Source organism: Spermophilus citellus (assembly GCF_964194105.1).
Source record: "Spermophilus citellus genome assembly, chromosome: 5".
Taxonomy (NCBI): domain Eukaryota; kingdom Metazoa; phylum Chordata; class Mammalia; order Rodentia; family Sciuridae; genus Spermophilus; species Spermophilus citellus.
The window spans coordinates 117,644,847-117,769,314 of NC_138186.1; the positions used below are offsets into that span (position 1 = coordinate 117,644,847).

General features: G+C 38.6%; 1 protein-coding gene across 3 annotated transcripts; it reads right to left on the reverse strand.

Annotated features, from left to right (window-relative positions):
- Nucleotides 1-2,383: 2,383 nt before the first annotated feature.
- METTL24 (methyltransferase like 24) lies at nt 2,384-96,269 on the reverse strand. Of its 3 annotated transcripts, XM_081294026.1 has the most exons (6): nt 95,712-95,802; nt 69,543-69,646; nt 60,998-61,096; nt 53,850-53,989; nt 44,046-44,274; nt 2,384-3,627 (listed from the first exon to the last, which is right to left on the reverse strand). In XM_081294026.1, the coding sequence occupies exons 4-6, from the start codon at nt 53,972-53,974 to the stop codon at nt 3,313-3,315; spliced, it is 669 nt and encodes a 222-aa protein (XP_081150152.1). In that variant the 5' UTR covers nt 53,975-53,989; nt 60,998-61,096; nt 69,543-69,646; nt 95,712-95,802; the 3' UTR covers nt 2,384-3,312. The 3 variants fall into 3 exon arrangements, with proteins under 3 accessions (XP_081150152.1, XP_081150151.1, XP_081150150.1); XM_081294024.1 differs by lacking the exon at nt 69,543-69,646 and having other exon boundaries at nt 2,385-3,627; nt 95,712-96,269; XM_081294025.1 differs by lacking the exons at nt 60,998-61,096; nt 69,543-69,646 and having other exon boundaries at nt 95,712-96,269.
- Nucleotides 96,270-124,468: the final 28,199 nt, after the last annotated feature.

Below are 124,468 nucleotides of genomic sequence, written 5' to 3' on the forward strand. Positions count from 1 at the left end.
AAAATAATTTGATCAGAACATCATTAAATTTGTATTTTCAGATTCATTTATGAAATACACTACGCTGGTAAGAGTTAATTAAAGACATGCATATCACAGATGTTCACAACTTAGCTCATTCATTTGCAGGTCAAAGACAAGTTTTAAATAAAGCAGCAAGTTCACACGTGCCCTTTCTAAAGCCTGCAAGGAAAGTACCAAGTATTGGAACAAGCTTGGGCAAGAGACCCTCCAAGGCCTGGCAAGAGCTTTACTGGCAGTCTAGTATATTAACAGAGAATCTGGGTTCCATATTTCTTCAGTAAGCCTCCATTTGATGGGCTTACTTTGATTACATAGATGATTCAAGTTAAAGAAATCTATCTATATGCTGCAAAATTATTCTAACAGATTTGCAGGTCTGGTTTAAGTATGTCATCCACACTCCTCCCCTCCTCCATTTTTTTTTCTCAGTAATAGGCAAAAAAGTGCCTTCCAATGTGGCATCTTGCATTTGGTAATGGCTACAAAGGTCATGGTGGAAACAGGCATGGTCTTTGTGGGGATCTGATAGACCAAAGGGTAGTTTTCTGTTCTACCATCTACTAGTAGAATAATCTGAATAAACTATGTAACATCTCAAGAGTTTATTTTATTTTATTTTATTTTATTTGTACCAGGGATTGAACTCAGGGGCACTCGACCACTGAGCTATATCCACAGCCCTATTTTGTATTTTATTTAGAGACAAGGTCTCACTGAGTTGCTTAGGGCCTCACTAAGTTGCTGAGGCTGGCTTTGAACTCCACGATCCTACTGCCTCAGCCTCCCCAGCCACTAGGATTATAGGCGTGCGCCACTGTGCCAGGCTCAGAGTTTCTTTGTCCATACACTTGGGGAAATCATACTTACTTTTTGGGTTGTGGCCAGAATTTGAAATAACCTAAGCAAGGTACCTGGCATACTGTAAGATCTTGGCAAATAACTCTTGATTTTTGTTCACTTGCTACATTTTGTTTGTGCTGCTTTTGTGGTGGTTCTGGTGGGGATGGTTATTGTTTTGTCTATTCCTTCCAAGAGGATGTTGTGTTTGCCGGTTTTTTAAAAGCAAACATCGTGCTGTGGTAACTTGATTCCCTTCTCATGACCTACACCAGTACTTCTCCACAGTGGGTAGTTTTGCCCCCTAGGAGAATTTGGCACTGTCTGGGAACTACATCTGGTTGTTATAGCTTGTGGGGAAGAGGTTTTTGCTCCTGCCATCTAGTGGGTAGAGGCCAAGGATGCTGCTAAAAATCCTACAATGCATGGTACAGTCTTCCCATCCCTATCAAAGAATTACCCAGTTCAAAATAGTATAGTGGAAAGGTTAGGAAAACCTGGTCTACATGACAAACATAATCAACTCAAGAGACAGGGTTTCTAGAGACAGGCATCAGAATATTCATTGTAATTTTCAACTATCCATGAAGGGAAATAAGCATAAATAAGTATGGATCACTTTTGAACAGGCTGCCTAAGTTAGTGGGTATAGATTGGTGTGTTTGTGATTTTTTTTCAATATTACATCCATTCTTACTTCAGATATAGAGAGTGATGAAGTAGATGTTCTGCACCATCAATCTTGATCAAATGGTTAACTGGCCTTATACAAAACAGTTTTCAGTAATGCCTTAAATTAATTATTTGAATTAAAAATCTTGATATGGGTGTGTATACATCTAAAAGTTGATCAGGCTGCATACTTAAAACTAGCATACTCCACACTGTACAATACAAGAATATATACTATGTATTTCAGTGTATAAAATTTTTATGAAGAAAAAAATCTGACATAATTCAAGTGGAACTGGACTGAATAAAGTGAACTTTGCTTAGGAGAGGACAGCATACAAACTAACAGTTTATGGACCCTTCTGCACATTTGAAATACTTATGCACATCAAAGAGACTGAGCTGCCATTTCAAATTATACTTCTTTAAGCTGCTCCTCTCAATCCAACAACTTTTATTAGTGTACTGTGAGTTTCAAATCAAAACTTCATTTATACCTTTAAAAATAGTCACAATTAATTCAGAAGTTCTGTTCTCTTTTGAACTCAAGTTAGATCGTTCTATTCTATGTTGGTTCTCACTTGAGGAATGGTATTTTCAAATTGTTGCAATAAAGAAAAATCCAACCAGGGAATCTGGAGGCAGAAGCAAGTGAAAACCTGCAAGAAGGAAAAACCATGGCAATATTCAGTGTTCTACTTCCCCCTGCCAATTTTTTGAACAAACAATATACATAAGAGTTTTCACACCCTCTCAGGATGTTAAATAAAAAGCCAAAAAAACACCTAATTTATAATAAGGCAATAATTTGGTTTATTTTTATACTACCACTTTATTCAAAAGAGAATTTTTAAAAATCATTCATAGGAGAGTCTGTTCCTGCATATAGGAATAATGGAGATTATATGAACAATAGAGAGCCTACATTCTCTACTTAATTTTTAAAAATGTAAAAAAGTTTAGAAACACTGAAACAGTATAATACCATTCTAGGAAAAATAGACTACAGCCTACAGTCTTATAAATAATGCCACTGGCAATAAAGAAAAATGTACTTTACACTCAAGGTAGTGTATTTAAAAAAAGATTTGACAGTATAGGCAAGTCTGTGGGGAGGGGCAGTCATGTCCATAGACGGAAGAGTTTTCTACATATTATAAATTTTGTAGGAAGCAAAAGGAATTTGAAATTGAAAATCTTGATCAAAGCCCTTGATGGTCTATTTTTTTTAAACTCAGTGACAGAAGTTAATGCATCTGATTCCAAGAAACCAGAATCAGTGGTTCTTATAAAGCCACAACAAGCCTCAGCAAAGGCTGAGAAACAATGATTGAAATCTAGCAGGTTGCAAAGAATATGATTGATTAGGTCAACAAAGGAAACCTTGAAAGAAGTGAGTCAAAGTCACTTTTAAACATTGGACAATAAACTTAAGAATTCTCATCATCAACCTACTAAAAATGGAAAATTTACATAATTTCATTTTAATGTTGGTGAACTCATGGGCTATAGATACATGATGATTCTTGGGAATGAGTGGGGGATTACACTCTGTCAAAGGCAAAGAGCCTGAGTTTAAGCAAACTTGTCCATTCCTTCAACTGTGCCCTTATCATTCGCCAAACACCAGGGTACATGCACTGCACAGACAATACCACAATCCCTGTCTCCAGCAGGTAAAGGGTCAGTGGGAGGCTGGTTGGGCAAATCTGAGATTAGAAGCACAGACATGCTCCATTTTGCAAATATTTCCTTGGATTCTGGATGAGGTCCTGCATCCTATTTCCATCTTGTATTCACCCAACTCAGAGTGTAACAGCTACTAGCATTGAAAATGTCTTTCTTCAGAAATAGCTGAGGTTTAGATAAATGCTTATAACTGTAAAAAAGCCTGAAATCCTTCCGTTCTAACTCTTTGAGGAGGCTGTACCAGAATCGAACGACGCTGCTGTCACTGCCGCTGACCTCAAACCCAGGCCAGTGGAGATGAATCTCAAAGATGAGCTGTCCAATCTGTTCAAGGACATCTTCCAGAATAAGATTTTCCAAAACTTTCCATTCTGCACTTTCCAGATCTGCCTTGAGAACATCAATCTGTAGTTAAACAATGAGATGAGATTAAAAGATTTGGAAATTACTATGAAATATATCATTTTCCTATCAGGAGTCTCACATCATAACCCCCTCCCCAGGTAGCAGAATTTTTAAAATTTTAGAGTTAAAGGTCATTTTCAAGGGGACATGATGCTACCAAGATGCCAGGTGGAACTCATAATGGACCCTCTTGCTTTCTGTCCAATGCAATTGGCTACCCAGGAAGAAACTGGATCATGTGTATCATGGAGCTTCTCCCCACAGCCTGTCCAAGAAACACAGCCAAGTCCTGACAGAATGATGGCCATGGGAGGGACTGACTGAGGGCCACTGCCTGCAGAGACCATCTCAAGCATTGTCCCCCTCCAACTTCATCAGGACTGGAAATCAAGGAAAAGATTTCCAAATTCTGAATATTGGACATATAGAAAAATTATTATCCCATGAAGTCTTTATTTCTAAATGCCAATATAGCATCCTTTTTAAAAAAAATCCTCTGCCTATTTACTGAATACCAGTTTATATCACAGGTAAAATGGAGTACAGCAAGAAGTTAGGATGGGAGAGAAATATTTTGCCATTAATCAAGTTATAAAAATTAGCTCCTTTCTGCTGGCTTTGCAAACAATCCATTAGAATAATGGACCTCTCAATACCTTATAAAAGCAGGACTGGGGGTGTGGCTCAGTGATAGAGCACTTGCCTAGCATACACAAAATCCTGGGTTCACTCCCCAGCACCAAAGTATTCAAAAAAAAAAAAAGCAATAAAATTATTTATATGTGCCTGACACCAATCTAACTGCTTCCCTTTGTGATATCCATTTAATTATATCTTAACTGTGCTGCAAAGGTAATCCTATCAGGATCCCTAATTAACATCTGGGAAATCAGACTCAGTGAGTAACCCATCCCAGTCACACAGCTGGAGATGCAGTGGTGAAATTTAACCACCATGTTGCCTCCCCTCTGCCCCCAAACCACAAGGGGAAAAATGGTAACTCAAAATCCCAAAGAGGTTTTAGGTTTGGAAAGTGAGATGCTATTTATGGAGAATGAATATATGGGTCAGCAAGTAGCGTTTTGTTATCAGTATCACTGCTTGACATTTGCAAAGCACTTTTCAAGGGGATCATTTTACCACACAAAGGAAAGCTGGCAGCATTCAGAAACAAGTTGGGACAGTTGAAATGGAGGGAATCATGCAAAGGAACTACGGCTGTAGTCCCAAGAGGTGACAGCAGAACCATAAATAGCCTTTCAGGAAGCTGCAGACTGAAATCACTAGTCATTGTCCTGTCCCATGGAAGTGAAAATATCTTTGCTGGTTTAGGATGGCTAAACCCCAAGACGGATCCTGCCCAGCCTCTCCTCTCTCTCAGTACATGTCTATTGGATAAGTTTCTCATGTGAGGCTGAAAAGTGAGGCTCCCGATGCCATGGAAACATTCCTTGTGTGACTTCAGAGTTGGGGACAGGAGAAGGTACGCAGAACTAACATATAATTACTCCAAGAAAATGGGCTTTGCCTAGTGACCTGGGACCTGCAGGCAAAGGCTTCAGCTTCTTGCTTTGGACAGTACCTCCTGGTCCACCAAGAAAAGAACAATGGTAAGATCCCAAGAATCCCCAGAGAGCTTACTGGGGATTCTTAGGACCTTAAAACAGTTTGGGGGCAAATGGTTTCAAAATCAAAGAGAAAAGATAAAAAAAAAAAAGAAAAACCTATTTGTCAAAGTAACTGAGCAAGGGCAGGTACCGTGGGAACATACACCAGGCTAATTAATTCTTGAAAATTAGACACAAAGGAATTAATTCATCCCTTTTTTTTTCCATCTCTGCTGCCCTGGCACTTCCATGGCTTTGTTTAATTTTGGCAGTTTTCACCAGAATATTCCTGGATGAAGAGTAATTAAACTGCCTAAAGAAATATTTAATCAAAGTTTCACAAAGTGTTCTAATTGGTACAGAATATATCCAAAATTCAAAATTCAGCATTTGTTATATCAATCCACAGAACCAAGAATTTCTTTGGTTCCTTACAGATTTATTTTCGACATTGTTTTCTGTGAGTTTGCATCTGATGAATGTCATCAATAAATCAGAGTGTTAAAGGACAGAGTAAAGTTAATCAACTTACCTTAGTTAATCAACTTAAAATTGACCTAAAAACTATTCTAGTAAGGTATAGGGGAATATTCTTTCTAGATTTTTTCCAAACATTTTAAAAATAAAACCAGCAATCAGAAGTTATGAATAACTAGAGAGAAATCAAATTAATAGACTAAACTATAGCAAATATAAACTTTCTTTAGAAATCCAATTTTATTTACAAAAATGCAAATCTATTTTAAAAGGCACTTTTTGTGCTTTCAATAATGACAATATCCCCACCCTGTTTGATCCCAGTGACCAAAAATTCCCACTTCAGTCAGAATTGTCCAGGTTGATCTACAACACTCAGCCTAGGGGTGGTACAACCCTGAGGCTCACCTAAGCTCTCCCCTGTCCTCCCCTGAGATCACAGCCACCCAAAATGCATTGAATAAAACATTCCTCTCTCCTTCTGTGCTTTTTCTATTTCTTGCATTTCAGAATGTCCCATTACCATTACTATTTTGCAAATGTAATTTCCATTATTACTGCATAATGCATCCAATATTATTGTTATTATAAAGCACTAAACATTTCTGAATAAGATATGCCACTTTTAAGATTCTAATATGAGCTTCCAACAATTAGGGCACTAAAAAAATCATGCAAATGATTGTATTGGAATAATCAAGTGCCAATCCTAATACAGTTAGATTAGATTAAATCAGGTTTCTAGAGAAAAACAACCAAGTGTTAAAAATCCTTATAAATTCTGGAATAAGTGAAGACATATTTTGGATAGAAGGGGCTCAGACAACTTATTTGATGTTAGAGGGGTTTTATTTCCAAGATATTAAAGGGGTTCTCCTATCTTCCTTATACCTGAAATAGCCAATAAATTGCCTTTCACAAAACTTTTTGAAGAAATGAGAATTTTAATTTTAACTGGATTAAGATGTGATTGGCAGATTTCCTTTGGGCACAAGGTTTTCCCTGTGATCATGCACCCAGATTTGCAGATGAGATGAAAAGGGAGGAAGGGGGATGGGTGTTTGAGAGAGTACCACAGCCTCGGTGGTTTAAACAACAGAAACATTCTGTCTCCTAGTTGTAAAGACCAGAAGCCCAAGGTCAAATGTCAATAGGGTTGCTTCATTTTGAGAGTCCTGGGAAAGAAACTGTTTATGCCTCTCTCCTAGCTTTGGGAGGTTTGCTGCTAATCCTTAGCATTCCTGGGCTTCTGTGTCACCTGAGCTCTGCTTTCATCTTTATATAGTATTTTCTATGTGTCCATTTCTATGTCCAAATGGCCCCTTTGTATAAAGACATCAGCCATCTTGGAGTGAGCCCACCCTACTCCACTATGACTTCTTAACCAAGCACATCTATAACAACCTTATTTAAATAAGGTCATATTCTGAGGTACGGGGGGCTCGGACTTCAACATATTCATTTTGTGGAGACATAATTCAACCCATAACAATGTTCAAGGCAGCTATCTCAGTGGGCCTTTCCAAAGCAATACGTGTTCAGGAGCCAATTCCCAGAGCCAATGCTGGAAAAGCTGCCCTACTAAAGAGATCCAAGGACTGACAACTCTCTGAGGCAATCATGGTATCACCCCGCCAGTCCCTACATCAGCCAACACTGAAAATTACAACTTTGCTAAGTACCTAACCCAGAGCAAGTCAACAAGCCTCCAAAGCCAACTGACACTCCTGTTGTGAAAGCCCTGTACTTCATTCTTTGCTTCCTCCTCAGCCACACAGCCCGATGCAGCAGCTACAGCCTATCTTTGGCACTTTCCCATTCCCTACATGCATCCCTCTTGTCCCTCTGGAACCCCTTCAAGCACTCAACATCTTCCCATATTCAGCTCCTCACCAAAGACTTTCCCTCTTGAATAGGGCTGTCCCAAAGGACAGGCAAATTTTGTTACGTGTTGGCTGGCTTCCAAGAGTACAAAACGGAGCTGCACCACCTTTTTTGAACTAGGGATTGAACCCAGAGGCGCTTAACCACTGAGCCACATCCCCAGCCCTTTTTTATATTTTACTTAGAGACAGGACCTCCCTGAGTTGTTTAGGGCCTCATTGTGTTGCTGAAGCTAGCTTTGAACTCATAATCTTCCTGCTTCAGCCTCTGGAGCTGCTGGGATTACAGATGTGCACCACCATGACTGGCCACCTTTCTTTCTTTCTTTCTTTTTTTTTTTTTTTTAGAGAGAGAGAGAGAATTTTATTAATATTTATTTTTCAGTTTTCAGTGGACACAACATCTTTATTTCATTTTTATGTGGTGCTGAGGATCGAACTCAGCACCCCATGCATACCAGGCGAGCTCAATACCGTTTGAGCCACATCCCCAGCCCCACCTTTCTTTTTTTAAAAAATCTTTAATGGTACATTCTGTACATAATAGTGGGATCCACTGTGATATATTCATACATGCACATAAAATAATTTGGTCAATTTCATTGCCTAGTATCTTGCCTTTCCTTCTCCTCCTTCCTTCCCTGACCCCCATACTTTACTAAAATCCATACGATTACCACCCACCATCAACTCCCCCTACTTTTTTTTTTTTGCTTTTTTCTATCTTCCATACATAAGATAAAAATAAAACTCTTGACTTTATGAGTCTGGCTGATTTCATTTAACATGATGTCTTCCGGTTCCACACATATTTCTATGAATGACACAATTGTGTTCTTCCTATAGCTTAGTAAAACTCCACTGTGTATATATACCACATTTCCTTTATCTGCTCATCCACTGACAGACACCTAGGCTGGTTCCATAATACAGCAATTGTGAATTGTACTGCTACAAACATGGGTATGTATGTATTTACTATAGAGTGATAACTTTAATTCTTTAGGATAAATACTGAGGAGTGGTATAGTTACATCATATGGTGGTTCCATTCCTCATCCTTCAAGGGACCTCCGTGCAGATTTCCATAGTGGTTGTACTAATACACAATCCTACCAAGAGTGTATAATTAAGTGCTTCTTTTCCCCATTTCCTCACCAGTGTTTATTATTATTTGAATTCTTGATGATGCCGAAATATCTTTCTAAGTAAGGCCTAGTATGGAAGTCATGCGGCATCACTTCCACAGCATTCTCTTGATCAAAGCAAACCACAAAACCATCCCAGAAAAAAGGGAAGGCAAAATAGAGTCCATTGAGGAGAGGAGTGGCATAATTGGGTGAGAGTTGTTCATGGCCACATTTGCAGGCAATTAGTCCCAGTGATTCAAAGTTATATTTCTTCATACAAATCCAAAAATGATCTAGAGTATCACAGGAGACATAACCCTCTCCTAGGCACATGCAATATTTAGGAAAAATAAATAATAAAGCCCTTATTCATCAGAATATTATTAAAGAAGGGACTATTAGATTTGGACTTCCTTGGAAGTTGACAGAGTCCCTAATGGATTAGGATCAGTAATTAAGAAAATATTAACAAAGGCAACTGAAGTACAGTAAGTCTTAGATATTATATTGGCTACTGTGGTGCTATAACAAAACACTGCAGACTTTGATGACTTAGCAGAAATTTCCTACAGTTATGGAGGCTGGGAGTCTAAAGTCAAGGTGTCAGCAGGTTTGTTTTCTCCCCATGACTTGCAGATGACTGTCTTGTCACCATGGCCTTTCCTCTATGTGCAAACTCCTGGCATGTCTTCCTTTTCTTATAAAGCCTTTGGATTAGGGGTTATGATCTCACTTAAGCTTATTACCTCCTTAAATGCCCTACCTCCAGATAGAGTCAAACTGAGTGTTGTGGTTTCAACCTATGATTTGGGGAGGGACACAATTCAGTTCCTAACAGACACAAAACAGGTACTGTTGCTATACTTTATTTTGAGGCAATCACTATGTTCACAAAGAATTGTAAAATACATCCCCAATACTGTTATGGCAGCCTGAAATTTATTCTCTGTGGTTTATGGCCAACTAGGGTTCTAGGTAGTAAAAGTGTAAGAAGCCAACAAATTAGTTGGGGGGAGTCACAGAGACTGTAGGAAATGTTATTTTATAAAGATGGTCACATAATTATCTCCTGTCTCACATGCTTTCCTACACCTGCTTGAGAGATGAGGTTAAGTTTCCCTCCCCAGGACCAACTTTATGGCCCTGAAACCAGGGATCAGTCACACAGGACCCTGCATGCAGAAGGGCTTTTTTTTTTTTTTTTTTTTTTTTTTTTTTTTTTGTGGTACTGAGGATTGAACCCAGGGCCTTTTGCATGTGAGGCAAACACTCTACCAACTGAGCTATATGAGCAAGCTCCATGTTTGCTTCAATGCTCTGTTGTCACTGTCTTGAAATTCTTAATTAGCTTTGAACAAGGAAACCCTCATTTTCATTTTACATTGGGCCCCACTAATTATGTAGTTGGTCCTCTTGGATCTTGATGGGTCCAGGTGTTTGGCTGCCCAAGAGTTTGCCATGCTCTGAGCAAGTCCCAACTGGCCTTTGAAAAGAGACCACCTGAAGAGGCCTGAGTCCATATGAAGAGAGCAACCCCTGGCTACATGAGAGACTCTGAGCCAAAATCACCCAGCAGAGCCATTCCCAAAATTCTGTTCCATATAAACTATGACAGATAATAAAATAATCAATAGTTGTTTTGTTTTTTTTGATGGGGTCTAGCCATATTACCCAGGTTGGCCTTTGTGATCCTCCTGCCTCAGACACCCAAGTAGCTGGGATTATGAGTGTGCAGCCTCACACCTTGCTTGTTATTTTAAAAGTTAAATTTTGGGGCTGATTCATTATGTAGTAATAAATAATTACAACAGAAACCAATTTCAATTTATGCAAATCTTTTTTTTTAAAGGTAGAAGTTGGGGCTTGGGTTGTGGCTCAGCGGTAGAGCGCTTGCCTAGCATGTATGAGGCCCTGGGTTCGATCCTCGGCACCACATAAAAATAAATAAAATTAAGGTATTGTGTTCAACTACAACTAAAAAATAAATATTAAAAAAATAAATTAATTAAATAAAAGGTAGAAGTTATTTAGATTGTGCCAAATACTACATATTCCAAGGCTGTGGTTTCTAGAAATTAACATATTTAACCAAACATATTTTCTTATAAGATAAATTGTAATAATTCTAAAATTAAACTTATAAATAAGCAAAAATAAAAAGAATTTAAAGACCTATAATCCAGAGTTCAAAGTGTTCACTCCTGAACTCCAAAGAATTTTTCTTTGCCATAAACACACATCACACATGCCCCCCACCACACACAATACAGATTGCAATATGCACAAGCATAACTGAAACACATATTTTTATAAAATTGGAATTAACTGTTTTCTGAGCTATATCCTAGACTCAACTCTACTTTTTAATGTAATAGATAATGAATATATGTTCATGTCAATAAGTTTTTACCTAAAATATCTTTTCAAACAGAGTCCCACAGAACTTTCACAAGAATTTCATAGAGGTAGTGAGGGGCCTTAGCAAGGGTATAGGTGGTGGGTGAGATTCAGATCTTCACTCCAATTCACTAAGAGCAGTTCCCCCTCTATTTCTTCTATATATTTTGAATTCCTCAAAAAATTCTTTTGGGAAAAGAGCTTTCCTATTTTGTTTCTTAAGTTTGAAAGCTTCCATCTATAATAGATGATGTTGCAAACTGATATAATCAATAAATTGCATCTAAGTCTTTGAACAAGTTCTACTATTTTCTTAGCAATAAATAAATCCCCAGAAGTAGAATAGGTTGTTCAGAGGACAGATACCGTTTATAACTTTTTACTAACCTGTAGCCCCTTCCTGTCCCTGCACTTGAGACATTGAGGACAGACCAGGTTGCATTAAGTATGAAAGCCCTGAATCACATGAAGCTCTTCCACTTGTCAGCAGACAGGTTAACACTCAGTTCATTTTTTTAACCCTCAAGCCATGTGACATTCCGAAACATCTTAAACCCACCTCTGCCTTTATGTCTCAATGATTCAGTAGGTCACACACACACAATACTCTTTTTAAAAAGTGCAGAAAAACAAATCAATTTTAACTAAATACATGTAAAATTGCCTTTATGGAATTTGTTATTTAAATCATTTTAATAAAATATTTTAACCCATTATTCAACATGAAATATTTAAAAGGATATAGATTTTTTTTTTCACCTGGAAAATGCATATTACAACTTAAAACTGGCTATTACCATGATTATAAGGAACTAATCATTATGTTAATCAAAATCCCTAGTTAAGAGCTAAACCTACATAAGTAACATCAATGAACTGTCCATATGAACTGTCCATCTTTTTGATTATCTGGCTAAGAAAAAGGGCATTTCCATCCAGGCTTTACCTGACCTGCAAACCCTGTTGAATAAGTTCTACTATATCAACTGTCCATATTTGGGGCCAGAATTATACACTAGAAGGCATTTACTTATGTACTTTACCTTTCATGAAAGGAAGTATGGAAACTGAGTTTTGCAATTGAGCTCATATTTTTAAAAATATTGTTTATTTTATTCATAATCTAGTTATTCATGTATATTTTAAAATATTAAATTATCATCAGTTACCTACCATCCCAACAAATCAAGCTATATTCATTCTCTATTTTCTTTACAGTTTGGGTCCATATTCAAACATAAGTTAAAAGTAATTGTATCAATACTTCTTCCCACTTTTTAGTTTAATTAAGAAAAGCAGTTATCTAATGATAAAGTAGTGCAAATCTAAGTTTTTATATATCAAGTCTAGTTAAAGGAAGATATATCTGCACCTGCAAAACTGGGAGCTACATGCATTAGAAAAGGGATCTTGTTGCAGAAAAAAAATAGAACAAATTAATCTATTTTAAATGAACAAAAGGATCAAAAGTCTCTTTGAGAGTTTTAAACTCTGAACACACTGAATCATGTTTAATTAACACTGTCAACTGGCAAATATGTAATATCACAAAGTTTCTGCTATCAGTAGGGAACAGAATGAGGTCTGCTCTGCACATTATGAGAAGCACACAGGGTCACTCTAAGATAATGTGAGACCAATTTTAAACTAATAATGAAATAAAATTTTTTTTATGAAGTAATCAGCTCACAGAAATGACCTCTGCAGGGAGCAACACTCTGGAAATGAATTTAAAAGGAAATAAGGGAAACATTTACAACCAAAGATCTACTTTATTTTTTCCCCCAGATATTATCTAGCTTGACCAAAGAATTCAACCTGAGAGCTAGGTTGTAGCTCAGTGGTAGAGCTCTTGCCCAAGCACGTGTGAGGCACTGGGTGTGATTCTTAACATCATATATAAATAAATAAAATAAAGGTCCATCGACAACTTAAAAAAAAAAAAGTCAACCTGAGACTGCTGAGCAAGAAACTCTGGGCTGTGTGACATGACACAGAGAGTAGTCCTAGAAATCTAAGTCAGGGACAAGTAATGGGAGAGCTGATGACAAGTCAAAATATCATCAGTCAGCAGGGCTATTGTTGACATGCACCAGCAAGGAGCCAAGCAGCACAAGCTTTGGGCAGGGTTACTGTTGCAGCCAGGGACCTGGCCAAAGAAAGAGTCAGGCAGAAAAGCAGAGGCAGAACCAAGGACAGAGCCAGGCAACGGTGTTTATATTTTTCTATCCCACCTTCTGGGCAGAGATGGGACATAAAACATATATATTTATAGAAATGAACATACAGAACGTAAAAGGAAATGAGGGGGAAATAATTTAAAAAGACTTTTCTTGGCCAGATATCCAGCTTGACCAAATGATCCAAGTTAGGGCTAAATTAATAGATCTACAGACAAATAAATACTCAAGTGAGCCACCAAATAAAATGCTCTTCAGAAATACTCTCTTGGCCTTGGGAGGTCTATAGCGGTTTTCTAACCAACTACTTTCTTAGTTAAGATGCCATCACATCAGCATGTTTCCTAAGCATGTGGCCAAAGTTTCAGTGACGCTTGTAGTCCCTGGAACTGTGTACAAAAATGTGTTTTTGTACGTGAGCGCTTTTATAAGAAAAGTGTGGTGGCTGAGGGCCTTGTCTCTGGAGCACAACTTCCCCACCAAAGGGCCTTAAACAGGTTGTTTAGCCTCTCAGTGACTCAGAGGAAAACAACAGAACCTGTATTGTAGGGTCATTTTGAAAGTAAACAAGAAATGTGAGTAAAGCACAACATGTACGTGGCAGAGTGAGGGCTCTATCAGTGTTAGCTGTATTTTTGCCAATTTTCTATGAGGTCTATAATAAAAAAAATTAAAGAGTACCTGATTTAAACTAATATCAAAATATGCCTTGTTTGCATCACAGCAGCTGCATTTTAGGAGATAGTTCAGATGTGAAATTAAAACTTGGCACAGGAAATATACAGACATAATCAAACATGATAGCCAAAAGCCATCTGTATATAGCATATTGGCAGGTGAAACTGGAACAGTTCACTTAACTGCATTTTCATCTGAAAAGAGGCAAAAGAGGTCCATTACCTGAGTCTTAGACTGGGCTACAAGCTTCATGAGAGTTGGTCATTTATTTTTGAATCCCTATATGCTAGCACATTGCCAGGTAATTTGCAGATGCTCAAAAATATTTGATATATGGGTGGATGTGTAAAAGGATGCATGGAGAAACAGACAGGGTAGATGGATGACTGGTGATGGACAGAAAAGTGGAGGATTAAATGGACCTCTTGGATTCTAGGTTATGGAAGGACTTTGTGAACATCTGGTCCAATTTCCTCATTTTGCAGATGATGCAAAATGATAAGTTCAAGATCACAAAGTACTTATTGATAGGGATTCCACATCTCAAACATAACTCCTTTGCTCTGAGTTTTATTCCCTCTCCCTCCCTTTCCTCCCCCACCTCCCGCATACACATGCAGCTTTACAGTAAATCTACAATTCTAAGCCCCATTCTCTTTGGAACTTAAGGACTGGCCAGGTGGTTACTTTAAGGATAAATATACTACTTTAGAAAGAAGCACATTTCCTGTCTTCTCCAATATCTCTGCCAATAATCTCTTTGCACCAGAAACACAGAGAAAAGCACAATCTGTTGTTTTCCAAATTTATTTCTGATCAATACCAGTTTGTACATTAATAAAAATTCAAATGCCATAAAATTGCACTGAGAAATTCATTTTATAAAATGGGAAAAATAGCAATATATACCATTGTTTAGTTTAAAGGCAAATATAGCATAGCAGAGCTGTTGTTTGCCCACGCATTCATATTCTTCCTTCTTCCTCAATAACAAAACCATAACTGACCATAATGCTGTTCAGTTAAAACACTGTTTTCTAGTCTTTCTAGGCTGTGTGGCCCTGTGACTAAAATCAGATAAGATATAAGTAAAAGTGTCATGGGGGATTTCCAGGATGTTTTCTTGAAAGAAAAGGCTGTACTTAATGCTTCTCCTACCTCTTTACTTGGAGTAAGGATGTCATAACTGGAACTCCAAGAACACTATTGGGCCACTAGGAAAAGGATGACAGGATAATACCTTAAGGGTGAAAAGGGGGAGAACTAGATGGAGCGTAGGTCCTTGATATGGAATCTCCATGTAAGATAGGTATAAATGGCTTCCAGACTTCTTTTATGCAAGAGGGAGATGGTTTAAGCTACTTCTATTTTTTTTTTTCACATGCAACTCAACCTAATCTTGTGTACATTTAACACATTCTAGTATTCTCAGCTACTTATTAAGAATGGTGCCTCCTATTGGAAAAGTTACTCAGAGTTTAAAACTTCTGTGAGGAAGTGTTGAGTGGCAGAGCAATAGACCACCAATCAGTGTCTACTGAGAGTTACAGGTCCAAACTAGAGGTTCACTGTTCTTTTCAGTACTTCTGAATTAGTAACTTTCTAATCCTGGGATACCCACTCTTCCTCTAGATTCCCTACATATTTCCTTCTTGCCTCCTCCAGCTTTGCTCCAGAACCCCAGAAATTTGTTTCTTTTTTTGTTTGTTTGCTTTTTTTTTTTTTTTTTGGTCCCTTTCCTCTACTGATTTCCCTTGGATGTTCATGAGATCCCATCCTCCACCCCACACTTCTTTTCCTTTTTCCTCTCTAGCTTCCACAAATGAGAGAAAACATATGACCTTTGACAATTCATTTTCCAGAGTTCCCATGACCTCCACACTACACTCTCCCTCCTCTCCTATCTAGAAATTCACTATGCATCACAAACCAGGTTGCAAAATCATGCTTGGTCAGTTCCATTAGTCTGAAAACTCTATTCTATATATATATATGAAATTCTAGGATACAATTAAGACGCCAGATACTGATTTATTGTGACCAGCCAATGGATTCTACATGTCTGTATATTTTTGATGAAAGCACATATATTTTTTCACCTTTGAAGTGACCAAGATTTTATCAGGACTTCAAGTGAAACAATAAAATAATCACATTCTTAGTTTCAAAATGCTCCTAAAAGAATAATCACTTTAGATAATTTTGCAAACCATCACAAATGTTGCTTCCTTCCTTCCTTTCTTTCTTTCTTTCTTTCTTTATTTATTGGTACTGGGGTTCAAACCCAGGGCCTCAGACAGGCTAAGCACACATTCTAAGATTAATTTTTTATATCTAACTCATATCTGAGTCTCTAGCACATTTATTTGTATGGAACACATGTGTATTCACTATACATCACAAACCAGGTTGCAAAATCATGGTTGGTCAGTTCCGTTAGTCTGAAAACTCTAAGCTACATCCCAGACCTTCATTTGAGACAATTTTAAGTTGAAAGGGAAAAGTCTTTCATCAGCAATTTAACTTGTAATTTGAGCATATTTAGATTTTGTGGAGTTTGAAACTTATTTAATTTGAAGGGGTCTTAGTTTTGAAAGAAGAAATACAAAATTATAATTACAATTACTATAGAATTAAGTGCAGGTCTTGGAAGGGGCCTGTGGCCCATGCATGTGTGAGGCCCTAAAACCTGAGTTTTATCAACTTCGTAGTAAAGTCACTTTTGCATATAATGTATATATAGATACATATAAATATACATACACACAAGACTCAGCCCAAGAGAAAAGAAAGGATTAAGTGAAAATGAACTAAGGGAAAAAATCCTGCAAGAAAAAATTCAGGGCTGGGCCTGTGGCTCTGTGGCAGAGCACTTGCCTAGCATATGTGAGGCACTGGGTTAGATACTTAGCACCATATAAAAAATAAATAAAATTAAGGCATGCTGATCATCTACTGTTTATAAAAAAAGAAAAAAAGAAAGAAAAGAAAAACATTCAGCCAGTAGGAGTTTTTAACTTCCTGTTAAATTTATGTAGCAATTGGAATGGGAGGTAATTTATACACAAAAAGATCAATACCGCAAGATACACATAGGTTCCATACAAACAAATGTGCTAGAGACTCAGATATGAGTTAGATATAAAAAATTCATCTTAGTAAAAATGTTTAGACAATGATTTTCAGAAATAACCACTCGTTGGCTCTCAGTGGGTATTGTTTAAAAGTTTTGATGTACCATCCCTCAGAACATATCTTGTATCTACTGGTAATGACAAAACTAACAGCTAACTTTAGTAAAGCACTTGTGAGTGCCCAGCCAAGCTGTGTGTTTAACACTTTACAAAGAATGCCTCAATGAATCCTCAAACAAGCAAATGAAATAGGCACTTTTGTTACACAGCTTGTGAGAGAGAAAACCAAGACCAATTCCAAGCAGTTTCCAGAGAAACCTGAGATTCGGAGAGGTTAAAGTCAAAAGTTACTCAGAGGCAGAGTCAGGATTCTTAATAAGGTCTGACTATAAAAAGGTGTTCTCACATCCTCACAATATTAAAGGAAAAAAGCATGAACAACCTTGTTAATGGTTTCTGCCTTTCTGGTTCCTTTTGCAAAAACCACATACAGGAGAAAAGCAAACATGAAGTAGTTATAAATTTAATAAGTCCTTGTTGAGCTTTTAATGTGTGTGTGGTCCACTTGGGGGCAGAAGGCAACAATCAGGCCTGACTTCAGACATTGAGTACACACTGTCAGGTTTTTTTGTTTTGTTTTGTTTTTTAATCTTTAGAACTTGACCTCCTGTTCCATGTACGTTTTCTACATTTATGGCATTGTCATTTATATTAATTTCATAGTCTCTCCATGGCATGATATGGGGCTGGGACATTTTCTTTGTTACTTGTTTTATAAAGTTCCATATAAATTTATGTGATTACATAATGAGAAAGTCACCATTTTCATCTATAGATGCTGGAATAACTGCTGCAAAGTCCCTGTTCCTGCTACAGAAGGTTTCCTCCACTAATTCACCCCCTACTCACACACACACACACACACACACACACACACACACAAATTGTTATTCCCTTCGATTCCTAAATTTAGGTTCAAGTCCAATTGAAAGGGACCAGGTCCTCAGCCAACTGTATATCATGTGTTACATTGTTAAAAAGAAAAATAATCACTCACATACAAAGAGACTATTACATGACATCCCAACCCACCCCAGAAAGAGATACCAATTTGGGAAGGTAAACATTTGGTAATTATTAAAAATTAGGAAAGTACAAAAGGCTCTGAGAAGAAGAAAAAAAATGTTACAAATCCCTGTCCTAAAATAATTGAGATCAAATAGTACATATAACTCTGCAATCTCTTTCTGGTGAGTTTTGCTGTTGTTTTCTTTAAAAGGTCATCTGTTTAATGCTCACAAACAATTCTGTTATATTTCAGGCAAAGATCATTTCAACATCATTAACTTGTGTAATTTCTAGAAACATCCACAAAGAGCCTGAGTTTCTCATAAATGCAATTTAGTAGGCTGCCCTGGGACTTTCTGATCCCCTAGTAGTGAAGATGCACCTATACATTTTAACTACATAGGATCTCATGACAACATGAGAGCTGACCTTCCTGGAAAATATGATTATCATTGTATTTTCATCCTAATCTGAATTTAGCAAAAAAGTTTTTAATTTTCTCATGTTTCATAACATCCACTGCTTCACACTTGGCAATCTTTGAATTGTACAAGCAGGAAAGACTGCAAATTCAAAGGGAAGGAAGAGACACATTGAGCAGTTTGATGTTAAGAGCCCCATTCGTCTGCCAAAGGGGAGACAAAAGAAGATGTGAAGGAGGAAGAGAGGAAAAGAAGTGTTCTACAGGACTTCAGATTATGTTATGTCCTCTCTTACTCCCTAAAACCTTTCTTAGTTTTCAGTCCTGCAATAAGAAAACCAGTAGGAGGGCTGCCTAACAGTTAAAGTAAAGGGATACTTTGACCACTTTGTTTGATTTGAGCTGACGTGGAAGTTTTGGCAAAAGTTCATCCTTTTGAAAATGATCCAGAAATATCCTCTTCGAACTGAATCAAAGAGATCAATATATATATATATATATATATATATATATATATATATATATATAATGGATTTTTTTTTTAAAAAAGTATGTATGTTGGCCCAGAACAGAGGAAGGGGAAGTAATCATCGTTCGTTGTTTTATGGGTTGTCAGCCAAGGACTTTGTCAACTGGTCTAATTTCAGTGGTCCTGGTGGCTCTATAATTTTTTTAATTGAAAGTCCCCAGGATTCTCTATCCTTTTGTTCATCTTCCTTTGTTAGAAGAATTGCTGGTGCCTGGAGGCATCAGTCCTGAGGCAAGGCAATGTTACTGGAGCTGGAGGAGTTTTCCAAATGGCATTTTATCAATGGAAATGAGGGTAGAAGGCAGCTTCCCCAGTGTGCAGACACCATCTATGGAGCTTAGCAGCCAGGTCCTTTGTTGACCTGTCGCCATGAACTTCCCTAAATAAAAGGTATGCTCTGTATTTCAGGCAGTGGGTGATTTCAGACAGATATGTTTCAGGCACCAAGGAAAGCTCATGTTAAATAGAATGGGAACTGTCACATTCAAGCCTAGGAGCTTCTTTCCTGGATACCATAATAACATTTGAAGTTCCTGGACTGTCAAATCTCTAATAAGACATTATGCTAGCTACCAAAGGTCCTCATTCCAGTGTTTTCCATAAATGTCTTAAAGGAGACAAATGTATTCTTATCACTGTGCCTTACACGAGGGGAGAGAAAACAGCTCCGTGTTGGTTCTTGTAAAGTGTGGTTTCCAAATATGATTATTTAACTGCACTAACAGGACATTTAACCAATAAATTCATGCTGTAGACAGCTTCCTCATATTCTCCCTTAAGAGCATACATTTTCAATTCGTTGTTTCCAGAAAAAAACTGAGTGTGATGAACTAGCTACATCAATTGTGAGCTTTTTGATCTATGTGCTGAAAATGTTCATCCCAATATGTATTTGAACTTGAAGAACAATTCTCAGGAAAGGTTCAACAAAAGCATGTTTTTAGTCCATGTGAAAAACTTACACAGTCATCATTTCAAAGAAAAACCAATTCTCAGTCATCTATGGATTGATTCCCAAACCCACATTCAAAAGCAGTTATAAGTAAGTGCACAGTTCATAGCTAAATATTTTTCAGAGTTATCTACAACTTATATGAACAGGATCCCTGGAGGAAGATGATGAATTGCTGATAGTACAAAAACAGCTTTCATTGTTTCTGATGAATGTGATATATGTCTGTTTTCTCCATAGACCAAAAAAAAAATTTCTTAATAGCAAGCCCCATAGAGATTTTTAAGTGTTTTAGTAATGAATATTTTAAATGAATTACTAAATAGAGCTTTTAAGTATTTTGTGCTGTAGCTTTAATTTTATGGCATTAGGATTTGATTTCTCTCTTTTTCAGAAACATATTTGTTCCTATCAAAGTTGTTTGTAAAAATATAATTAAAAGAGAAATCTCAGGCCTGGCCACATTTTAAATTTCGATACCTATTGATAGATCTAATAGCTAATGCTAAAATGTCAAGCCTGATTGATCAACGCTGACTGTGATCAATCTTTTTAATGTTTGTTCACCCAATATTTTTAATGAACTAGGTCCACTCTCTCAAGAGATCTCAAGATCTCAACCTTGAATTGTCCCCCCTCCTGCAATACTTATAGAATTATCTGTTTAATTTAAATTCTCATTATTTAAGTGTCTTGCTTTAAAAACTTTGCCGGCTCCCAGAGGCTACATAATGAAATCCAGATCCCGTTCTAGGGCTCACCAGCCCAACCTTCCTTCCTTGCCTCGTGTCCTTTCTCCTTCCACATTCACCATTTGTACCAACCATGCTGAATTTTTTTTACCTCACTCAGAATCCACCATTCTCTTTCTCACCTCTATGCCCTGCATCTACTATTTTCCCTCCCTTCTTCTACCTTAAATAAATTCCTATTCAACTACCAAGAGCCACTGAAATATCACCTCCCCTGTGGTCTGTACTTGAACCCTCCAAGAAAAACAAACTGCTCCTGTTCTGCTTCTCTGTAGGGGCACTGAGCACACTATTATAGAATTCTTGTGCAAGTGCTCATCTCCCCCTATAGACCCTGGTGTATCTGAGGGCCAGGACCCTTTGGCATTGACTGCCTGTCTTTGATTGAGTTCCCGACTGGCAGGAGACCTTCAAGAAGTGTGTATAACACTAAATCATTTTAAATCTTATCCTGCAAAAACAAACAATAACCCAAATCCAGTCTCTTTTTCATCCATAGCAGGGAGTAAGAAATACTTGATAGTCATTAGTGCATGCAAGCATTCCCAACCTCTGGCTGGTCAGTTCAGTGAAAGCATGCCTGATTTCTGCAGCTGGTATTTCCACAGCATCAGCCAAAATGCAAAGAAGGCAAACTACGTCCAAGTGTTTCTCCTTTCCACCTTCCTCTATATTCCTCTTCCAACTCTTGTGACTTCACCCCCACAGCATTCACCTTAAGATGTCCTCTTGGCCAAAATTTCTTATTATAGCATGTGCACCAAGACATATATAAAAATTTCTTCCTTTCCACCTTGCACAATGTCCATCCCCATAGCCAAGTATCATAAGACACCTACATGAGACATCAATAAGATTACATGATTTAAGTAGTTGTTATTTGGGCTAGCTCAACCTCATAGAGAGGAGAGTATTTTTCAAATATTACTAATTAATCTACCAGTAGAAAAAAACTGAAGAGATATTCTCATTGGGAGACCTTATGGACATTTCTTTGGTTTTCTGGGTCACAAGATGCCACCAGCCCCAAGGTGTTGAAAACATTGTGTCAATAACCAGAACCCTCGTTTGTGAAAGGTTGTCAACTCCTGGCCTGTCTTCAGGACTTCCCAGTGTACCCTCATTAAGGGATCAGTGCTCTGAAAGTCACAATCACTGTCTCATTGTGAGTGGATATACATCAAGTATATACACTGTCTGCAATATATATACTACATTGCCAGACCCACAGAAAATGTCACTAAAAGACAAATAGAATTTGGGCAAGAAAAACAGGTAGGAAAAAAAGGTTGAGAACAGTATAGCAAATGAGAAAGAATCAGAATATTGGGGGAACCACCTAGAAAATTCCATGCCCAAATAGATGGCACTTGCACAAAAAGCTTACTGAAAGAATCAGAAGTGCACCCACTCCATCATTTTTTCTTTAAAACGTTCCTCGTCTAAAGCTGAATGCCCTGTACCATATTAGCTTAACAAACAGGGGCAGAATTTGCAAAAAGATTGAGTGGGTCAGAAAACTTCAAGTATTTTTCTTCATGAATTTATGAAACCCTCCAAATGGCTGGAAATGTCTCTGTTCTACACTCACTTCTCACGATATAGTTTCTGTCCTCAATTTGATCTTATTTTCAGGGAAGCCATTCCCTCTAATGGCCACACATGCTGAGATCAAAGGATGGAGAGGCTGACACATACAAGACTAACATTACCGAGAGAAGAGTTAGAAAGGGCTCAGACTCCATTATATAAAAGAATAATTTCAAGAAATAAAAAAACCATTTTCAGAGGAAGCTGAAACCAAAAATAGGAGCAACCTTAAACTTCATTTTAGGAGCTTGAGGAATGTTATACCCTCCTTGTGGTTGCCTAGGAGACAGGATCCATTTATCCTTTGCTGTCCAATAATTTCTTAGAAATTGCTATCCTATATTATATCTATGGTTGTTAAATTCATTCTAAATGGGAAAACTCTTCAAAGAGTGCAGTTTAAGTTATAGTAGAAGAATCTTTGTCAGGAAAATCTTATGGAAAGCTAAACCTCAGTTAATATTTTTTGCTGTCCCAATAAATTCACATTCTTCTACTCGGATAGGATTTTCTTACCCATAATATCTTATTCTTCATTTTGATTCTTGGATGTGTGAAATTTATAAATAAGTGAATTCATCTTGACTAAAATAATTTCTCTTAGCACTTCAAAAAAAAACATAAGTAGGAATATTCTAGTCTGAACTAAAGTATAGAAAATTATTCTGCCTTTCCTATAAACATTCAAGAAAGGATATTGTTGATAACAGAATGTGTAGGAAGCTGAAAGAGTGATGTTTGGCTGTCTTCATACGATAAATTTTCTTCAGATTTTGTCTGCTATAAACCCAATCCAGAGAGAGAAAATATGGGTATCTGTCATGGGCAGGCATATTGGAAGTGCCATCAACAGTGTGTGTATGTGTGTGTGTGTGTGTGTGTGTGTGTGTGTGTGTGTGTGTGTATGTGTGTGTGTGAGAGAGAGAGAGAGATGTTTAAAAACAACACTACTTGTTGAATTTCTTATCCTTTTTACTTCCGGTAATTCTTTCAGGCCAAGGTAATTATTTCACAGGCATGCTGAGTCCTTCCTTTCCGGTTCCTTCGTGTTAATTGAATAAAGGGCAGTCTGAGAGCCAACTCTCCAGCAGGTGGAATATTCCTTCTGCTTATGTTCCTTGCTAATGCTTTTGGCTTCTCTATACCTTATCATTTTTTACAAGCTAGAAGATGCTGAACTTTATCTCTGCACATTCCTTTTTGAAACAGTTTGTGCTAAAATTTAGATGGGGGAAGAAACTGAGCAAGAAGCTAAAGAGGGAGTCAGATGATTTGGCAATCACCTATTTTAGTTTTCTGTGAAATTTTAAGAGCCTGGCCAGAGTATGCCTGAGACCAGAGACTCTGACTCAAATTCGTGCCCTCTAGTAGGACATCTGTAAATCTTAATGAACAAGAATTGAACAAGAAGAAGAGAATTCCTATTTGTCATAGTGAACACTTTCTTGGGCACTGTGGAAATTAAATAGATGTTAAAACATTTTTTTTTCCTGCAAGTCCATTTTAAGGGAGCTGAATTATAACATGACAGATTCATGTATGAAATCTTGTATTAAAAAAATGAAAACAGGGAACACCTTCAAATCAGTGCATATCCAGTTCTGTCTCCCACAGTTAACTTCTACGCCATAAGAGTGAAGCTCATAATGATGCTACAAGATTGTCAAATATCTTACTTTGCTCACTCTATTTTATTCATAAGGGCCTATTTAGGTTCCTATAAATGCTGTATCAAGGTTTTTGAACACAGAAGTGGATTGCTGGTACAAATAAAGCTCTCGAACAAGATCTTATTAAGTTTTAAACTGATTTTTAAGTTTTAAATGCAATGTGCATTTGTTGTCTTTGAGAATATTCCTTTGCAACATATGTTAAGAATAAAGGGCTGGAGTTGTAGCTTAGTGGTAGAACATTTGCCTTGCAAGTGTGAGGCACTGGGTTTGATCCTAGCACCACATAAAAACAAATAAAGGCATTAAGTCTGTATATAATTAACAAAAATTAAAAAAATAGAAAAGTCAGTAACTTATGAGACATTAGGTAAAATTAAAAAGTAGTACATATGTATGCTACTTTTTAATTGTACCTAAAATTAAAATTAAGAGGAGGCTGACCAGCTGATCAACTCTAGCCCTTCTATTCTTAACATATGTTGCAAAGGAATATTCTCAAAGACAACAAATGTACATTGCATTTAAAACTTAAAATTCAGTTTAAAACTCAATAAGATCTTGTTGAAGAGCTTTATTTGTACATATGTGTGCTAAGCATAGAAAGTGATAGGAATGCTGATTAAAACACCGAAGTAGTTACTAAACATCAAATACACATGAGATATGTGTGTCACTCAATATTCATGAGGTCACCAATTGGCCACCATGGGTGACATCCATTCTAGCCCCACTGATAAAATCCATAGCTGTTCATAGTCAAATTGGTGAGCTCACAGCTGTGACCAGAGCACTCATCCCTGCATCTCTCCAGTTGGGCATCCTTGATCTATACCTTAACTCTGGTCCTGCTCGCCACACAGGCTTAAGAGAAGAAGAGGGAAGGGAGAAGAGAAAGCTGAGGGAGAGAGGGAGGGACAGAAAGGCTGACCAGCTGATCAGGATTCAGGCAGTGTCTTCCTTACTTTCTGTCTGTACTTACCCCAGCTTCCTCCCCTTACTTCCCACTGTGTTTTTTTTAATTGATTCAATAAACCATGTGATTCAAGCATCTTAACTTGTGATCCATGACCTCTGGGATAGCTTACCTCATAGTATATGTGAGGCTATTGCATCAAGGTAATTTCCCACATGACAAAACTCATCAGTGTTTCATAAGCCTTCATGCTGACAGCTAATTGCCTGCCTCCAAGAGCCAATAGAAGGAAAATAAATGATAAGTGGCAGCCAATTATTAATAAGAAAACCTGAAGTAGTCAATACTGCCTAGTTCTGTGGCTTGGTTGCATGACTTTAAGTTGCATACACAAATAATCATGTTTTCTCTTAGTGAAATTATACTAGCTCAAATTGTTAAATTACCAACATTAGTATTTCATGATATTCCACAAATAAGGTAGTGGTTTAGAAAGAGGACTATGATCTCAGGATGCTCAGCCAACTGGACAAGTTTCACTGCCATTATTTTTAAAAGATTCTCATTAATAGTGTGAAGCATTCATTTCAAAGCATCTAATATTTATTTACCATATATTTCACATGTGTCAGGCACTATGCTGTGTGCTGTAGTGGAGAAAAAAGATGAATATGACAAAGTTACTATCCTTGCAATTTCAGAGTGTGTGGCCTAGATACATAGTATATCAAATAGATTGTTAACACAGTATATCACAGAGCTCTCTACAAGGAGGAAAGAAACTAGCTAACTTCCATGAAATATATGCACAAAAAGTTTTATGGGAATTCAAGGAAGTAATCAATAACATCTATTGAAGAATCCCAGTAAGGTAAAATGGTGCAAACTCTCTTGAGGGTAATTTAACAATGCATATGATCATCCCTTAACAATGCATATGAAAAGTTTATACTAGTCAAAAACTTGAAACACTCCATATATACAATTAGGGAATGGTTAAATAAATCATGATACAGATATGTATATGTATGTATGTTACACATATGTATATATGTATGTATATACATAATTCTCTGCTTCTTGTATATATATATATATATATATATATATATATATATATATCATAGGGGGGGAAAGTTGGTAAGGAGAGACTATGTATACTAATAGCGCCTATTATGGTTTGAATGTGGGGTGTCTCCCAAAAGCTCATGTATGAGACAATGCAAGAAGGTTTGGAGGAGAAATGACCAGGTTATGAGAGCCTTAATCCACTCCGTGGATTGATTCCCTGATGAGATTAACTGAGTGGTAACTGAAGGAAGGTAGAGTGTGACTGGAGGAGGTGGTCATTGGGGGAGTGCCTTTGGGGTATATATTTGTTGAGTCTTTCTCTGCTTCTTGATCATCATGTGAGTTGCTTTCCTCTGCCACACTCTTCTGCCATGAAGTTCAGCCTCACCTTGAGCCCTAAGGAATGGAGCCTGCTGTCTGTGGACTGAGACCTCTGAAACCATGAGCCCCCAAATAAACTTTTCCTCCTCTACAATTGTTCCTGTCCAGTCCTTTAGTCACAGCAGTGAAAAGGCTGATGGAAACAGCACCTATCCAGTGGTAGAGTTATTGGTGACTTTAATTTTAACCATTTTACTTTCTGTGCTCCCTACTATCTAAATATTCTACAGTGAACATATGTCATCTATGAAATAAAAATTAAACTCAATGCTTTTGAGAAAGACTCTGTGGAAGAGATAGCATTTGGGAAAGGACTTGAAAGATGAGTGATGTTTTTTTCACTTGTTTAAGTACAGAGAAAATATTAGAGCTAATAACAAATGTGATTAAAGCTAATGGGATGAAAGTGTTTAGGCAAGTTATAAGTAAAACCATCCAGTTAGGTTAGAGCATAGGATATCTGCAGGAAAATAGTGGGAAATGTGCAGGTAGAAAGATTGGATTCAGACCTTGCACTTCAAAGCAGAAGTTCATGTTAAACACAGTAGATAGCACAGGAGGGGAACAAAAAAGACAAGTGAGCAACAAAGCCTCCTGGATTTGGTCAGATGAGTTAAATAATCTAGAATATTCCTTAGTACTTAGTTCATACAGTGAAAAGTCTTGAACTGTTGCTACATAAAATATCTTCAAATATATCAACACCACCTAAATTACTTCATAATACTATACTCAGCAGGTCTGTGTAGCTTCGAGGACTTATGCCCAAGAAAGGCACATGGAATGAAATTATAACAGTTCTACCAAGGCCATGAAATAGGTGACCTACTTGAAACACACACTCATTCTGCCCATGGTTGTCACTGCAGAAAAATTGATTCCAAGTATATCAACAGGATGTCTGGACATCAGATTCACACTGATACTGTCGTAAATACTTCCAAAATCCGATCCAGAATATTGACCTCCTTCAACATTTTCTTGAGTAAATAGTTGACCTACTAGAAGCTACTTACTATCACTAAGAAAGTAAGAGCAATAAAATATACAGAATCATTCATACTATAGTGCTCCATCCCCAGAATTTGAATGTTGTCCTTAAAACAATTAGAATCAACGTAACCCAATAACTATTTGATAAATAGCTTCCATCTGGAGAGCAATTGGCCCTGTGCTAGGTTCTTTATAGTTCTCTGTTTTTAGTACCCACCCCGCAATAGTCTTGCATGGAAAGTAATTATCCCAATTTTATAGAAAACATCGAATGTGGTTTACGGGGCTTAATTCACAGTCTATTCACACAACTACCAGGTTTGTAGCACTGGTATTCAGGTCACTTGAGTTGATAGCCAGCAGCTCTTCCACTGGGCACCATGGACCAACATTTACTATCTGTCCCCAAACCAGCATCCTGAAAATGTCATCAACCTTTTCTTTCCTGTGCCAATAGTATCAAGACCAGAGCCACTGTGAGAAACCCCAGGGCTCATTTCAGACAGGCAACTGATCTTTCTAGCTAATGAGAATAATAACAACCCAGCAAACAGCACAACCAATAAAAATTTCCAAGGAAAGAACGGTGCCAAATATTTTTGTGGCCAGCTTCTTTCTTTGCCTCAATTGCTAGCAAAATTAAACATTGAACAGAATAACAGCTATGCCTTTCATTAGTTGGAGGACCAAATAAGCAGGATAAGTCTTCAAATGTAATGTCAATATATTTTAAATATCTGAATTTCTCTTGAAAAATCTCAAGACTGAATTTCAATTTAAAATAGCTATAAATAGCACATAACGGAGCAAAATATTACTGATTGAGTTAAGTAAGAAAATGAGCAAGAAGCCTTTTTGCTATCTTAATAGAACACAATTCTTTAGAGAAGAAAGTCAATGTTCTAAGAATAGAAAGAACATTCTCTCCCTGAATATCCCAGTACTTCCTAACATCACTACACTTTCATCTTACATCCACAGGCAGATTCCTTCTTCCACCCCCAAAGAAAAGGCAGGGATCTGATGGAAATATTTCAGCATCATAGAATATTAGGTCATATTTGAATGAGAAAAGGAACAATACTGAAAAAAATGTTATCCATAAGGTCACCAGAAAGCAATAGAGGCAACCAGGGATTAAAAAAAAAAAAACAGTAATCCATTAACAAGTACTCCATTGTTCCCCAGTGCCGTTCCTATAGAACCGAGGACAGTGAGAAGCAGGAAGGAAACAAGAGAGGCCTCTGCACCAAGGACTCATTCACCCAGCAACCAAACTCTTATCAAGTCCCTGTCTGGCCTTTGCATCAAGAGTAAGAGCTGAGATTGGATTTCTCTATTAAACATTCCGGTAGCTCACCATACTTTTACTTTTTAGCATTCATTATGAGATCACATTTCTATCTTTTCAGCAACACGTTAATCTGAGACTTGTGTATGGGAATATAAAATGATATATCCACTATGAAAAACAGTATGGTTGTTCCTCAAAAATAAATAGAAAATACAGCTACCATATGTTCCATAATCTACTTTGGGGTATATATCCAAAATAACTGAAAGCAGGGTCTGAAAGAGACATGTGTACACTTGTGTTCATAGTAACATCACTCACAATAGGCAAGAGTTGGACGCAACCCAAGCGTCCATTGACAGATGGATGGATAAACAAAATGTGGCATATACATACAAAGGATTATTATTCAGTCTGATAAGGAAAGAAATCCTGACACATGCTATAACATGGGGAAAACTTGAAAACATTATGCTCTGTTAAATAAGCCAGTTAAGCCAATTCCACTTATGAGTTACCTACATTAGGCAAATTCATAGACAAAAAGTAGGCTAGAAGTTACCAGGGGCTACTTGGAGCAAGAAAGGGAGAGTTATTGTTTACTAGGTACAGCCTGAGAAAAAGTCCTAGAGATTGGATGCATGATCATGTTGAATACATGAACACTACTGAACTTACACTACTAACTTAATACTATTGAGACATTTAAAAATGATGAAGATAGTAAATTTTATATGTACTTTACCACAATTAAAAATGAAAAATTAAAAGGAAACTTGTTTATCATAATATCTTTATTATTTAAGCATCAGACCTTGTTTATAGAATATGCTTAATAAATATTTACTGGATGAACAGGCAGACACATGGAGATATGAACAGAAGTCCAACATGTAAACCCAAATTACTCTACCATGATAACATAGGGAAATGGGCCTTGTGGTTAAGAAGAAATGAAGATTTCTTGCTTTGGTTAAAATTTAACGTTACATTTATCATATGGAGTACTGTGTTTTACCTACCAATGCTATACAACATTTAATATAGATTTAATTGTCTAGTTAAGTAATTCTTATTTTTTATCTTATATCTCTTATACCACTTACACCATACCAAATCTTTTGTCTAAGTGTTATCGAAACAAAGAAATTGCACTTTATGTCACCTTTGCTCTTTCCAGTATCTCTCTTAATCCAAAAGGGCAATGTGAAATAAAGCGTATGCTTAACATTGCTAAAGACAAAGCAGGGTAAGTTCCTTGCCCACAGGTTATTAATCAGCTCTCCTCTGGGGCACAGTATTATGAAGCTGTTGTGTGTAATAAACAGCAGGCAAAAAGAATAATCTCCATTTTCCAACTCTGAAGTGCAGGCATGTGCTATAAAACTAAATTGACATCTGTTAGCAGGCTTGTCACATGGATGGTTTTTCCTGCAGAATCTGGAATAAATTAAACCTTAAAATAAAATTTGGAACAGAGAGGCTGTTTTACATAATTCCTTCTAATGGTGTGCTGTGAACCCATCGCACTGATTTTAAAGAGAAGTTCTTGTAAGAAATGTTGCATTATCATTTTAATTGCAAAACTGTTGAATGCCACTCCATGCTAGGAAATTTGTGTTTTTGAAAAAGGTCCTTATGTTTTTAACTAAAAAGTAGTGAATGAAATCTTCTTTTTCTGGTGTTGTCACTGACTAGAAAATAAATCAGGTTTTACCTCAAAATAAAATTTTGACCACCTTTTCCCAAGCACTTGGAACCTGGTTCTGGGTGTGTCTATGATGCTCAGGCACCTATGAAAACTGGCATGGCTGGGCTCCTTGGGATAGAAGTGGCCAGCATGGGTGTGACCTGGAAGAATTTGCTCAAGGAATACACTCCCTCCGAGGACTCACTAATGGATAGGTAGTGCTCAGGGCTCTTATTGTCAAAAGGCATTAATCTTTTTTTTTTTTTAAACACACATAAAGGGATTACCGAGCTGTGTGACCCTGCAAATCTGAGCTGTATAGCACAGGATGTGACATTCTTCTATGGAGGCACAATCCCCTTTAGGGAGGAAAGTCACACAAAGAGAAACCCAGGGAACTCATGGTACCTGGAGCTTATAGTTCTCTACGCCCTCAGAATTCACTTGGCTCTCATTCCCCAAACTTTGTCAAAATGGCAAGATTCTCAGACAAGCCTGCCCACTCCCAGTACAGAGCAACAAAGAAAAACAAATGTCAACTCCCTGGAGGCTAATTTCCTCCATATGTGAAAGCTTCCTCCTTTGTAATAATTCCTTTTTATTTTATTTTTTTTTTGTACTAGGGATAGAACCTAGGGTTGCGTAACCACTGAACCACATCCCCTGCCCTTATGTATGCATGTATGGATGGATCAATGGATAGATAGATAGATTTTTTTTTATACTAGGGATTGAACTCAATCCAACCACTGAGCCACATCTCCAGCCTTATTTTGTTTTTTATTTAGGGACAGGGTCTCACTAAGTTGCTTAGTGCCTTACTTTTACTGGGGCTTTTGAACTCGTGATCCTCCTGCCTCAGCCTCCCAAGCCACTGGGATTTCAGGCGTGCACCACTGCACCAAGCCTCTTTGGTAATAATTCTGGACCCCTTAAAAAATCTCAAAGAAGTAACCATCATAATTCTCCAAAAAGTATAATCCTAATTTGGGTCTCATGAAAACTCCTTGCCCCTTTCTTTCCCTAACATGAGTTCATATGCCTGCACAATCTCTCCAGTGGCAGAGATTCATGCCATACAGCTTACAATAGGGGAAACTGAGGTACAGGGGACTTGGAGATTTGGTTAGAAGACAGGGAAGATGCTGCAGAAACTGACAGCTGGGCCCCTGCCTCCTTCCTGCTTACATGGTTCTATGTACACGGAGAGGTAGGGATTTACAAAAGGAAGGCTGAACCACTCAAGTCCTGGGAAGAACACCATACCCTGAGGTTCCTCAAAGAGTGGTGTGTGAGTCAGCGTTTGTCACTGTGACAATCAACCTAAAAGGATGACAGGTTTATTTTGGCTAATGGTTTCAGAGGTTTCAGTCCATAGGTAACTGGCTCCTCATTCTGGGGCCTGTGGCAAGACAGAACATCACGGCAAGGAACACATGACAGAGTAAAACCGATCCCCTCCTGGCAGCCAGGAAATAAAGAGAGAGAAAACAAGGGTCTAATAGCCCCTTCAAGGACATGCCCCAGTGACCTAACTTTCTTCCACTTCCCCTAAGTCCACTTCCTAAAGCGTCCTCCACCTCCCAAGAGCACCGCAGACTGGCAAGCAGACTTTTAACATGTGAGCCTCTGGGGGACATTCATAACAGGAGGTATTCATGTCACCTGGGTTAGAGTGGGGTGGGGCTGGTTAAAAATGCAGGTTCCTGACTCCATGCCTGACCCACTCCATCAGAATCTCCCTCTCTAGCTGGAATTCTTAACTTGTGGTATGGCTGTTGTTATTATTTTGGTTTATCATCCAGTGTCTTCCATCCTAACATTAGGATCTGAGGACCACTTGGTCACACAGGTGGGAGTGGGTCTCTAGGTTCCAGAACACTGTTCACACACCAGCTGGTCAGTCACAGCTTCTGCCCAAGGAACACAGATGGGGGAGTACATCAAAGGAAACACAGTTAAATCCTGACATACTTAGTTCTCTCGTTAGATGCCTTTCTAGTCTGTTGTAGCTCCATGTTAGCTGAATACTAAATGGTTTGAAAAACACTAAGAAGAGCAAAGACATTTTTCTCCATGGCAAATCTCACCATTATAGATGAGTAAGCAAAAAGGGATTTAAAAAAAAAAAAAACTTATTTCCTAGGTGTTGAGTTGACAAGTTCTGGACTCACTCTCATTCCCAAGATGGCTTATCCTTAGGGTCCACTGCAGATTGATGGGGATGGAAAGATGTCTCTGCATTTCAAATTGCAATTCAGCACCATGAATGACTCATTACTGCTAAATTGCCACTGGCTTATTTCACAGAAACACAGCACCTTCGTGATTAAATAGCAATTCCACAAGATGAAGTTGCCTTCAAATACTCTAAATGATACACACCTCTCATTGAAAAAGGAATATAAATGAATTTAGATAGGAGATTACACTGGGACCTAAAAGAATCACCTGCTTCTGCCTTTACCACATCATATCAGGTTTTCTATAAGATTTCTGTTTTAGTCAGCTTTTTTTTTTAATCACTATGGCCAGAAGACCTAACAAGAATAATTTTAGAGGAGCAAAAGTTTATTTGGGGCTCAAAGTTATAGAAGTCTTAGTCCATAGATGGCCAACTCCAAAGCTCTGAGGAGAGGTAGAACCTCATGACAGAAGGGTACAGAGGAAAGCAGCTCAGGTCATGGCAACTAGGAAGTGCAGAGAGCTCCATTCACCAGGAACAAAACATAAACCCCAAAGACATGCCCCAGCGACCCACCTCCTCCACTCATACCCTACTTGCCTACAGTTATGTCCCAGTTAATCCTTATCAGTAGATCAATGCACTGATTAGGTTAAGGCTCTCATAACCCAGTCATCTCACCTCTCAGCTTTCTTGCATTGTCTCAACCATGAGCTTCTGGTAGAAACCTTGTCTATACCATACAGTTTCCCACCCAAATATTCTTCTGAAATATCAGTCACCTTCCATAAGATTCCTAGATGCTCAAGTTTGCTGCTTATAGTTCTGGGGCAGGTTGTGTCTAAAGATAAGGTATTCAAACCCTAGTTCCTTACACATTTTACTTAGGAATGTGCTAGACAGAAAGTCACCTTGACAAGCATCCCATGTGTTTCTAGAGCATTTCACTAGGAATCTGGAGTGGAAGTCCCGATGATCAGGGGTCTTTGCCCATATGGCACAAGCTCAGTTAGGAACAGATATCTCAGAAGCAGGGCCTCAGTTCAGTTCAAGGATAAATCATTAATCACCCAGAAATTAGGTATGCCTGAGCCTTAATCTGATAGGGTAGGCCAGCAAGGGGCATTTTTAAATAAAATATATTCCCTCTTGAGGAAGAATTTGTTCCAGTATCGTAGCTACTACAGAAATATTGTGCAATAGGCTGCAGGTGGGAAAATGATCTGGAGAAAGGCACAGCATCCTTGACAGGGACTAGGGCTAAGGGCAGGAGAAGACATCAACAGGACACAGTGTGGCTCAGGATCTGGAGGATACTTCCCTGGTTCAAGTCCCAGCATTGTCAATTGCAATTAAATAGCCTTTGGTCCTGTGTTTCTCCAAGTGTGGTACAGACCTTGCTACTCATAGTTTCCCAGCTTGCAGCATTAGCTTCACCTCAGACTTCACTAGAAACACAGAATCCCAGCCCAGCTCCAGACATCCTGCATTACCACTTGCATTTTAATTAAATTCCCTAGTTGGCTCACATATACATTACATTTCAAAATAATGATATATAATATGATTTGGAGGCAATATAAATAAGCATTTCAAAAAATCATTCATTTATTAGGTTTGTTTAATATGTACTAGTAAATATAACCAGGACAGCTAACCCATGAGCCCATGGACATTATTTCTCCAAATGATTCTAAAAACTTGAATTCATTTAAAGTATTTAAATGAAAGCATGCACCCCACCCTATGTTAAACACAAAGCAAAAAGGTAGAAATATTTCCAAAATGACAAAAAGAAAAAAAAGAAATCAGGGTTCAAAAAGAGATAAACATCTCATTTGACCAGAATACAGAACAGTAAGCAGAACTAAAATCAGGATGTTCTGAGTTTCCAGCTTAAAGCAGATGGCAGTGGTGCTGGGCTGCATGTCCTACAGAGAATAGGAATTAATGCTACTCCCTGAGATAGGAGCCAGAGCCAGGTTCATTGATTAAAGCTAGGGGCTGGGGTAGAGCTCCCTAGTTCTAGAAAGGAGCTGAAAGTAAACTGCTAATAACCCTTCCCTGGAGTTTGGCTTAAACTAGCCACTGACCTAAGGAGATGAGAAAAGAGAGACACACCCTAGGAAATATCAAATGAAACAGCCCCCAGAGGGTTCAGTGGTAGAATATTCCCAAAGTCACTGGGGAAGTAGCAGTTCCCAAATGCTTATATAAGACTGGGTCCCAAAGGCTATTATAAAATCACTAGGCAGAAAACGTTAAGCCAAAAAAGAAAGAAAAAAGCAAAGTAAAACAAAACAAACCCTTCTACTGAAAATGAGCCAGCAAACCAAAAATTCCAAAATACACATAAAATCAAAGGATAAGAGAAAGAGACAACCAAAACAATAACAAAAATATTAATTCATTCCAAGATTAAATTAATTTTATTGAACAGTAGGTTTAGGATACTCACAGAAATCAAAAAGAATATGTATTTCCACAAGCGTATAAGCAATATTACCACATGTACTCCAGATAGAGCACTAATCTCCAGGACATATAAAGAACTCAAAAAACTTAATTCCAAAAAACAAATAACTCAGTCAATAAATGGGTTAAGGAATTGAACAGACACTTCACAGAAGAAGAAATACAATCAATCAACAAATATATGAAAAAAGGTTCAACATCTCTAGGAATTAGAGAAGTGAAAATCAAAACTAAGATTTCATCTCACTCCAGTCAGAATGGCAATTATAAAGAATACAAGAAATAATAAGTGTTGGTGAGGATGTTGGGGGAAAGGTACACTCATACATTTTTAAATAAAACATGAAAAACTACAAAATAAAGGATGGACAGGAAAAACACCAATTAAAAGTCTTAGAAGTGAAATATGTAGACTTTCTCTATATAAATATCAACAAATAATATAAACTCTCAATTGGATATAGTTGAATAGAAAATTAAATAATTGGAAGCTTGTACTGAGGAATTCACCCTAAAGTAAGACAGTGAGACATTTTAAAATATGAAAAAGCAATTAAGAAAGAAGAAAGATTGAGTGACTCTAAAATTTATCTAAAAGGAATAGAAATTTATCTAAAAGAAAAAGAAAATGGAGAAGTGTATTAGTCAGCTTTCCATCACTGTGACAAAATACCTGAGATAAACAACTTGTAAGAGGGAGGTTTTTGACTCACAGTTTCAAAAGTTCTAGTTTATGGTCAAGTGACTCCATTGCTTTTAGGTCTGAGACATGGCAGTACACTGTGTGGCAGGAGCACATGGTGGAGGAGGCTACTTACCTCATAGCAGCTGGGAAGCAAAAGAGGAAGGGATGGAGGTCACAATATTACCCTCAAGGGCACACCCCCAATGACCTAACTTTCTTTCCCTAGGCCCCACCTCTTAAAGGTTCCACCACATCCCAATAACCCAAAACACCAAACTGAGGACACTTGGGCTTTGAGGGGACATTCCAGATTCAAACTATAGAGAGAAACAACTGAAAATAACACACACACACACACACACACACACACACACACACAAATGAGAATACAACTGTGTGGAAATTTCATAAGAAGTAGAATTGATGAATTTGCATTTGCAATGTGATAGATTTTTCTAGACTGTCCTGCAGAAAAGGTTGTACCAAGTTAAATTCCTGCTACTTTTTATTCTTGATAACCTGATAAAAACATGTTTACACATAGCTTTATTTGAATTTTTCTTAATATAAGCAAGCTTAAGTGACTTCACCTATGAGCCATCTGATTTTCTTTTCTGGGAACTATATTTTCATCAGGATTTTTAGTTTTTTTGTTTTTGTGTGGTGTTGGGGATCAAACCCAGGGCCTCACACGTTAGGCAAACACTCTGCTTGCTGAGCTATATCTCCTGCCCCTTATCAATTGTTTCTTCATCCAATTTCCTATCAAGTTGTGCATTGGATCTTTATTGATTTATTGAAACCCCTTTATGCCAGTGAAATTAGTACTTTCCTTATTAAATGAGTTGTGACCATGTTAAATAAACAGATTAATATAAGAAAGATTAAATCATTATGATGATGAGACTTCCTCTCAAAGAATATGTCATGGCTTTAAATTTGCTCAAGTTTTCTTTTAAATTTTTCTTGTAGATCCTATACATGACTTTTTTAATATTTTAATCTTTTTTGTTGCTTTTAAAAATGGCTTATTTTCTTCCTTCTTGTATTTGAACTGGTTTTTATATATAAAAGTGTAGTTTTTAAAAATTTTTGTGTATTGCACTCAGATAACACACTGAATTCTTATAGTTTGATATTTTTTGTTATATTTCTTGAGTTTTCCAGTATATAATCATATTATCTTCAAATAGTAAGTCCTTAAATAATAATACCTGGGGCTGGGGATGTGGTTCAAGCGGTAGCGCGCTTGCTTGGCATGCGTGCGGCCCGGGTTCGATCCTCAGCACCACATACAAACAAAGATGTTGTGTTCGCCGAGAACTAAAAAGTAAATATTAAAAATTCTCTCTCTCTCTCTCTCTCTCTCTCTCTCTCTTTTAAAAAAATAATACCTCTACAAATAATAATAAAATTTTTACCTCATTCTTTTTTTTTTTTTTTTTTTTTTTGTGGTGCTGGGGATTGAACCCAGGGCCTTGTGCATACACTCTACTAACTGAGCTATATCCCCAGCCCTCTTCTGTGTTTTTATACCTAAAATTTCTCTCTTTTCTGATTATACTAGCTAAAACCTTAAGGAATATGTTAAATAGCAATGGGGATTTCGCCCTGAATAATTCCAATTATGTAACATTCTTGAAAATGACAAAATTATAGAAATGGAAAAGCAGATTAGTGATTAGTGGCTACTGGGGTTAGGGAAGGCGATAAGGGGATGAGACAGGTGTGGCTATCAACGGGGAGCATGATGCTTGTGGTGCTAGAAAAGTTCAATATCTGAGTCACACCAATGTCAGTCTCCTGGTTGTGATATTATACTACAAATTTGCTACTCAGAAAAATTATGTAAAGGACACATGGAATCTCCATGTTATTTCTTACAACTGCATGTGAATCTATAATTGTCTCAAAATATTTTTTTTTAAAAATGCTCTAGTTTTTTCAAGTGATGATAGACATCCTATTCTTTTTTTTAGATTTTTAAAAAATTATTTATTCATGTGATTCTGCAATCTGTATACGGGGTAAAAATGGGAGTTCATAACCCACTTGAATCAAATGTATGAAATATGATATGTCAAGAGCTATGTAATGTTTTGAACAACTAATAATAAAAACTAAAAAAAGAAAAAAATTATTTATTTATTCTAATTTGTTATACATGATGGCAGAATGCAATTCATTTCATATTACACATATAGGACACAATTTTTCAAGTCACTGATTGTACACAAAGTATTTTCACACCATTCGTGTCTTCATGCATGTACTTAGGGTAATGATGTCTAACGCATTTCACTATCATTCCTATCCCCCTTGCCTCTTCCCTTCCCCTCCCTCCCCTTTGCCTTATCCAAAGTTTCTCCATTCCTCCTATGCACCCCCCATTGCCATTATGAGTCAGCATCCTCATATCAAAGAAAACATTGGGCCTTTGGTTTCTGGAATTGGCTTACTTCACTTAGCATTATATTCTCCAACTCCATCCATTTACCTTCAAATGCCATGATTTTATTCTCTTTTAATGCTGAGTAATGTTCCACTGTGTGTATATACCAAAGTTTCCCTATCCATTCATCTACTGAAGGGCATCTGGGCTGGTTCCACAATTTAGCTACTGTGAATTGTGCTGCTATAAACATTGAGGTGGCTGTGTCCCTGTAGTATGCTGTTTTTAAGTCCTTTGGGTATAAACCAAGGAGTGGGATAGCTGGGTCAAATGGTGGTTCCATTCCCAGTTTTCCAAGGAATCTCCATACTGCTTTTCATATTGGCTGCACCAATTTGCAGTCCCACCAGCAATGTATGAGTGTGCCTTCTTCTCCAGATCCTGGCCAACTCTTATTGTTGTTTGTATTTATAATAGCTGCCATTTTGACTGGTGTGAGATGAAATCTTAGAGTGGTTTTGATTTGCATATCTCTAATTGCTAGAGATGTTGAACATTTTTTCATGTTTGTTGATTGATTGTATATCCTCTTCTGAGAAGTGTCTGTTCAGTTCCTTGGTACACTTATTGTTTGGGTTATTTGGGTTTTTTGGTGTTAAGGTTTTTGAGTGCTTTATATATCCTAGAGATTAGTGCTCTATCTGATGTGTTTCTGGTAAAGATTTGCTCCCATTCTGTAGGCTTTCTATTCACCTCACTGATTGTTTCTTTTGCTGAGAAGAAGCTTTTTAGTTTGAATTCATCATTGATTCTTGATTTTAATTCTTACACTACGGGAGTCTTATTTAAAAAGTTGGGGCCTAATCCAACATGATGGAGATTTGGGCCTTCGTTTTTTTCCATTAGGTGTAAGGTCTCTATGGTGAGAGATAGAGGTTTAATTTCATTTTGTTACATGTGTATTTCCAGTTTTCCCAGCACCATTTGTTAAAGAGGCTATCTTTTCTCTAATGTACGTTTTTGGTGCCTTTGTCTAATATAAGATTACTGTAGTTATGTGGATTAGACTCTGTGTCCTCTATTCTATACCATTGGTCTACCAGCCTGCCTATGTTGGTGCCAATTCCATGCTGTTTTTGTTACTATTGCTCTGTAGTATTGTTTAAGGTCTGGTATAATGCCACCAGACTCCTATTCTTCCCTGACTTCCACAAGGATATATCCACTGTTTCCACATTCATCATGATGCCATCTCTAGTTCGAGAAATAACAAAGTTAAGAAGCAGTTAGTCCAAATATATCACCAATAACAATACATAGAAATATGTTTTATTTACAATGGAAGTTTTCATTCATTTCTTTTTATGGAGTGTTTTATTTAAATACAAGCATAATTGTTGAAGAGAGAGACTAAATGTGGCAAAATATTAACAACTGATGCATCTCCGTGAAAAATATACGAAAGTTCTTTGTATTATTCTAGTAACTTAAGGTTTTTTTCTCAAAGTAAAATTATTTTCAAAAAAAGAATGGTAAAACTTCAGAAAACAAAAACACAGGGGATCTTTGTCATGGTTAGGAGGAATATAGAAAGAATGAATGTTTTAATATGTTGTTTTAAAATTTTAGAGTTAACTATATACATTTAAAATGTAAGGATAGGGCTGGGGAATGTAACAGGAGTAGAGCCTTTGCCTAGCATTCACAAAGCCTTGGATTTGATCCCCAGCACTGAAAAGAAAGAAAGAAAGAAAGAAAGAAAGAAAGAAAGAAAGAAAGAAAGAAAGCAAGCTAGCTAACCCAGAGGAACAAAATTATAAGCTTTGACAGGATGAGAAAAAAAGTACAGAAAACCAAAAGCCCAATTTATTTGAAAGAATAGAAATTAGTCCAGCTATATCAGTAATCATAATAAATATAAATTCAAATGGATTAAGGATACCTATTTAAAGACAGAGATTATCTGATTAGATTTTAAAACACTCCAGACTTACATTGAATATGTTGCCCTTATAGGCTACACAAAAAATAAAATTCTATCAAAAGAAGGAAAATAAAAGAACCCAGAAATGCTATTTCATATATTGATCAAAAGAAAGTGGGTATCACTGAACGAACAGCAAACAAAACAGAATTTTAGGCCAAAAAAAAAAAAAAAAGATTTCTAAAAATAAAAAGTGGCATATACATATGGTCAAATTTCCTTCCTGAAAGAGTATATCATGTTCTATTTCCAGTAGCAAAGCCTGAGTATTATTCCCAAAAGTATTCCAATACAGGGCAGTATCAATAATTTGTATTTGTCAATTAGGTAAACGAAAAGAGAAGATCTTTTCATAGTTTAAATTTGAAGTCATACTCTCTCAAACACAGAAATCATACAACAAAGCTGATGGTTTGGGACCCAAGGGGACACTGGGCCACCGTAGGGTAGTGACAGGGGTAAGGGAGGGAGGAAACCTGAAGCTGACCAGCAGGAAGCCCAGTTCTTCCAGGTTGTCTAACCACTGAGCCCCTGCCCCTGAGGCTGACATCTGCTCATGTGGAACAGATTCCAATTAATTCTCAGCAGCTTATTTAATTTCTATACAGCAAAGTATATTTACTTTCTATACAAACACCAGCAAAGCTATTCCGTGCCCCAGGCACAAACACTTAACAATTCTCTTACAAGAAAGTCTGAAGGACCAATTGCCCTTTGGTTTCACACAAAGCTTTCATTAAAAACTCGACAGGAATTAGGTGCAGTTAGCAATTTCCAGAGAAATCTCTGGTATATTTTCCCTGAAAACAAAGAAAGGAAATAAAAAAAAGACAGGATTTTCTATAAAATTTAGCAAAAGGTTACTGAATTTGATGATAACAATTCTTTGAATTTACTGAAAACAAATGAGCGATTAATCCGTGCCAGGCTTTCTGCTGGAGACTTTTACACTGTGTTCTCAGATCGAATTCTCCAAACAAGTCATACTTTCGGCAGCATTATTGTTCTCATTTTACTGACAATCAAACTGAGTGTCAGAGAGGTTAAATTACTTGCCCACTGCCAGACTCTAATAAGCAGATTCATGATTCACATGGAGATGGATGGGTTCACAAAGGTGAACTCTGGGGCATCCCTGTTATTCATATTATCAGCAGTGTAGTTAAGACTGAAAATAAAAGTAATAGTTGTAATTTCTCATTAACAAGCCTGGATCATTTAGGAAACTCTGAAGATGTAATAACATTGTGGGGAAGCATACAGTATGATTAATGCAAGCAGAAACTTTCTATACATTCTGGAAAAAATTCATATATTCAGTTAACAGCAACAACCACTTCAGCAGAGTAGACAGTTAATCATTCTCAATAATGCTGGATCCAGGAGATATTATTTCCTGACAGGCTGGGCTGCTGGTCCGCATGGTTTTGCTGATACAGCTGCTCCTGCTTGATGCTCTAGAAAGGTTTTTGTTTTTGTTTTTGATTTATAGTTTGAAGTTAAAATTAGCAGAGTTTTAAAAACAATACAAAAGCCCCATGCGTCTTTCTGTCACTATTACCTTATTCTGTCCACATCTTGCCACACTTTTTGCTTGAGTGGCTAGGATCTAGGTTTGGATCCAGATAAGATGAAAAATTGCCAGGTGGAAATTATTACAAAACCGGACAAGACATTTTTAAAGTCTTGCAGGAAAAAAAAAATTTTTTTTTAATTGCTTTGGTTTCTAGAGTCACTATCAGAATCAGTGAGTAAAGAAAGCAAGACAAACACAAGGACTTTTTTTAGTATTCTATTTGCTTCTCCTGCCACAGCCACATCCTATTTACTGATGTCTGTATGAAAACAGACCAGGCCTGCTACAGGCCACAAACAAGGTTTCCTTTTATCTGGCACTGCATAGTTCCTAGAAGCAAGGTCCTGATGGAAGAAATCACTCACCAATGAATTTAGTTTTTGTTGTTTTGAAGCATTTCAACCAAACACACACACACACACACACACACACACACACACACACACACACATACACTCACGCACACACACACACACACACACACACACACATCCTCTATGAGAAAAGATAAATATTCCTTAAATTCTTCAATGAGGGATATTTTTAAAGTGACAAATTCATACCTGGCAATTCTGAGCCAGATCACTCTCAATGTTATTAATGTTTTTAATAAAAACGAGTAACTTTAGGAATATAAACAATCCTTTAAAGCCTTTTCCTTTTTTAGATATTATTGTAAATACTTGTGCTATCTCAGGGGCAGTGTTGCAAAAAGGCTTCAGACTTTATCCCCATTATAAAGGTTTTGCTTGCTGCAGCTCCCAGGGAGCTGAGCAAACATAATTCAGGTATGTACTTTGTTATCCCAAAACACATTCTCGGTTAGAAATGTAGTTACATCAATTATATCCCACAGATCACTTTTTTAAAGCCTTATTCTATCCTCAGTTTTAGCAAATAATTTACTAAAACAATGAAAAAAATGCAAAATGGCATTGGATTTCACCTCTTTTCTCTTTTCAGTCTACTTGAAGAGTGAGGGAAGAGAAGGTCAGGAAGTAAATGGGATGAAGGAGGACCAGCGAGACTCCTCACTGAATACAGAGAATAAGTATTAGATTTTTGAATAATCTAGAGTTGACATATTAGAGAATCGTTTGCCAAAGAAATGGCAAAAAATAAAATTCTGAAAAGAATGCTCCTGCTTCTTTTCACACTTACTAAACAATTCATAGCATATGAATAAAAAAAATTCTGTTCAGAGATTTTACCCAAAAAGTACTATGTAGGTTTCATTAAGATTCCTGACTATTAAATGCTAATTACTCTCAGTGGCAAAGGAAAATACAAATCAATAGTTAATCACATGTTAAAAGAACAGTAAGTTCTTTGATGTTGTTCTGAAAAGAAGCTTCAGCTGTCTAATTCAAGGGAATTTTTTTTTTTTTTAAAGAAAAGGAGAAAGAATGAAGCAGGGAAATAACCCTTTTACTAAAGATCAAGAAGCCAACTCAAGTTCAAATTTGAGTCCCACACATCCTGTTTTTCAGATAGACAATCATTTTGACATGTTCTAAATCACATGGCATCTCTGACTGGGAAGGATAGGCGAAGACAGGCCAAATCTAAGAACGGCTGGAGATCAAACACCAGCTAGCTGCACTCAGAACTTCTTGAGCATTAGCCTAGGACTGCAATTAGCTCTGGTATATCATGCTAGAAATTGCTTTCAAGGAACACAGTTCAAAGATCGAGTTTCTCTTTTGCTGTCCATTCACAAATAAGTATTTGCAGAAGTTTGACATCCTTTGACATAATTATATAAATAGCACACACAGAATGTCTGTTCAATTTCATAAAGCAAATTTTAATCAAAGTTACACAGATTTCTGAATACTAAGAGCCTAGAGGCTCAAAATAGTGAGAAACATGTTATAATAGTGAGAAATACTATACATGAGTAATATCTTATCAAACATAAGCATAAGCCTGGCTTTGATTATATTTTTGTATATGAGGGCAACATAAATAGTTTGGTCTTTCTGGAAATTTTAAATCCATTCCTAAACAGAAAAGATACACTCCAGCCTGAGCATTAGATCTCTTAGTCTTCTTGCCCAGTCTTGGCCAAGATCTTAGCATTACTCAACAGCAACTAAAATTTTCAAATCAATTTAAATATCTCTATCCTTGCTAAAACTGTTTTATCTACGGAGCAGACTATAAATAATGGTGGACGATCAGTAAGATTCAAACTGGACCTTCAACTGGGCAATGTCGATGTTATCTGTGGTTTGCATTTTTTAGGGAAAAGTGTTTATGGGTTTGTTCAATTTAGTGAACTATGAAACCAAATGAAAAGCCTCACCTTGTGATGTCCAAATTCATTCAAAATGCTTCCCAGTTTTCTGGTGTTGCTATGTAATTTGGGGGCAGCAACAGCTGGATGGGGATCCCGCCAATCGATGGACAAGCGGTGATACCAAAAGCGCTGACTTTCCAGAATGTGAGCTGATTTGACACTAGGATCAAAACGATGCACTTCACATCCCTCATTGGCCATGCTCACCTCAAAATGAGTATCATCGCTTCCCAGCCTGGAGAGGAAGAGGGTAGAAACCAGTTAACAACAACAACAAAATGTAGTAAAGCAAACTGTCAGACTACCAGAATGACAGATCCAAGGCCAATTTTCTTAGTCGTATAAAATCTTCTTTCTCTCTCTCTTTTTTTGTTTTTAATATGTGTCTAATGTACACATGAAATAAACTTTCTTTCAAAAAGAAAAAAAAAGTATTACAGCTCAAAGCCTCTGGATAAAAGAGAAATTATCTGCTCAAAACAGACCAGAAAATCAAGTACTTTAACATGTAGAAGCATAACAAAGTGATTTTTTTAAAAGATGTAAATCATAGTAGCAATGAGACAAGAATATTCACTAGTCTTGAGATTTTGCTCAGAATATGATAAAAAATATAAGCCCCATATTAGTACCTTGAGGAGATTTTCATTCTACTAACGAGATAATTTGTCTCCATTCTAATGACCCAAGAGCTGTGTATGCAATTTGGCTTAAAGACGACAGCTGTTTTCTTAGAAATTTTCTTAGAAATGGTGTGTATTTTAAAACGGTTAAAGAAAAAGGCAAATATATGTGGTTCTACTACATCCAGGACACAAGAAGCAGAAGGGTTTCCTTACCTCAATTCACATCCACAAAGGAAAGAAATCATGAATTAATTATAATTAAGTACCCAATTGGGTACTTACAACATACTTACAAATATTTGAATTTACTCAGAAATATTTCTTATTTAATGGCATAAGAATCATCACTTTGATTAAAGCACTGATTTGAATGAAAAGCATAAAATTAAGCCAGAAAGGGTGATTTAAAAAAAAAATGGTGATTATGGCTTCTCTGCCCCAAATACTATAATTACATGTGGTTTAGGATAGCAAAAATTCACAGGGTATCCACAATACATGGCCAAACCTGGACCTAGTGCAGAAATACTTTATTCTCCTAGACTCCATTGCAGACTATTGCCTAATTTGGAAATACAGAAGTTCAGTGGGTAAGAATTGTTCTCCAGATTTTACTTAATTAAACCTTCAATGTAGACATCCTCCACTAGACATTCTTAATAGTCTTATTGGCCTCATCCTCCCCTTTCACCCTACTGCCACTGGGATCCATGATGTGTCAGTCAAAGAATCAGAGGATTCTCTGATGTCTCTCGATTACAGTTCTTTCAATGCTCTTTGGCTAAAAAAAAAAAAAAAAGATTCAACAGTCCTCTCAAACATTCCCATTTCTTCTACTGTGCAATCCTCCCTATTTTCTATTTCCTTTTGAATCCATATAGTTCAGACCACTGTTACTTTACCCAGTTTCCTCCCGTATTTTCTATGACCTAATCTGGTGTGGCAGATTGACTCGCTGGCCTTAGTTCTTTACCCCTCCCTCATCCATGCTACGGCCATGCTCATCTATCCTTTCTGAACTTTGATTTTTTGACTTGGTCATGTGACTTCCTTTATTGGAGGAAGTAACAGTAAACCATTTGTGATCCTAAAAATTGAGTGCTTCTGTTTACTCTCATGTATCATCACAGTGATAAAAAATTTGCCTTGGATAGCTTGCTGGTCTCAAGAAAATATGAGTTATGAGGAGCACAAACAACCCCAGCTAGTCTCCCAGCCTTCCATAAAAAACAGAACTGCCCTTACCCATTTCATCATGAAATAAATCCTCCCAATTGAGCCCAACCTGGGTCAGCTGAAGCCCAGATGACCTGAAGACACATTAGCAGTAATAAATAACAGTGATATTTAAGCCCCTGAGTTTTAGAGTGGTTTGTTACACAGCAATAGCTAACTGATATGCCTGGCATTAAGTATGAATCCAAGAGTTTCAGCTAAAACTACAAAGCATTTTTCCTTAGCAGATTTGGTTCCATATAGGTGAGAATATTGTAAAAGTTGTCTGTCCCAAATGATTTTTCATCTCATTAAATTTGTTGACTCTTAGATGAGCAAAGCAGTATTATCATAGGTAAGTTAATAAAAGGACAGTTTTGTATTTGCAATTATGTCAAAATTTACTTGTTAAATACAATTTGCATATAAACCCTCTAGTGTAAAAATGTGCATACTTTCTTCCTCTGAATTTTCAGAATTTTTTTTCAAGCAAACATTTTATACTTTAAAATATATATAAATATTTATACTTAAGTATAAAATTTATAAGTATAAATCATATATATAATATATTTATATTTATATACCAAATCATATGTATATGTATATATGATTTAAATCAAGACTTAAAAATATCTTAATCATTAAACAAGTCACATACTCTTCTATAACTAATTTTTTTTGGCAAGGCAAAAAAATTATATATTGATATTATCATTTACAATTTAAACTAATTTCTATAATTAAAAAATAACAAATACACATAGAAAAAAATCAAATGGCACTAAATACATAAATAAAAAGTAAGTTTTCTACTATGAGAAATTTTAGCCACTAATTTCCAGAGATTAACATGATTAGTAGTTATTTGTGTATCTTTCCAGAAATTTTCTACACATACACAAGTATCTTCTATTATAAATTATTATAAGAAAACACATACATATATGGTGGGGGAATTATCTTGCATGATACATTAGATAACATGAAACTATTTATAATTTGTAGTTTTTATTAACTTATGTTACTTTCACTCAATCCATTTAATCTTAAAATATAAATATGTACTTGTATTGGAAAGAAATATACAACACTTAATTGGCATCTATAATTTTTAGTTTTATTTGTTTGAAATGGTACTTTTTTAGGCTTAAATTAGTCAAGTTTGTGAAAGAGATAAAAGCAAGAGGAAGAATAAATGGAATATACAAAGATGTCACAAAATATAGTCCAAAGTAGTAAAACCGAGAGTCAAATTCAATCTGATAGTTCTAAGGCATGTGCTCTCTATACTCTATATCACAGCAGGTGAGCACAGGATACAGGTTCATGGAGGGAATATTTATAACCTCAGGAGTATAGAAAATTGTCTGTTACTAGACAGTTAAGATCCATGAAGAAAAAAGCTTGCTCATTTCTGAATCCCCAGTGCTATGTAGATAAATTATGTTACACAGACTTACAGAATGCTGCCCTGAGTGAAAGAAGACTTTTAGATATGTTCTAAAATTGCCAGAATATACAGCACAATATCCAAACATAGTATATGTGGTGAGCTACATTTTGCTGACTCAATAATGTAAATAAAAATATTTAAAGCGTACTTCTTATGTGCAAGGCACTATATTGGACACAAGGGACAAACAGATAAATTAGTAATGAAGAAAGATTTTTGAACAAATAACTATAATAAAGCAACAACTATTATTTGTAGCAAAGAGTGTACTTAGGGGCTGGGATTGTAGCTCAGTGGTAGAGCACATGCCTAGCACGTGAGGCACTGGGTTCAATCTTCAGCAACGCACAAAAATAAAATAAAATAAAAGTAGTGTGTCATCTATGACTAAAAATATATTTTTTAAAAAAGACGTGTTCTTAGTCTACAAGAAAACCATTTTCTGCTATTATTTAACCAGAAAGAGAATTTACTGTTCCTTTTAATTCATACAAATATTTTACTTAACATATAATCCATGAAGCAAGAAGTATAGATCATATGCCTTCCATCTCAAAGTCTAAGACAGCTGTTTCATTTTCTGCCATCTTTTCTGTATTGCAGCCATCAGGAAAGGTAAAGGGGAAGCCACGGTCACATCTTTCCTCTTGAGGCTACGGCCTAAAAGTTGCACACATCATCACTCCTACTCACATCTCATTGCTCACACCTATACATGGCCACGTAGAGCTTTACGGAAGGCAGGAAATGCAGCCATCTGCAGGGTGGCCACATGCCCTGCTGACCTTGGGAGTTCTGCTTCCAAAGGAACAACAAGAGAATAGATACTGGGGGATAATTAGCATTTCCTATGTACTTTGAATTAAGACTGCAGCTTTTCCTTTCCATTGGGGTGATAAAATTATATAACTCATGATAATAAATATTATTCTGCATACATTACTGGTGGAGTTGGAGGTCACAACAAACTTTTCAGCAAAGAAGGATCATTAAACCTAAGAGCTTGTAATACATTCCACTACTGTCATGTATGTAAAAAATAAGTTTGGGCTGGGGATGTGGCTCAAGCGGTAGCGCACTTGCCTGGCAAGCGCAGGGTGCTGGATTCAATCCTCAGCACCACATAAAGATGTTGTGTCTGCCGAAAACTAAAAACTAAAATAAATAAATAAATATTAAAAAGTTCTCTCTCTCTCTCTCTCAAAAAAAAAAAATAAGTTTAAAAAAACTAATACTACATATTTTAAAGAGGAAAAAAACCCCTAAGAGCTATTGAAGAAATAGGAAGGAGGCAACTTGATTTTCAATGGTAGTGTAGAATATCAGAGTAATCACCTTGGCCATCCTTCTCTGATATCACAGAAACAAACAAACAAACAAAAGGATTCCTGGACTCGGTTGTGTGGGTTGTGTACTAAACAATGCTAGGAGGTGCCATTCACTTCAGAATGACCCAGTGATAATTTCCTGGCAGATGGCAGTAAGGCCCTTGGGAGAGGGTTACATTTTCACAAGCTGCACGAAGGTGTTCTTTGACCTAGCTTTGGTTGGTGCTGGCAACCACCTACCACTTTATACCACTGAAGGGTAAAAGGGATGGATTGTGGCACTGTGTCAGGTCCTTGGTCACTCTTTTAAAAATATTCTTCAGACTATTAAAGTGAGTGACTTTTATATTCCCTAGGAATTAAAAACTCAGAGCTTGAACAGATAGGTGCTCAAGACCATTAGCCAGTAGGGAAATACAAATCAAAACCACAGTGAGATACCCCTTTGTGTTCAATAAGATAAAATAATAAGTGTTGGCAAGGATGCGGAGAAAATAGAACCCTCATAGATCACTGGTGAGAATGTAAAATGGTAAACACCCAAGATATGAAAATATGTCCACTCAAAAACTTCTACATGAATGTTCACCTCAATATTCATAATAACCAAAAAGCAGAAAAACCCAAATGTTCATCAGCTGATGAGTGGATAAATAGAAGGTGGTATATCCATACAATGGAGTATTATTCAGACATGAAAAGACATGGAAGTCAGTACATCCACATGGTACAATGTGGATGAACTTTGAAAACATGATGCTAAGTGAAAGAGAACAGTCACTAAAGGTCATATATCCTATGATTCTATTTACATTAATGTCTAGAACAGGTGAATCTACAGAGACAGAAAACAGAGCAGTGTTTAAAACTGAGGGCTGAGGGGTCAGGAGATGGTGGCTGCCAGGGAGATTGGGAGTAACTGCTCTGAGGTATAGGGCTTCTTTTGAGGGATAGTGAAATGTTCTAAAATTTTCTGTAGTGGCTAGAATATCATTGGATTATACACTTTAAATATGTGAATTCTATTTCCATAAAGCTGTTTAAATGTTAAAAAACAGAAACCCAGAGCCGATATAGGGAAAATTTTAAACCCTCATCATTGAAGGGAGAGGGGTTAAAAGAGGTCAGGCAATTACCATTTTCCCAAAGCTTTCAGTACTCATTCTCCAACCCAATAGGAGCCAGAGAATCTGGCCAAAGGATTATCTTAATCTCCACACTGCTAATATTAATGGGGGAGAAATAGGTTTTGCAAAGCATAAATGACCCATAATAGTGTATGAAATATTTTGTAATTATTGATTTTTGTTAAATAACATGGCAGCAAGCGCTAAGATTTCATCCGAAACATATTCTCAATAGGGACATCATCACTTCTAAGGAGGTGAAATGGATTCTGGGGGAATCTTCCTCTCTTTGCATACAGTGCACAGCTATTATAATTTTGCATAGGCAGGTATTCAGTACATCTATGGATTTGCAAGTTCATGGAGGGTGATTAGGGAAAACGATCTAAAAAGAGATTTGGGGTGCCCAATTTTCTGATTCCTCCTTCACATTTACTATGCTAACACCATTCCTGCTGTCTTAATTAAACTACCATAAGACAAAAATGTTTGGCTCTGAAGCTTGTTCACTCTTGAAACGCTTACAGCAACCGGAAGAACCAGATTTTCTATATAAAATATTGGCTCTTATTGCCTAAGCCTGTGTCACTTATGAAATCTTCTGTCTTATGCGAAGAATTTTATGTCTTGCAAACAAATACTACCACCTACCACAGAACTAAAGAAGAGAAGGAGAATGTTTACCCCCGTGCTATCTCAGTTTTTCCCTTTCACATCCAGCTCTACCCCTAAAATATAATCTTTGACATGAAATATCACCTATTTTACATGAAAAGTAAAATAGGTGATATTTCCCACTTTAATCTACCCTCCTCCCCGGCCCTCCCTGCCGGTGCCTGAAATCTCTCCTGCACCAAGGACACCTGAAGACCTGCAGGGAAGACGCCACCTGAGGTTTCCAGGTGCACAACGTTATCCTCCAAATCCATAGCCTCTCCTTATTTCTCTTCCCTTTTCCTTTCCTGTAATATTTACATTTCTTCTCACTCCCTTCCCCTATCTTCACTGGTCAAAGACAAAAAGGGATCCTATTTTAACTTTCAATGGAACACCATCAGAGTTCACTGGACAAAATATCTTTCACATTTTATTCTGGAATAAAACATTTTGACTCCTGGTGAGGAAAATTCACCACCAGAGAGATAGTAGTGGGGACACCTGCTTTAGCTATTGTGGTGGAGGAAAGGGAGATTTAGGGCTACTGGTCTTTGTTTTCTGACTGCTGTGTCCTCCTTCCAGGAAGGTCACCCCTGCATCTTCAGTTTGTCAGGGAATTACTGGGCCCAGCAATGGCGTGTTCTTCTTGCTGCCTCGCCTCGGGGGTTTGCAGCACATACCCCATAGGCAGGGGCCACATGACTCACCACCTGCCCTTCTCACTTTTCATGCAACTGTCCCAACACTCCCAGATGCTGGGATGGAGCCCACATTTCCTGCCACCGCTCTTGATTTTGGGACCACCACTTTGGGTCCAGGTCTTCTCAGCATCAGTTGAGATGACCTCAGCCAGCTATCTGCTGGTGCCGCCAGCATGTAATTCACCTCAACAGGAGGTGCTTTTCTGGATCCTGATCCTAAGTCACAAGCCAATCAACATTATCACTCATGATTCCAGCATCCTTTTTCAGCTATCAAAAATATTTTCTTCGGTTTCCATCAAATATTGACCCTTCTAGTCTATTCATTCCTTTCCTCAGTGGAGTTCAAATGCCCTCATCTGCTCTTAACAAAGTTGACTTTGAATGGTAAAAATTGAAAGAAAAGTAAGAAACTACCTTTTTATCTGTACTAATCTGAAACCTGACTATAGAACCATCTTAATCCCACAGTTTTGAAATATAAGAAAAAAGAAATTTAACGTTTTCCCCTAAAAACAACTTTTCAAGTTTTATTTTACTCAGTGATATGCTTTAAATGAAATTATTCTAGAGTGTAAAATACTAAGTGAAATATAAAGGCATTTCAGAGCAGAAAACAGGACCAAGCTGAGATTTCCAATTTGCATGCAGTACTATGCAATTATTTTTTGACCTACTTTCATACATCTTTAATATGACATAAAATAAACTCTGCTGTCACAACTTCCCATTCTTCCTACAGTCTTAAAGCTGAGCCAGTGGACTCTCAGGAAAAGAGCTCAATTCTAACCATCTGTCTCAGCAGCTCATCATCTAAATCAAGCCTTCAAATTCAATGAAGAGTTTCCCTCCCCAGCCTCCTCCCCTCAGGCCATCCTTTACATGGTAAACATGTATTGAGTGCCTACTGTGTGCCAAGCTCCACCAATAGACACCATCAGTATATCTTCATTTAACCCCATATGTATCCAATATCTCTAAATTCTTTCTGGATCTTTTCTTCTTTTAATCCACCATGACTAGTAATTCTTGTTTGTTATATTTGATAGCAGTTGGGATCCTTTCTGCATCAACACCTTTGGAGAGTCCTCCTCATTACCTTTGTCTGTTCCTAACCCTGACCCCCACCTATGATTCTGGTTATCTGAATGTACACCATAGAGGTAGGTAATAAAAATCAGAAGTGAGGAACAGACATGTGATATTAGTGTCCCAAGTACTTTTTGAAAGGGACTTCAATAGTCTAGCCTGAGAACCTACATATTTCCTACCAAAGAGTCTTTTGGAAAAGGTGTTTTAGCAGAAATAATTTCTTCCTGCCTTTTCTTTTGAGACACATTATTTGTAAGTTCAGAACCATTTATAAACATACCGGTATATTTGATGAAATAGCCTCATTTCTTTATGTTCATGCATTTACAAAAAGCTCTCTAGCCAGGTATGTTGGTGCATACCTGTAAATCCCAGCAGCTTGGGGATTACAGGTGTGCTACACCATATTCGTTCCTTTTCATTCATTTTTCATTCACCATACTCATTGGGAGGCTGAGGCAGGAAGATCATTAATTCAAAGCCAGCCTCAGCAATGTATCGGAGGTCCTAAACAACTTAGCAAGACCCTGTCTCAAAATCAGAAATAAAAAGGACTGGAGGTGTGGCTCAGTGGTTAAGCACCCTTGGGTTCAATTCCTGGTAACAAACAAACAACAACAACACACACACACATAAAAAAAAAAAAAACCTCTCTAAATTCATTTGTACATATAGGTCACTTTCCACCTGAATAACCGAACATCCATCTTTCTATTTTGACAAAATCACATAGTTTTCATAAGAGTCTCCTTTATTTTTTAAAATGCATAAAACTATACTTAGATTTATCATTGGTTGTTATGGTTTGGATCCCTCAAAGACTCATGTGTTGCTGTTCCCAATGAAGTAATGTTCGGAGATAGGGCTTTTAGAACATGACTGGATCATGAGTGCTCTAACCTCATTATTGGATTAATTCCTGTGATTGATTAGTCATTTGAATGAACTATTAGGAAACTACAGGCCACAAGGCATGGTTGGAGGAAGGTCACCGGGGGCGTGCCCCGCAAGGATATTTCTTGTTCCTGGCCCCTTTTCCCACCCACTGTCTACTTCCTGGCCGCCATAACCCAAGCGGCTTTCCTCTGTCATGCCCTTCCATCATGATGTTCTGCCTCAACTCAGGCGCCAAGTAATGGAGCCAGCTGACTGAAACCATGAGCCAAGATGAACTTTTCCTCCTTTAAGTTGTTTATGTCAGATATTTTGGTCACAGCAATGAAAAATTTGGAACCAAACATAAAAATCCAACAGTAGCCATTATTCATCTCGGGTCTCTCAAAACTGTGTATAAAATTTCTAACTCTCTTTTTCTAGCTATATTCATTAATATTCTCTCTAAAGATAGTATAATTCTCACTGGAAAATATTGGTTTTATTAAGAGGATCATCTTGTGCTGCCAGCTTACTACCAGCAAAATGGGAGAGAAAGTGGCCCTGGTGATTTGCCTATGCTCACAGTTTTACAACAGATTAGTCTGAGACAATGGCATATGGCAAAGCATAGCACCTGTATACACTGCAGAGTCAGAATTTTGTGTTGCTGAAAAAGTCATAAATGTCTGCAGGAAAATTTCCTTCTGCTATTTAAAAAAAATAAGTACTTACCCTAAAGAATAGAGGCGGCACTGCTTGTTGCGGATTTGATGAGCTAAGCCAAACCTGTCATCAAGACACACCAACCAGGGCTTCTTTGCAGAGCTGGAGTCGGTAGCCAAGCCGTCTGTACTCATGTGATCACATGAAATCTGTAAGGATTGGAAATCAATATGAATAATTTAAAAATGTTAGATGATAAATGTTAGGTAGAGACTTATTGCTTCCCTGGTCCCTGAAATTCTTAATAGGAGAGTTATGTCCTCCACTTCTCACTATTCCCCTCCCCAGGGAACTACATGGCTGCTGTAAAATGTTCAGAGGAATTTCAATTACATACCAGATAATAAGTAACCTCAAGGAAACTCAGAGCAGGTTTGAAGGGAAGTTAAGAACTGCTGTCGCCATTTGTCTTGAGAGCAAATCAGAAGCAGAGTTGGGAGTGGTGTCAAGAGGCTTTGCAGAGGTCCATTAGTCTTGGAGGGTGGACAGAAGTTGACAGAGAAGCTCAGACCAAGAAGGATTCCAGACACAGAGGACAGTGCAGACAATGTCCCTACTGTGAGGCATGCAATACAACTACAGACACAGACCTCTGAGGGACACTGGCAAGGTTATCTAGTCCTTATTTCAGGCAGATAAGGTGGGGCCACTAAAGTCAGAAAGGCGGCCTGTGTTATCCAAGGTAGACAGTTGATCACAGGTCAAGTGAAATTAATAGGCAGTCCCTGCTGATAAGATGGTATTCTGTGTGATAAGGTGCCCTAATGAGCTTCCTCCTGGGAGAGAAGGGCAAGAGTTCCAGGCAGAAGGCCCTTCCCCCAGCTAACCAAAGCATTTCTTTTAACTCATCCATCAAAATTAGATAAGAAAACCAAAGGCAATGTGGGTGTAAGTCAAGCAGAAGTTAGTCTCAAATTCCAAGTGCACATTAAGCAAATGTACATCATGAGGGATGCTGACTTGTGTTGAGGCCAGTACAGTTTGCATGGCTGAAGCTGTTAGAATGGCCAAGAGATGCACCTTGCTGAGCAGCAGTGTCCCCCTTCCCATTCCTCAAAGCTCTCATAGTTATCACGATGCTCCATGACACAGCAGCTCCTGCTGTCACACCAGAGACAATCAGACCACTCCAGACACAAAGGATACTTTCAGGTTTAATTCATTGGAAAATATAACAGCAAGTGATTTTCTTTAGATGATATTCTAAGCTTGCCTAATCTTTTTATTTGACTGATTTTCCAAAGTTCTAATCTAAGAAAAGCATATCATGGGAAGCCTATTCAACTAGTGCAGCAGCTGCTCTGCTTTTGCTCTATGAGGGCTCTAGCAAAATCATCCTGGAGATATTTATCAGCCATTGTGACAGAATCTTCAACGAGGATTTAGGGATCTCAGAGGAAAGCTGAAAAAGCAAAACGCGAGGTGTTCTTTTTCCCTTTCCACTTCTCTCTCTCCGACAACTGTTTAAAGGGGAAAATACCAATACAAAATGGAATTTAATTTTCTCTCAAGCAACTACTACAGAATACATTTATTAACTGAGTGCATTAGCATCTTAATTTGTGTAATTCATCTTTACTAGTTTCCCATAGAGAAATGGAAATTATGCTTCTGCTTGCCCCCCCTCTTCTTCCCCACTCACCCACCCAAAGGCAGGGAAGTTTGCTAATCTAATTAATCAGAGCTCAATGTGCTAACCGAGCCCTGATCTTCTAGTGGGCACATTACCATGCCCGAAACACGGGCATCTTCATTACTGCTCTGCCCCATGCCCTGCCTCTAGCAGGAAGCTAATTAGCTCATCAGGGCAGTTCTGTGTGACCCCAGGCCATGCCTTTACCACAGGAGACTGAGCCATTGCTCCAGGGCAGCTTCTTGGAGTGGTTTTTTTTTTTTTTTTTTTTTTTTCCTAAAGTGGTAGGATGATTCCCATAGCGATTGTCCTTTGTGGGTGCTTCTCCCTAAGAACCTCCATAATGACAAATAGGATATGGATGTTCACAGGCCTTTATATATAGTTCCCTTCCCCGCACCATCAAAATCTAACCCTAGCCTCTTCCACAGAGTTTCCTAAGGTGTGGTCCACCTGCATCAGAACCACCTGTGAGGTACTTTAAAATGCAGTTTCCTGGGTCCCACTCCACATCTGCCAAAAAGAACCTTTGAGACTGACACCTGGGAACGTGCATTCTAATAGGCTCCCTGGGCTGATTCTTATGCAGACAGTCCTGCAAGGTTACTGGAAGGTTTGGCCTTTTGTAAAATCCAGGGAAATGATCCAAACTGGTCTTACCTTGGCCTTAGTGAATTAAGGCAAGAAGCTATACGTGGGCCAAGGCTTTCATCTGCAAACAACACCTTTCTGACCTCGCCCCTAACAAAGGGCCAACAGGGTAGGTACCAACAATTAGTCAAAGGCCTCCAACTGTCAGGTATGAAGGGTCAAGAAGGCTTCGAGATCGCCCTGCTCCTCCTTTGTCCATGCCAGGCAACTGGATTTTATCTTATTGAAGATAATACTTTTTCTAATTAAGCATTGCTTCTTATTCTAAGATTTCATCTTGCACAGACATATCCCTGTAAAAGAGAGAGATTCTTTTCCATTCAATCACTCTGATAATGTGCCCCCTTCTTTTTCTTAGCTTTAAAATAAAACACAGGGATTATCTAGTTTTAACCATTTAGTAACCATCTCATTGACAGACCTGAGCTTTTGAAAACAACTAGGAGTCCTCCATAAATTCTGCTCCTAAAAATTAATTAAATATTGATTTCTCAAACTTTCTAGTTAAGATTTATGGCCAGGGCTTCAATAAACTCTCTTGCAAGCAAAATAAGTAAGGGCAGCAACTTCAAGCTAAGCTTTAACTCAAGTAATTACATCCTCTGTCTGCCTAATACCCCTTGTAATTTTAGCTATATAAAGAGAATTAGGCGTGGACAAGGGAAAACAAATTCCAGAAAAGAAATTTCTTGATTTTTTTTTTACTTATTTAACTGAAAGGGCTAATTTATTTTCATTTCATTTTGTATCCCAAAAGCTTGAATATAGTATTTTTGCCAACTCATAAGTAGAATGTAGAACCCTTAAATCTGGGGGCTTTTAGCAAGAATCACTTCAACAATCAACTGTATGTTTATATACAGTCCCATTATTTAAAAGGCTCAAGGGTATTGTATTTCTGTTGTTTTTATCCTGGTGTATATGTATGTGTGTGTATGCACATGCAGCAGTAAATATAATAGATGCCATTGCTATGATGTTGTAAAGTTATAGTCTGAATATTCAGAGCCTGAACTGAACTCAGGTTGTCTTTATAAGTATATGTGTAGATAATTACATAAATAGATAAATAATAGAAAGAAAAACAGGTAAACTTTAAAACACATATTTTTTTTTTCTTTTTCTAAGCCACTATGCTTAGATTCATTTTGCACAGCAAGGCTTGCTTCCTGGAGGCATATGGTTTGGGGGTTGCCATAAAAAGCTATATCTGGAGCCTTCCCTCAGAACAGAGCACTGTATTTATGATTTAACCATTTCTTGTTAGCAGCAGACAGTATCATCATTGACTGCAAAACCCCACATATAAATCATTATCTTTTATTTATTATATATATATGTATATATATACATATTATATATATGCCTAATTGGACTGAACTCGATGTTTTACACCTTACACAAATACCACATCCTTTGGTGTTTCATTTAAAAAAAAAATGAAATATTGAGCCTCTGGAAGCTAAGACAGGAGGATTGCAAGTTCAAAGCTAGCCTCAGCAACTTCGCAAGACCCTAAGCAACTTAGCAAGACCCTGTCTCAAATTAAAAATAAAAAAGGGCTGGAGATGTGGCTCGGTGGTTAAGTACCCCTGGGTTCTATCACTGGTACCAAGGAAGGAAGGAAGAAAGGAACCAAGGTCACTACAGTTCACAGTACAGGCCCAGGATCATGTCTATGGCTATCTAATGCTATGCTGTCCTGTGTGCCCTGTGTTTCTATTCCCAAGTTCCCTTGGCCTAGGAAGCCTTCTTCATTCATCTTTCCACCCTCCTGTTGTCATACCTCTCTTGCATGCTAGCTGTTTACCAGTATGTGTGTGTCGGAGGGTGGTATTTAATATTCCAGAGCCTAGCACACTGCTGGCCAGGAGCAGGTGCTCAAATAACCTGCTGCACTGATGCATGGATAAATCAAATCAACAATGAACACATCAAATGCCAGTCCTCACTCTAGAAGTTTGAACATGGATTTGAGGGAATTAATTTTCTTTCTTAATTTTGAAAAGCAGCATAAGAGAATGGGGGTGGAATTCACTTTAAGTACTTTCAGAGACTTTTTTTTTTTCCTAGCCCATTATGACTCACTACTGCTAACTGAATTTTTTTCAGTAACAGTGACTCTAATATTCTGCCAGTTTTACAGAATTTCTTTGTCAAGATGAGCTCTAAATGAGGCATAAGCCACAAAACCAGTCACAAAGCTCTGCATTACATAGGGAAGTGGAGGGAGCGATGGTTAGCAAAAGATTCAGGTAAAGAACCACTTACTGTTATTTCTGATGGCTCCCACCTCCTGGCCTCTTAGTAACCTAGAAGCGCATCAGAGCACAGTACTTTGCCTGGATAAAATGGCTCTTGATTACAAAAACCAGTGTGTGGTCTAGAATCTTATCTCATTCTTTCTAGAGGATAAAAATCCTTCTAGTGAACTTTGAATAAGTTCAGGACATGCTATTTCAAAATATGCCCAGCTGGTATATTGATTACTCCAAGCTGAAATCATTTGAGTAACTGTAACTTCAGCAAGGAGCATTTGGACTGCTTTTCCTACATGCAGCAAGACATAAAGATTCTTTGGGGAAAGATGTCTTTTCCATACCACGGCCAGAAAAGAGTCTTGATCACCAGAGGCTGGTAATTGGGACTGCAATGAAACAGAATAAACAAACTATTTAAGGTAATCCCTATCTTCCACCAGCTTTTGCATCTATTATCACTACCTCTTTTGGAAGCATCCTGAGAATCTACTGCCCTAGTCCAGATATCCATTTATCCTGTCATTCCTTCACAAGTTTATCGTTCTTTATCTTAAAGAAAAAAGCATCATGCTTTGGTCATTTTAGGGGATCTTCTCTTATGAAGATTCACGTGTATATGTAAATTTAATAAAACTTTTATGCTTTTCTCTTATTCATCAGCTCCTATATTAATCGGGATCCTAGAACCAGCTAGAACACAGATTTGAGGGAATTTGTGGGAACCAGAATGCATGTGGGTGGAAGAGATCTAGCTCTTCCTTACAGCGTCAGCAGACAAGTCTCTCTTATTGCACTCATCGAACTGAATAATAAGTATGCACTCATTTATCTGCCTTCACAATTCATTTGTTAGCTCCTTGAGGGTAGAGATTATATTCCCAGGGCCTAATGCAGTTCCTAACATGTTGCAAGTATTCGGAGACCCTTGCTTCATAACAATCCTATTTTCTCTGCACAAGACACAAAATCTCTGCAGAAGATCACAGAACTGGGAGAGACATTAGAACCAATTTAATCCAATCTCTATTTTTTTCAAGCCCAAAAATCAAAGGAAAAGGAAATTGCCCAGGGTTCCAGCATCAGACTACATCACATCAGAGGACATTGCTGCTTTTTTTCCCCCTTGTCTTTTTTTTTTCTCCCCCAGAATTTTTCTTCTTTCAGACCATGGCTCATGAGAGGAATCTGAAATGACCATGGCATGCCTCAAGATCATCTTCTAAGTAAATATGCCTTGTATAAGTTAGTTCAAATGCCTTAAAAAGGGAATTTGGAGTCTTACACTCAGTAAATTAATTTTGGAGGGTGAATCCCATCGTTCTCAAATTCAATTTATAAACTTAACACCTCTCCTCTTTCTCTGAGGCCTTTAAGAGCCTTTTAAAGTCATCATTAAGAAGTCTAGCTTCATATCTTTCATGTAAAGCCAAAGTGTAAAATTAAAATTTCAGTATTTTAATTAAGTCTGCATAAGTCCACCCAATTAACTTGCAGCAGCAAAATAAGGTGAAATTATGTAAAGCATGGGGACTAATTCATCATTCCATCATCCACAATTAATTCCAAAAGCTTCTAATTCCATGTTTGGGTGACAGGTATTAAAATCTCTATGATTGTCTGACTGCATCATAGGAGAAACAGGACTTTCTTTTATCCCTAAACCAGCCTCTCAAAGACCAAGAAATATATTGCTTCCCACGGATGAAAAAAAAGGCTTTACTGACAATGAGGTTCAGGAGGAGGAGAAATGTGCCAAGAGCCAGTGGGATGAAGGAAAGAAAAAGAATCCAGGATCCCCTGGCCTGGGCCACCTCCAGACCCTTGGGAAGTCCCCCGAGTGGGCCTATGCTAGCTCCCTGGCAGTCAGGGTTCTTAAATTACTAGCACTTCATAGTTAAGGGCTAAGTGTCTCTTGGGCGTAGATCTCCTCTTATATCTGCCTTTTTTCCCAGGATCAGGCAACTTGAGAATGGAAACCTCCTGATTAATGTGTCAAGAGCCATAGACTCTCCTTAATGGACAGTCTTTTCGCCTGCTCGGGGCACTGACTCAGCCTGGAGCTAGGCCGGAGCTGCCACTGTGTGTTAAGTCACTAATAAAGGCTGTTGCTCAGTAATGATTTAAAGTGCTCCAAGGAGAGGGAGACTTTGGATTCATTAACTTCTCATCCTTCTGCCTCAAAGACTCCTCTGCTGTCTTGCCTACTGCATCCCTGGCTGCCAGGCATCTGTGGCAGAGAAATGAAAAGGCAAATGCTTCCAAAGGCAAACTGGAGCTCCAGCCTCCAGATGATGGTGTTGTTTTGTGACACACATGACTGCCTACTCACAGGGACGAATCTGTCACTTCAAATGGTTTTCCAAAGCAATCTTCTAAAGTGGATCTTTAAACCACTTTGGGATGAATCATTAGAACATTTCAGGTTGATGAGACTCCTGGAGGAAAGAAGATGCCCGAGCAAAGGAAGGTACCTCATCTTCCTCCAAGAGAGGGGATAAATTTAAGCAGCAACACCTCAGAAATCAGGTCCCTGTCAAGTCGCTCAGAACCTCCCTACCCATCAGGAACTTAGGTTTCAAAGGGGCAATCAATATTTGAGCCTCAAACCCAACCTGGGTAGTGCTGATGTATTGCAGGAACCTCAAGGCTTCTTCATCCAGGGACTGAGCAGGACCCGCCCAAGGCTGGAGCTCTATATGCCACCGGGGACCCTGTGAGAGACAGAGAACATAGTGGGTAAGGAATGAGGAGCCTGGCGGGGTGGGGAAGAGTACCAGATAGGATCAGGCTGTCATGACAAGCACATGTGCACGGAGGCAGCAGGGGATCATCTGTAGCTGCTGCCATTAAGGCCACATCAGTCACCAGGAGATAAATGAAGCCTGAGAAAGCCCAGTAGCAAAGGTAAGCAGAAGACTGCAAGAGCTCTGGGGACTGTCTGAGCTTCTGATAAAAAGCAGACTCCACTTGTCCCTTAACTGCAACTCTATGTTACCTGATGCCAATCCCCATTTGGAAGAAAAAATCCCCAATCTACGATGGTTACCTAAGCTTAGAGCTCCCTAAGGGCTAGTTTTTTGTGTTGACGGTATCCTAAGGCTGGAATCTCATCTTTGTGGGGAACCAACACTCAGGCACTTGGTCATTTTCCTCAGCCCAGGGAGATGGGGTGACACCACCTAGTGGCTGAGCTCATGCACATGGGGGTGAGAACCCAGGAGCTGTCCCCCCCACCCCCGGGACCAGAATTTTGACTTTCTAGTACTAAGACGTGGCCCTCACCTTTTAGCAAAGAATACAAGGTGCTCTCCCACAATTGGTAGTTTGGGATGAGCCCTAGGGCCCCCTTTTGTACCAAGGATAGGTAGATGAAGGACAGGGGTGGGTGGCAGTGGTTTAGTTCCCACAAAAGTGGGAACTCCTCCAGTCGATAGGACACACAGGTGATGATGTCCTTGCTAGACAGAGCCTGAAGCTCCTCACCTGTAGTGGTCACCACCTGGAGACCTCCAGGAGGCTCACTGTGATTCTAAGGGATGAGAGGGTTCAACCTGCAGGCAGGACAGGGTTGTGGGGTCAGGAGATGCTCCAGCAGCTGGCAGGATGGATGTCCAGCATTAGGGACATCTTCAGGGGTCATGGCACTGGGGTTCCTGCAGAGTGGCCACTTAAACCTCCTTTATGATGAGGAGGGGCAAGGGAGGGTTCTGGGGACAAGATAAGGGGAACACTCACATATACACATTGTCCTCTGGGTGGGTGTTATGACAGGAACTGCCTGTACCCAAAAAAGAAACATCTGCACAGCCTGTCAGTACAAATGTGGTTGGTGGCCCATGAAGGGGGTGGCCTAGGTGACTTGAGGTTAAATTGAAAACAAGAAGTCAGGGAGGAGACAGCAGGTTCATCAGTGTGAAGCCAGGTGTCTGGGCTCAGGGAAGAGAAATCCTCTTCCATGTGAGGGTCCAAGATACTTGCAAACATTCTGGAAATGATAAAGTGTTGCCCAGGTTAGGCAGCATTAGACACATGTCATCACAGAGTCCCAGAGCCCACAACCTGTGACCTCTCGGCCTATGCGCCCTTTGTCATGGCTGAGCACCATGCTCTAGATCCAAAGAGCCTCCCTGGCCTCCCGCAGGCTGCCTTTTTCTCAGGGATCCACAGGCAGGACTGACCTCACAGGTGGGTCCCTGTGCAGGCACAGGAGCGCCGTGCTTGGTTTATCTCTCTGCTGATGCTGCCCTAAAATTCTTCATAATTTTTGAACAAGAGGCCCCACTTTCTCATTTTACATTGGGCTCCACAAATTATGTAGCCACTCTGCTCCAAGGGGTAGCTTTACTGGGAGGAGAGCCTTGGCTTTTATCTTTTCTGGCCCTCTGAAGGTTGAAGAGGCAGAGATTGGGGTCAGAGAGAGCAAGAGCTAATGTCTTGGCAGGGTATCTTGTGTTCCAGCCCCTTCATTCTTCTTTCCTTCTCTGAATTAGATGTTGATTACCAATCTCAAACAATATTTATTGAGCCTCAGCCATTTCGTGCCAGGCACTGGTAAATATGTCTGAATAAAACCTGGACCCTTAAAAATAGGCACCCCAGTCAGGAGGGGGAGTCAGATATGTACAAAAGAATTTCAATAAGGAAATTTGAAAACATTCAGGAGAGTCATTCTATTCAGGAAACTCTAGACTTCTGAAAATCACAAATTATAAATACATTTAAACACAAATGCCTCCTCATTTTTTCTTGGTCACATTCTACCCAGCAGGCCACAGCAGTTGTCACAGCAACACAATGTTCCACAGGCCTGTCAGAGTGGGGTCTAAAAGCCTCCCACGTGCTGTCATGGGGCCACTCACAAATGCCCCTAGCATCTGGCCCAGGAGCCTCTTGATGGAAATGATGGAGTTCACATGTCTGGTTTTTCTCTAAATCAGGGGTCAACAAACTTTTTTTCTATCATGGGTCAAATAGCAAATATTTTAAACTTTGCAGGCCATATGGATTCTGTTGCAACCCCTCATCCCCTGTCATAGCTCAAACGCAGCCACAGACAGTAAGTAAACAAATAGTCGGGGCTGTGTTCCAATAAAACTCCATTTATAAAAACAGGCCGCAGACTGGATTTGGCCTGCGAGCTGTAGTTTGCTGACCCCTGCTCCAGTTGATTCTAATTTGGAGGTTGGCTGGCCGAGGAAAGAGCATTTATTTGAAATAATGCAAGGGAGATGGACTGTGATACTTAGATTAAACCAACTTTTTCATCTGGGTGAGTTGGGCAAATATCTGAGTCCCAGCAGGGTACTGGAGACCTGTGAACTGGCTAATTGGGGAGAATTTCACAAAGAGACTACTTACAAAGGGGTGGGCAGGGTTAAGGAAACCAAGAAAGAATAATGCTAGACCTGTGGCTGGTAACCCAAAGAGCCTTTACCTGCTCTGGCGAGAACAATACGGAAAGGGCCTTTCACCAAGGAACGCAGACCAGAGGGAGGCTGTGGTTGGCTCATGCAGTCACCCTCCCAAGGTCAGAGAAGGAGGAGCAGGGTGGAGATTGGACCTGGTTGGGCAAATAGAAGATCTCCTGGGCAGCTTTCTTTGGAAAGAGGAGGTAAATTTGACCAAGGAGTCATTCATTCATTCAGCAGGAATTTGTGCCTTAGGCCAGGCTCTGTGTTATGATTTAATAGAGAACATGGCTGTATTCAGCCAATAAAAATTTTTTATTATGATGATTTTAAATCAAACAGGTTCTAAATACAGGGTCTACTAAATGTCTATCATTCATGTGTTTCAAGTATCAGGTGGCCATAACAATGCGGATTCTCAGTCCTGTATGTCCATCAAACTTCCTGTTTACGCAAGTACAACGGCATCTTAGCAGAAGGTGGCTGGAGGTACCATTATTTTGGATTTGTCTGTCTTTCTGTCCCCAGAAGGCCTGCACTGAAATGTCAAATGGAGTATTACAGTGAGTTGCCATAGAGAAGGGACCTGCTTGCTCCCGAGCCCTTGCAGGGAGGAGAGTTCCTCTACTCTTTTTCAATCCAGTCCTGCTCCCCAAACATCAGACACTGACACAAAAAAGCCTTCCCTTATCACAGACAAATTCCTCAGAGAAGGCAGAGTCCTGTATTTCCAAGGAAAGGAAGCAGCCCCCTTTTTGCTTTGCAAGATCTTATCTGGCCCTTTCTCTAAGGATTGTGCACTGCAAAGCTAGCTGACTTTTTCTAGCAAGGTAAAAGTCTTCGTAACATAGGGAAAAATTATAAACTAAAAAATTGAGATTAAGGAAGTAGAAGTTTCTATATCCAACCAACTCACGTCATGGTGGCTATCTTGCAGATATCTGAGATTCTACTTCCTAAAGGATAAAAAGGTGACCACTGAGTCATTCAGTGAATAGAGATAATGGATCTGACTCAAAGAGACTGCAATGAGCACAGCCAGGAGATTTCTGTGTATTTTTATCATTTGTGATCTCAGCATTAAATTGATTCTCAAAAAAAAAAAAAACCCCAAAAACAACAACAACAAAAAAACTGAGTCTCTCAAGTCATGAAGCTGAATTCCAAGATTTTGCTCCTAATAGATCATACAAAAAAGAAAGCAATTAAAAAAAATACTTCTTTGCCTACCAGCCTACACATATTAATTCAAAACCATAGCCCCAAGCAAAACTTGTGGCATTAAAAAAAATGTTAAAGGAAAAAAGCAGACCTAATCATGACCTAGAAAAGAGAGCCATCTCTGCCTTGTGTAAAAGCTTTCTTCGTCTCAAAATTTGGAAGAACAGCATTCTTCTTCACAGTCAGTTCCCTTACACCCATGAATGATCTCATGCAGCCCGTGAAGAAATTGTCAAACTAAGAATACTGTCATCACCAGCTTTACAAGCAATTTTTATGAAAGTTTTTTTTTTACACTTTTTGGGGGAGGGCATTTAAAAATTAACAATAGAATAAACCGAAAGAAAGCTTCCAATGGTTCATTCCTTTGTGTTTCAATGCTATAGTTCTTTGGGGAGATGAAATTGTGTAAGTGATTTAAATGACCAGTTTCTTTATTGTGGAAGAGAATTGATAGAGTGTTTGGGATAATTTTGATAAAATGTCAATAGTCCCAAATAGATATTGCCACTGTTATCAAGCTCTGAAAGTTTTCAGGATCAGCAGTTTTCCTGTGGGAGAAATATCTAGCAACGGATTCTCTGTGTTATGGTTGTGCCCATGGAGAAGAATGAGGTGGTAAGTTCTTGATTCGAATTAAACAAGATGCTGAGTGTGGGTTGGGTGGATGTTGGGGAAGCCAAGGATTTCTGGAAGAAACAAACCAAAACAGCAAAATAGATTTACTTGGTAATTTTGCTGCAATTTTGTCCTAATTAAGAGCATCTGTTAGTGGGCAGGGAGCAATGACTGCAGGAAATTGTTTATTCCTCTTTAGAAAGAGAAAGGGGTGCTCACAGGAGTTGTTGGGGGAGGGGGAGGCACAAGATGGAGTGAGTGCAGCTCACGCCTTCCCCCTCTGCTTCCTCAGACAGCCCTGCTTCAAAAAGAGCAGGGGTCAGTTTTGTGTTGTTGCTTAAAATTCAGGAACTTTGTCAAAAATCTCATAAAAATAAAAAGAAGCTCAGTTTCAGTTCTGGGTCAGAGGTGCAAGCTCCCTTCTACCCCACATCTCCTGCTGAATGCAGCAATAAAACCTGGATGGAATGCAAGGAACACTTATTTGAGGAATCTGAAAAGTAAACATAAGGAGACAGATTAGAGAAGAAGACCAGAATTCTGAGTACCCTGGAGCCAGCAGTGAGTTCACCATTATTTTTCCCTCTGGTACACTCAAGGTGGCCCTGCAGGGGCAGAGGCACAGGCCCATACCGAAAGCCCCAGAGCAGCCCTTTAGTTCAGAATTGGGGAGACGGGGTGGGAGGCAGCTTCTTTTTTTAATTATTATTATTAGTTGTTCAAAACATCACATAGTTCTTGACATATCATATTTCATACATTTGATTCAAGTAGGTTATGAACTCCCATTTTTACCCTGTATACAGATTGCAGAATCACATGGGTTACACAGCTTCTAATGTTCAGAGAAACTGGGGAATGTTCCCATTTCCTCCCTTTTCTCCATTCTTGCATCCCAACCCCTGGGCTCTGAAGAAAAGCCATCTTCCTGTCTCATCTGAAGCTGTGACCCCAGAGGATGGCATAAAGCCTGCTTTCTCTCTCTCCTCTCAGAGCTTAGCCTTGGGCTCAGCCACAAGTACAGGAAGTGTGTAGGAAAGCATGGGCAGAGCAGGGGCACCTAAAAAGCCCAAATCTGTCCAGAGGTTCAGAGATTGCAGGGATCTTGATAATACTGGGGCAATTCAGAAGAGCTCAGGGAAGTAACCCCACAAAGTGACTCATAAAGAGCTGTGCTTCCCCTAGAACTGTACATGCATAGATCTGACCCTGGCCAGTATTTCAGACTTTAAGAACTGAGCTAATATGGAACCAACCTAGGCGCCCTTCAACAGATGAATGGATAAAGAAAATGTGATATATATATATACATATACACACACACAAAGGAATATTACTCAGCCATTAGATGGATGGAACTGGAGACCATCATCCTAAGTGAATTAAGCCAATCCCAGAAAACCAAAGGCTGAATGTTCTCTCTAGTATATGGTGCTAACACACAATAAGGGGAGGGGAAAGAAAGAATAGAAGTTCATTGGATTAGACAAAGGGGATTGTGAAGGGAGGGGAGGGAGGATGAGAATAGAAAAGGCTGTAGAATGAATTGGACATAATTTTGCTATGTTCCTATATGAATACATGAGCAGTATAACTCCACATCATGTACAACCACAAGAATGAGCTCCTAAGTTATATTTCATGTATACACTCTACTGTCATGTATATCTAAACAGAACAAATGAACAATAATGAAAATATCTACCCCATTAAAAAAAAAGAAGAAGAAGAACTGAGCTAACACAGACCCCTGCCCAGATCCCAGACTAGCCACTAGACAAAGGCAAAGGAACAGACCTGAAACACACTGCAAAGGCTTTGGAAACAGAATTGATAGAAATCACAACTCACAGGAACTCAATGCCTGAACCCCACCAGGTCAATTATCAGTTAAAACAAACGTATCACTATCATCCCTAGTCTTCAAACAAAAATCAGAGTCTCCTAATAAAATGTTTAAAATATTCAGGAAACATTCCAAAACTACCAAGCATATGAAGAATCGGAAAAATCCCAACTGGTATGAGACAAAGACAATCACAGATGTCAATGAAGGCATGACACAGATGATGATAGTTTTTGATGCAGACTTAAAAGTAACTATTATAAGAATTCTTTACATGAAATAGAGGTGTATACTCTTGAAGCCAATGGACACATCGAAATTCTCAACAAAGACACAGGAGTCACATGGAAACTTTAAATGAAAAATATAATAACCAGCTGGGCACAATGGCACATTCCTGCAATCCCAGCAACTCGGGAGGTTAAGGCAGACGGATTACAAGTTGGAGGATAGTCTGGCAACTTGGCAAGATAAAAAAATAAATAAAAAAAAAAAACAAGACTGGGGATGCAAGTGGTAAAGCACTCCTGGATTCCATCCCCAGCACCAGAAGAAAAAAAATCCCCTGTACCAGAAAAGAAAAATATAATAACTGAATAAAAATCTCAGTGGACAGAATCAACAGCAGAATGAATTTGGCACAAGAAAGAGTCAGTGAATTTGGAAATAGAATAATAAAAAGTATCCATCTAAACCACAGGGAAAAAAATGATTTGAGAGGAAAAAATAAATAAAAAGAGTCTCAGGGACCTATGCAATGATACCAAGAAGTTGAATGTTCACAGCATTGACATTCAGAGGAAGAAGAGAAAGAAGGCAGGGTAGAAAATAATATTTAAAGAAATAATGGCTAGACAATTCCCAATTAAGAGAAACACTCAAAGAATTCCACATCCGTACACTGAAAGCAAAACACAACAAATAGTAAAGCTGCGTCCATGGATGCTGTGGCAAATGGGACATGGGCCAGGGCCAAAATGACTAGGTGAGAAAGGGCAGAGCCAGCCCTGTCCCCCAGGGAACGGCTTCCCCCAGGCCCCTCCTGTGAAGGCCCAATCCCACCTCTCCAAGCCTATCTGCTAAATGTCTCTGGTGGCAGACAGCACGCATGCTGAAATCCAGGTCCAGAGCAGCATTTTGAATGCCTTCCCCATCAATCTGCCACCCCTGCATCATTACCCAGAGTGGAGGCTGGGAGGCGAGGGGGCCAGAAATCAAATCAACTCTGACAAGAAAAAATGCACCATAATTCAAGCAGGCCCTGATAACTTTTAAGAAGGAAGAAGAAGAAGAAGGAAAAAAAAAAAAAAAACAGGACAAGGAGGAATAAGCACTCACCTCTAGATTTATTATCTACGTTTTCCTACCTGGTAAGTCGAAAAGAGAGGCCAAGCCAATTAAAGTAGGGTTTTTGTTCTGAAGCTGACATCTTTAAATTCACCACATTTTCTGTGTGTGTCAGAATGGTTCAAACCTGGGTGAGATAGAAAACCACCCCTCCTCCAAGGCTAAGAAAATAAAAGATCATGTATTGAGGGTTTTCTCATAGGCAGTAAAAAGAGAAGACAAATGCCTGAAGTAGATCCAGTGAAAGCCAGAGGTCGTCATCTGTTTCCATGAGGCAGACGCTCACACAGTGTCTGCATACATAGTAGGGACTCAAACGTCAAATCAGGGATTTCACTGAGGTGGCCCATCAACCAGGAAAGAGGAGGAGAATAGCATTTGTCTTATGAAAATAAGTTTACATAAGACTGTTTGCCTAGGAAAACAAATAGAAATTTAGAAAAGCATTAACCACATTTTTAAAGGTTCTCCACCTCTCTGTGTCTCCAATTGTCTGTCTCTGTCATCCCTCCCCCACCAACACACACACACACACACACACACACACACACACCTCCCTCCATGTGCATGCACAACCTCTTCAAAATATATACAATACGTGGCCTTTCTGGGGCCCAGAATCTTAGGAGCTTAATGTTATCTGCATCAGTTATCTACCTGCTATGTTCATGGAATTACTTCTGTCAGAAAACTCAGGTAGGATGTGGTGGTGCATACCTGTAAATCCTAGTGGCTCAGGAAGTGGAGGCAGGAGGATCTTGAGTTTGAAGCCAGCCTCTGCAACGTAGTGAGGCCCTAAACAACTTCTTGAGACCCTGTCTCTAAAATAAAAAAGGATTGGAGATGTGGCTCAGTGGTTAAGCACCCCTGGGTTCAATACCCAGTACCAAAAATAAAATAAAAAAAAGAAAAGAAAACCCTGATCAGTTAACACTCCTCCAAATAGTCACCAGTTCCTGTCACATCAGACTCTTGGGATGGAAGGTCTGCAGATACAGAATCCTGAGCAGCTGTCACAGCCAAAGGAAAATGAGATGGCTAAGGGTGGGGATGGACAGAAAAACCACTGGGAGGGAGGGAGGAGAAAGAAAAAGGAAATAGAGAAAAAGGAGCATGAGGGGGAAGAGAGGGTAAAGGGGCTTGCCTCAGTACTTGCACAGTGATCTTCATTCTCCCCGCAGGTTCACCTGGGACCCAGAGGGGCCACAGTGGGGTTCCCAGGCCCTTCTGTGGGGCCTCTCAGCCCACAGCCCACATCAGCCCTCAAATCTCATCCAAACCAAGGAGAGTGTTTCACTTCTAGACTCTAAACAAGAAGCAATTTTATCACCAAGAAGAATAATCCTGCCTCACCCCTGGTCACCAAGGGTAGGAGGACAGGAGTTGTGGCAGAAAGAATTCATCCCAGAGGCCACACGGAGCACCTGAAATAGCAGCAGCCCACAGCCACCAGAAGGCTGACAAGTGGGGTGGCAGCCATGTCGTATTTCATGGTACGCTGATGGGAGCAATGAATTCCTGGAAGTCAGCCTCTTGTTTTAGTCAGCTCTTTCCGCTGCTGTGACTATAGGACCTGACCAGCACAATTGTAGAGGAGAAAAGCTTTATTCAGGGGCTCATGGTTTCAGAGGTCTTGGTCTATAGAAGGCCGCTGCATTCCTTGGGGCTCAAGGTGAGACAGAACATCATGGTGGAGTGTGTGTGTGGCAGAGGGAAGCAGCTCACAGGGTGATCAGGAAGCACAGAGAGAGACTCCACTCACCATATACAAAATATATACCCCAAAGCCACGCCCTAATTCTCACCTCCTCCAGCCACACCCTAACACTTCAGTTACCAGAGAATCCCTATCAGGAGACTAATTGACTTATTAGGTTAAGGCTATAACACAATGATTTCCCCTCTAAACCTTCCTGCATTGTCTCACACATGAGCTTTTGGGGAGCACCTCACATCCAAACCATAACAATGCTGGATGATGCTTGAATGATGTCCTGAGAAAGGGCATGAACAAATAAGACACAGGTGCCCTGTCATGAGGTGGACAGCCCGGGGTGGCTGCAAGAAAAAGAGTAAACTAGGTCCCAGATGCCTAGCCACACCTCACAGCCTTTACCACATAGCTAAAGAGTAGCACCAGGTTCCTAAGGAGGCTGTTGCATCCCACTGAATATGTGTTGGTTATACATAACTGTATGCATGTGTGTATTTCTCAGTTTTAATCATGCATCTATTCATATTAACTAACTTTTTCATTTTCATATTGTCCATACTTTCTCTCTCTCTCTCTCTCTCTCTCTCTCTCTCTCTCTCTCTCTCTCTCTATATATATATATATATATATATATATATATATATATATCTGACCCTTAGACAGTGATACGATTTGGTTGCCTCAGTAAATCCTACCTGACAATTAGAGATAAGGCTCTGGTTCTGGGACATTTCTTGCATAATTCTATATTTATAGAACATTTTTCTGTCTAACTGCACTGGAAGTTATAGTGCCTGGAAAGTTAGAAGAATCCCACTAAATGTTTTTTTTTTTTTTTTGATCTGTGGGAAGCTGCCAGCAGTGTCAATCAAGGCAGTCAGAGCTGGCTGGACTCCTCTAGCACCAAAAGCACTTACGCCTCAAATCTAAATGGAAGGAAAAAAACCTACCATCTTTATCACTAAGTGGTCCTTTTCAGGAACATGGAAAATTGCTGAAGGAAGCAGACCTGTTTGGAAGTCAATTGTTATTGGGTTTGCTGCTGTGTGACTCTCTGGAATCAGGGTTCTTTGCTGAATAGGAGTGGGAATCTCCAAGGTTGGAAGCTAAGCTGCTGAAGTGGCAGATAACCTTGGCCTAGTTCCCTTTCCCCATTTCAGACTGGAAATAGCAAGAGCAAAGGGGGAAAACTCTACAAATAAATAAAGCAGGTCTCAGCTGATGAAATTCTGAACACATTTATTAATGGCATGAGAAAGGACTAATATTGCTTGCATTAAAGAAAAACAGACACACTTCCTCCCACAGGGAGAACTTAACAAACTAACAAAAAAAAAAAAAAAAAGAAAGAAACAGAATCCAGAAGATACAAACTATTTCTAGCTTTAAATTTTACTTATGTCATACTTATAGAAAATCAGTGCATTAAAAGAGATCTTAAAGATAATCTAGACCACCCCTTCATATTATAATTGAAGAAAATAAAGTTCAGAGAAATGAAATGACATACTGAAGTCACATGGTAGGAAATAGCAGGGATGAGATTCAAGCAGATAGTTCCATACTTGCTCTGCTACACTGGGCCGACTCCATTCCATCTCTGATATTTATCTTTCCCACACATAGCTTTCCTGTTCATGAAGACATGACATGCTAATATCAATTTACTCCCAGGTAAAACCACAATGGCTGCCTTGTATTAGAAGACTCATTGATGCAATGGGTAACATTAAGTTCTTTATCCATAAGCTGTGAAACACATTAAGAAATTTACCAGTGGCGCCAAAAATGTCATGGCTGATGAATTCTTGGGGAGTTAAAGAGAAGGATTATAATATACCAGGTGAAAGGATTCAGGCCTTTCTGATGAAATAGTAATGGTTTACACAAGTATTGGCAGGAGTCAGTATGAGTCCCTGAATGAGACCTTGCCTTTCACTATACCTATCAACCCACACTGGATATGTAGCATGAACAAGAAAGAAAAGTTTTGTTCTTTGAATCAACTGAATTCCATTTGAAATCCATTGAATCCTTCTGAAATCCAAACATCCACATAGATGTTTGTTACTGTAGCATAACCCAGCCAATCCTGACTGAGACATGTACCTAAATGTACTCGGTAAAAGATGGTCGTCATTATTTTGTCACCATTCACACAGAATTTTCCCAATTACACACCATCAAAGATTAAATGGAAAACTTAAACAGACTATTATTTTCTGGAGAGTGTTGATTAGAGAAAGAAAAAAAAAAACATGTAACCAAAGACAATTCAGTGTCAAGTTTAGACTCAGAGAAGTTAGGTCCTCAGAAAGAGACCATAAGGAAATTCTGGTTACAAATCCTTTACTGTCTGGCCTATTTTCTAGCTCTAACATACTGTGCCAGGCCTTTTTCCTCCTACCTAGAATTCTCTTACTTACTCATTAGTTAGTTCAAATTCCACTTATTCTTTGAGGTCCAGTTTTAGTCCCACATATTACCCTTAAATACCCTAGTCCTTAAGGCCTCCCCCAGGTACAAAATGGACTATGCAAATGAAGTACTTCAGAAATTATCTATTTTACTTCTCCCTTTATACTTATCAAATGTTTGCATAATCTGATTCAAGTGAGTTGAACTAACCAGAACTATAAGCCTTATGAAATTGCCACATGTTTTGCTTCTTTCACAATCCCCCACAGAACTGATTCCAAGGGACATTTTTACATTGATTTAAATGCCAGGGAAGAAAGAACACGCTATAACTCTTGGGAATGAGGATAATTGTTTTATGACTTTGAAAGAAGTAGGGAAATTCACTAAGTGAGCTTTATAGTAATATCTTAATCTAACTAAATATACTCTTTATTTAGGCAGAAATAAATTATTGTAAATCCTGCTATAGTTTGGATCTGGGAATGTCTCCCAAAAGTCATGAGCTGAAGGACTTCCTCAATGCAGCAATGTTCAAAGGTGGGGCTTTTGGGAAATGATTGGATTATGAGGCCTCTGATCTCATCAATGGATTAACCCAATGACAGATTCAGAAATGGATGGAACTGTTGGGAACTGGTAGAAACTTTGAAAGATAGGACCCTGTTAGAGAAAGAAAGTCACTGTGGGCATGCCCTAGAAGGGTATATTTTGTCTCTGGTCCCTGCCTCTCTCTCTCTCTCTGTCTCTCTCTCTCTCTCTCTGTCTCTTTCTACTTCTCTTCTTAGGTGACTTTTGCTCTACAACACTCTTTTGCCATGATGCTCTGCCTTACCACGGGACAAGAGGCCATGGACTTGAAAATATAGAGGTATTAGATCCCAATGACATTCCTCATAGAAATAGAAGAAGTAATCATGAAATTCATTTGCAAAAATAAGAGACCTAGGGCTGGGGCTATAGCTCAGTGGTAGAGCGCCTGCCTCACATTATGAAGCACTGGGTTCGATCCTCAGCACTATATAAAAATAAATAAATAAATAAAGATATTGTATCCATCTACAACTTTAAAAAATATTTTAAAAAGAAGAAAGAAAGAAAAATAAGAGACCTAGGATAACCAAAGCAATCCTTAGCAAGAAAAGTAAAGCAGGAAGCATCACAATACCAGACTTTAAACTATACTACAGAGCAATAGTAACAAAAAATGACATGGTATTGGCACCAAAAGAGACATGTAAACCAATGGTATGGAATAAAAGACACAGAGATAAACCCACATAAATACAGTTATCTCATACTAGACAAAGGTGCCAAAAACATACATTGGAGAAAAGATAATCTCTTCATTAAATAGTGCTGGGAAAACTGGAAATCATATGTAATAGAATGAAATTGAACCCCTATCTCTCGCCCTGCACAAAATTCAAAGTAGATCAAGGACCTAGGCATTAAACCAAAGACCCTGCAAGAAGTAAAATCAAGAATCAATAAATGGGATGGATTCAAACTAAAAAGTTTCTTCTCAACAAAAGAAACAAACAGTAACATGAAAAGAGAGCCTTCAGAATGGAAGAAAATCTTTACCATGTACATCAGATAGAGCACTAATCTCCAGAATATATAAAGAACTCAAAAAACTTAACACCAAATAAAACAAATAACCTAATCAATAAATGGGCTAAGGAAATGGACAGAAAATTCACAGAAGAAGATATACAATGCATCAACAAATATATGAACAAATGCTCAACATATCTAGCAATTAGAGAAATGCAAATCAAAACTACAGTGAGATTTCATCTCATTCTAGACAGAATGGCAATTATCAAGAATACTAACAACAATAAGTGTTGGCGATGATGTGGGGGAAAAGGTACACTCATAAATTGCTGGTGGGAGGACTGAATTGGTGCAACCACTATGGAAAGCAGAATGGAGATCCCTCAGAAAACTTGGAATGGAACCACCATTTGACCCAGCTCTCCCACAACTTGGTCTAGACCCAAAGGACTTAAAATCAGCATACTACAGTGTTGCAGCCACATCAATGTTTATAGCAGCTCAATTCACAATAGCTAAACTGTGGAACCAAACTTGATGCCCTTCAATAGATGAATGAGTAAAGAAACTGTGGTACAGATAACCAATGGAATATTACCATCCTTAAAGAAGAAAGAAATTATGGCATTTGAGATAAATGGATGGAGTTGGAGACTATCATGCTACACAAAATAAGCCAATCCCTGATTTGTGGATGCTGATCCATAATGAGGTGGGGGCAGGGGCAAGGGAAGAATGGAAGAACTTTGGATCAGGCAGAGGGGAGTGGGTATGGGGAGGAAAAGATGGTGGAATGAGATGGGCATTATCACCCTTTGTACATGTATGATTGCATAAATGGTGTGACTCTGCATCATGCATAAACAGGGAATGAAAAGTTGTGCTCCATTTATGTACAATGAGTCACAATGCATTCTGCCATCATGTGTAACTAATTGGAACCAAAAAAGCAGAGGCAATGGAGCCAGTCAATAATAGACTGGATCCTCTACCTCTGAAACTATGAGCCAAAATAAATCTTTGCTCCTTTAAATTGTATTTTGCCACAGAGACAAGAAGTTGACTAACACAAATCCTAAATGTCTTTGATTTAGCTTTGTTCAAATTTTTAAAAAATTACAAATGACAAGTGCTTTAGCAGAAACACTGAAACTGAAAAAAAGCATTTCTGAGAATTTAAAACACTCCATTAAATATTAGCATTTGTTTTGATAGATTTTAAAAAGTTAAATATTTACATGTCAGTTACTATAAACTTTAAGCTAAATCTGTACACATTCTACACCTTGAAAACATGCTAGATAGATTTTGTCCAAATCTTTAGAGACTTAAGGAGAGCATAAAGCTTTTCTATAATATTGAAAGTTTATTTTCATAATTCCAAAGAATTGAAAACTACAAATACTTGTTACTGTAAATTTTATTTGTTAAATGCAGAAAATGTAGCTGTTCAGGAAAAAGATAAAACTATCCTTGTCAGCAAAGGTAGATCCCCAAGGCATCACAGAGATAACCTTCTGATCCCGACTGCTCTGGTCTAGTTCTTATCATTCATACTGGGCAGCAAGGCTGTGCAGCTTCTCTTGAAGTTCAATAAGTGTAAGTGTAGTCCTTGTAGGAATTTATTTTACAGGTAAAGTAGAATCAACATATTTTAAAACATGGTACACAATTTTGCTTTTTTATTTTCTTCAACATACTTTATGGGATACACTTGATCTATCTCTACAAAACCAACTCAGAATTTCTCTCCCTGTGCACTCCTGCTGCTACCTGAATAGTGTATTTTCATCAGGAGTCACTTGGTTTGTTCCCAAACAAGTTCATATCAGGTGTGTGTGTGTGTGTGTGTGTGTGTGTGTGTGTGTATGATATAATTTAATTGAAAATTAGGTAAATCCATGAAGTGTGTGCACTGAAAAAAACAGGTTTTTTTTTCTTCTATAAAAACCAAGTCCATAAAAGACAGGTGCTATTTTAAAATGGTGTTGTCTTTGGCATGGGTGAAGTAACTGTAAAAGAAAAGAACAAAATCACTAAAATCTCAGAGTGTTCTGCACTCATATTGCTCAGAAGTGTCAAGTTCTTGCTCCATTTTTTTTTTTAGAAACCAAAACTAGAAAGTGTGGGTGATGCAGTTTAGATGAATTTTTGCAAGAAAGACCAGAACTCCAACCAGGGACACACACACACAAGATTGGCAAATGAATATACATGGATATTTTTTCAATTAAAACAGACTGTGCGTGTACATGTTTTTGTGATTCACTGCTTTAACCACCTTTTATATAACTGACCCAATTATTACAAATGGGTGACTTTAGGATGAGGCTTCTACTCAACTTGTTAATTAAATGGTTGTAGAGATTACACAAGTGCATAGTCAGAGACAGTGCAATGTTATTGGTCAACTTAGAATGCTGCTAGGCTAGTATCAGTGTGTGGCTATAGGAATAGAAACATAAATCCGAATGTGGATAAGATGGAAGAGATGACCTATAATTTCCTTTTATTTATTTTCTCAAGAAGAGAAATTTTTCCACCTTCAAAAATTTGTTTAGCATTGACCAGTTTTAGAGCATAGAACAAGAGCTTGTTTACAAATGAAATAACACACAAAAAAAAATCAATGGTAGGGATGGCTGCTATTCTGAAGAGAAAACATGGCTGTGCTTCCTGATGAAGCTTAAAGAAGCCAAGAAAAAGCAGACCTGACTGACTATAAGAAGCACCTCACAATGCCCATAGGAGGTAACTAGGCCAGGCCTTGCAGGGAGGATCCCTACTCTCCAGTCCACAATACTGGGCTCCACCTCCTGGAGGACTCAGCTCAGCTCACAGTGAGATGATTCCAGCAAAGAAAAGCTCATGACACTGTGGCAGCTCTCAGTGAAAAGTAAACACTAGTTATTGAACCATCTACCCCAAGTTTAGGAATCGGTCCTCCCCAAAATAATTGTTCATGTCTTGAGCAGGTATTTGACTCCCTGAGAAGTGGCCCTTCACAGGAAGCCTGGGTCAGGAGAGGTATCTATATTCTGAAAACTGCTATAAGTGATTCTGATTCACTCTCACATTAAGTGTTTAGCTTCATGAGGATCATGAGCCCTCTGAAATCCACTACCAGTGAATGTGTATATGTGCAGATGTTCAGTATTCTGCAATGCCTCCCAGAGCAATTTATTTTCATCAAATTTTTGTATCAGAAAAACATCAAGAACCCCTGTTGTGAACTCAGTTCAAGTCTTACCCGCCTGGTTATCTGCATAGTCCTGAGGAAATCCGAGAAGAGCTGAACAGAAGTGTTTTTTGTACAGAGACTTCCTGTCGTATTTCTCTTTCTCTTTCTACATTTTTTTCCCCTCTAGACTCCAATCTGTTCCTATTTCTTCACTTCTATTTTTAAGTTGAAAAAACTTTTGGTTTCAAAATAACTATAACCTAAGAATTCCTTGGATAAAAGACACAGAAAATTGAATTTCCAATTTCCCTTGCCCCACTTCTTCCATTCCTGTATGGTTTTATTATTAAAACATTAAAGGAAAAAAAAAAACCTTAAGGGCACTTTCTGGTTTTCCTATTAAGCTAATGACTTGACCAAATATGCATGTGTTTATTTCAATTCTATGCATCATGGCTTACCTATATTTTTAAGACAACAAATTATACATATAGATAGTACTTCTTTCCTGTTCTTGTCTTAACACATCACTATAAATAAGGAAGGATTTGATGTTGTATGTGTTAAGCAGGCTCCAATCTGTGCTGGTGGTTTGGTTTTATAAATAAGAACATTCCTAGTCCAGGAATAAGGCCCAGGCACTTGGATTTTCCAAAACAACTCTCGTATCCAGGGTACCCAAATAAATTCAAGCATTTCAGTTTCATAACTGATGTACTTCTTTCCTCCTGATTTAGGCTCCTCTAAGTGCACATTAGTTAAATCAGCTATTTTTTACTATTTCGGTGCAAAATGAATATTCACAATTCAAAAGAACATTCCCTATCATAATTATATAATCAGTTTGAATTTGTTTTTAAGCAATGTAAGGCATACTTGAAATTCTAACCTGACAAAAATAGCTAAAACTAAGCTCTAAAATATATTAGTTGATTTGGAAAATATCTACGAAGCCTTAATGTCAAACCTAAAATCTATAGTAATCAACATTGTTCTGAGATCTAGATTTTGGCATAGAGTACTTATAACATAGAGTAGAAACAACACTAAGACTGACCTCAGCTGACCTGGGTTATAATATCAATTTATCTTGACCAAGTAATGTGACCAGATTCCCTGTTGATGGAAAGGAAACAATGTCCATATCACTAATAAGATTATTACAAGAACCTCTTGGGATAACAACAGAGCCAGCCTTTGTAAGCTAAGAAGAGTAGTCTAAGTTCACTGCTCTTTTGTTCAACACAAATGCCCTACAAAATATAACAGCATTCTCCCTGCACACAGGTCATTGCGAGTGAAGTGACAAATGGTCATTTGGGTGGGAATGAAAGTGAGGGGGTAAAAAAAAAAAAAAGGTAGCTGAAGTCCTGAGCAGAATAAGAACCCACTTGCTTGGGGTTTATCCCAAGGATGCAAGGTTGGTTCAACATATGGAAATCAATAAATGTAAGAACTGTCTTAAAGACAAGAATCACATGATTATCTCAATAGATGTAGAAAAAGCATTTGACAAAATATAGCATTCGTTCACGTTCAAAACACTAGAAAAACTAGGAATAGTAGGAATATACCTCAATATTTTAAAAGCTATGTACATTAAACCCAAGGCCAACATCACTCTAATTGAAGAAAATCTGAAAGCATTCCCTCTAAAAACTGGAACAAGACAGGGGTGCCCTCTTTCACCACTTCTATTCAGCACAGTCCTTGAAACACTAGCCAGAGCAATGAGGCAAAAGAAAGAAATTAAAAAGTTATGAATAGGAAAAGAAGAGCTCAAACTATTCCTATTTAACCATGAATAAGTCTATATTTAGAAGACCCAAAAAACTCCACCAGAAAACTTCTAAAAATCATAAACAAATTCAGCAAAGTAGCAGGATATAAAATTAACACCCATATACCAATTGCATTCCTATACACCAATGATGAATCAGCTGAAAGAGAAATTAGAAAACCTATCCCATTCATAATAGCTTCAAAAAATACAATAAAATACTTGAGAATCAATCAAACAAAAGAGGTAAAAGGCCTCTACAATGTGAACTACAGAACACTAAAGAAAGAAATTGAAGAAAACCTTAGAAGATGGAAAGATCTTCCATGTTCTTGGATAGGCAAAATTAATATTGTCAAAATGGCCATACTGTCAAAAGCACTATACAGATTTAATGCAATTCCTATTAAGATTCCTATGAAGTTCTTCATAGAAATAGAAAAAGGAGTCATGAATTCATTTGATAAAACAAGAGGCCCAGAATAGCTAAAGCAATCCTTAATAACAAAAGTGAAGCAGGAGGCATCACAATACCAGACCTTAAACTATATTACAGAGCAATAGTAACAAAAATGACATGGTACTGGCACCAAAACAGACCTGTAAACCAATGGTACAGAATAGAAGACACAGAGACAAACCCATATAAATACAGTTATCTCATACTAGACAAAGGTGCCAAAAACATACTTTGGAGAAAAGATGGTCTCTTCAACAAAAGGTGCTGGGAAAACTGGAAATCCATATGTAATATAACCCCTATCTCTCACCCTGCACAAAACTCAGCTCAAAGTAGATCAAGGACCTAGGCATTAGACCAGAGACCTTGTGCCTACTAGAAGAAAAAGTAGGCCCAAATCTTCATCATGTCAGCTTAGGAACCAATTTCCTCAACAAGACTCCTGAAGTGCAAGAAGTAAAATCAAGAATCAATAAATGGGATGGTATAAAACTAAAAAGCTTCTTCACAGCAAAGGAAACAATCAAGAATATGAAGAGAGAGCCTACACAATAGGAAAAAATCTGCCACCTGCACCTCAGGTAGAGCATATAAAGAATTTAAAACACTATATAAAGAATTTTAAAAACTTGGGCTGGGGATATAGCTCAGTTGGTAGAGTGCTTGTCTTGCATGCACAAGGCCCTGGGTTCTAATCCCCAGCATCACAAAAAAAGAAAAAAGAAAAAGAATTCAAAAAATTTAACACCACAAACACAAATAACCCAATCCACGAATGGGCAAAGGAACTAAACAGGCACATCACAGAAGAAGAAATGTTCAACAAATATATGAAAAAATGTTCAACTTCTCTAGCAATTAGAGAAATACAAATCAAAACTACACTGAGATTATATCTCACTCCAGTCGAAATGGCAACTATCTGGGTTGGGGTTTGTGGCTCAGAGGTAGAATGTTCACCTAGCATGCGGGAGACACTGGGTTCAATTCTCAGCACCACATGAAGTAAAATAAAGACATTGTGTCCACCTATAACTAAAAAATAAATATTTTTTAAATGGCAATTATCAAGACTATAAGTAACAATAAATGTTGGTGAGGATGTGAGGGAACAGGTTCACTCATACATGATTGCTGGTAGGATTGAAAATTAATGCAACCACTCTGGAAAGCAGTATGGCGATTCCTCAGAAAACTTGGAATGGAACCACCATTTGACTCAGGTATTTCACTCTTAGGCATGGATCCAAAAGACTTAAAATAAGCATACTACAGTGATGTGGCCACATCAATGTTTATAGCTGCTCAATCACAATAGCTAAGCTATGGAACCAATCCAGGTGTCCCTCAACAGATGAATGGATAAAAAAAATGTAGCATATACACACAACGGAATATTACTCAGCCATAAAACTGAATGACTTCATAACTTTTGCCAGTCAATGGATGGATCTGGAGACTATCATGCTAAGTGAAATAAGCCAATCCCCAAAAACCAAAGGCTGAATGTTCTCTCTGATATGTGGATGCTAACACACAATGTGGTGGGGCAGAAATTCATTGGATTAGACAAACGAGAATGAAGGGAAGGGAGGAAGATGGAGGAAATAAAGGAAAAAAGAAAAGAACCCACTTTTTTAAGAGATGCAATAAACTGATAGATGCTTGGTTCTTTCTTTTAACAAATCCTGGGGCTCTGTGTCAGTGCTTTGGGCAAAAAACACGAACACACCATTTGTCCAACAAGGGCACAGAGATGGCAGCTTGAGGTTCTCCTTCATCTGTAGCTAGCAAGTTCCTGGGTCCCTATAACACATGGCTGTGTATGTATGTTTCTGCTAGGTGCCTGCCAGGTTTGGGGAGCTGTTGGGAGAGTGAGCACCACAAAGCTCACTAGGAACCAGGTGATCACTCCTGAAAGGCCAAACCAGGTGCTACCTACACAAGCAAATACAATGGGCTCCACATTTCTGCTACACAAACACGACTGTGCCCATCAGTGAGCACCATCCCAGGCTGGGGTTCCAGGGCTCTCTCACCATTCATTTAGCTTTATCCGAGCATAGCAAAGTATAGGGCTTCACTGACGTTCACTTCATGGGCTTCTGGGCATTTTAAAATTTGCACACTAAAATTTGCCATTTTAAAGTGTACACTTCAGTGAATTTTGGTATACACACAGTCACCGCTATCTAATTCCAGAATGTTCCATCCCCTAAAAAAAGAAACTTTGGAAGAGCAGTCACTCTACTCCAGGCCTCTGGCAACTGCTAGTCCACTTTCTGCCTCTCTAGATTTGCTTCTTATGAACATTTTATTAAAATGGAATCGATGCAATATGTGGCCTTTTGTGACTACCTTCTTTCACTTAGAATAATGTTTTCGAGGTTCATCCACACTTTAACATGTATCATTACTTCATTCCTTTTTATAGCTGAATAAGATTCCATTGTACGACTCTATCACATTTTGGATATTTGAGTGGTTTCCACTTTCTGTAAATTATAAAAAATGTTGCTCTAAACATTCCTGCACAAATTTTGTATGAACATGTCATTAATAACTCTTGAGTATATCTCCAGGAGTGCGATTGCTGAGTCTCTTGAACCCTAACATTCATGCCAGCACTTTCTATGTGAATCCATTTCCACAGCAGACAGAAGGAAATAGAGTTCACAAGAAATCCCAAAAGTCAAAGAAGGAAATGGAGACAGGTATAAAGAAGGAATAAAGGGGTTCTGCATGAAGCAAAATATTGATGCTCACAAAGCACCATGAATAATATCTTTCACCTACACCAAAACACAGCAGTGGCCATAGCCAGAAAGAGGGGATCAGTGCTGGACCTAAGTTGGCACAGTCTTCTTAATAATAACAACGAGCTCATAATGAGTGCTTGCTATCTTTGAAGCACTGTGTCGAGCACATTATGTAGATTGTCTAATAGTAGAGAGGATGGGGAAAACATGATTATCGCAATCTCTGGTTGCAGCCAACTCTGCCCTCTGCTAGAGCGGCATAATTCATCCCTAAGCCAGAACCTAGAGGGAGAGGGGAAAACACAAGAAGCGAAATGCCCGAGCAAAAATAAAATAAAATAAAGGCATATCTTTAGGATTTGTTTGCTGGAAGTTCAAAAGGTTGGGTGGAAGTGGGGTTCAAAGGCTTGATCATGGAAGACAGATGCTTATGAGAAGGCAGGAACAATGCAGCAGGAGTCTGAGAAGGAAAGGCAGCCAGTAAGATATCTCAAAGGCCAAGAAAACTTTAAGGAATCCATGTCACCTTGGTATTTGTTTTGAACTGCATTGACATCTCCCTCTATTTCTATGAGACCTTTGATCAGGCCTGTAGGTATCACTCTGAAGGATTAAAGAGGTGGGCAGTGCAGGCCAGAGGTGAAACACTAAGCTTACCGCAGGAATTCAGAGACAAATGAGCAAAAAATGTAACCTCCAGAAATGTCAGAATATTATATGGGAGGAAAAGTATGAATTCCAACTCTATGGCTCAAGCCATTCTCTCGTTTAGTATTAAGGGAAAAGTGACTTCAAAAGCTGGACTCGATGGGATCAGCTGACTTTCATGCCATAATCTCTCTAATGACCCTACTGTTGCATTGGGAAGGAGTAGCAGGTCAGAGTAGGCAAAACCAAGGTCCAAACCACCTTCATAGTAACTGCCTGGCAATGGCACATGATAATGACCTTCAAGACATCATGTTAGCATTGCCCTGAAAGCTCAAATAGTACCAGAACATCTTCTCAGCACCTGTTGGAAGTCTAGGACCATTCTTCTCTGATTACAGATAGGAAACTCAAGCATGGAGGTCTCCTGGACTTTAGTGGGTTCACTGAAGTTTTCTCTCACCCGCATCTGAAATAGTCACATTCAGGTGGACCTGAGGCCACTTCTGCAGCAGCAGGTGGCAAACATTTTCTCAAAAGAGCCAGATAAGAAAACATTTTTTTAGCGGCTTGGGAGGCTGAGGCAGGAGGATCGTGAGTTCAAAGCCAGCCTCAGCAACCTGAGTTCAAAGACAGCCTCAATGAGGCCTTAAGCAACTCAGCGAGATCCTTTCTCTAAATAAAATACAAAAAAAAGGGCTGGGGATGTGGCTTATTGGTTAAGTGCCCCTGGGTTTAATCCCCTGTATCAAAAAAAAAAAAAAAAAAAAGAGAGAGAGAGAGAGAGAGAGAGAGAGAGAAAGAAAAAAAGAAAGAAAGAATGAAACGCTTTTCAGATTTTTAGACTCTGTGAGCAAAGAGGCAAAATCAAGGAAATTAAGTGGGTACTTATAGAACAAGAAAGAAGACAAATTTCCACAATGTTTTTAATGATGAAATTTTAAAAATAATAATTTCACACAATTTTTAGTAACAGATTTAATAGTGAGAAGAATGAGATTTTTTACACTAGTTTGTTTCACTGAAGTTCAAAGTTAATATTTCTAACATCCAACTGATTGTAAATGTTCATTGTAAAAACCATTCTTAGCTCATGAGCTATACAAAAATAGGTGCAGGTTCAATGTGGCTCTCACCCTCTGTTTTGTAGTCACCATTGTCTGAAGCAAAGTGAATGCTGGGTGTTCTTGCCAGAAATCTATAGTACCCTTACTTGGAAATCAGAGATCTTGAAGGGAATTAGGTGTTGCCTTTGAAACATTCAGATATTCCTCAAACCCATTTTCCTGGTGCCTAAATGATAGAAATGACCATTCTTCTAGTCATTACTTAATGAGCACCTACTATGTGCCAGTATTATAGTCACTGGGGATACTTTGGTGAGCAAGACAGATCAGCCACCTGCCTTTATGGGAGATAACAATAAAAACAAGAATTGAAGAAAAATGGTAAGAAAAAATGGTAGTGCTATGGAGAAAATAAGAGAAAGAATGGAGACAGGGAGCTACTTTGGGTAAAGCAATGTAATAAGGAGCTCCTTTTTCTCCACATAATTATCAATCCTTATTTTACCAGACCTGTTAAGTTTTTTGCCAATGGAGGTAAAATTGAATGTCATTGTGTTGTGATTTGCTTCCCTTCTTGAACTTTATATGTATGTATACATTTCTTCTTCGACCTTTCTTTGACCTTCCTCTTCTGTTAATTCCTGGTGATTCCCTGTTTATTTTCTGTTTATCTTATTTACCTTGTTAAAGTTTTGTATTATTCCTTTATTGGTGATATGCATTGAAAACATCCTCCCCTAGATTCTGATTTGTCTTTTAACTTTGTAATGTCTTCTGTTTACCAGATTTTCATTTCTATTTGGTAAATAATCTGCTCTATGTGAAAATTGGTTGTTGGCTGCCTGTCTCAGCAGGCAGATGGAAAAAGGCATGAATTATGAGTTGAAGCCTTCATTTCATCCCTTATAGCCACTTCTTATCCAAATTTATTAATGTTCCTGAGTCCTAGCTTCCTTGTCTGAAAAAACTGAGCACAATTCCTACCTCATGGGCTGGTTCTGAGAACTAGAGAACACATGAACTAGGATTATGGTCTCCTCCAAGTCCACTTAAATTACAAGCTTCTTGAAGGAATTACATTCCCCATAATACCAGGTGCAGTGTTGATACTTAACATTTTGCTTACTGTGTTGATTAAAATGAATTTTCCTTTAAAATGCATATAAAATACCAACTACAATAATATTCACTTAAATTTAACTAAAACATGGAAGACAGGATCATTTATTAATTAGCCTTTAACACATGATTACTCCAACTGACTTCCTGTGAATTAAAGAAGTAATGGAGTGGTAGTAGGTGACCCACGACAGTGGTAGTTATAGAAGATTTTCAAACAGTCTTTTGAGGGAAAACTATCTCTCAAGAGCTTGGAATCACATTTATGCAGTCAATCCTTATTCAAACCAAAATTATTTAACAGCATTTTGTAAAAGATACTTGTAATTAGTTTTAAGGAAAAAAGAAATCAAACTGTGCAAATAGGTAAGCCTTACAACTTCACAAGTGAGTGATATGGGGAACAAATGTATAATACACACACTAACAAAATGTCCTAGTTACTGCTAGCCTTTATTTCAGATTAAATTATACACACATATGTATATATCAGTTCCTCTGATTCTTGAGCATATTACATATATTTTAAATTTCAAGAAGAATAAAATATTTAAATAGTTAATATTTTAATATTAAAATCCCAGCAGCTTGGGAGGCTGAGGCAGGAGGATCAAGAGTTTCAAGCCAGTCTCAGCAACTTAATGAGGCCCTCAGCTACTTGTCTAGACCCCGTCTCTAAGATACAAAAAAAAAGGCTGAGGATGTGGCTCAGTACTTAAGCACCCCTGGATTCAATCTCAGAATACTGGGCTTTATATACCACAGGCCCATGTGCCTATAACTTCCTGATCCTCATAAACCAGTGTCACAGGTGGTGACACACCTCTATGCTCTCATTTCAGCTTCACAACAATCCTGTGAGTTATTACGACTCATTTTTTTACAGAGGAAGGAACTCAGGTTCAGAGGAGGCATGCCACGTGTCCACATTCAGAAAGCAGAGGAGCAGCATCTAAACTTCCGACCTCCAATGTAAAAAGAGGACTGGAGGAGAGGCTCAGTGGTCGAGAGCTTGCCTAGCACGTGCCAGGCCCCAGGGTCCATCCCTAGCAATGCAAACTAACAAAACAACAAACATGAGATCATCTTACAGGTGAAGCTGCAACATGCTCAAGTATTTTCATGCCATTTGTAACTCCACATAAAGATGAGTCCAAAGATCCCGGGTATTACCTTCACTGGCTTCTCCTATATTCTACCCCCAAAACTGCTTAGGAAAGAAGCTGCTTTCCACAGCCTCATCAGCTGAGCTCAACGAACATGTATTTTGCTAATTAGGATTTTTAAGTGATTTGTTGTGCTCTACTCAAAGTAGATGAAATATAAACTAAAATTGCTTGCTGTCATATTGTGTATAAGAGTAAATGCTATTCAACACGAGTACTGCCTCTGATTTGTGGTTAGGTTCTGAAAATACATTTGAAAGTCTTTCAACAAGCTTCGAATAAAAATGAGGCAGTGATCGCCATGAAGATGGATTTAGACACAGAGTTTGACTCTCTCATCAGAGGCCTTGGGCTCATTTACACTCAAGGCTTTATTTATTCAAATAACTTGCTGCTTCTCCCCACCCCCAGGGGGATTAAAAAAAAAAAAAGAAAGAAAGAAAGACTGGCAGACCATCCTTCCATTACTGCCCTGTGCAAAGAACCTAACATAAACAATGTCAACAAGAATCATTGTGTTTAACAAACTCCAAGATGTGCCTCAGCACTGTTTGTAAGATGTAAATCAAGACTGGTTTTTATTTTAGTGTGCAGCTAAATTCAAACGTCTGCTTCATTTTAGATCTCAGCCCCCTGAAAAGAGCCAACCAGGCTTTATCCAATACTGTCAAGTGTGCAGATTCAGTGAGGCATCAAAACACAAATGTGAAACATGACCTACACAATGTCCATTTACATACGGATGATTGAAAGGTCACCATACTATGATAGCCCTAGGTGCTTGTCACCAAATATTTCCAACTCTGACTTCAGGCACACAGCAGGGTGGGACCTCTGGCTTTGGTGGGAGAGAAACAGTCTCTGGCCATTGAATCTAGAACAGGTGTGATATGCATCACTTCCAGGCCAGGGCTTTTAACACTACCATGTAAGACCCTCCAGAGCACTCCCTCTTCTGCCAAGGTGATGAGCAATGTTCCAGATGGTGGCTGTGCTGCCAGTTTTGGGGCCTGGAGAGAGGCCAATGATAGCACAATGATAGGCACCTGTCCCCTAGCCAACCTTCAATGAATCAGTGAATACAGAGCACCAGCAAGAAATCAATCTATGTCAGTATGAGCTTTGTTTATGACTGCAGCATAAACTGGCCTTTTCCTGCCTGGCACCTCAGGCAAATGGTATCATGAAAAGGGCTTGGTGACTCTAGAGATAAGTTAGCAGATCCGTGTAATTTAGTATCTGAAGCTAAATGTTATTATCTTGTCAGGGAAAGGCTCCTCAGCCCACAGTTCACATGGCCCCAGCCATCATGTTCCAAATCTGAATTAAATAGCCTATTTACAATTGGAAATTGAAAAAGGAAAGTTACAGTTGTAACCTTCCGAACTGCCAGTTCTAATTTATTGGTCTGTCAAGGTTCTTAGTTGTAAACAATAGAAACCACTCTGGCTAGTTAAGCAGAAAAGGAATTGATTAAAGATTTATTAACTTGCAGAATCTAAGGGCAGGAACACCACCTCCTGACACGTAGCTGTAGACTACACTGCCTCATGGTTGGGCAGATGCCACGCATAGCTCACTTCACCATTTCTAGAACTCCAGCCACTGAGCCATTCTGTGGTCCTCATACCATCTACTTCTTTCATCTGTGAGGTGCAATCCAAACTCTCATGCAGGTGCATCTGAATAGTGATGTGCCTAGGTCCCATGAATGTCTGTCCCTCCATCCGTCCTCCTTTCCTTCTTTTTCTCCTTCCTTTCTTTCTTTACCAGAAATTGAACCCCAGCTAGTTATTTAATTTTTTTTTTTTTTGAGACAGGGTCTCATTAGGTTGTTTAGGGCCTCATTAAGTTGCTGGGGCTGGCTTTGAACTTGTGATCCTCCTGCCTCAGACTCCCAAGTCACTGGGATTACAAACATGTACAACCACACCCAGTCATGAATGCACTTTAAGTACAAGGGAAAATGGTGGGGAAGGATTGGCTCTTTTCTTGAAAAGGTAGAGAATTCCTCAAACAAAGGAAGGGAAGATGTGGCCAAGAAAAGTACCCACTTTGTAAGTACCCACTAAACTTATGGTACTATATAACTGTGTTCTTCAGGGCTAGTTTTAGTTCATAATTGGGTTCCCAGAGACCTGGTTTCTGCAGGTTTCCTTTTTCATCTAGTACCTGAAAATCAGTCTCTGATTTTACTATATCTAGTTGGGTCTGTCACTTACAACTTGGAGAGTCCTAACTGGTATAGAAGTAACCATACACTTTGGAATCCCAAACTAGTCAGTTGGAAAGGGGATTGTAAATAAGCAGATGCCTGAAGAATTATTTGAATGATTTTTTTTCTTAAAAGTAACTCTGCATTGACAGAAAAAGAAAATCAAAGAAAGTAAGACTCTAACTTAGGTTTGAGAACTCTAATTGGGATCATAGACTGAATTACTGATATTTACTTTCTCTACTAAAAATCTTCACATATAACTTTTTACAAATTTTTAAAAAAGCAAGGGGGCAGAATTACATATACATAGATCTTGTAGGCATATACCACGGAATAAAAAATCATGTACAATCATATATATTCAAGGTGCCAACTTATTGCCAAATTCTACTTGGAAATAAGGTTATCTATAAGAAAACATCTCGACAGAAGTAATTAAGAAATAAAGATAAATAGGTTCATACATATACAAAATCACACATATGCCAGGGTCTGGGATTATTAAAAACAAAAACAAAAACCCAAACTCTGTAATCTATTTTAGGTGCTCAGGTCCAAGATTTCCAAAATGGGCTAGTTGAAATAAGAGAATAAAATACTGTGCAAAAAATAATATTCAATAGTTAGGGAATGCCAAGGCTTGGGTAAATTAGATGATGTTTCCCTGTCTCTAAAAATGGTGCCCAATACAGGGAGGGGTACTGTTGTACCATGTTTGGGGGAAGTGGCCAGAACCAGTCAACCCAAGGCCCTGGAGTGGAGTCAGGTTAGTCACTCTGGTGGCATTGGAGGGAGAAGGAGAAAGAACTCAGAAAGCCAGGATTTCCAGACTAGCCCTATTCCTCCACAATCAAAAGAATGTTACATTAATATTGTATTAATACTAATTCATATTAATATTGTATTACATTAATTTTAATAATATTTGTATATTCCCTTCAAACTAACCCTCCCCAATGTCCAGCGCCAGTCTTTTAAAAGTTTTTTTTTATATGTATGTATTCTTTAGATGCTCATGGACCTTAATTTTATTCATTTATTTATATGCAGTGCCGAGAATCGAACCCAGTGCTTCACATATGCTAGGCAAGTGCTCCACCACTAAGCCACAGCTCCAGTCTTAATGTAACTGTCTTTCTTAATAGGAAGAGTTCAAAAGGACCTTGAGCTTCTCTTTACCTGTTATGTGAAGGGTTGCCACTGAGCAGCATTAATCTTGCTTGTCACTTTTTAGGAAGAACAACTGGTAATTTGAGAACATCTGGATTATGGTTGTAACTTTAAATGCCTTCAGAGATCAGATAGGTAATGTAAATGGAAAAAACGGTAAGCTGGATCCCACTAGATGCTTCACCTAAAGATATTCAAGACAGGGTTGGGGCTGTAGCTTAGTGGTAAAGCACCTACCTAGAAGGCACAAAGCCCTGGGTTTGATCCTCAGTACCAAAAAAAAAAAAAAAAAAAAAAAAAGGATATTTACTTTCAAAAAACATAAAATGCTATGTGGCTAGGACCAAAATCATAGTCTAAGTTTACCTCCTACACCATCAACTAGCAGCCCAGCTTGCTATTCATTTAAATTATATATGGCCCCGAATCATAAGGCTCCTAAAACTCAGTTTCTTTTCAGGTATTTGGCAGGATAAAAATGCTTCTTGAATAGCAAATCTTCTCACCCTCTTTTAGCAGAGACTCCACAGGCCATTAATGGGGACCAATGTGAGATATTCAGAGGACCCTACTGCTGCTTTTCAAAGAAGCTTATCAACCCTGTGTAGACTCCTCCTCTGTGTATGTATGTCTCATAGCAAATTAAACAGGCACCTGTTACTTTCTATGAATCATAGAACAAAGAGCCAAACTCCTTATAAATACAAGAACTCTAAAGGTATCATTGCACAGATGGAAAATCTCAAACGCCTACCAGCCTTGACAGTGACCAGTTTAACTCTGAGACCCTGATTCTCTTCACAGACTAAATAGGAAATCTAATTCTATTTGAGAGTACTGACAAGGCATTCTTTCCCTTAGAGAAAATGGACTGGACAAATTACACACAAAAACCTAAAATCTCCACCAGCGGTTGTTGAAAAACAATACAGCCTCCATTAGCAGTTCCTTTACCCACAGAGTGCCCACTGAGAACTAACTGCAGGGTATGGAAAGAGTGCAGAACCCTATTCCCTGTTGCAGGCACATCAAAGTTGTAATAAAAACCTGCTTTTCTTTATGAAACTAAGCAACTGCTATTTCACACCCACATATTGCTGGAGCTCATTCAATTACCCTCAATGACTTTGTTTAAAATGAAAATACTTTGCCTCCTGAGGACAGTGTGAGAGGACTGATTCATGCTACTTCCTGAAGGACAGAAGTGTAGGTACATGTACAAACCTGAGGGGCTCTAAACTACTGCTGAGCCATATTTCACAAGAAATTCAAACTTACCTCCAAGTATTTTTTAAAGAACAAGGACTCTCAATGCAGTTGGATATATCAGGGGGGCATGCTATACCACTTTTCCTCATTCTTCTTGCTGACAATCACAGAATTAGAAAACTAAGAGGAGGATGACAAGAAATGAGAAAGACCAAATTTTGCCATATGGGTTTTCAGAAGAAGAGGAAACAGCTCTCCCCCCACCACACACCCCCACCCTGACACATTGTTCCAAAGGAGCTATAAGTCACAAACCAAGCCAACACATTGCTGGATTTTGCAGCTCAGTGACTCAGAAGTCACTCTCCTAGCCAACATATTAAATGTCAAATTACGTGTCTCTGATAAGAGAGAAGACATTTCTTTAGGAAGCTTGGCCCCTGAGCAAGTGTCTCTCCTGTGCATATGAACCCTCTATTTTAAAAGCTGCTGTCTTTTAGATGGAGTTCCAGGCTCTAAGAGATACAGCATGCACCCAAGAGCTACATGAAGAAGCATAAATCACAGAGACCATATTGAGTCCTCTATAAATTCACCCCCCCAAGAACTTCACCTATGGGAACTATAGTAAATGTGTTTAATAATAATAATAATAATAATAATAATACACAGATGGAAAAAAGAGAAGGGAAAGAAAAACAATCACAGTGATATTTTTATGAATATTCAGTATGCAAAATTTAGAGATTAAGAGCTCTGATGGAATGCTTAAAGAAATCTGTAACTTACAAGAATATATAGCTTCCAAGGTAGTCACAATCAAAAAGGGCAGTATTTATTTATCCATCATTTCTCATTTGTCCTCATTTCATAAAGTTCTAAGATTATAACTCCTGGTGTACAAAAGGACTTAATAACAGCTAGTTTCTATGCAGCTTGATGAAAAAAGGGGGATGCAAGAAGAGGGAAGAAATTTTATGAGGACTACACTTTTCTTTTTTATAACAATGTTTTATTTAAGAGTAGCATAAGCTATGATTAAAGTGGCAATATAATTGCTGAATTTTTGTGCCTCTAACACCTGCGAAGGAAGCATGGTGACAAGAAACGCCGGCAACCCAATTATTTCATGCAGGTTTTCATCCACCCAAAAAGCTGTCCTCAAAATAGAATGGAACTTGCTCTCCTTTACCAGTCTGGTAGGTGCCTGGGGCAAAGTAACCAAGAACTTCATAACATTGTTGACCAGTATTCCCAACAAGCAAAATTTAAATAAAATAAAATCCCAAGAGCCTAACAAATAACTGCCAAATGTTATTTCAATTATTTAATGGTGCATTCAGCTTATATTACACCATGTCTTGATGTGAGGCTCAAAAGGAACAAGATTTGTCCCCAGAGAGAGAGAGAGAATATTAAGTGTGGTTCTCAGAAGTGGAAAGACAGATTAGTAACTGGTTTTTCCAGTTTTGAGGAATATTTTAATTCAACTGTGATATAATGGGAAAATGAAACAAATTCAAGATCCTAGCTCTCTAGGAACTTGGGGAAGTTAGATGTATATCTGAAAATAAATAAATGTTTAGAGAGAAGGAAATGCAGCAAAACTTTTTCCTTAAGAGGCTAAGAACCTAATATTTTTACAATAATACTAAGTCCATTTGCTTCTTTCTTATATAATATATAAAAAATATAACCAAAGACATACCTATGATCAGCTAATAGTAAGATGATTATATTTTTATGCTTCAATCTCTGGAGTACTTGCTAGAGGTCACTATGGGAAATGCGATCCTTCCCATTGAGAACAACTTGGAGACAAAACATTCCATCTGAAATGAATTATCAGGTCTCAACATGCACAAAACAACTCACAGCTCACAGAAGGTATAGCTGTTGTCATCCCAAACTGGGGCAAGATCAGCTTGGAAATAGGATTGGTATGGGAAGGTTTCCAGGCCATAAGCCTTGACCTGAGCATTCAAGGATGGAAAGGGCAGGAGGATGGAAGAAAGGAGGATGGGGACCTTGCAGGAAAAGGAGTCAGCATGAGTCGGAACAGAAATAGGTTTTAACAAATTACATTTGAAGAATGGCTGAGGCTATAGAGCTGAGACAGATTTGTGAAAATTTAAGCTACCATTGTTGAGTGTTTGGACACATTAGGCACTATGCTAAATATTTCCTTTTTATTTTCTTTCTAATCTAATTTTTAATAAAATTGAGTCCCAGGGTTCAGACTTGGGTCTTTTGTCCTTATTAGCCACATTCCCTCCCTAGTTGATCTCATTCAGTCTCATGGTTTGAATGCCACCTGAACATGAATGACTCCCAAATCACTACTTCAGCCTGGACCTTTCCTTCAATCCCAGATTCATATGTCCAACTACCTATTTGATATATTCACTTGAATGTCTAAAGGATATCCCAAACCTAACATTCCTGAAACCAAGCTTCTCCTTTCTGTCTATTGACCAAAGCAAAACAAACAGAAGCTAACTGCTCCTCCATGTATCTTCTACATGTATCCAGTATCAAACCACTGCTCACCACCTCCACATCTATGGCCCTTGCCTAAGCCACTCCTATCTCCAGCCTGGATCACTGGGGCATCCCACTAAAGGGAATGGATGTGAACTTGCCCCTTGTGACTCTGAGTTTATGCATTCCAAACCTTGCCATTTGTAGACAGGCTCCAATTATCTGAAATAGAGACAAAGTCTTAAAAGTAATTCTTGGACAGGTGACAGCAGAAACAACAGATGTTGACAGTGAATCTGAAAGAAAAGGGACAGGGAGCAGTAAAGGATATCAAAGATACGACATTTGAGGATACCTACAGAGGAACAAAAGAAGCCAAACTCTTAAGAAATGTCAAGTCCTGGCTCAAACGTCCCCTCCTTTGTTTGCCCTCCTGACTCTTCCTTCTTTAGTTTCCAGGCCTAAATTTGAATTAGCAGACTGTTCACAGCACTAGATGTCTCTACTAAATGTCTCCCCCTCTAGACTTTGAGCTCATCTTGTGCCCCCAGCATTGGGTGCCTGGCAAGCTCCTGGCAAGTGTGTTGAATGCATAACACAGTGACATGGAAAGTACCTGGGGAGCATGAGAAAGAAGTGGCTGCTCTCTTATGAAACAGCTAATTAAGACTTTGCATAAGATGTACTGTTTCAGAGATAGAAAAAAAAGAAGAGGAAGAAAAAACAACAACAACAACTGGGTTTATCCAGGAAGATAACATGGATGGCCTGGAAAGGAACAGCAATGGTGGGGGAAGACAGAGGACACGGCCTGAAAAGGAAGTTATCCTTCAAAAAGTTGCCACAAAGGCTGAATTAGAAGCTTCATGTCTGCATAAAATTTCCTATATTTTTAATATATATGATAGACTTAATTTTCTTGAATATTAAAGATGCCAATTGCTACAAAAAAAGAAAAGAAAGAAAGAAAGAATGAATAAATAAATAAATAAATGGTGGAGGGTATTGGAAAGTGGGGTAGAAATGGGCAGCCGGAGAAAGCAGCAGAGCCAATGGGAGAGCATGGTTTGAGTGGGGTGTGGGGTTTGTGATACTTAGAACAGAGGAAACACCAGGCAGGAGAGAGAGTTTGCTTCAGAGGATACAATTGGTGTTGGGATTGGGAGTGATGTGCCCAAGAACAAGGCAGGCTGACACCTGCAGTTCTTAACCTTTCCACTCTTGAGTTCTGTGAAGAAGGCTGGGAGGCCAGAGGCTTAATCAGAGGTTAAAACTGGACGACTCAATGAGGTGTGCGGTGAGAGATCCATGAGTAAGAAGAGCAACAGAGTACAGCGTTGTAAGACAAACCCAAGTTATTACTTCGGTCCTCGAAGATCCAATTAATTTGCCATTAAGTGGCGCTGGGGGCTTGACTTCTTACCACTGTCCAGCCACCCTATCAATACCTGGGGTGGGATTCCAGGGAAATTCGTCGGGAAGGTGGAACTTCATCGCTGCGATGAAGGTGGGAGACAAGCCACTCACTGTGGATACCCACCCAGCTATCCCGACCTCCATGGGGAAAACAGGCAAGCCCTTACTGGTAACCACAACTGCTTCCTTTCCCTTTCCTGCCTATCACTCAAAGCCTTCGCTCACTAAAGTAAGCAGGGCTTCGTCCTTCATTGCTGGATGCCTGGAGCCTAGAAAGGGGCCTGGCACACATCCTCTAGGTTCAGCAAACACTGTTTGAATATGGACCGAACTCAGTTCCACGTCATTCCATGGGGCACTGAAGGATGCTACAGTGAAGTCGCCTGAGTGAGCACAGAAAAGAAGACTCTGAGGTCCCCGTAAGGCGGGCTGTCATGCCCAGGGCGGAGAACTCCTTAGCAGGGCCTGGGTGGGGGATTCTGGTCCAAGGCCCAAGACTGCTGGGTTTGCCACTGACCTTCTGGCGGGGCCGCCCGCGAAGGGCGCAGCAGCTCGGCTCCGGCGTCCCGCTCCCGCCGCCCCCCGGCGGTGCTCTGCGCCCGCTGCGCACGTAGGTCACCTGTCTCTTGCTTGCACCGCGCGGCGGGACCGGCGCTGGTGGCAGGTGCGGCCCGGGTGGTCGGGGGATGTGGCCTCGCGGGACGCTGTGGACTGCGGGTCCCGACCCGGCGCGTCTCAGCTCGACGCAGAGTCGCAGGCCCAGCAGCAGCGCGGCGCCGAGCAGGCACCGGTGCAGGGCGCCGCAGCTCCTCCCGGGAGGCCTCTCCCGGACCATGGCGGGGGTGGGCCGGGACTGCACTCAGGGTCCCGCAGGCAGCTCCTGGCCCAGCAGGGATGGCCCCGCAGGCCCGAGCTGCCAACTCTGGAAACTCCCCCTCGGGCCGGGGCACGGGCTCGGACCCGCCTCCCTCCCTTCCGACCGTGGAAGCCGCCCAGCCCAGCCGGGCGCAACCGGCCGGTGGAAGGGGCGAGGCGCGGTCCCCGGGCTGTAAGCGGCTTGGACTAACCAGGGGACCCTCAAGAAGTGACCTCCGCCCTGACCTCCAGAGCAGGGCCGAGGTGAAAGACACAAGGCCAGGAAAAGCTCGTTTCTAATAGAATCCTCGGCCATAACTTCATTTTCTGGTATTGGTATTATTAGAAGACAAACGGGAGGCGGATAGGTGAGCAGCCAGGTTTTGCTACAAGGAACAAGCTCTGATTGTCGAGCAGTTTGTGCCATTAAGTGAGATATAAAAATAAATCATACTTATGCTCGGGTTTACAACTTCTCTCCCTTGAGAAGGGCGTGGGGGCTGGGGTGGGGAAGAGGAGGAGAGAGAATAGCACTCATTGCAGAATAATCAAATTAGTTATTCCATTTCTAAATTCTGCCTGAAGCCAATCCGTGCTTTCTCTGTGTGTTATGAAATGTGTGGGGGTGAAGAAGGAGAGGGAAAAGCCAGCTAAGACATCTGACAGCAGGGAGAGAGAACAGAAGTTACCATGGCATGATGTAAATCAAATTAATTTAGCTCCAAACACACACCTCCCTGCTGTCTTGCAGAGATACAGAGGGAAAAATTTATCTTTGGGCAAAATATTCCCCAGCTGGTATTGCCATCATCACCTTGACCTTAATTAATCAGACTGAACGCTCACAGCCTGCAGTCCAGTGTTGCATGTTCCATTTTCAGTTGCCGGTAGAATTCTTTCCCACCTTCAGTTTGAAGTGGGTTTGAATTAGGTTTAGGTTTGGGTCATTTTTGGTTTGGTTTTTTTTAAACTATAGCCAGGTCCTCCCCCACCCTGAGGCTTTATGCTAGCATTTTTCATGCTATTATGTGAGGTTGCCCCTGCTGACCTCTCTTTCCCTTAAGCCTATGCATGGACAACAGAGACCAAGTACTGAGTCCTAGCCCCCTCCCGGTTTGAATTTTGGGAATTTTCCATAGGGAGCTCTCCTCCCTAAAATTTCCTTTCCTTCCTGGTTTAAGAAAGACCTAATTTATTCTTTGTCACTGAACAAAGCACTTACACTCTTTCTCTACATCTGACATGATTTCTTGACTCTAACTAGTCCATTCTCTGACTACTCCACATCCTTAGGCTCCTGAACCTTTCATTATGATTAACCCTTTTTTTTTTTAGATACAGTTCCCAGGAAAGTTGCAAACAGGCTGTGTTTTAATGGATTCAAACAAGTACATTTTCTGCACACAATCTATAAGAAACAGTCTTACATCTTGTGACTAGTTACTTGAATTGTATTTGAATCAGGACCCTGCCATTCAGCAATGTGAAGCTTGTAGATAAAGTACTTAACCTTGCTGAGCCTCAGTTTCCCTGTGGATAAATAAACCTACATATATGGTAGGATTATAAATATTGCAAAACTATTATATGCTTAGTACCTACATGATACCCGGCCCACAAAAAATACTCAATAGTAATTTTAAAAATTAGTTATTATTAAAGAAAATCCCAAATGTTGTCATGAAAAACAAAAAGAAAGCATAGTTTAAAGTCAGTAAATAAAGTATAGATTTACAAGTAGCTTACACAGTTTTCTTTGGAATTAGGAGTCTCTAACAATTTCAAGAAAACAACCATTAAGACTCAATAAACCACAAATATACTCTATTAAGTTCTATAATTGCATAATACTATTTAAGACACAATTTGTACAATGCTTTATAAACTTGGATCAGCAATGTCTGATGTAGACTTTGCTAGAAGTTTTATTTTCTATGCAATCAATAATAGTACTAAAGAAATAATCTTTTTTTTTTTTTTAAGATCATGATACTACTAACGTTTAACCTCCATTCATTGTTGGGTATCCCTCCATAAGAGAAACATGAGGAATATTTCAAATCATTAAAATGGGGGTATTTGATAAGACTCTAGACTGGGGTGTGGGGGAGAACAGGGTGGGGAGGCAATGATGCATACAAAACAGTGCAGCTCTTGGAAAGAATGAGCAAGATGAGCTCATATTTTCCCTGTCTCATTTCTATGGTTCTCCAATAAAGTGTTTCCATTACGGAAAAAAAACCTTTAATGCAATATTTAAATACCTTTTTCCCTTATCTTTGAGACTATGTATATGTGTTTATTAGTAATCAAAAAAATCTGTTTGTATGTAGCATCATTCATTTTCTAGAAAGAAATCTCCCATTTTTAACTTCCACACAATATGTCCCTGTGTCTTGGATAATAATGAATAATGAAATGGGTCTGTTGGTAAGCTGGAAAGGCAAATCTAACTGATCTCCGCCATAGCTGACAAGCCATCTTTCATTCATGACCTCTGCTTTTCTCATAGAGTTGAACTTATCTTGGTCATGTCTGGATATGTTTCAAAAAACGCAAATGATCATTAACTGCCGTGTCATAGGTTGGTTAATTAAATGTGTGGGTCAGTTAACCACAATAACAGCTTTCATCAGAGCACAAATTACATCCCCCTTAAGGTTTCAGCCTGCAAAACCAGTGAAACAGAACTTTTTACTGCAATCTTTTAGACACCATGCATTGCAACTTGCACACATGCTGTAGCAATGGTTCCCAGCCAGGGATAATTTTGCCTCCCTTGGGACATTTGGCAATATCTGAAGACATTTTTGATTATTACAGCAAGTGAGGGAGGGGGAAGGCATTACTGGCACTTAAGAGATAGACACCAACACTTAAGAGATAGACACTAAACGTTCTCCCACGAGACAGGTAGCTTTCCACAGTACAGAATCATCTAACTAAAAATGTCAATAGAGCTGAAGTTTGAAAAACTATGCTGTAATGTTAGATGCTAATGTGACTAATTTTGTTGTTGTTGTTGTTACCAGGGATTAAACCCAGAGGTGCTTAACCATTGAGCCACATTCCCAGTCATTTTATTTTTTTTATTTCAAGACAGGATCTTTCAAAATTGCTTAGGACCTTGATAAGTTGCTGAGGCTGGCTTTGAACTTGAGATCCTCCTGCCTTCCAAGTTTGCTGGTATAACAGATATGCCTCACCATACCTAGCTAATGTGGCTCATTTTAATTACAGACTCTCCAAGGAGAAAACAGGCTGACAGAAAGGATCCTCTGCGGAGTGGTTATTTCTGTTTCACAATGTGAAGTACCCAGCCTGAATTAAAGTAATCAAATTTACAAGAGAAATGGAGCCGGAGTGTCAGCATCTTCCTCCACCCCCATCACCTTTTCTCACAGGTCCACTGTGGGAAATATACACAAGTAAATGAAGATATCAATAAGCATTCATAATATTATCATTCAGAGATCACTATTCTATCCAACTTTTTCCTATATACATACAGTTTACCAAGATAAAATCATATAAAGCATATTTCCTTGTGATCTGCTTATTATGTTATATAGAGGATATATTAAATAATGCAATGTCTGATATTTGCTTTAAAATAATCCTGTAGAGATAGGACAGGTGGGAAATGAGAGGGGGTATAAATGAATTAAGAATGTCTGTGAGTTGATCATTGTTGTAGCTGGGTATCAGGTTCACAGCTCTCTCTTATTGAGCATCTTTGAAATTTTCCATAATATAAAAATGTCCTTAAGCAGTAACCTGCTAACTATAACATCTTTTTAAATATTTTGTTTTAATTAGTCATACATGACAGTAGAATGAATTTATGCACTTGGATATATAATACTTAGATGGGATATAATTTCTCATTTTTCCGAGTGTGCAGCTGTAGACTCACATTGGTCATGCAGTCACATATATACATAAAGTAATATTGTCTGTTTCATTCTACTATCCTTCCAATCCCCACTTCCCCTCCCTTCCCCTCCCCTCCCTTTACTTCCCTCTAAGGTACCTCAAGTCTTCTCCAGTGCCCCACCCCTCTTATTGTGAACTAGCATATTAGAAAAAACATTCAGCCTTTGGATCTTTGGGATTGGCTTATTTCACTTAGCATGATATAATCCAACTCCATCCACTTACTGGCAAATGCCATAATTTCATTCTTCTTTAAGGCTAAATAATATTCCATTGAACATATATACCACATTTTCTTTATCCATTCACCTATTAAAAGACACCTAGGTGGTTCCATAGTTTAGCTAGTGTTAATTGAGCTGCTATAAACATTGACCTTGCTGCATCACTGTAGTGTGCTGATTTTAAGTTCTTTGGGTCTAAACTAGAGGAGTGAGATAGCTGAGTCAAATGGTGGTTCCATTCCAAGTTTTCTGAGGAATCTCCATTCTGCTTTCCATAGTGGTTATACCAATTTGCAGTCCCACAAGCAATGTATGAGTGTACCTTTTTCTCTACATCCTCACCAACATTCATTATTGCCTGTATTCTTGATGATTGCCATTCTGACTAGAGAAACTTTATCGTATATATTAGGATTTACAACATGATGTTATAGGATATAGATAGTAAAATGGTTACTATAGTGAAGCAGATTAACATATCTCTAATCTCACATAGTGTATGTGTGTTTGTGTGTCTGTTGGGGGCGTGGGAAGAAGACAAGAGTAGCCAAAATCTATAGTAGTCTCTTTTTATCCACAGAGGATGCATTTCAAGATCTCCAGTGGATACCTGAAACTATAGAACCCTATATCAAAACACCAAATACCATGGCTATCTGTTTGATAACTAAGTATCTAATGTGTAGGCCATATGTACAGCATGGATACACACTGGACAAAGGGATGATTCATGTCCCAAGCTGGATGGCACAAGATTTTATTATGCTACCAAAACAGCATATAATTTAAAATTTATGAACTGTTTATTTCTGGAAATTTTCTGGTATATTCCATTTAATATTTTTAGACCACAGTAGACCTCAGGTAACTGAAACCATGGAAATAAAAATCAATGGCTTTGGGCTTATTTAATAATATAAGTTCAATAATCTAATGCAATAGAACTATATTAAACTACAGTCCTCACGTTAGACATTAGCTCTCTAAACTTTTCTCCCCACATGTCTGCAGTTTTATATCTTTTGACCTACATCTCCCCATTTTCTTTCCTCTCTTCCTCAGCCAGTGGTCGCCATTGTTTCATTCTCTATTTCTGTATATTTGGGTTATTTCAATCAATAGTGAGATCTTGTAATATTTTTCTGTCTTATTTTACTTAGCATAATGTCCTTCAGGCTAATGCATGTTGTGGGAAATGGCAGGATCTCTTCCTTTCAAAAAGCTGATAATATTCACTGCATAAATGAACCACATTTTCTTTATTCATTCATTTTTTGACATTTTGATTTCTTGGCTATTGTGAATAATGCTGCAATGAACATGGGAATGCAAATATTTTTACAAGGTGGTGAGTTCATCTCTTTTGGGTACACCTTGAAGTGGAATTACTGGATCATGTGGACGCTCTTTTAACTTCTTTTGGAGTTTCTATCCTATTTTCCATATTGGATGTACCAATTTATATTCCTACCAACAACATATTTGGGTTTCCATACTCTCACCAACAGTCTTTATCAACAGTTGTTACATCATCTTTGTGATAACAGCCATCCTTACCGGTAAGAAGTGATCTCTCATAGTGGTTTCAACATGCTTTCTCAGATGATGAGTAATTCCAACATCATTTAAAAAAATTTTTTTTAGTTGTCAATGGACCTTTATTTTATGTATATTCATACGTGGTGCTGAGAATTGAACCCAGTACCTCACACATGCTAGGCAAGCGCTCTACCACACTAAGCCACAATCCCAGTCCCCAACATCATTTTTAATGACTGCATGTACCATACTTTAATCATTCTTCCAATGTCAAATTATTAGAACATTTTCAAGTTTTCATTTTCACAAATAATACTGTAATGGACATCTTTGTAGCTAAATATATAAAGGATCAGATATGGAGAATAAGAGAAAGAAAGAAAGTTTTTTTCTGAGTAATTAGAAGAATGACATTGCCATTATCAGAGAAGGGAAAGATTCAAGTATGAGTAGTTGGGGGAAGAAATAAAAGAGATTGATTTGGGTGATTTTGTTACATTTGGGACATCTATTAGAAATCTAGGTAGAGAGGTGAGTAGGCAGTTGCATTTAAAAAACTGGAATTAGTAGGAGTGGTGAGGGCTGGAAATACAAATTTAAATCATCAGCATATAGATGTGAAGGAGGTAAGAAATATTTAAAGACTTAACTTTGGTATTCACCAATTTAAAATCAGATGAGGAGGATCTAACAAAGGATACTAAGAGAGATACACAGAGAAGTAAGAGAATGTGGTGTCCCAGAGACCAAATGAAGAAAATACTTCTAGAAGGAAAAAATGAAGAAGTTTAATATTCTGTGGACTTAAAACTGCCAGTGAGGTTTGATCACATGATGCCTTGTTTATTATCTTTCTTCTCAGTCTAGAATGCAAGCTCCCTGAGGTAGGGCAAATGAAATGTTTATTTCTGTTATTACTATAATCCTGGTGCTTAGAACAGTGGCTGGCATACGGTATGTACTCAATAAATAACTGTTGAATTAAAGAGTGAAGAATGGATCTGGTCTGTGTGCATTTATAATTATTTTGCCACATTGAAGTCTTAAGAGTAGACTAAGGCAAAACTTTAAGTCTTTTGATGATAAATACTATTATTAATTTTTAAGTCCAACAAATAAGGCTGTAATCCCACTTAATGACCATGAAAGATTCCTCTGTTATTATTGGGAAACATCAAAGGATAGCCTTGAGCCAGCCCCTAATAGGACAAACTAAGCAAAGTTTATGTTTGTTTTCCTCCCACTTATTTCATCACCGCACTTAAATCCACTTTTGAACTCTCCTCAAATGCCTCTCTTCTAAGCCACATCCCAAATGGGATTTGGTTTCACTGGATTGTCCATTAGTTTTCTCCTCCCCTTCCAGAGATGTAGCTAAATAATAAATACTAGCTCAACATGACTTATGGCCGCATCAGCAGCATCCACCTTAAAGAAAAAACTCACCATGATGGAAGCTCTCAGACCTAGAGGAATAATGTTATAATAGAACGACAGACACTAGATCTGCTACTTGAGGCTAGGAGCCCTGCCTAAAACCACACCAGAGCCCACTCCACAACCTAATAAAGCTCTAGACTAGTCTGATGGAAAAACACCTGGGGAATGTCTTTGTCCTGCCTTTCATTGGAGAGAGAGCCTCTTTTGCCTCCCAATGTGTTCTCCCAATCTTTCATTTGTGGACTTGCTTTATCTTTCTCCTACCTGGGATGTTTCTCAAGCATAGAGATGAGGGCCCCACTCCTCTGGTACCCCCAACCATGTCTTGCATAGGATGGGCTTCAATCATGTCACAGGAATTACTGACAAACAGCAGACATCACACTCCCATCCTACTGAGGTCAGATGCAAGGTACCATAGTTCTTCCAGCAGTTCCTGTTGCTCATCTAACTCAACCAAAAAAAAAAGAATCATAGTCAAACAAATATGGCTGGCTCACAAAAACATCTCCAACCTGGTATTTTTTTTTTTTCTCTGCACGACCTTGGGAAGAATCAGGAAATGTGTCACAGGAATCCTTGGCAGAAAAAAACTCCCAGGTTAAAGATATGAGTGTGGACAGCGCCATGCCCAGACACGGTGAAAACTGGGGTGGTTGATGGCTCTGAGCTAAACCCTCGTCCTTCCAGTCTCTGGCCGTAAGTCTGACAAAAGATGCAACTTGAGCGTGCGTGGACACACTTTCCTGAGTGTGTTCAGGAAAACACATCTCTGGCATTGTTAGAAAGGTTTATTTACAGGCATTAACTCTCACAATGAGATATTCCTAGATTTTATGACAATAAAGGGGCTTAAGTTAACAATGACCCAAACACTGCTATTTTCATAGAACCACCTAGGGAGCACTCCTCCTCCCAAACCTGAGACTTATCATTATGACACATGCCAGAAATAATCTCCCAGCTACAGATCACTTTGAAGTAAAAAACATTCCTGATTTAAACTTTTCCAAAGTCAAGGGCTTTAAACAAAAAACCCTTTTAAGGTCAGAAAAGATCACCAGGGAACTGACAGGATAAAGTGAGGCACAGCATGCCCAAAGGCAAAAATCTCCGGGCTCTGTCTTTAAGTCAGCTTGTGAATATATTAAAAATCCTGAGGTCAAAAGCCATTTTCCTTTCTCATCACATTACTGCTGTAGCCCTAGGGGAAAGCAAAAGAACTATATTATTTTCAGATCAGAATACAGAGGCTCTCAACCTAAGTGTGCATGAGAATCACCCTGGGGAGTTGTTCAACTGCAGCTACAAAAGCCCCACCTCCAGAGACTGTTCCCCCAAATCATTATTTAAACAAGCTTCAAGTGGTCCACCCTCGAGCTCACAGAAGGCTTGGCACCGTGGCTTCCCACAGTGGTGATGGTTGGGAGTGGGAGGTAGGAAGCGGTTTTTACAAGGTATCCTTGTATCGGTGGGTACCAATTTTCTCCCTCAATCCTCTGGGTTGTTAAAACATTCAAGGAGTCTTCCTGCTCAAAAGCTCAGGAGTACCCTCAGCAGCCCTTTCTTTCCCTCCTTTCTTCCCTTCCTTCTTTCCCTAATTTGCTCTGAGAATTTTCCAGAGCTGTGGAATGGAAGGAAAAATTGTGGTTATCCACAGGCATCTTGTGCAAGAGCCTGCTCCTTGATTTCTCTGGATGAGACGGTAGCACAGGAGATCAGCCAGCACCCTGGCTGAGATGCAGTGACCATCAGCTCATAAGTTAACTTACTCTCACTCTTGGTGCCTCGGTGCCCTTATCTTTAAAATGGGTGCAATAATCATAACTTCCTCATGTGGTTGTTCTGGTGATGGAATGAATATATCTGAAGAACTCAGAGTCGTGTGCCTGGCCTGTAGTGCTTTCGTGTGCAAATGATTACTGCTGTTGCTCACTGTTAATCAGGAAGGACATTTTTCATTTTCCAACAGCAGTTCATTCGCTCTTTCCCTTGCCTGCAGGTTGAATTGTTCAGAGCTTGGGCTGGGGCCTACTGGGTCTTAACTGGACTAAAATGAGAAATACCAAGTGGCTCTGATGTCATTGCAGACCTCGATGTCATTGCATGCCGAGGAGCATCTCTCTAAGGTTCCTATCATTTCTGGGAAAACAGTGATTCAGTTTAACTACTGAATCCTTTCCTGTCCCCATCCACCTGCACTATTATAAAACAGTTTTCTTATTATTATTATTATTATTATTATTTCTTATTTCTCTAGATATTTGGGTGCCACATAACCAACATCATTTTTCTCTCTTTTTTTTTCCGTGCTCATTTTGCACTTCATTCCTCCTTAAAGCTTGCTCTCCCTATTCTTCCACCTTCCTCACCTCTACGTCCACTCCACCTGCTCCTCAGAATGGCCTCGGCCCTGTCCTTTGACCATGTATTTGCACGGTCAGTATCAGATGAAACCCAGTCACAGAGCACACATCCCCAGGCCCTCTCTCTGGAATTTTCCAAGTGCTGAAAACTGAAAGCAGCTTCCTCCCAGAGGGAGCAGAAGGCCTGGAACTCCCCCCCCCACCCCACCCCCACCCCCGGTCCTCCTCCACCTTCCCCAGGGACTTGGGCGGTTGCTCAGAGAAGGAGATAAATGCCATCTGAAAGAATGCTGCTGTTGCTAGGAGAGAAAGAAGGAGAAATAGTTCCCTGTCACAAAGGGTAGCCAGGAGAAAAGCCACCCTCGGCTGGACAACAAAGAGGAGAGGGGTAGAGTTTCCACATGCTGCCAGTGTGTGCACATTAGCTGTTTCAACTACTAAGTATGAGATCACTGGGTAGGTTTTTAATAGCAGCAGATCGTATTTTAATGACTTTGTGGTTTTTAAAATTCTGTTGTAATGTGAGGAAACTGTATGTGAAAATCAGGAAACAAATTCCCATTATTGCCATAACTGTGACCCAACCAGGTATCAAAGTGGGTTACTGCCTCTGCTGTGATTGTTTCTCAGCCCTGAGTCCCACAGCAGATGTAGGGCTGGGGATGTGGATGGTGAATTATTCATTTTTTGCCTCCCTACTGCTAGCTAGTCTCTGGCACAGAGAAGAGTTCAGTAAAATGTGCACAACGTGAGAAGTGGTGTGTATGGACCAATCTTCAGGTGCCCTCATTCACTGCCCCCAAAAACCCACTGTGCTTTCCTGCCTCTAGATCTTTGGTCTTGTCACTCTCCCTGCCTGTCATGGAGCTAGGACAATCCTGAGTAGGGTTGAAAAAGAGCAGGCCAAGGAATTTGGATTTTACAAAATGGGCAATGGGAAGTCATTGATGGTTTTTGAGCAGACAGAATTGACATTGTTTGGAATAGGGCCTAAGACCTTTGTAGACCCTGAGAAGGCAAGTTGTGGTACTCCCAAAGCCCCGCTTGACATTGAAAAGGCTTGATTTTAGATCTTCTGAATGTAAAGTTTTGAATGCCAAAAATAATTCTTTTCCAGGTCTTTCCCTACTTCTCTTTACCACCCAAGACTGAAATGATCCCCTTTCTTTACTGTAGATCGTTCTTCCCAAAATATATAAGGTTTGAACCTAGCTAAGCAAAATAGAGTGGTAACTGTCCAACTGTTCATGACAAAATTAGATAATGGTGTAGCATAATTTTATTTCAGAATAAATCCTCTCACTTTTGCTTCAACCGCAGAGAAAATACCAAGAATAACTTCATAGCAATGCTCCAGTACATCTAAAGTGTCCCTCTTGAAGCCCTTAAAAGCTACACTGATGAAATTTTAAGGGAATCTTGGAGATATATATATATATATATATATATATATATATATATATATATATATATCAGATGAGATTAGAGCCTCACTTTTGGTGGACAATGATGATAATGGTTCACAATCCACTTTGTCATTTTCCAGTATTCGATTTCAGCATAAGAGAAAATCTCGAGCACATTGGGCACTATTAATGACCAGTTAAATCTTTCATTTTGCTTCATTCTAGCTTAAAATCAAAACAGTATCGACTTCACAAGGGAACTCAGCCCTAAGCTTACTGTAAAAATTAAATATGAAAAGGAGATAAATTAAACATTCATTAATTTGTAATAAAAATCAAAGCTGAATCCACAAGCTGTCACCGTCAGACCCTTTTAAAACTAGAGAAACCCTCTTTTAACACAAAGGCCTTTATCTTGTTGACCACCATAACTTCAGTGAAATACAACTATTTCTATGTAGTCTGTTTTAAATCCCTCGTTAAACAAAGGGGAAAGTTCCATTATCTTTCAGGCTTTACCAATCCATGATCAATTGGCTGTGTTTTTGTCTATTGTTCATTGTCATTGTTAGAAATTAAGCCTCTGTTACTGACAAGGGCAAAACTTAGCTGGGCAGATCAATACAATTATTTCTCTCCTCAAACAAAAGAGGTATGAAGATAATGACTAGCACTGAATTAAGAAAAAATTCTGCTTTTCACTAGCCGTTCATGTTCCAGAAAAGCCCTTTGAGTTGCCAAAAAGAAAAAAAAATAGAAAAAGAAAAAAAAAAAAGGCCTGTTTAAGGTTCCACAGCCTCATGTATCAGAGAAATTTTCTGCAACTCTGAAACCTAGCCAAAAAAAAAAAAAAGAGCATACTTTATGCACAGTCCACAGTCAAAACCATACAAAAGCCTTCATAATTAATGCTCTTGCAGATCCATTATAGGTCATTGCTAAGCCCAACATCACTACGTTGAACATCAATAGCCACCGGATGAGAATGGAAGGAAGAAAGCGCAGACTAAACAAAATCTTCAGCAACAAGAATAACAGCTTTGCTCTCAGAAGACAGACTTCTCTGGCTGGCTTCACACTTTGGCCCTACGTGCTTTCTTTGGAAAATACTTGTCATGAAATTTTATGATCTGTTAAAAAAAAAAAGTGTAAGAGAATATTCTTTCTTACCTGCTTCACAAGATTGTTGGAAAAATTAAAATTAGATAGTTGTGAAATTTTAGAGAAGACTGAAGAGAGGCTTTGTGGATAAACTTATTTATTGCCACCTTAAAATAATTATAACGATCCCATCTTAGCCCTCTCCCATTAAAAACCCAGGATTCTGCTGATGGATAAGTTATTTTGCTTGTCTCCAAATAGCTCTTTAAAATCATTTCACCCATAGCTCAAAAGTATTTAATACATGACTGACAAAAAGAAAAAAAAATTGTAGCAGCCTTCCAAACCCTTCCTGGATTAGTCAGAAGAGAAATTCCATCAGCTCTGCCTTGACTACACGTAGAATTTTCCCCCTATGAATTCCTCAATTTCTGTCCTTTAAACACATTTTCCTTTGTCTCCTTCCAATATAATAACTGGCAAATGTGTTGCCCACTGTCCCTATATTCTCTTCACATCTCTACATTCAGTTTTTCCTACTCAGTCACTTTAGCTTTAATGGGGAAAGGTACGGCCCACCTTCTGCAAAACCCGTCTTCACATACTCCATGCGCTGAGCACCAACACCCTTGGCAACAAATGCTTTGACTCTATCAGATCCAAAATATGTGGATTTCCCAAACATTAGCACCTTTTACTCCTCAGCCCTCCCCACCCTCAAATCTATCTTACCAAAAGTGTCTCTTAACTGAGACCTGAAACACATTCATATTAAGTTGTAAATTGTTGTTAGTGTCTGCTATTGTCTTCTAAAATAATTTTACTTCCTATATGTTTCCTTTCTATACATCCATAATATGCCTTCCTCCTTACTCAACCCCTTTGTTCTAGTCAGCTTTTTGGCCACGATGACTTAAAAGACCTGAGAAGCACAATTGTAGAGGAGGAAAAGTTTATTTGAGCTCTCATGGTTTCAGAGGTCTTACTCTGTAGAAGGCTGGCTCCATTCCTCAGAGTTCAAGGTGAGGCAGAACATCATGGCAGAAGAGTGTGGCAGAGGGAAGCAGCTCACATGATGATCAGAAGCAGAGAGAGAGAGAGAGACTCTACTCTCCAGATAAAAAATATACACCCCATAGCTATGTCCCCAATGAACCACTTCCTCCAGCCACAATCCACCTGCCTTCAGTTACCACTCAGTTAATCCCATCAGGGACTAATTCACTGATTAAGTTAAGGCTATAACCAAATAATTTCTCCTCCAAACCTTCTTGCACTGTCTTACACATGAGCTTTTGGGCGACACCATGTCTAAACCCTAACACCCTTTCAGGCATATTTTCTCGCAGGACATACTCCCAATTAGCACAACAGGAAGTTCTCTTCCTGTTACATGTCCCCTATATACAATAAAAGATGGACCATCTGTTGTATATTACACTTAGGAATTTGAGGGAAGGAAAAAAAGGGTCTTAAATGATATCAAAGAGTGGAATTTGAGGTGAAGTTTGGGGGCAGTAGAGTCAAGAACTTGGGTGCTATCTAATCTACCTGTAGCTAACCTAACCCTGGTAACAGGATTCAGTGGTACCCAGGCTTTAAGAACTGAGTGGTGGAGATGAGGACAATGGTTCCTTAGGCACTTGGTATGAATGGTGCATGATGTTCAATAGCAGACAACAGAAGCTCAAGTTAATTAAGCACAAGGGTACTTATTGCCAAGCATTCTGTGGCTTATTAAATCATGCAGCGGTGGGAGGAGAGGTGCTAACTGAGCTACTTCCTCCACCAACTGCCTCTATCAGGCTGAGAAAGTTCCTCCATGGCCTCCAGGAGCAGCAGATGCAGGAAGGGTTGATGTTGAACAGCAATGCATCTGCCACCTTCTGTACCAGCCCAGTGGACACTTCCAGCCTTGCTCTTCTCTACATCATTCAGTTCCAAATCCAAGTTTCATGCACAGGTATCAGTCCAAAGGAACATAATTCACAAATGGAACCCAGCCATGAGAGAGCCTAGGAAATGTAGTTTTAACTTTCAAGACTATAGTATAAAAAGGCCCAAGATAAGGAGGTTAAAATAAGTGATGAGCAATTTACAAAATCTACTATATCTTGTTTGTAATTAGTGAAGTTTTAGCACAACGGAAGACTAATCAAAGTATGCTTTAGCTGTGAAATATTCTCAAGTGCTTTCTACTTTTCCAAGACTCCATTTAAAAAAAAATACTAAATATAATTTATTCTTTTCTCAATCACCCAAAAACATAACCATAAACATTCCCAATTTTACTGTGCTGCAAAATTGCAATGCCCTCAATAACTACTACTGATACACAGGATAGTTTTCCCTGAACTGAACACCCTCAGAGGGCTGTTTGCTTTACTTTCTCTTTCCTCATAGCTTTCTTGATTCTCCAATGTTTCTCTGAGGACTGTAGGCCAGCTGTGCATTAAGCATTCCTTATTAAAAAGATAATGAAAATGCACTCCTCCAAAGTTAGAGAACTCTGGCGGAGAATCTTCAGACGGGAGGGAAGGCTGTACCAGTGGTTTGCGCCTCCATCCTTTGTCTTTCCACTGCTCTCAGATCCTCTCCTCTCATTTCCCAGTGCTTCTACCATTTTTTTCCTGAGGCCTGAGCATGAACTCAATTCTCTTTCCTTGGATCTTATTAGAAAAGCTTGTGTTTTCATCAGCTTTTTTATGGCTATGACTAAAAGACCTGACAAGAACAATTTTAGGGAAGGAAAACTTTATTTAGGGGCTCACAGTTTCAGAGGTCTCCGTTCATAGACGGTAGGCTCCATTTCTCTGGGCTCGAGCTGAGGCAGAACATCATGGTGGAAGAGAGTGGCAGAGGGAAATAGCTCACATGATGATCAGAAAGCATAGAGAGACTCCACTCACCAGATACAAAATATATGCCCCAAAGGCACCTCCTCAATGACCCCCCAATGACCCACCTCCTCCAGCCATACCCTACCCACCTTCAGTTAATACTTGGTTAATTCCCATCAGGGGATTAATTCACTGATTGGGTTAAGGCTCTTATAACCCAATCATTTCTCCTCCAAATCTTCTTGCATTGCCTCACGCATGAGCTTTTGGGGGACACCTCACATCCAAACCATAAGAGCTTTCATAAAATGTTATTTCCAAAATCACTTACTAAAAGCTGAGGCAGACTAAAAACAAATAGTACAAAAGTAGTCTTTTTTCCAAATTACCGAAGTCTGGTCCTAAAATATAGTAAAGGTAAGAAGCTTTCTGGGTTTCCAATTCTCTTAATCCAAGAAAATTACATTCTGGTCTCAGGGGAGAAAACATTACAGCCACATTCTCTTTCTTCTTTCCTCTTTCTCTCCCAGTTCAGTTTTTCCTCCTCAACCAAGAACATTATGGCTATCAGCTGTCTTTTAGACTCCCAGAAATTCATATCTGATCCATTAGAAAATACAAAAATTATTCCTTATAAAATATCAACTAATTTTCTCATTCAAAATTTCGACCCAGGGCCCCTCATATATTTCTATTTTCTATAGCATATCAGAAAGTCAACGAGTCATTTAATGAATGAGTTATCATTCCCCAGCTCAGGGGAACAGTCCTGCCCCATCAGGTACATTATACTATGGTTATCAAAGATGCACATCATCCTTCCACATAATGAGAAGCACTGCCCTCCTTGAAAGATCCATAGTAAAACAGCTTCTATACCACACTGCAGTAAAACCTAGAATATAGTAAAATAGAGTTATTCTTATGTTCCTACAGCTATCTATTGCTCTCTTTCTGTTCAGGTATATTCTATTTTTGCCTTCTACTTTATTCATTCCCTGTGCATGGGCCATAGGAGTATATGGTTGCCAAAATCCCTCTTCCAACAACTAGAAAAAAGAAAAAGCTAGATAATTACAAAAGTCCTAAAAGACATCAGATGAGGTCTGTTGGATTCCAGAAAAGAGAAAACTCCTGTGGGCTTATTTTGTAAGCATTTGTTGATTTGGTGCATGGGTTAAGGCAGAGAGACTTTAATAGGGGGAAATAACTGAAGTTTTTGGTGGTCCTGAGAGGCTGATATAACTAATTAATGTATGCCTCAAGTGCTGCTGACTTTTCCCCGGAGAAATTTGCTGAGTCCTGGGGTTGTGCACAGGAGGCTGGAAAGCTAGACTGAGAACTTTGAAAAGCCAATGTGAAATTTCTTGCAATCTTGTGATGTTTGACATCGAAGTCCTAGTAGAGAAATGGTGTCTCCCCAAGTAGGCAAACTCTCCTGTGAGATATTTTCCAGGTTTTTAAACAGTAGGCACATCAGAATGAATATGTGAGCCCAGAACTTTCTAAATCTCCCATAGCCAACAGCTCCAAAGGGCAGAATCTCCCATATGCTTCAGGGTTTGAAGATAGTGAACACCAGGCTGTCAATCAAAAGTTCAAGATGCCTACACCCAAAGAACAACCAAAAACCAGAGATAGGGGCTGGGGTTGTGGCTCAGTTGTAGAACACTTGCCTAGCAAGTGTGAGGCACTGGGTTTGATCCTCAGCACCGCATATAAATAAATGAATAAAATAAAGGTCCATCAACATCTGAAAATATATTTTTAAGAAAACAGAGATAGTCTTGAGTTTTACTAAAACTGAAATACAATCCCAATTCATCACTATCCCTAATTGGCTTGGAATAATCAGCCTTTCACTTTGTATGGCCTACTGAAGAAAGAGGAAAGCCTTCACTAGTAGACAATATCATTTAGAGTCTCTGTGATTCTTTATACTCAGTGTCTGGGATATGATTAAACATTATCTGATATAAGTGGCAGGGAAGGGGTTAGGGTTGTGGCTCAGTAGTAGAGTGCTCACCTAATATGTGCGAGGCCCTGGGTTCGACCCTTAGCACTACATAAAAATAAATAAATAAAATAAAGATATTGTGTTCAACTATAACTAAAAAATAAAATATTAAAAAAAGAGGCAGGGAAATGAACCAATAACTAAGAGAAAAACACACAAAATAAATAGTCCTACAGATCATGTAGATGTGGGATACAAACAGGAATTTTAAAGTAATTATAATATATTAAATAAAATAGAAAAAATGAACAAAATAGATGGTTAAGGATTTTCAATAGAAAATTAGAATCTACAAAAGGAATCCAATATACAATCTAGAACTAAAAAACATAATTTATAAAAATAACCAAGTAAATACAATATTGGACATAGAAAAACACAGAACTAGCAAACATAAAGACAATCCAAACTAAAATTTTAAATAAAAATAGCCAAATTAAAGCAGAGAGAAAAAGAATGAAATAACAAAACAAAATATGAGAGAAATGTGAGACATAGTCAAAAGATATGTGCAACTGGAGAAAAGAAATGAGAGTATGGGCTAAAAGCAATATTTGAAGAGATTATGACAAAGGATTTCCCAAAATTCCAAGAAAAACATCAACCCTTAGATTCAAGAAGTTACACAAACAATAAGCAGAATAAAGACAAAATCATCTTTAGACACATCATGCTTTTGAAAAACTTTAGCAGAGGAAAAAAAATCTTGAGACAAAGAAGATATATTACTTTGAGAGGAGCAATGATAAGACACCCAACTTTTCAGCTGAAACTATGAAAGCTGGAAAGCAATGATACTTTTTAAAGTCCTGACACAAACAAATCCCTCACAGTCTACAACCAACTAAAATATCCTTTAAAACTGAAGATGAAATGAAGATATTTTCACACAAACCAAAGCTGAGAGAATATGTTTCCAACAGACTGTAGCATAGTAAATGCTAAAGGAAGTCATTCTGGCTGAAGGAATTATTCAATAAGGAAGCACACAGCTGAAGGAAGAAATAGCACCAGGAAGGGGAAATAAAACAGCATATCGACTGTGTAAGCCAACAGCAATAATAATGAGTTGAGAGATTTGTAACATATACAGAAGTTAAATATATATCTATAAGATTCCAGAGGATGGAAAGGGATATTGAGTAAAAGTGTTGTAAGGTTACTGTGTTATTTGATAAAAATACTAAATTAAGGTATGTTTTGATAATACAGGGAATCACAAAGTAAATCTCAGGCAACAAGTAAAAAGAATTATACAAAAATTAAAAAGCTGCATGTACTTAGCATGCATGAAGCCCTGTGTTCAGTCCCTAGCATCAAAATAATTAATAAAGTAATTACAGCTAAGAGAAAAAAATGAAATAAAATAATGTATAAAGAACTCCTACAAACAACTTAGAAAAAACTTGACCAACCTAAGTTTTTTTAAATGAACATAAGTATGTAAATAAAAGATGTTACATACAAAAAATGTAATATGAAAAGAACAATGAGGATTGAAAAATCTAATCAGCACCATTACTCGTTAAGGAAATTCACGTTTAAACCATATGAGACACAAGTACATTCCCAACAGAATGGCTAAAATCAAAAAGTCTAAAGATACCAAATGCTTATGAGAATGTGGATCGACCACCATGTTTATACATTGCAGGATGGAAATGCAAATGGAAAACTGTTGGTAGCTGCTAAGGTTAAACATACATGTATCCTATGACCACAGCTCTATTCCTGAGTTATAGATACTCAAGAGAAATGAATGTTTATGCTTTCAAAATGCTTCTAGGAGAAATATACCACGCACACGGTTCTCGTAAGCAAGCAGGGGTGGCCATCCTCATATCGAATAAAATTGACTTCAAGACTAAGTTAATCAAAAGGGATAAAGAAGGTCATTATATACTGTTAAAAGGAACCATTCACCAACAAGACATAACAATTATCAATATTTATGCACCAAATAATGGTGCTGCGACCTTCATAAAACAAATTCTCCTCAAGTTCAAGAATCAAATAGACCACAACACAATAATTATGGGTGACTTCAACACACCTCTCTCACCATTGGACAGATCTTCCAAACAAAAGTTGAATAAAGAAACTATAGAACTCAATATCACAATCAATAACCTAGACTTAACTGACATATATAGAATATATCAACCATCATCAAATGGATATACTTTTTTCTCAGAAGCACATGGATCCTTCTCAAAAATAGACCATATATTATGCCATAGGGCAACCCTCAGTAAATATAAAGGGGTGGAGATAATACCATGCATTTTACCTGATCATAATGGAATGAAACTGGAAATCAATGATAAAAGAAGGAAAGAAAAATCCTACATCACATGGAAAATGAACAATATGTTACTGAATGATCAATGGGTTACAGAAGACATAAAGGAGGAAATCAAAAAATTCTTAGAGATAAATGAAAATACAGACACAACATATCGGAATCTATGGGACACAATGAAAGCAGTTTTAAGAGGAAAATTCATCACCTGGTGGTCATTCCTCAAAAAAAGAAAAAAACAACAAATAAATGAGCTCACACTTCATCTCAAAGCCGTAGAAAAGGAAGAGCAAAACAACAGCAAATGTAGCAGAAGGCTAGAAATAATTAAAATCAGAGCGGAAATCAATGAAATTGAAACAAAAGAAACTATTGAAAAAATTAACAAAACTAAAAGTTGGTTCTTCGAAAAAATAAATAAGATCGACAGACCTTTAGCCATGCTAACGAAGAGAAGAAGAGAAAGAACTCAAATTACTAACATACGGGATGAAAAAGGCAATATCACAACAGATGCTACAGAAATACAGAAGACAATTAGAAATTATTTTGAAAACCTATATTCCAACAAAATAGAAGATAGTGAAGACATCGATAAATTTCTTAAGGCATATGATTTGCCCAGACTGAGTCAGGAGGATACACACAATTTGAACAGACCAATATCAATGGATGAAATTGAAGAAGCCATCAAAAGACTACCAACCAAGAAAAGCCCAGGACCGGATGGGTATACAGCGGAGTTTTACAAAACCTTTAAAGAAGAATTAAAACCAATACTTTTCAAGTTATTTCAGGAAATAGAAAAAGAGGGAGCTCTTCCAAATTCATTCTATGAGGCCAACATCACCCTGATTCCGAAACCGGACAAAGACACCTCAAAGAAAGAAAACTACAGACCAATATCTCTAATGAACCTAGATGCAAAAATCCTCAATAAAATTCTGGTGAATCGAATACAAAAATACATCAAAAAAATTGTGCACCATGATCAAGTAGGATTCATCCCTGGGATGCAAGGATGGTTCAACATACGGAAATCAATAAATGTTATTCACCACATCAATAGACTTAAAGATAAGAACCATATGATCATCTCGATAGATGCAGAGAAAGCATTTGACAAAGTACAGCATCCCTTTATGTTCAAAACATTAGAAAAACTAGGGATAACAGGAACTTACCTTGACATTGTAAAAGCTATCTATGCTAAGCCTCAGGCTAGCATCATTCTGAATGGACAAAAGTTGAAGGCATTCCCTCTAAAATCTGGAACAAGACAGGGATGCCCTCTATCACCACTTCTATTTAATTTAGTCCTTGAAATACTAGCCAGAGCAATTAGACAGACGAAAGAAATTAAAGGCATAAAAATAGGAAAAGAAGAACTTAAATTATCACTATTTGCGGACGACATGATTCTATACCTAGAAGACCCAAAAGGATCTACAAAGAAACTACTAGAACTAATAAATGAATTCAGCAAAGTGGCAGGATATAAAATCAACACGCATAAATCAAAGGCATTTCTGTATATCAGCGACAAAACTTCTGAAATCGAAATGAGGAAAAACACTCCATTCACAATATCCTCAAAAAAAATAAAATACTTGGGAATCAACCTAACAAAAGAGGTGAAAGATTCATACAATGAAAACTACAAAACCCTAAAAATAGAAGTAGAAGAAGATCTTAGAAGATGGAAAAATATAAACTGTTCATGGATAGGCAGAACTAACATCATCAAAATAGTGGTATTACCAAAAGTTCTCTATAGGTTTAATGCAATGCCAATCAAAATCCCAACGGCATTTCTTGTAGAAATAAATAAAGCAATCATGAAATTCATATGGAAAAATAAGACCCAGAATAGCAAAAGCAATTCTAAGCAGGAAGTGTGAATCAGGCGGTATAGCGATACCAGATTTCAAACTATATTACAGAGCAATAGTGACAAAAACAGCATGGTACTGGTACCAAAACAGGCGGGTGGACCAGTGGTATAGAATAGAGGACACAGAGACTAATCCACAAAGTTACAACTATCTTATATTTGATAAAGGGGCTAAAAGCATGCAATGGAGGAAGGATAGCATCTTCAACAAATGGTGTTGGGAAAACTGGAAATCCATATGCAACAAAATGAAACTGAATCCCTTTCTCTTGCCATGCACAAAAGTTAATTCAAAATGGATCAAGGAGCTTGATATCAAATCAGAGATAGAAGAAAAAGTTGGCTCCGATCTACATATTGTGGGGTCGGGCTCCAAATTCCTTAATAGGACACCCATAGCACAAGAGTTAATAACAAGAATCAACAAATGGGGCTTACTTAAACTAAAAAGTTTTTTCTCAGCAAGAAAAACAATAAGAGAGGTAAATAGGGAGCCTACATCCTGGAAACAAATTTTTACTCCTCACACTTCAGATAGAGCCCTAATATCCAGAGTATACAAAGAACTCAAAAAATTAGACAATAAGATAACAAATAACCCAATCAACAAATGGGCCAAGGACCTGAACAGACACTTCTCAGAGGAGGATATACAATCAATCAACAAGTACATGAAAAAATGCTCTCCATCTCTAGCAGTCAGAGAAATGCAAATCAAAACCACCCTAAGATACCATCTCACTCCAGTAAGATTGGCAGCCACTATGAAGTCAAACAACAAGTGCTGGCGAAGATGTGGAGAAAAGGGTACACTTGTACATTGTTGGTGGGACTGCAAATTGGTGTGGCCAATTTGGAAAGCAGTATGGAGATTCCTGGGAAAGCTGGGAATGGAACCACCATTTGACCCTGATATTGCCCTTCTCGGACTATTCCCTGAAGACCTTAAAAGAGCATGCTACAGGGATACTGCCACATCGATGTTCATAGCAGCACAATTCACAATTGCTAGACTGTGGAACCAACCCAGATGCCCTTCAATAGATGAATGGATTAAAAAAATGTGGCATCTATACACAATGGAGTACTATGCAGCAATAAAAAATGACAAAATCATAGAATGTGCAGGGAAATGGATGGCACTAGAGCAGATTATGCTTAGTGAAGCTAGCCAATCCCTAAAAAACAAATACCAAATGTCTTCTTTGATATAATGAGAGCAACTATGAACAGAGTAGGGAGGAAGAACAGGAAGAAAAGATTAACTTTAAACAGAGACATGAGATGGGAGGGAAAGAGAGAGAAAAGGGAAATTGCATGGAAATGAAGGGAGACCCTCATTGCTATACAAAATTACATATAAAAGGTTGTGAGGGGAATGGGAAAATTAACAAGGAGAGAAATGAATTACAGTAGATGGGGTAGAGAGAGAAGATATGAAGGAAGGGGAGGGGGGATAGTAGGGGATAGGAAAGGTAGCAGAATACAAGAGTCACTAATATGGCAGTATGTAAAATTGTGGATGTGTAACCGACGTGATTCTGCAATCTGCATTTGGGGTAAAATTGGGAGTTCATAACCCACTTCAATCTAATGTATGAAATATGATATGTCAAGAGCTTTGTAATGTTGTGAACAATCAATAAAAAAATAAAAGAAGAAAAAAATAATAAAAAAATAAAATGTAGTCATTATAAGTCTGTACACAGTAGGGAAAAAAAAAGCACACTCCACAATTCTTCCCTAAAACAATTATGGTTTACATTTTGTGGATATCCAAGGAGAAAATAGAATGGAAGAGAGGAAATTTTTTTGATGAACAGTGACAGAAAAGCTTTTAGAGTAATAGTGATATAAAAACCTTAGATTGAAGAATCAAGATAGAAAAAAAAAAGATGAATCCACACCTAGACACATTAGATAATGGGAACTTCAAAAACAAAGAGAAAATATTTAAAAACCAACCAGAATAGAAAAGCCCATTACCTACAAAAAAGAGAACAATTAGACTGACAGCACACTTCTCCACAGCAATAATGGGAGATAAAACATAATGGAATAACATCTTCAAGATGCTGAGGAAAGTAACTTCAAATTCATTACACTACTAATCTATCATTAGGAATGGAAGCAAAACAAAGAATTTTCAATGATCAAGAGAGCTTAACAGTCATATACCCCCGAAGAAAGGAGGATACATTTCATGAAGGACATTTAACTTGAAGGCAGAAGTTAGATAAAAGAAGCAATGAATATCACATATACATTTAAACATATGTAGTATGTATTTTAAACATATATATTCTTATACATGTGTATATAAGTGAATATACAATCACATCTTAATAGTTACTGATTTTTAAAATTAATAAGAACCACAAATTTAGTGGACCTTAAAAACAAGTTGAAATAAAATGTTAGTGATATTTTATTTAGATAGGAGAGGCACTTGGAATTATAATATTTTAATTCTTGTGTTGATTGGGAGAAAATGATGAGGTTAATTTTATAGTTTTTAAGTCAAGTATGCATGCAAAAGATTTTACATTAACTCCTTTAAAAAGGAAGAAATGAGGGAAGGAGAGAAGGAAGGAAGGAAGGAAGTTTTTCTACCATATAAGGAAAACTTCCTATATCGCGGAGGGATAAAAAGAACTAAAAAAAAATGTTTCATCAACCTAAGAAGGTAAGGGTGATGGAGGGAGGTTAAAAAATAAATAAGTAGATAAATTCTATGGCATCACCTCTTAGAGACTGTGGGAAAACCCCGGTGGAAAGGGGTGTGATTAATTGAGGTTGGATATCTGTTGTGCTGTCAGTTCAGATGAGCAGTCTAACAGGTGGCTATATGGCAAAGGGACTCTGGGTGTTTGGATGGGGAGGGAGGGATGGGAGAGGGGGCTGGATCCAAACAGATTGAGGCAGGATTTCCAAGCACCACCCCCCACCCTGCTTTTTTTTCATCAGAATCATTGGGAGCTTTTTCAACATACCAATTTGTGAGCCCTGTTTCAGACTCAATAATCAGAATTTCAGGTGGTGTGACCTAGAATATATATTTCTAAAATTTCCTCTGGTGCTTCTCTGGTACATGAAGAGAGTCTGAGTTGACAAGACCTAATCAGGAAGGAAACAAGCTGGGGTTTAACACGGGCTCCTAGTTCTGCACAGAACCCAGGCAGAAGAGGAGCCACAGCTACAGAGTGTGCCTCAGCCCTGCTGGCTGGCAGGGACTCAGGCCTCCCACACACCAGACTCATGGCACAGACTAGCTCAATGTTCCAGGCATGGACAGGGATGAGCCTCTCCCACACCATCAGATTTGGGCAAGACTAAGGCTGGGACTAAGGCTGAGCATCCAGGTCAGAGGTGGAATTATAATATTCCTGGGTGGGCTGGACAGCAACATGGGCAGGGCAGAGTTGAACACCCAGTTTTAATAAGGTCCATGTTTTCTTCCCTTCTTATGGGCTCAGGTGGTTCAGGTTCTAGCAATGCTTATGCCCAAGTTCAAGTTACCACAGTATGTTTCTGGCATGGCCTAGAATCTGGTATCCAGCCCTGGCTGTTCATCAGAAAGCTCCCAGAGAAAAATACTCATTCCTAGGTCCCACACCCTATGACATTTTGACTTATGAGGGCTCAGCATCTCATCTGTGTGTGTGTGTGTGTGTGTGTGTGTGTGTGTGTGTGTGTGCGCCTGTGCACTGAGAATGGAATCCAGGACCTAGTGCATGCTAGGAAAGAGTTCCACCAACTAGAAATATAGATCTGTTGTTCCCAATTCTGGAGGAAAGGAATATTAAAATCATAAAGGTGGAGTAAGAAAGGGTTTTAAAAATACTGATACCTGTCATCCCCATCCATAAGATTCTAGACCTATTGGTCTGGGGCTAGTCCTAGATATCAGTTTTTGGTTTTGCTTTTAGCTCTCTGGCTGATTCTAATGCACAGTCGGAGGAGACCAGTCAGTACTACTAATTACTCATTACACTAATGGAAAGTGCTGTACTGGTGGGCCAGGTGGATAGCAGGACCCAGGGTCAATGTGGGAAGAGCTGGACTCAGAACATCAGCCTCACCTGGAGGCTTTCTAACAAAAGCAGTTTCCTGATACAGGTCCGATGTGTTTACCTTTAATCTTCTTCCTCGGGTAGTAGAAGCAAATACCAGGCACAACAGGTCTGGAGGCTACAGAGGACGAAAAAGCAGGAAAGAGGCATAGCTTTATGCTGCCCTGTGCCAGAAAGAAGACAGCTGTCCTCATACTCTATGACCCTGACTTGATAAACTAGCCCCAGTGAGATACACAGCCCTGGGTGGGGCAGGGACATGGTGGCTTTGCTCCCAGGGAAGTCTTTGCTGGCCTGTTGCTTCTACTTGGTCAGATAATTCAGTTGCCTGAGTCTAAGCCATGAAGGTATTATTTTCTGTGGTATAATCAATCTGTGAGATTTTAGTAGTAGGTAGATTTTTACAGTTTTTAAGGAAAATCAATCAGAAGGCCAACAAGGGATCTTGTTTAATGGAGCTTACGACATTTTTTATTTTTTAATTTAAACTCAGATAATCTGTCTATTGATATTGCATTAATAGTTGCTCACTTGGTCATTTATCAAATGTTACCAAAAATGCCAGGCTTTGTGCCTCCTGCACTAAGTGTTAAACAAATCAGACACATCCCTGCCCACATAAAGTTTGTAGTCTAACATAGGAAAATTAGCCCTCAAGCCAGTCATGGCCCTCTGTGTGTTTTTGTGAATAGTTTTATTGGAACACAACTATGACTATTTGTTCATACATTATCTATGACTGCTCTTAGGCTACCTGGCAGAATTGAGGAGTCGAGTCTTAATTATTTGCTAAGTAATTTGTCAACCCTGGGTCTAATGGAAAATTGAACTCTGTTTTCCATCACAGTGATCATTTGTTTTTTTTAACAAGTTGACTTGGACACAGGTTTTTGGTTGAAAAGAGAGAATCCATTTCAATGGGCTCAAGGAGAAGGGTAATGAAGATAAAATATTTCTTCATAGACTCCATGGCTGGGCACGGTAGCACACACCTGTAATCCCAGAGGCTCTGGAGGCTAAGACAGGAGGATCATGAGTTCAAAGCCAGCCTCAGCAAAAATGAGGTGCTAAGGAAGTCGGTGAGACCCTGTCTCTAAAAATAATACAAAATAGGGCTGGGGATGTGGCTCAGTAGCAGAGTCCCCACGGGTTCAACCCCTGGTACTCTCCCCCAAAATGACTATAATCCATGGATAGGAAATTAAATACAGATTTTACTCCTCAAGTATGCAATTCTGTGAAATAATAAAATCTGCATTACTAAGGTCATCATTCCTTATAACAATAAGACCTTGACAAGGAATTAATAATGTTCTCATGCGCTAACACCATATAAGAAAACAGTTTGTCTGAGCTGCACCAGGACTTCATCTGGGTAGATGTGACCTGATTAATCCTACCAATGGGTGATAACAGTTACAAAGGAGATAAGAGTATAAGGATATGTAAAACCATCCCACTTTGGTTATAGGAAGACAAGGAATAATAAGTTTTTAGGCCAAAGTCAAAGTCACCAATTGGTGGATTTGCTCTGTGATGTTCAGATTTTACTCGTTAGCTACCTTCGAAGGACAAAATTACAACAATTTAATTTAATGACCTTAATTAGCCTTATGTTCCATTCCAGAATAAGACAACACATCATTCCATGAAATGGAATAAGTATTCCAAAGGGCTGAGCAGAAAAGTTTGGTTTTATAGACGAGAAAAGCTGAAGAGAATGGAAACAAAAGAATTCAAAACAGATTGATCATTTCAAAGTTACTTTCCTTATTAGGTGAGGCCAGCGAGACAGAACCATCGGAATCGTTCTGATTTCTGATAGACTGATTGGTTGACATTAGTCTGCTTTAGGGTACTCATTTTGAGTGAGGATTGAAGAAGTAGGAATTTCAACTTCATTGTCGTGATTATCATTATCAGTTGAAACAGACCTGTTAGGAAATTTGGGCTGTTGTTTTTCTAAACCTGATTTCTTTGAAGGTCAAATTAATAGTTGGGTTTCAGCTTAGTGACCCGGAACTTTAGTGTAAGTGACTCCATTCTGATTTTTAGGGCCATCTGATGGGGTCTATCTAAGGCAGGAGCTTAGTCCCAAACAATGACCACCTGTAATTTTCAAACCCATAAAAATATTTATTATTTAAATCATTCAGGAAAAACAGCTTCTTTGAAGGAGAATATAAAATCCTCTAGCTCTCAATCCTTCTCCCTTCTTGAAAGATTTTTAATGTGAAATTTCTGAAGAATGCACAATCGACTGTCCAGTCAGACCTCGTGAAAAATGGAATGGAACCAGGACTTAAGGCCATTCTTGATACTCCGCCGACATATATGACCGCTCATCGGGCTTCTTGTCTGTCACCTGGCTTCATCTGTATAGACCTAACAAATTGGACTCTGAGCTTCAGTCTACCTGTTTCTGGAGCCAAGAATTCATTATAGAATCCTGAGCCAAGATCATTATAGGATTCATATTGAATCATTATAGAATTATAGTACAGATTCTTAATCTGACTTAACTCACTTTATAGTTTGATTCTTTTAGCAGAGCTAAAAGCTTGACCTTTACATTGCCACCAAGCCAAAAGACTTCATTCCCAGCTTCCCTTGAATCCCAGTGTCATCTTGAGATGAAATCCTATATTGGCAAAAATATTAACGTGAGTCTTCTGAGACACTTCTTCATGGGGGAGTAGTGGATGTGATGGCTGGAGCTCATACTGCAATTTTGAACCATGAGCACAAGGGGCACATTCTTAAAATAGCAGAATATGAGCAGGAAGGAGCCTGGGTCACTGATGACCATGAAGTCCCCACGCCTATATCCCGGCTTCTCTTATGTGGGGGAGAAACACATGCCTGTCTTAATTAAGCAAATATTTGGAGGGTTTCTATTACTTACAACTGGAATCTAAACGTAACTGGTGGGTGTCTCTGTCCAAAATGACCTGGCTTAGGAGATATTGCCCATAAAATGAACTTCCCCCACTACAACATGCACCACGGTTTATATATATATATAAAATTCAAGTGGAACAGGCTCTGGGAGGTGGCCCTGTGAGTACCATGGATGCAGGCCAAGTCAGCAGGTCCCCTGAGCAATTGTCCTACTAATGATTGAAGAAACATTGGTTATATTTTTAAGGGGTCTGGTTAACTCATTCCCTTTGGCCACTTAGGGCTGTGATTTATAGACTGCAAAGTCACTTAGGATAATAAAGCCCCCAGGCCTGGTGGCAAGCTGCTGGGATTTTTCAAGACGAAAGGCACCATTTAGA

Excerpts from the sequence above, each read along its gene's own strand:
- METTL24 (XM_081294024.1), bottom strand. The coding sequence starts at position 96,029 with ATGGTCCGGGAGAGGCCTCCCGGGAGGAGCTGCGGCGCCCTGCACCGG. Across the intron at positions 44,275-53,849 it reads TGCCGCCTCTATTCTTTAGG|GCTGGGAAGCGATGATACTC; the intron begins GTAAGTACTTAT and ends CTTCCTCTCCAG. Across the intron at positions 3,628-44,045 it reads ATGAATTTGGACATCACAAG|ATTGATGTTCTCAAGGCAGA; the intron begins GTGAGGCTTTTC and ends GTTTAACTACAG.